Source organism: Rhinopithecus roxellana, chromosome 5, assembly GCF_007565055.1.
Source record: "Rhinopithecus roxellana isolate Shanxi Qingling chromosome 5, ASM756505v1, whole genome shotgun sequence".
Taxonomy (NCBI): domain Eukaryota; kingdom Metazoa; phylum Chordata; class Mammalia; order Primates; family Cercopithecidae; genus Rhinopithecus; species Rhinopithecus roxellana.
In genome coordinates this window covers 134,850,609-134,974,658 of record NC_044553.1, presented here as the reverse complement: position 1 = coordinate 134,974,658, position 124,050 = coordinate 134,850,609, and the positions used below count along the sequence as shown (strand labels likewise).

The window sequence follows — 124,050 nt, the reverse complement described above, 5'->3', positions numbered from 1 at the left end:
TGGGTGGTTCTGGCAGGCACCTGTTCTCATATGTCCACTGGGGCCAAGCCCAGGCTTGGCTGTGAGTGCTCAGGTGCTGTGCGGGGGGCCTCTCAGTGGTGTTGTATTTCCCTCTGAGTCAGGACCCAACCCAAGCCCCTTAATTAGGGGACTGTGAAGAGCCGCCATCATGTTCTTCTCACAAGAGAGCTGTGCTTCAGGTAGGAAGTATTTCAGTGGTGAGTGAAGTTGGTTTTCTTCTGCCCAGCTCTTCTTCCTTTTTTCTTTTTCCCGTGGGAGAGCATCTCAACCTCGGAGCTGAAGATCAAAAGCAAAGCGCAATGAACATATGTCCTATCACTATAGTTTGTTGCAGCCAAAGCATTGTTAAATCCAAACTACGGGGCTGCCTACCTTGAGACCGTTCAACCAGCATTCCCCACACTCGGCCATTCTCACGTGTGTTGGAGTTGAAGTCCAGTTGCAGTTTGGTGTCAGGAGAATCTGGAGGCGCATTTGTTCTTTCTTGATAAGTTTTCAGGACATCAACGGTCAGGTCAGTGACTGGAGGGCTTGAAGATGTGAAAATTCCTTTTTCTTTCCTTTTTTTTTTTTTTTTTTTTGCTACTCAGAATGAGGGATATCTAGAAACTTGTGCAAGGAAAACATGATTAGAACTGTGGATCAAAATAAATATGTATGCCTGAGATGTTACTTATTCCTTCGAGCATTCACGCTGAGAAATACTTATTGAGTCTCTATTATGCACGGGCGCTAAAATAGGCACCACTGTGGGGAAGGGATGCAGACATGATGAAGACAGCACCCTTTTAAGGCATGTGTAATGCATGATAGAAATTGACAAGGCCACACTAGGGTGAGGGTACTAGGCAAATACTTTTGGCAGAGTTCTTGCTCATATAAACAATTTGAGTCACCTTAAGTCAGCATGTCAGCACCATTCTGGTGGCTAATCTCATGTGGTCCTTCTAAAGAAACACCAAACAGGCCGGGGGGATGATCAGTTCCTAGGATGATCAGGTAGACATGAGTCCACCGGTGATCTTCAGGGCATCTGGCTGACCCACACTATTGCAGAGGATAAGGAAGCATTAACTGGGAGAAAGAGGGATCAGAGGGCATGTGTGTCCTGGTCTAGGGCTCTGGGTGCTCTACTTGGAGGGCACCATCTGGTCTTAGGTACTGAAGGGTGAGTGAGAAAAGCTAGAGGTAGGTGCTCCAACTAAGCCACTGGACAGAGGAACCATCAGCCTGCGTCTAACAGCAGCAGGGAAACTGAGAAAGGTCTTTGGGGAAATGTGCTGGGAGTTCAGGGAGGGTGAGGCTTCTTCACACTGGGGAACTTTCTTGGGCTCTGGACAAGTAGAGTCTAGGGAAAAGGCATTTCCAGGAGGTCAGGATGAAGGAAGGCAGCAGATCTCCAGGTAGGAGTGCAGGCTGTGAAGAAGAGTAGCGGAACGGGAGGCCACCAGGGCCAGAGCAGCTTCAGGGAGAGATCCGAATGAAGAGTTTTGAACAGGAGAGTGACATCATCAGAGATTTTCTTTAGAATGGTGGACAGCAATATTCTTTGCATAATAGTTATTTCTGGAAAAAATAAAAATGTTTGAGGACCATAATTTTTAAAAATGTGTACCTTTTAAAAACCTTGAAATGTAATACCTGTAACTTCTTTTTATAACTTACTATTTTTCAAAATTTCTGTGTGATTTTTTTTTTTTCCAAAATTCCTGTTTTATTAAAGAGGTTTCTTTATTTTTTTTTAGATGGTGTCTTGCTCTGTCGCCCAGGTTGGAGTGCAGTGGAGCGATCTCAGCTCACTGCAACCTCCACCCCCTGGTTCAAGTGATTCTCCTGCCTCAGCCTCCCGAGTAGCTGGGACTACAGGCATGAGACACCACATCCAGCTAATTTTGTATTTTTAGTAGAGATGGGAGTTTCACCATGTTGGCCAGGCTGGTCTCAAACTCCTGACCACAAATGATCCACCCACCCCGGCCACCCAAAATGTTGGGATTATAGGCGTGAGCCACTGTGCCGACCAAGGGCATCTTTTTTTTTTTTTTTTTTGAGATGGAGTCGTGCTCTGTCTATTGCCCATGCTGGAGTGCAGTGGCACGATCTCAGCTCACTGCAGCCTCCACCTCCTGGGTTCAAGCAATTCTTCTGCCTCAGCCTCCCAAGTAGCTGGAATTACAGGTGTGCACCACCATGCCTGGCTAATTTTTCATATTTTTAGTAAAGACAGGGTTTCACCATATTAGCCAGGCTGGTCTCAAACTCTTGACCTCAAGTGATCCGCCAGCCTCGATCTTCCAAAGTGCTAGGATTACAGGCGTGAGCCACCATGCCCAGCCACATTAAAAAAAAAAAAATTTTTTTTTTTTGAGACGGACTTTTACTTTGTTGCCCATGCAGGAGTGCAATGGCATCATCTTGGCTCACTGCAACCTCTGCCTCCCGGGTTCAAGCGATTCTCCTGCCTCAGCCTCCTGAGTAGCTGGGATTACAGGCATGTGCCACCATATCCGGCTAATTTTGTATTTTTAGCAGAGTTGGGGTTTCTCCATGTTGGTCAGGCTGGTCTTGAACTCCCGACCTCAAGTGATATGCTCGCCTCAGCCTCCCAAAGTGCTGGGGTTATAGGTGTTAGCCACCATGCCCGGCTCCAGTCACATTTTTAAAATTAATCTTTTTATTTTGAAATAATTTTAGATAACAGAATTACAAATATAACAGAGAGGTCCCATTTATTCTTCACTCAGCTTCACTTTATGTTAACATCTATATAACCATAAAAAAAGATCAAAACTAAGTTAATATCAGTGCAATGCTATTAATTAAACTACAGACTATATTTGTATGTTACTAGTTTTCCCATTAATGTCCTCTTTTGGTGCCAGGATGCCATATTACATTCGTTATTGTGGCTCTGTTGATCTCCTCCAAACTGTGACATTTCCTTAGTCTTTCTTTCGTCTTTCATGACCTTGACACTTTCAAGGAGTACTGGTCAGATATTTAGAATGTCCCCAGTTTTGGTCTGGCTGATGTTTTTGTCATGGTTATTGGGAAGGGTGCCACATAGTTGATGTACCCTTCTTGGTGTGTGTCAGCAGTACATTATGTTAAGATGTATTATATTGATCACTTGGTCAAGGAGGTATCTGCCAGGGTTTTGCTACAGTAAAGTTGCTATTTTTCCTTTTATACAGAATACAGACTTAGATACTTTAAGACTCTGCAAACATCCTCTTTCTGCTCAAATTTTTGCCCACTAATATTAGCATCTATCAATGGATCATGCCTCAACAATTACTATGGTGTTCTCCTGGTGATTTTCTGTATTTGCAATCCTTCTACATTTATCGACTGGAGTTTTTCTATAGGAGTTGCCCCTCTCTACCACTTGTTTATTCAGTTGTTTGTATCTATAGGGACTCAGGTTTATTTTATTCCTTGGGTTACAATACAATACTATCATTTATTTTACTGTTCAATTTCCAACTTTGGCCACTGGGAGTTCATTCAGGTGGGTTCCTGTGCCCTTTTGACATCCATCTCCCCCTTTTTTTGAGCACTTCCTTACTCTCTGGAGTCACAGAAATTACTTTTCTGGGCGAACGCGGTGATGCATGCCTGTAATCCCAGCACTTTGGGAGGCTGAGGCAGGAGGATCACCTGAAGTCAGGAGTTTGAGACCAGCCTGGCCAACATGGTGAAACCCTATCTTAGCTAGGTGTGGTGGCACGTGCCTGTAGTCCCAGCTACTCAGGAGGCTGAGGCACAAGAATCACTTGAACCCGGGAGGCGAAGGTTGCAATGAGCAGAGATCTCTCCACTGCACTCCAGCCTGGGCGAGAGTGAGACTCTGTCTCAAAAAAAAAAAAAAAAAAAAGAAGAAGAAATTATTTTTCCAAGGAGAATTGTATTTGGAAACCTAGATCTGGGAGGTTGTGCACTCATCACTATGTGGGTATCACTACTTCTGGACTTTTTGGTGAACAGAGCTAGGAAATATATGTGTGTGCATGTAAACTAACCCACCCATAACAAACATTTATATTTATTTCCATACCAGTCCATCTATATATGTACACTGAACAAAAGCCATGAGTCTATACTTATGCCTCGATCCCCAGTCCAGCACTACGTGACTCATTCATGCCGTCTCCTTTTTCGTATTTGTCATTTCTTTCTCCTGGCCATAAACCTGGCTCTTGTTTTCTACCATATATCTGCTTATGTGTTCATCTCTAATATATATACATAATTAGTTTCAGAATTGCTAAGCCATAGTCCTAGAAACAAATTTACTAACTAGAGCATGGTGTCTGTTAGTATATAAGGTTGTGGTTGTTTACCCTTATGGTATCCAATCAAAATACATTTTTCCCCAGTTACTTAGGTCAACTCTTTCTTCTCACCCCCTTCAGTGGGTTATTTAATTCACGTATAATACAGTTAGATTCATTTGTCAGAGTCTGCATTTCATGTTTCCTTACACATCCTGGTTGATTTTATTATGGCTGATACATGGCAGAATTCATTCTTTGTGGTGTAGAGTTCTATATGTTTTGACAAATTCATGAAATCATATATCCACCACCACAGTCCCATTCAAAAGAGTTCCATCACCCTCAACAGCCCCTCATGCTGCCTCTTTTACCCCTCGTCCCTCCCTATCTCCTGGCAGCCACTCTTCTCTTTTCTATCCTAATAGTTTTGCCTTTTCTAAGTTACATTAATGAAACCATACAATGTGTCGTTTTTTTTTTTTTTTGAGACGGAGTCTCGCTCTGTCACCCAGGCTGGAGTGCAGTGGCCGGATCTCAGCTCACTGCAAGCTCCGCCTCCCGGGTTCAGCCATTCTCCTGCCTCAGCCTCCGGAGTAGCTGGGACTACAGGCGCCCGCCACCGCGCCCGGCTAATTTTTTGTATTTTTAGTAGAGACAGGGTTTCACCGTGTTAGCCAGGATGGTCTCGATCTCCTGACCTCATGATCCACCCGCCTCGGCCTCCCAAAGTGCTGGGATTACAGGCCTGAGCCACCGCGCCCGGCACAATGTGTCGTTTTTTCAACTAGCTTCTTTCATTTAACAAAATGCATTTAAGAGTCATCCACGTTGCTGAAGAGTTCCTTTTTATGGTAGAGTAATAGTCTGTTACAGAGATGTACCACACTTTGCTTATGCATTCACCTGCTGAAAGACACCTTCTTATTTTCCTCTTCTTTGGTGATTATGAATAAAATGGCTATAAACATTCATGTGCAGGTTTTTGTGTGAACATGAGCTTTTTTCTCTCTTGAGTTCTCCTGCCTCAGTCTCCTGAGTAGCTGGGATTACAGGCGTGTGCCACCACGCCTGGCTAATTTTTGTATTTTTATTAGACACAGGGTTTCACCATTTTGGCCAGGCTGGTCTTGAACCCCTGACCTCAGGTGATCCACCCTCCTCAACCTCCCAAAGTGCTGGGATTACAGGAGTGAACCACCGCGCCCGAATGTGTATGCCCATTTTGAATTCCCACCAAGAATGTATGTACAGTATCAGTTGCTCCACATCCTTGCCAATATTTACCATTTCCAGTTTTTGGTTTTGTTCTTCCATTCTAGTAAGTGTGTAGTGGTATTTCATGGTTGTTTTAATTTGCATTTCCTCAATGATTAATGATGTTGAGCATCCTTTTGTATGCTTATTTGCCATTTATATTTCTCCTTTGTTCAGATCTTTTGCTTATTTAATTTTAATTTTAATTAATTTATTTATTTATTTTGAGATGGAGTTTCGCTCTTGTTGCCCAGGCTGGAGTGCAATGGCATGATCTTGGCTCACCGCAACCTTCACCTTCTGGGTTCAAGTGATTCTCCTGCCTCAGCCTCCCCAGTAGCTGGGATTACAGGCATGTACCACCACGCCTGGCTAATTTTGTATTTTTAGTAGAGATGGGGTTTCTGCATGTTGGTCAGGCTGATCTCGAACTCCCGACCTCAGGTGATCTGCCCGCCTCGGCCTTCTAAAGTCCTGGGATTACTGGCGTGAGCCACTGCGCCCGGCCCTTTTGTTCACTTTAAGTTGGGTTATTTATTTTCTTATGGCTGAGTTTGGCAAATTCTTGATATATTCTGGAAATAAATCTTTTGTCAGAAATGTGATTTGCAAATATTTTCTCTCAGTCTGTGGCTTGTCTTCTCATTCTCTTAACAATGTCTTTCACAGAGTAAAAGTTTTAATTTTAATAAAGCCAAATTTTGTCAAAATTATACAAATAGTTTTTTTTTCTATTATGGATCACATTTTTGGTGTCATATCTAAAAATTATTTGCCTAACCAAGGTCATGCGGATTTTCTCCTGTTTTGTTTTAGAAGTTTTATAGTTTTGGCTTTTGCATTTAGGTTTATGACCCATTTAATTTTTTTTTTTTGCAGTGAAATATGCATGATAAAATTTGTCATTTAACCATGAAATTTAACATTTTAAAGTGTACAATTCAGTGAGATTAAGTATACGTACAATGTTGTGCAACCATCACCACCATCTATTTCCAGAACTTTTCCTGTGACCCATTTTGAGTTAGTTTTTGTATAAGGTGTGAAGTTATAGGTTGAGTTTCATTTGTTTCACATGTGGACGTTCAATTGTTCCATCGCCATTTATTGAAAGACTATTCTTTTGTCATTTAATTGTCTTTTCACCATTGTTGAAAATCAGCTGAATTTGTATCTTTTCGATTTTGTTGTGGGGCTAGTATTTCAGAAACCACATAACCAGCATGTGCTGTACCCTCTGATTAAACTGTTGTGCTTTTGAACTACTGGTTTGTGAGGTAAGCCTTCATGGTACTGAGAGGTGGATCTGAAAGCACTTAGGGGTGGGAGGTGAATTGACTGTACAGTTAATCCAAGGAGCTTGGCTTAGATTTTGAGGACAGTGGGAGTTTGCAGTAAAAGGTTTTAGGCGGCAGTGACCTGATATGATTCACACAGTGAAAGATTGCTCTGGCTGCAGTGTGGAAAATGGATCCAGGCAGAGAAGAATCAACACTAGTCAGGAGTGGCTGGAGGAAGTGGATCCACTGAATAAATACAAAGAAGGCCAAACCAGTTGGATTTGGGAATCAATCAGATATAAAAGAGAAAGAGAAGAAAAAAGCGGGGGCCAGGATAGCTCAGTACATGGTTGTGCCACTCCTAAAGGACAGAACAAAGGAGCTGGGGCAGGAGTCTTTTGGAGGATGGTGGTGATGGGTACAGCTTTGCCTGGGTTGTCTTTGAGTTGCTGCTGGGGTGTCCGTTGGGAGAGGTCCACAGGCAAAAAGATTTATGGGTCTGTGGCCCAGAAAAAGGATAGGTATTTGAAGCCATTGGAGTGGTGAGACTTTCTCAAGAAGGGACGGTGGAGGAAGAGGAGGGAAGAGGCCAAAGGAGAAATCCTAGGAACATCATCAGGAAAAGGATGGTGGTGAGAGGAACAGAAGTGAAGGACACAAGGATAGGACATCCACCAAGACAAGCGAAAAACAAGAATGTCACGGAAACCAAGGGAAGAGAATCTTACAAGAAGGGGGAGGTTATGCAAAATGACAGAATATTCAGTGAATAATAATGCTTAGGGCGTGTTCTTTCTGCAGGACCCTACTATCCTCAACAAGGAAAGCATCAGGAACAGTGAGGAGGGAGTTTTGGTGGCGTGATGGTGGTGGAAGCTATATCATAGTGGAATGAGCATGAATAAGAGTGAGGAATTATAGACAGCAGCTGCAGACAACTCTTGCAAGAAGATTGGCTGTGAGAGGTGGGAACACAGGGGCTAGCTGGAGGGGACCTGGCACTGAAGAAGGGCTTCTTGACAGGAGTGATTTGAGCATGTCTTAAATGTTGATGAGAAGCGGTCAGTGAAGGAAAGGAGAGGGGTAGTAGAAGGAGCGTCATCTCAGAGGAGGCAGGCAGGAGGGGGTCCGGAGCATGGTGGAAGTTCCAACTGCTGTGTTGGGAGAAGAGGAAAAGGTGGTTAGAGATGCTGGTCAATGCATTATTGTAGCAACAGGGATTAGAGAATTTACACTTGGTGGCTCTATTTTTTCTCTAAAGTTGATGGGGAGATAATCTCCTGAGAGCAAGAAGGGAGGCAATAGGGCAGCAAGTTTGAAAAGAATGATCATTGTAAGAATGGGAGAGAAAGCTAATTAAAGAGTATAGAATTGCTGGGGAGGATTGAGAGCAGAAGAGAGGTTGGAGACTAGCACACTAATGGCCTCAATCTATGGAGGTGGTAATTTTATTCATCGGCGCTCAGCAGCCCAGATGTAAGAGCCAAGAAGAAGTAGTTTTACCGACCTACGCAGATATAATCCAAGAACAATGGGCAGGAGAGTTGATGATACTGGGGAGAGTGATTTAAAAGAGGGGTCATGGGAATTCCATGTTGGACAGAGAAAGAAATGATGACTGAGAGAAAGCTTGAGAAGGACAGAATAGAGAAATCAAGGGTTTGATGGAGTTAAAAGAAAAGATGAAGTAGAAGTGGGAGAGGCAGAAAGCCATGAGAAAGCCATACCCTCAGAGTGGGTGTGTGAATTTATGATTTCAGAGGGGAAACAGTGCCCAGTGATGACATATCCAAGGTGCGGCCAGGGAAGGGAGTGTCTGAAGTACATGGAAATGAAGGTCATTGAGGAGATCATGGCAATGAGCTTCCAGGGGTTAGGATGACTCATCCACACTGGTGACAGGAGGACTAGAGGTAGGGAAGAAGACTGTGAGTCCAGGGCTGAAGTTTCAAGGAATCGGGGAGTGGGCAGGAGGTCAAGGAAAGTCAAGGGTGAGGTTGGGGTAAACATTGATGAGTGCCTGATAAATCTCTAATGAACACATGGATGCATGAATCAGTGAATAAGTGAGCAAATGAATCCAGTAATTCAGACTAATCTGGCGTACATTCTGGGAATATCTAGCCATAAATCTTAAGATTCCCAAAGAAAACACTAGGCTCAGAGAAGGCAGATCACTAGGAGTATAGAGGACTCGGGTTATCATAAGAGTTGAAGATGAGCAAATCTTTTCAGCCTATCCTATCTGAGAAGCTGTTTGCGCTCTCTAGACCAGCCCATGTTCAATACCATAGCCATTAGCTCCTTGCAGTATTCAGGACCTGAAATAAGGCTAGTCCAAATTCAGATGTGATGTCCAAGTAAAACACACACTGGATTTTGAAGACTTAGTACAAAAAAAGAACATAAAATATCTCATCTTGAACTATTGATTACAAGTTAAAATACAAAATTTTTGGATCTATGGGGTAAAATAAAATATTATTAAATTAATTTCACTTGTTTTATCAATTGATTTATTTTTACTTTTTATACGAGGCTACTAGAAAATTCTAAATTACATGTGTGGTTCACAATATATTTCTTTTGGGCAGCCCTGTTCCAGGCGTTGGTCAGTAGCCTCTGTGATCCTGAAGAAAGCACTATGCCGCCCCAATATTTGCACATGTTCAATCAATAAGTTAATAAATGTAGCCACTCTGTTGGAATTCCACATATATTTGTTGTCGTAAGTAAAATGTTAGCCCTCAAGGGCTTAAATTTCTTATACACTGGAACTGTCCCTTTAAGAGAGCATCTTAAGTCTCTCAAAGTATTGCAAAACCTCCCACTTGCTCCATTAGATAGGTTCTGCACCCTGGAAACCATGGCGGTGATGGATGCAGGTGCTCACACTTGTCTTCATTGTTAGCACAGTTGGAATGAATTGAGGGAATCGTCTCTCTTCTTGGGATATTTCTGACACAATGAGGCTGGAGACTGTGCACATTATACTTGTAATTTTCCTCTGACTGGGGAAGCCTAAGGCTCCACTCCTTCAGGCCCAATCTCCTTGGAACCTGTAGTTACTGGCTTGCTTAGTAATACTTATTACAGTTGGAAGGGCAGGAACCCTATTTTAGCCTGAAATTGTGGAAGAAGATCCTACGTCAGCAGGGTCCGGAGCTGTTTTTTTTTTTCCCAAATCCAAAAATGTAATAGTAAACATTGAGAGTTTACACTGGGTCAGGCACAGTGAGGAAACTGAGGCCCCAAGAGCTTAGCAACCTGAGAGGTTCCACAGGTAAAAGGTGGCAGAGCTAGGATCTCCACGTAGGTGGTGTTGAGATCCACCACACTAACTCCAAAGTGTGTGATCCTCATATCACCCTACACCTTCCAACACAACTGATTATGGACCAGGAAACAAAAAGAGGGAAGCCTCACTTAATTGGTCTCAGAAAAAGCCTCTGAAAGAACATGGATCAGTTGGGCTGACACATTGTGCCCACACATGTGCATTGAACAGCCCAGTTGAGACTAGATCCTTTAGCAGAAGTTCCCAAACCATGCATTGGAATAAGTGTTTAAGGGCCTCATTCCAGGGCTGCTAAATCAGAACTCTGGGAGTAGGGCCTAGAAATTTGTATTTTGAAAGCATTTTCCCAGTGGAGATAAGGGAACCATTACCCTTGATTAGGATCTGATTTGGAACTTGGACTTCTGGATAACTCATGGTACAAAATGGAAGGAGGGTACAAGGAGGGTTTTATTCAAGCCACATCAAAGGAGGGGGCCTGACCTCAGGAGCGTCCTTTGGTAGATCCACCATTTGTGCACTAATTTCTAAGGAGGTTCCCAACCTTCAGATTGCTGGGGCCTCTGTTTCAGTCTCAAACAAAGGGATGAGTGCTGTTGCCTGAAGGCAGGCAGACATTGCCACCTCTAGAACTAAGGGTAAGTAGTGGGAAGGCCACAATAACTCTCTCCTTCTTCCTCCTTTTAGTCTTTCAGTGTTATGATGTACCCAGCTGGTCCAGGATCTGGTGACTCCCCAGAAGGCTTCCCTGAACAACCAAGTCTCCAGCCACAAATTGGAAATCGCACAACTCAGACACTGGGTACTGAAACTGGGTGTATCATCCAGTCCCTCCTTCAGAGCCTGTTTGGGGCAGAAGACTGGGGGAGGGAGACTGGGGAAGAGAGACTCAAAGAGGTTGCTAGGTGGCACAGAAGTGATGGCAGAACTGGCCTTCATTTAGTGACATATGCTTTGTTCAACCAGTCAACAAAGGCTTATGTGGTGGCTAGTAGTGCTAGCGAATGCAGATTTGGCCACTTGCAAAACCAATGAGCAAGGTCGTGGTATGGTAGAAGGAGACTGACTTTATTACAAACCAAAGCTAGCAGTGGGGAAAAACGATCCAGGCTTTTGCTTTAATGGAACTGCTTCACATTTCCAAGCAAAATGCGAGGCTTTAAGAAGTTTTGGTATGGAGGGTATGCAAGGGGTGAGGCAGTGCAGGTCTTCATGACGAGTTCTGATGACTTGCCTTGAGTTACTGCCCATCTGGTGAACGGGCTGGCATCATCTCGGGCTGGGCTGAGTTGTAAATTAACTGTAGCCTTGAAGCAATCTCCTGGTGGGGGAGATTTCCACAGATGCCTATACTGTTTCAAGATTTAGTCTCTGGAACTTTTAAGCCAACATACAATTAGATATGCTAATAGTGTGTGTGTGGTTGGGGGGATAGGGTGTCGGGGGGTGCCTAGTGGTTAACTGAACAAAAAGAAACAAAGAAATAAAACAATATAACAAGAATATAACCTTCAAGCTGGGTACTTGGTTACAGTAGGTGCTTGGACTGTATTAGAGATACCTCAAGGTAAGCAAACAACCAGCCAGAACTGGTCCCTGGCCTTGTGGAAGTTTCTCTCTTCTCTCTCTCTCTCTCTCTCTCCTCTCTTTGTCCCCTCTCCTTTCTTTCTTGACTCCCTTATCAATGGGACACCCTGTTTTCCTAGATTAGGAAAAAGAAGACCCATTTAGAAAGTGGGGAAGGAGACAAAATATTACTTCCTGAAGCAAGGTAGGACTCAATTTGTGACCTAGAATCTGAGACAGGGAAGTAGAGGCAGGAAAAGGGGGAAAATGGGGAAGAACTCACTTCCTTTCTGGGCTGAGAAGGGCTAGAAGTCAAGGTTAAGTGGAGCCTTAGAGAAAGTCCAGCTCTTCATTTTACAGGTGAGGAAACTGAGGGACGAAGAGGTTATAGTGTGGTCACAAGGTGGACACCTAGTTAGCGGCAGAAGTGGGAATAAACTGTGGCCTTTGAATAACACTATGAGGCCTCCAGTTGGGCACTCAATTTTAATTCGGCACGCTTGGGTGGCAGCCGGGAGCTAGGCGAGGGTAGTTGCCATGGGAACCGGTTCCTCCCACTTCCTGCGTGCGCACCCATAGACCTGCGCTCCCAATAAAGTTGTTGTTGAAGCGCTGCGGCGGGAGCGCCGGCTGCACCACGTGGGCCGGACCGGGCCGGGGGCGGGACCGAGCTGAGGGAGGCCCTGCAGGCAGCAGTGAGGAGTGGAGGCGGGCGCGGGCGGCCGGCCATGATCGCGTCGTGCCTGTGTTACCTGCTGCTGCCGGCCACGCGCCTCTTCCGCGCCCTCTCAGGTACCGGCCAGGCGTACCGACAGACAGGAGCCCGGCCTGGGCCCGCCTCTGCGGGGCTCCGCGGGCGTGGAGCGGCGTGCGGTTGTCCGGGCCTTACGACTACCGTGCTCCAGGCAGTGCCGACGTGTAGGGAGGCGTTCCTGAGCCCTTGTCCCGCGGGCCCCTCCTGACCCCACGAGGACTGGACCCGGCCGACGATCCTCGTGGGCGGCCCCTCCTCCCGCCTGTTGTCAGATGGCTTCCGGCCACGGTTAAGGTGGAGAGGAGCTGTGGACGGGCAGGGCCCTTTCCTGGCCCTGGGGGTGCAGAGAGATTGTGGGGTCGGCCAAGTCAGCACCCCGAGGGGTCGGGAAGGGGTAGCAGCTCGGACCGAGGCGAGTGCCCAAATTCTCGGCGGGCGAGGCGGGTCGGCTCTGGGAGGTTTATGGCCGAAGTACTAGACGCACCGGTCTTCGCCAGGTCAACTTCACACTCACCTTTCACTGCCACCTGGCAGCTCTTGCTCCTATCTCACCGGTGTCTGGTTGAAAAACGGACGCTCAGTCAGAGACACATTTAGATCTCAGCTTTGGAGCATTCCTGCCCCCAGCCCCGGCGGTTTAGAGGGAGATGTGCTGGGGTGGGGGCAATGCCCAGTCGATACCTCAGAGGGGGTGGTTATTTCGTTACTTTTTCATGATTTGTCTGCATTCTCAATTCCTGGGCTTTGAAATTACAGAGGGTTTTATGCGACCAGCAGTTTCTGAGATCCCATGGAACTTGCAGACTTTTTGCCTTTAATTTATGGGACAGGACCAAGAAGTACTTAGGAATGAGGGCTCCAACTGTGTATTCTGTGGTTTTCCTTTGTGGAACTTTACACAATTGATACGCAATGTGTGTGTCATTGATAATATATATTTCATATAGAAATCTTTTAAATTTATTTTTACTGTGTATCTGCCATTAGAATGCAAACTTCAGGAGGGCAGGGCCACGTCCATTTTGTTCGCTGTATCTCTGGTGTTAACACATTGCTCGGTATATATAGTAGGCACTCAATGAATTCAGGAATGTCTTGTGTGTCCATACTTCTGAGGAATGGGAAACTCCACAGAAGTAATTGTTTTCAGAGAACTAAGGATATTCTTTTAACTATGTTGCTGTTACTCCTGGAGCTCTTCTAATGCCCTCTATGGCAGCCTTAGTGATATAGTATACTAGTCCAGAGGTTTCCAGACCAGTAGAGTCCTAGGGATCTCAGAGGAGGGCCCCTCCCCACCTACACATTACAGTAGTCCCACTTATATTTACTTGGCATATTTGGTTTCCAAATAAGATTTTTAAAAAACAGAAGCATTCTGCTGCTGAAAATCCACCACCACCACTGCCAAAAGATATCTGCCAAAATCGAAAGCCTCTAACTTCGGGCATATGAACCAAAGAACCTCTGCCATCTGGTACACGCAGAGGATGTTTCAAGGGGCAGATAATTAGCAAGTTCTTGAGACTAAAGCTCAATGACCCAGTCCATAGGTTTAGAGCAGGGTTTCTCAATCTCAGCACTGTTGATGTTTTGGGCCAGATCATGTGTTGTGGGTCCATCCTGTGAATTGTTGGAAGTTCAGCAGCGTCTCTGTCCTCTAACCACTAGATGCCAGTGGCACTGCTGCAGTTGTGACAACCACGGTGTCTTTGAACATTGCTAAATGTCTTCTGACGGCAAAATCACTGTGGTTAAAAACCATTGTTTAGAAGGACATAAATATACATAGGCTCCAAACAAGATATTTGAACAGTCTTTCAATATTTGAGCCATTTTTAAGTTTTCTTGCCTTAAAAAAAAATTGCCAGTAAAATGAGTCTAGTGATTGAGGGCCAGCATCGTGTACGTCACTTGTCCTGTGCTGTAAATAAATGGCTGGGTGTGTGAGTGTGGGAGTTGTTTGCTCTCACCAAAATACTGTGCTCAGAGTTTTTTAGAGTTTTTCCCACATTCTTTCTTGCCTGTTGGTTGTGATTTGTGGCTGCAGTAGCAAAGAGATGTCAGCTCTCTCTTACTGTCAACTGTTGGCACCTTGTAATTTATAGCCTCTGATGTGTTGTGGAATGGGAAAGTAGATGATGAAGTTTGTGAAGATTTTATTACAATAAGTAGCTTTAAGAAGAGGCTTAAGGGCCTTTGCTGAGATGTAAATTGTATAGATTTTTGAGGCTGTCTACTTTAGGACTTTTTCTTTTGGAATACATTCATAGATCAGGGAATTTATACAACTAGAAAAGCTCTTAGAGATTATCTAGTTCAAACTTCGCTTGTCTCTATTTTTTTAAATTAAATTTTTTTTTCAATTTTTTTTCAATTTTTTTTTTTTTTTTTTGAAATGAGGTCTCACTTTGTCTCCCAGGCTGGAGTGCAGAAGGGCAGTCACAGTTCACTGCAGCCTCGACCTGGGCTCAAGCAGTCCTCTTGTTTCAGCCTCCCAAGTAGCTGGGACCACGGGCATATGCCACCATACTTGGCTAATTTTTAATTTTTTGTAGAGATGAAGTTTCGTTATGTTGCCCAGGCTGGTCTGTAACTCCTGGCCTCAAGCGATCCTGCTGCCTCTGCCTCAGCCTCTGCCTCCCAAAGTGCTGGGAGCCACCACGCCTGGCCTCTTGTTCCCATGTTACAGTCAAGAGTAACTCCATCTGACTAGGGCCATTGTTCAAGGTCAGTTTTATTAATTTTGCTGCTAGATCATAACCCACAGTTCTGATTCACAGTCAAGTGCTGGTTCTAATGTAATGTGGTTCTTAGAACCGAAGAGTTTGTTAATAGTTTTAACTAAGTCATGTAAAAGGAGTGTGGTTATATGTGCCCATCTGTGTTCTAGATTATGTGAGAGGGCTGTTCTTTCATGCACTGAATATTTATCAGATCCCTGTCTTATAAATTAGTCACCACTTGTAAAGAACAGTGCCTGGCACATAGTGAATACTTTGCCCTGATTATGATGATGGTGTTCAGGCATTAAGGTGGGCAGGCTCGGTGATGGTACAGTGATGAGCAAGGTGGATGTGGGTCTTGCTTTTATTGGGCTTATGTTTTAGCTGGGAGAAGAGTGTGGATTGGATGACAGTCTTATAACCTGGTATTTTGGCTTTCCTCCTAGATGCTTTCTTTACATGTCGAAAAAATGTCCTTCTGGCGAAGAGCTCATCCTCCCAGGTAGAAGGCGACTTTGCCATGGCCCCTCGGGGCCCTGAGCAGGAGGAATGTGAGGGCCTGCTGCAGCAGTGGCGAGAAGAAGGGTCGAGCCAGGTACTCTCAACTGCAAGTGAGGGGCCCCTTGTAGATAAAGGACTAGCCCAGAGCAGCCTGGCACTTCTGATGGATAACCCTGGAGAAGAGAATGCTGCTTCAGAGGACAAGTGGTCCAGCAGGCAGCTGAGTGACCTTCGGGCAGCAGAGAACCTGGACGAGCCTTTCCCTGAGATGCTAGGAGAGGAACCACTGCCGGAGGTGGAGGGCCCTATGTGGGCAGCTATCCCCATGCAGACGGACCCCCAGTATGCAGACTGTGCTGTCCTCCCAGTGGGTGCCCTGGCCACAGAGCAGTGGGAAGAGGACCCGGCGGTGTTGGCCTGGAGCATAGCGCCTGAGCCTGTGCCCTGGGAAGAGGCTCCCATCTGGCCTTTTGAGGGCCTGGGGCAGTTGCAGCCTCCCCCAATGGAAATACCGTATCATGGTGAGTCTGACAGCTGACTGAGTGAGCCAAGGGAGCAGGGTGTCTCAGGTGTGGGCAGAGCCATTGCTAAAGAGAAGATTCTATGGTAGGGAGCTTTGCCACTGCATTCTATTTTTCTAAGAATCTTGGCGTGTAAGATCTAGAGGGGCCTTACAGATCATCTCATCCAGCCCCATGGTTTTAAAGGTGAAATAATCACAGTGCAAAGAGGTAGCAGAACATGCCTAAAGTCATAAAGCCAGGTAGGGGAAGAACTGAAAGCATACTCTAGTTCTGATTCTCCACAATATCATTTCTCTGGTGGTAACCCTAGGGCTTTCTGAGGGTAGGGATGGAGAGGTCTCAGGGCCTCTATTCTCTATCTCAGTCACAATCACCTCAGTTTTATTTGTGTTGTATATTCAGAGTCCATTAAAGTTTGAAGAAAGGCATAAATAGATTTGAAATCCACTATGCTGCCACATGCCATAGGGGAGATGGGGACACACTGTGGTTTGTAGTCCCACAGACTCTTCCAGGTTTAGGGATCAGAAAACACCCAGGGCTGCAGTTAACTCTAGAATTGTCTTTAACCTCAGGTGACTGTTAAGCACACTCATCTGAGTGATTCTCCAGATATATATAGATTTATCAAAAATGAGAGACTGTCAGCTTGCATATATGAGCATCTATTAGATGCTAGGTACTGGTGATGTAGTGGTGAGTAGGCCAAGGTCTCTGGTTTTGTGGAGCTAACCATGTCATCTGAAGAATGTTCATAGAGTGCTGCTCAATTCCCCACAGAGAGGGATGGGTGACAGGGCAGATGGTAAAAGGAACTTCAGGGCATAATACTACTGAGTCAGGAGTGGAGATGGTGGTGCCTCTGCATTACTTGTACTTGCCATGGAATGCTTCTCCCAATCCCTTTTCAGAAATTTTGTGGCGAGAATGGGAGGATTTCTCCACGCAGCCAGATGCTCAGGGCCTGAAGGCAGGAGATGGCCCTCAGTTCCAGTTCACTCTGATGTCTTATAACATCCTGGCTCAGGACCTGATGCAGCAGAGCTCAGAGCTCTATCTACATTGCCATCCAGACATCCTCAACTGGAACTATCGCTTCATGAACCTCATGCAGGAATTCCAGCACTGGGACCCCGATGTGAGTGAAAAGGGGAGTTGCCATCTTGCATTGTTGCTGGACCTGGGCTGTTTCCCAGTGCTCTTAGAAGATGAGTTCAGCCCCGTAGTTGTTCAAATGATTGGAGTCCTATCTAGGGCTGGAGTCTGCCTGCCTGGTGTCAGTGAGTTGTTGGCAGATGCTGAGAAGAATCTCCCTAGGTATGCACTTTCCAGCACCTTTATGCAGGAAGGGAGGCTTGAGGGATTCAAGGAGCAGGAAAATCCAGTGCATATGTCTAATCTCTTCAGCATAGGTCTGGGCCTGTTCTTGCTGTTGGTGACTGGGAAGTTTCACTGTGCCCCAGCAGCTTCTTACCTGGCCTCAGGACCTGCTCCTAGAGGGTGAGGGTCACATTCCAGCACTCCGGAGTGACTGGGTTCCTTGTCAATTTCCCAGATCCTGTGTCTCCAGGAAGTCCAGGAAGATCATTACTGGGAGCAACTGGAACCCTCTCTGCGAATGATGGGTAATGCAGCTCCCTGGGATGCTTGCCAGCTTTTCTTTCTACAGCCTTGCCTACTCTCTCCTGAAGACCCCATCCTTCCCTTTTGTCTTGGTAAACCCTCAGTTTCACCTGTGAGCTAGCTCCTTCCATGTGTGCCTGAGAAAGTAGAATTCTGCAGTTTTAAAGGAATTCTGACATACATTGCTATTTGATCCTTGAAGTACCCAGTGTGGTGAGACTGTGTTATTATTCCCATTTCACAGATGAGAAAACTGAAGTTCTGAAAATTCGTGTGACTTCCTCAGAATCACAAAGCTACAAAGCTAGTAGATGTGGAGCTAGGAATCCAGCTTGTCTGACTCTAGATTCTGGGCTCTTTTCTATCATGTTACATTGCTTCATACCCTTCCCTCCTTGCCCATCCAGCCCCTCAGTCACCTAGTTACAGCTGTAAGGGGGAACCTGCTGAACCAAGGAAGTGGCAAAGGCTTCTTATATTGAGTAGCAGGAACAATGCCTCAGGGGCACACACTGGGACTGCTGGTGCTGGTTGGAAGGGATTCAGGCTTTAAGGACTCTGACCCATCTCCTTGGTGGGGTTTTCCTTGCAGGCTTTACCTGTTTCTACAAGAGGAGGACCGGGTGTAAAACCGACGGCTGTGCTGTTTGCTACAAGCCCACCAGATTCCGCCTGCTTTGTGCCAGCCCTGTGGAGTACTTCCGGCCTGGCTTGGAGCTACTTAATCGGGATAATGTGGGCTTAGTGTTGCTACTGCAACCACTTGTCCCAGAAGGCCTGGGGCAAGTCTCGGTGGCCCCGCTGTGTGTGGCAAATACCCATATCCTTTACAACCCACGCCGGGGTGATGTCAAGCTGGCCCAGATGGCCATTCTCCTGGCAGAAGTGGACAAGGTGGCCAGATTGTCAGATGGCAGCCACTGCCCCATCATCTTGTGCGGGGACCTAAATTCTGTCCCTGATTCACCTCTCTACAACTTCATCAGGGATGGAGAGCTCCAGTACCATGGGATGCCAGCCTGGAAGGTGAAATGGGAGAGGCCACAGTGGGGGTGGGAACATGGTCTAGAGAGAGATTCAGCTGTTAGCACCAGTGCTTCTTCTGTGGCAGGGACCTCAGTACAGCTGCTCTGGCCTGTTCCTCCTTTTTCTTGTTATGTTGAATAGCTTGTACCCAAGCCTGGAAGTTAAGAATTCTTGAGTACTTCGGCATGTTGGGATTTTTTTCAGTTTTTATCATTAATATTTTTAATTCACAAGTAGTACGTGAGTATGTACTTGGAGGAACTTAAACATTATACAGTAAGGCACAGGCCTGTTTTATTACCCACATTCCCTTTCTATTCTCTTAGAGTCACATAATGACTGTTCTAAGTTTGGTGGTAGTCTTTTAGCTTGTTTTCTTTGCATTTACAGTGATATCTATGTTCCTATGGTATTGTAATCAGTGTTTACATTTGTTAAGCACTTAACTCTGTGCCATGTGCTATTTTGAGCACTTTATACTCATTAACTCATTAGTTTTCACGATTTCCATCATGGCTTCCATTTTATAAATGAGGAAACTAAAGCCCAGAAAAGTGAAGTAATTTGCCGTAGGTTATGCGGGTAGTTAGTGGTGGAGCCAGGATTTGTAACCAGGTGGTCTGGCTGCAGAGCTCTTAACCCTCAAATACTGTGCTGTGATTACTTATAACAGCCAATATGTAATCTGCCATGTGTGTTTTATAAACATGATACACTGCTATATGTTTCATTTGTAGCTTTTTTCCACTCAGCAATTTGCATATGGATCTCATTCCTTCTAACTGTTGAGTGTTGATGACGACACCTCATAGTTTTATCAGCTTGTGCTGATTTCTTTATGTCACAATCTCCTTGTTCCTCTATTTTGCCCCTGCTGTTTCAATTTATTGACTAACTTTTGGCAAGGCACGATGGTGGAAGGACACAAAATGATTGAATTACTGTTGTGCACGTGGGATTTTATGTAAATGAGGCAGATGTGTGCAGAGAAAGGCATGATCTTGCCCTAAAGGAGCTGTAATCAAGGAGCTCAGGGAACCAGGAAAAGAATTGACCGCCTGCCACATGACAGGCACTGTTAGGCATAGTGAACGAGAGCACTTGCTTTGAAGCCAGACAGTCCTGAATTCAGATCCCTGCTCTGCCACCTTGAGCAAATTACTTAACTTTCTTAAACCCAATTTGCCTCATCCATACAATGGGGGATATAATGGGACCTGCCTCAGAGATGTTTTTTTTGGGTGAATTAAATAAATGCGTGTAAAGTGTTTTCTAGTATCTGGTTCAAAGTCAGTAACTGGTAGTGATATTAAGATTCTTAACTGTACATGGTATTATTATCCCATTTTATTTGTTTATTTATATTTTGAGACAGAGTCTCGCTCTGTTGCCCAAGCTGGAGTGCAATGGCACGATCTTGGCTCACTGCAACCTCCGCCTCCTGGGTTCATGTGATTCTCCTGCCTCAGCCTCCTGAGTAGCTGGGATTACAGGAGTGTGCCATCATGCTCGGCTAATTTTTGTATTTTTAGTAGAGACGGGGTTTTGCCATGTTGGCCAGGCCGGTCTTGAACTCCTGAACTCAGGTGATCCACCTACCTTGGCCTCCCGAAGTGCTGGGATTACAGGAGTGAGCCACTGCGTCTGGCCTATCCTATTTTATAGTAGGAGATGTTGAACCCAAGAGAGTTAACAAACTTGCCCAAAGTCACACAGCTATTAAGTGGCCATTGAATTACAGATCTGTTTTACTTCAGATGACATATTGAAAATTTATGCCCTTATAGGGCAGGGGGATTCTGTCTGTCGCTACTCTATCCCCAGCACCTAGCTAGTGTCTTTTGGCTTTCAAATATTTGTTGTTGTTAAATGGCATAAAGGGACTTGCTACACACGTTGGAGATGTGCAGATGACTGATGTTGCCGAATGTTTCCCCTACTACGTTTTGTCCGTTCCCAGGCTGCTCATTGGCTTTGACCGAGGATGGTGACGTAGATACGGTAAAGTGCTTTGGTGCTTTCCCATTTGGTTTGACCCTGTGGTTTCCCAGTAATAGGTTCAGGATATTAGACCTTGATCCAGAAGATCCAAAGATGAGGATAAACCTTTAACCATTGCAACTTAAAGCCCCTGAGAGTTGATATTCCCTGTGGAGGAGAATTGTATTGATTTTTTGGAGGTAAAATTTGGGGAACCATGTGTTCATACTATTCAATTCCCCTTGATTCAGTCTCTTATCCTCCTCCTGTTTCAGTGGACATTTCAGTGTTGCCAGTGAAAAAGTAATGGTTTTAATTTGGTCCTTATTTTTAACCTGCCCCTGAGACTTACATGCTTGCTTATACCATGTATGTAGTGTGTGATTGTGTGTGTTCGTATTTGTCCACATGTCCCAAAACATGGGCTGTTACTTTCCTTTTTCTATCTTGGTTTCCTTATTCCCACCCTGCTCGTTCCTTGCAGGTATCTGGACAGGAAGACTTCTCTCATCAGCTTTACCAGAGGAAGCTGCAGGCCCCCTTGTGGCCCAGCTCCCTGGGCATCACTGATTGCTGCCAGTATGTCTCCTCCTGTCACCCCAAGAGATCAGGTGAGCACATGTCACATTCTTGGTTGGCTGTGTCTTCATGTCTATTTTGGGAGAAAGCTGGTGTCTCAATGACAAGAAAAAGTGTAATCCCTCATTTCTCTTAGCAGATTCTTCTGTTTTCTCACTGTCCTCCCAATGGCCGTCCAATAAAATCGACAACTTTAAATCACAGCCATTGGAAAATCTCCTTGTCTTCTGAATCCTTCCTCTGTGGATCTATGCTGGAAGTTGCTTGGTACTAAGGAGGTCTCAGCATGTTGCTTCATCTTCTTTCACTATATGGCTTTTCCTGGTTTACAGAGAGACGCAAGTATGGTCGAGACTTCCTGCTACGTTTCCGCTTCTGCGGCATCGCTTGTCAGCGACCAGTAGGATTGGTCCTCATGGAAGGGGTGACAGATACTAAGCCAGGTAATGGAAACGAATCCCAGTTTCTTGGTCTTCTTTCTTCTTTACTCCTGATGTTTGTCAGTTATGTGGTTTCCTGCTCTATTCTAAGTATAATTCTTAGAGATTCGCTTCTGGTAATACGTATACTTAGAAGGAAGCTCAGTTGAGTTCAGTGGCCATTGCATGGATGTGCAGTGTGATAAGAGCACCAGACCAGGAATCAAGACACCTGGGTTCTAACTAGCTTTGAGAGCTTGGGTAAGCCACTTAACCTTTTTAGACTTAAGTTGTTAATGACTAGCATGTGTACAGCATATATAGGGGAGAAGTTATACACGATGGGGCTTTGAAAATCATAAGGTAACAGTGGTTCTGGTTTTAATAAAAGTTGATCCTACTGAGAAATTTCAGATTGAATGTAGCAGCGTATACTTGACATTCTCCCCTTCTTGTCTCTGAAACCACTTCAAAGCAACAAGGAGAATGGAAAAAAGAAATGTAAACTCTATTGTAGGCAAAACTGGGAGATTTGAAGATATCTGACACCAAGAACCACAACACAGAAGGAATGCCTGCAAGGAGCACTGGAGATCATGCAGGGGTGCTAGAGGAAGTATAGAGAGACTTATCTGGGGGATATGTGGATCTCAGAAAGAACTAGCTGAGTACTTTTTCCCATCTGGAGCATAAAACCGAAATCCCTTTTTTTTTTTCCAACAAGAATAGAAAACACAGGTCATGATAGGAGAGTCTCTGGACCAATTTTGATCATATGAGGCAGTGGAAGAGGGACTGATCAAGGATCAAGCCGTATTTCTGTTAAGCAATTTGGTCAAGTGGTAGAGAGGGTAGATAAGATACTTGTAGAGCTGCGTATCTCTTTTGGCTTGGGAGAGAAAGATTAAAAGGATGCCTACATAACCCTGTGTCAAAAAGAAAATTCCTGTTACTTGAAATACCCAGTCCTTCCCTTATATAAACTTTGCACAAATAACTGGTGGAGAAAAACCTCAACTAATTCAAAGCTGGGTTGTCAAAAAGGAGGAGCATGGAATCTGTACTAAAATACTACAAGAAAAAAGGAACAGAAAAACAAAAGGCGGATAAAGAATGTTTAACTTCAAAGATAAAAATAATTGCCATGGACCTTATAGAAATTATGATTACTTTCTCATGAATAAAGAAGTTGTCTTTATTTTTATTTTATTTATTTTATTTTATTTTTTATGATGGAGTCTCACTCTGTCACCAGGCTGGAGTGCAGTGGCACCATCTTGACTCACTGCAACCTCCGCCTCCTGGGTTCAAGTAACTCTCTTGCCGCAGCCTCCTGAGTAGCTGGGATTACAGGTGCACGCCGCCATGCCTGTCTATTTTTTTTTTTGGATTTTAGTAGAGATGGGGGTTTCACCATGTTGCCCAGGCTGGTCTCGAACTCCTGACCTCAGGCAGTCTGCCTGCCTTGACCTCCCAAAGTGCTAGGATTACAGGCGTGAGCCACTGCGCCCGGTCAAGAAATTGTCTTTATGAAAGAAAGAGCACAAAAATAACTGCCTATAAAGTAAGTTCAGGCATGTGGCAAAGCATCAGAAGATGAAATGTAAGCTGCAGAGCTCAGAAAAGAAGTGGAATAAAACATAAAAATATTACAAAAAATAAAGACAAAATTGTATGCAGCACAAGTAGGAATAGATACTGTTGAAAACAAGGTAAGAGACAGGCCTGGAAATCCAAACAAAACAAACAAAAAAAAACCAAATGAGAAGTAAAAGGTTAGAAAGGGTTAGAGAGAAAATGACAGTAATGAAAGATAAAGGAGATTTAACTTATGCATAATTGGAGTTCCCAAAGAAGAAAGCCTATAATATAATAACACAGAAAAAATATTTAAAGATAATTATTCAAGAAAGATTTTCCCAAAGTGAAAAGATGGGAATTTTCAGATTGAGAAGACATGTGTCCCAGTAAAAAATGATAAAGGAGCCAGGCACCCTGGCACACACCTATAATCCCAGCATTTTGGGAGACCAAGACAGAAGGATTGCTTGAACCCGGGAGTTTGAGACCAGCCTGGGCAACAAAGTGAGACACTGTCTCTACAAAAAATCAAAAAATTAGCCAGGCATGGTGATGCGTGCCTGTGGTCCTGGCTACACAGGAGGCTGAGGCAAGAGGATTGCTTGAGCCCAGGAGGTCAAGTCTGCAGTGAGCCATGTCCGTACCACTGCACTCCAGCTTGGGTGACAGTGAGACTAAAGATGTAGGAGAATTAATACTAAGACATTCTAGTGAGGTTCCTGGAAGTCAAAGATGAAAGAGTCTTTTGGGCAGTTAAAAGATTGAGCTACTTTGAAGTCTAGCAGTAATGAGGTTGACCTCAGACCTTTTTTTTTTTTTTTTTTTTGAGACAGAGTCTTGCTTTGTCATCCAGACTGGAGTGCAGTGGTGCTATCTTGCTTGGCTCGCTGCAACCTCCGCCTCCTGGGTTCGAGTAATTCTCCTGCCTCAGCCTCCCCAATAGCTGGGACTCTGGGCATGCGCCACCATGCATGGCTAATTTTTTTGTATTTTTAGTAGAGATGGGGTTTCACCATGTTGGCCAGGCTGGTCTCAAACACCTGACCTCAGGTGATCTGCCCACCTCAGCCTCCCAAAGTGCTAGGATTACAGGTGTGAGCCAGTGCACCCGGAAGACTTCAGACTTCTTAATATTGACATGCAACTCCAGAAGACAGTGGATTAAGGTTTCTAGGAAAGAAGATACAGTTCAAGAATATTATACTCAACTAACAACCTTTCTGCAAGAAACTACTAGAGGAGTAACTGAAGGCAACCAAGCAATGGCTGGGAAAACTATAGTAAAAGGACTGCTGATTAACACGGAATTTATTTTCTTCTTGTAAGAGTTTAATTTGAATTGGCATTTTTCACAGAGCAACAAACATGTCTGTGGCCCAGTTTATTTTTAATTGCAAAGTGAAAGTATTATTACAGCTCTGTCAATAGCAATAGTAATAACAATGATGGCCACCCTGTATTGAGTGAACCAGCAGGTATAGGAACTGGGATAAGTAAATTCTGTGTCAGTCAGGTTCAGGCAGAGGAGCTCAGTGTTTTAGAATTACAAAAACAGTAATAGGATCTCACTTAGATAATTTCATATTAAGAATAGGTTATTTAAATCAGTGATGTACTTGAATGAAACATAAATAGTAACAAAATTAAACCAAGAACCTTTAAAATATATACTGACAATCACTTTGTAGGTAGAAAAGACTCATTCTATAGGGGCAAAATAGCCAGTTCCCCAACGGTGCAAAATAACAGTAGTATTTTGAAAATTGAGATTAGATTTGGGTAAACACACTCATTCTCCACATACTCTGAATGTACCCTTCTGTTTGTTCAATGCTCCTACCCAGGGCTGAACAGGCTTTTGATGAATCTCTTTTAAAGAGTCTAAATCTAATTTTTTTTTTTTTCATGACAGAGTCTCACTGCTTCACCCAGGCTGGAGTGCAGTGGTACAGTCGTGGCTCACTGTGTAGCCTTGATCTCGTAGGCTCGAGTGATCCTCCCACCTCAGCTTTCCCAGTAGCTGGGACTATAGGCACATGATACCATGCCCAGCTAATCTTTGTAATTTTTGTAGACACGGGGTTTCACCATGTTGCCTAGTCTGGTCCCGAACTCTTGAGCTCAAGCCTTCCTCCCGACTCGACCTCTCAAAGTGCTAGGATTATAGGAGTGAGCCACCATGCCCAGCCAACTATCCTTATTTTAAAAAGGTCATGAATGGAGTACAAGGAGATCTTAGTGTGTGAGTTCATTTTTTCTAGAGACTCTGTTTAGATATGCTACCAATATTTCCAGTTCAATACCAGAATCATCCAACCCAACTGTGCATTTCAAAACATGACAACTTAACTGTGACACTAGCTTGAATGGGGAGCCTCTGAGTAGAGAGAAAGATTCAGTGCTAGGTAGTGATGGTTTGATTTTCCCATAAGCTGACATTACATTGTACTGGAGCATTCTGCACCATCAATGTGTATAATAAAATACATTGTGATTTTTACTATTTCCATCTCCCTTTGTTTTTGTTTGTTTGTTTTGGTTTTTTTTTTTTTGAGATGGAGTCTCACTCTGTCACTCAGGTTAGAGTGCCGTGACACAATCGTGGCTCACTGCAACCTTTGCCTCTTGGGTTCAAGCAATTCTCATGCCTCAGCCTCCCAAGTAGCTGGGATATACAGACATGTGACACCACGCCCAGCTGGTTTTTATATTTTTAGTAGAAACAGGGTTTCACCATGTTGGCCAGGCTGGTCTTAAACTCCTGGCCTCAAATGATCCACCCACCTTGGCCTCCCAAAGGGCTGGGATTACAGGTGTGAGCCACCAGGCCCAGCCCCCAACTCCCTTTGTAATGGAATAATTTGTTAAAAGGGTATTTAATTTTTAAGTTCTCCCTCATTGTTAACATTTCTATTATGAATGATTTCTTTTTTTCCAGTATGGTTCTTAAAGATACTGTCTTAGTCCATTTGGGCTGTCGTAACAAGATACCATAAACTGGGTAGCTTTTAAACAATAGAAATTTATTTCTCATGGTTCTAGAGGCCGGGAAGTTGAAGATCAAGGCACTGGCAGAGGCTGGGTACAATGGCTCACACCTGTAATACCAGCACTTTGGGAGGCTGAGATGGAAGGATTACTTGAGGCCAGGAGTTTGAGACCAGTCTGAGCAACATAGCAAGACCCTGTCTCTACAGAAAATTCAAAAAGATGAGTTGGGCATGATGGCATGCAACTGTAGCCTTAGCTACTCAGGAGGCTGAGGTGGGCGGATCACTTGAGCCCAGAAGTTTGAAGTTACAGTAAGCTATGACTGCCCCACTGCACTCCCGCCTCGGCAACAGAGACCCTGTCTTTAAAAAAAAAAGGGGGCACTGGCAAATTTGGTGACTGGTGAGGGCCTGTTTCCTGATTCATGAGCATCATCTTCTCAGTGGTGGAAGAGGAAGAGGAAAGGGGTCTCTTTTGGGCATCTTTTATAAGATCACTAATCCTATCCATGAGGACCCCACACTCATGACCTAATCACCTCCCAAGGTGCCAAGTGCCACCTGCTACTGTCATCACCGTGGGGGTTAGGATTTCAACGTATGAATTTGACACAAACATTTAGACCATAGCAGACATTAAAAGGAATTACTGTGTTTTCTTTCTCATGGGCACTGGCCCATTACACTGAATCTTGGAGCTTTAAGTCTTTTAACAAGTAAGAGCAAACCATGTGCACAATTTAGCACATTACAGAAAAGGCAATTGCTAATGAGTGATTTTTGTAAACTCCTAGTTGACAAACTGACCAGAAGGTCACATAGTCACACAGCAAAGGCTAAGGCTATCTGGTCAGTTTTCTTTTTCTTTTCTTTTCTTTTCTTTTTTGAGACAGAGTCTCACTCTGTTGCCCAGGCTGGAGTGCCCAGAGTCTCACTCTGTTGCTCACTGCAACCTCTGTCTCCTGGGCTCAAGTGATTCTCCTGCCTCAGCCTCCCGAGTAGCTGGGATTGCAGGTGCATGCCACCACGCCCAGCTAACTTTTTGTAGTCTTAATAGAGATAGGGTTTTACCATGTTGGCCAGGCTGGTCTTGAATCCTGGCCTCAAGTGATCCCCCTGCCTCAGCCTCCCAAAGTGCTAGGATTACAGGTGTGAGCCACTGTGTCTGGCCTATCTGGTCAGTTTTCTAAGCAGAAAAGTTAATTTTAGTTTGTTTGTTTTTTAACAAGCCTACAGCTAACATCATAAAAGAGCAGGAAAGTCCTAAATCCAGCTTCTCTACTGGCTGTTGTGTGATACAACTGAGGATCCTCTTCCCAAGTACTTGTAGAGGAACTTGCATGTGTTTGGCTGCTACTATTGCTGAATGGGCCCAGGAAGAGGCTGGAGCTCATGTAGAGGTAGCAGCTCATGTGACCTGGAGCAGAGTAAATGGAAGCCTTGAGTCCTGTATGACTGCCAGAGCAGTGCTGTTTGTTCACAGTGCTGCATGGTAAAAATGGTGTCTAGTGAAATCATGTTTAAGATCCTGCAGGTCACTGTGATTTTGTGTGTGTGTGTGTGTGTGTGGCATATTGTAATGATAAAGGATGTAACTCAAAGATACTAGCGTTAAGAATGTTTGCGCTCCAAATAACATTGCATCAACAATCACAAAGTGAAACCATAGGCTGTAACATGGAGTAATAGACAATAACTAAAGGTAGAAGGCTTTAATTGATCTTTCTGAGTCTGCAGTAGATCAGGTAGATGAAAGATGACTAAGAATATAGAATAACTAAGTAACATGTCAGATGATAAATCTGATTCATATATATCAAACACCGAACATTGACAGCAGAGAGGACATTTTCTTTCTAAGAATTCGTAGGAAATTCTTAGGAATTGATCATGTATTAGATCATAAAGCACATGTAATAAACATGTAATTTAAAATTGAAAAAGAGGCTGGGCACAGTGGCTGACACCTGTAATCCAGAACTTTGGGAGGCTGGCTGAAGCAAGTGATTCTCTTGAGTCCTGGAGTTCGAAATAAGCCTGTGCAATGTGGCAAAACTCTGTCTCTGCAAAAAATAGAAAAATTAGCCAGGCATAGTGGCATGTGCCTATACTCCCAGCCACCCAGAGGCTAAGGTGAAAGGATGGCTTGAGCCTGGAAGGTCAAGGCTGCAGTGAGCCGTGATGATACCCCTGCCTGAGTGACTGAGTGACAGAGCGAGACCCTAGCTCAAAAAAAAAGAAAAAAAGAAAAAGGAAAAAAAAAAACTGTGAACTGGACATTTAAAAAACTTTTTGATCAAAGAGGAAAATTTAAACTGAAATTGCGGAATATCTAGAAAATAACAGTAATGAAAATACCATTATATTTGTTGGATATAGCTAAAATGGTGTTCAGGGAAAAATTCGTAGAATTACATAGAATATTTAGAATCATAGAATGATATTAATAGATATGAAGGGATGAAAGTGAATTAAGGCACCCAGTTCAAGAAATTAGAAAAAAGAAAGAAACTGAAAGCAGAAGGAAAGAAGATTCGAATGGAAATAATTTTAAAAACAGAAAAATGGAAGAACTCATAAACCCTTAAGAGTTGGTTGCTTGGATGAAAAACAGCTGTCAATTAAAAAAGCTCATTAGCTAACCTATGTAAGGGGGAAAAGAGGAGCAGTAACAAGCATCCAGATGCAGAGGAATCAAGACTCACAAGACTTTTTGTTGTTGTTTTTGCTCAAGTAAGTGCAAAAGAAATGGAAAATTTGGATGGCATATAAATGTAATTTACTAAAACTGATTCCCATGGAGATTGTCTAAATAGACTAATGACCATGGGTGAAAAATAATAGGAAAAGTTCTCAGAGATACAGTCCCTCAGAAACACCAGGCTCAGATTGATAGGGAATGTCCTCAAACGTTTCAAAACATATATTTCCATTATTTAAATTGTTACAAAGTGCAGACAGAGAAAGGGGCCAGGTTATTTTTATGAAATAATATTGACACCGACACCTGACAATAAATACGCAGAAAGAGAAAACTACAGACTCTAATGTTCTCCACCTATGAATATTGATGCAAAAAAATTTAAATGGAAGATCAGGAAACAAAATCTAGCAGCACATTGAAAGAGTAATATACCATGACCAGCTGCAGTTTATTAGAAATATAGGGATAGTTCAATATTGAGATATCTATTAATACAATTTTATGTATGTGTGAAATCTAAAATATATGAAACCTATGCCATTCTCTGTATAGATGTTGAAGAGACATCTGTTAACGTTCAACATCTATTCTAGATTCTTTTAAAACGAACCCTCTTAAATTAAGAAAAAAATGGATAATTTCTTACACCATTGAAATATATTTATTTCAACTTCAAACAGCGTCTTGATTAAAGAAAAAAACTCTAATAGCATTCCTGTTAAAGTTAGGAACAAGACAAGGACAAGACTATCATGATTTAACTGTGTTTGGAGATACCAGCCAACAGAATTAGAAGTAGAAAATAGAAATACAGCAAAATAGAAATATAAAAGTGGAAAGGAGGGGGTAAATTATTACTTGCTGATGATATTGTTTTAAAACTGGTAATCGAAGAGAATAAACTAAAACAGCATTAAGCATTGAGATAATTCTGGAAGGTAAGCTGGGTACAAAATTAATGTGCAGAACTTAGTAGTGTTCCTTTATAAAGATACATGTTTATTAAAAGATATAATGAAAAAAATACACTGTGTAAGAACAACAAAAAGAAAAAATATAGAAATCTAACAGGAAGAATATAAGGCATATAAAGGGGAATTTCTTTTTTCTTTCTTTTTTTTTTTGAGATGGAGTCCCGCTCTGTTGCTCACACTGGAGTGCAGTGGCACGATCTCGGCTCACTGCAATCTCTGCCTCCAATGTTCAAGTGATTCTTCTGCCTCAACCTGCGGAGTAGCTGGGGTTACAGGCACCCACTACCACGCCCGGCTAATTTTTTGTATTTTTAGTAGAGACAGGGTTTCACAGTTTTAGCCAGGATGGTCTCAATCTCCTGACCTCGTGATCCGCCTGCCCCAGCCTCCCAAAGTTCTGGGATTACAGGCGTGAGCCACCGCGCCTGGCCTAAGCGGGTATTTCATTTCATCTAAATTATCAGATATATTGGCGTGAAGTTGTTCGTAACATTCCCATATCCTTTTTTTGAACAGCTTTATTGAAATGAAATTCACATGTCATGAAATCCTCCCATTTTAAGTGTGTAATTAATTGGCTTTTAGTATATTCAGGGTTGTGCGACCATCACCGTGATCTAATTTTAGAACATTTTCATCACCCACAAAAGAAACCTTACACCCATGAGTCACTTTCCATTCACTTCTCCCCTTGTCAAAAATCAATTGACCATAGATGTATGTATTTCTGGACTCTCAGTTCTGTTCCCTTCCTGTCTATGTCTGTCCTTATGCCAGAACCACACTGTCTTGGTTACAATAGTTTTGTATATAGTAGTCCACCTTCTCAGTGATTTTGCCTTCCTTGGTTTCAGTTACTCATGGTCAACTGAGGTTCAAAAACATTAAGATACTTTGAGGGAGAGAGAGACCACATTCACATACCTTATTACAATATATTGTTATAATTGTTCTATTTTATTATTAGTTATTGTTAATCTTTTAATGTACATAATTTATAAAGTCAGCTTTATTTTAGGTATGTTTAGGAAAAAACAGTATATTTAGGGTTTGGTACTATCCATTGTTTCAGGCATCTCCTGGGGGTCTGGGTATGTATCCCCCATGGATAAGGTGGATTACTGTACTTTTGAAATAAGGATAAGTAAGTCCTCTGACTTTGTTGTTTTTAAGATGATTTTTGTCTCTTCTGGGTCTCTTGCATTTCCACATGAAATTTAGGATCATCATATCCATTTCTGGAAAAAAAAAAAAAAAAAACCCAAAAAAACCCCCAAAAAACAACCAGTTGGGAGTTTGATAGGCATCTACAAATCTTTCCTTTCCTTTCCTTTTTCTTCCTCCTTTTTCTCCTCCTCTCCCCTTTCCTCCCTCTTCTTCCTTCCCCTCCCCTCTTCCTTCTCCTCCCCTCTCCTCTTTCCTTTTTTTCCCCTCTCCCCCCCTCTCCTCTTTCTTCTCTCCCCTTTCGTTTCTTTCCTTTCTGTGACAGGGACTCTGTTGCCTAGGGAACTATTGCCATTTTAACAATATTGTCTTATGGCCAATGAACATGGGCTGGTTTTCCTTATTTAGATCTTTAATTTCTTTTCAAGTTTTGTAATTTTTAGTGTGCCTACGCTATTTTTATTAAATTTTTCCTAATTTCATTTTTTGATGCTATTGTAGATGGAATTGTTTTCTTTATTTCATATTTGGATTGTTGATTGCTAGTGTATAGAAGTATTTTTGTGTATTGATCTTGTACCTGCAATCTTGCTGAACTCATTTATTAGTTCTAATAGTTTCTTAGTGGATTTCTTAGGATTTTCTCTATATAAGATCATGTCATCTTGCAAATAGAAATAGTATTCCTTCTACTCCAATCTGGATTCCTTTTATTTCTTTTTCTTTCATAAATACTCTGACTAAAACTTTTGGTACAGTGTCAAATAGAACTGGTGAGAACAGACACCCTTTTCTTGTTTCTGATCTTAAGGGTAAAGCTTTCAGTCTTTCACCATTAAGTAGGATATTATCTGTGAGTTTTTCACAGATTCTCTCTATCAGGTTGAGAAAGTTTTCTTCTATTCCTAGTTTTTTGAGTGTTTTTAACTCATGAAAGGGTGTTGGATTTTGTCAAATGTTTTTCCTCTGTTCAGATAATCATGTGGCTTTTTTTTTTTAAACTTAAGTGTTCTATTGTGACATATCACAGTCTATGATTTTCAGATGTTAAACCATGCCGACATTCCTAGGATAAATCTTATTTGGTCATAGTTTATAATCATTTTATATTTTGCTGGATTTGGTTTGCTGATATTTTATTGAGGAATTTTACATCTGTATTCATAAGGGATATTGGTCTATAGTTTTTGTTGTGACATTTTATCTAGTTTTGGTGTCAGAGTAATGCCTCATGAGTTAAGTGTCTCCTCTTTTTTTTGGAAGTGTTTGTGAAGGATTTGTATGAATTCCTCTTGAAATGTGTGCTGGAATTCACCAGTGAAGCCATTGAGCCTGGTGTTTGCTTTGTGGGATGTTTTCAAATTACAGATTCAGTCTCTTTATTTGTTATAGGCGTATTCAGATTTTCTGTTTTCTCTTGAGTGATTTTGCATAGTTTGTGTCTTTCTAGGAATTTTTCAATTTTATGTGAGTTATCCACTTTGTTGGTATCTAGTTATTTATAGCATTCACTTAGAGTTATGTTTGATTTCTAAATGGTTGGTGATGGCCCCTCTTTCATTTCTGATTTTAGTAATTTGAGTATTCTGTTTTCTTGGCCTAGCCAAGGGCTTGTCAGTGTTGTTGCTGATCCTTGCTGTCCTGTTAATGTCAGTAGGGTCTGTACTAATGCCCCTTCTTTCTTTCCTGATACTGGTAATTTGTATCTTCCTTTTTTAACATCCGTGTGTGTGATATGTATGTGTGTGCTTATAGATGTATACATATATGTAATGTGTATGTATAGATACATGTATGCATACATACATAGATACACACAATGGATGGTATGTAATAGAAAGTCTTTGAAGGAGTATAGCAGGAATTTGGTAACATTGGTGGCTTCTGGAGAGGAGAATTGAGTGGCAGAGGAGGGCAAATGAGAGGGAAACTTCACTGATATTTTTTGCTACATTTTGATTTTGTACCATGTGACTATATGACTTATTTTTTTTTAAATCAAATTAAAGAAAAACAAAGGTGAGGAGCCACAGAAGATAATGCTGTGTTAGATGTCCTACATCTGCTTTCTGAGGCTTTTGACTTTGGTTTATAGTCATCTTCTCCTCCTCACTGTTTCTCTTCCCTTTCTCCTCCTGGATCCTTCTGAAGCAGTCCAGTCAAGTATCAGGGGATTTTAGGGTGAAAGGTTCTGACCCTGTTTCACTGTCTGTGGATGAGAAAACCTTTTTCTCTCTGGTCCTCTGCAGAGCGACCTGCAGGTTGGGCTGAGTCTGTCTTTGAGGAAGACACATCGGAGCTTGAGCCTGCCTCCTCCAGGTAACCTTCTCCAGTTCTCTTCTGTTTTCAATCCAGCCCTTGCCTAGGTGTAAGAGAGAGATTCCCACTGGTTGTCCTGAGGCTGACGTGGGGGAGCACTTTTTGATAAGCTCTTTTTCCCCTAATATCTGCTAAGCTTATAGAGAGTTATGTAGGTATGCAGAAGCCAGAGGTGACCCACCCATGTTCCTGCAGGTGAAAAGGCTATGTACTCTTTCCTCAGAGAGTAAAGCCTCACAAAAGAGGCCTGGGCCGCAGACAGGGGTACATTGGGTATACTTTACCAGGTAACAAGCAGATAGTGGGGGATAAGGAGTGTCAGGGAGTTTCAGGACAAATGTGTGTTTCTAGGCTAATTTTAGCTAAGACTGCCAGCCCCTTGTTAGCATGGGAAGGAATTGGCTGAGATTGAGTCAATTGAGATCATCCTTTTAAAAAATCTTCATAAAACCCACAGAAAAAGTGACCTAGGGAAAATTTAGTAATTTTTGTTGACTAATATTTCCCCCTTCATCCCTGTAGGACTGTAGGTACCATCCAGCACTGCCTCCACCTGACCTCAGTATATACCCACTTCCTGCCCCAGCGTGGCCGCCCAGAGGTCACTACAATGCCATTGGGTCTTGGAATGACAGTAGATTACATCTTCTTCTCAGCTGAGTCCTGTGAAAATGGGAACAGAACTGGTAAGCCTGATGGATCCTGGGTTCCTCCACCCCCAGGTCCCTGGGAACAGCTAATGGTAGGTCAGGCATTTGGTAGCATGTCTTGGGCTGGTGGGATTTAACCAGTAAAGGAGCAGATTTCATACCTCCCTTGTGCTGGTCATCCTTATCATTCTCCCCATAGGCCACTTGCCTGCCTTGTCTCTTTTTACTCTTTCAGCATTAAAGAGAGGAGGATAGGACAATCACTCCCAATCCCCATTTTAGAGGTAAAAATAGAGATCTAGGAAGTGGTTGAGTTTGTTTAATGATAGGCACTGAGTGGGGGACTTGGTTAGGTTAGAGACCTTATTTTCTGTCTCCTCTCACCATACCAGTAGGCATAGTATAGCAGTCTCCCAGCCCCATGCCTGTATTGTGTAAAGAATGTTTCTTTTTGGCCAGGCATGTGTATTACTGTTATGGCCAGGCACGTGTATTACCAGTACACCAGTAATCCCAGCACTTTGGGAGGCCAAGGTGGGTGGATCACTTGGGGTTAGGAATGAGACCAGCCTAGCCACATGATGAAACCCTGTCTCTACTAAAAATACAAAAAATTAGCCGGATGTAGTGGTGGTGCCTGTAATCCCAGCTACTTGGGAGGCGAGGCAGGAGAATCGCTTGAAATTGGGAGGCGGAGGTTACAGTCAGCCAAGATTGTGCCACTGCACTCCAGCCTGGGCAACAAGCATAAAACTCCATTTCAAAAAAAAAAAAAAATTAGCCAGGCATGGTGGCAGGTGCCTATAATTCCAGCTACTCAGGAGGTTGAGGCAGGAGAATCACTTGAACACGGGAGATCGTGCCACTGTACTCCAGCCTGGGCGACAGAGCAAGACTCTGTCACCAAAAAAAGAAAAAAAAAAGAATTTTTAAAAAAGTATTTGAATTGATGGCTTATGTTTAAAATTCAGATTTTATGGGCTGGGTGCAGTGGCTCACACTTGTAATCCCAGCACTTTGGGAGGCCGAGGTGGGTGGATCACGAGGTCAGGAGTTCAAGACCAGCCTGGCCAAGATGGTGAAACCCCATCTCTACTAAAAATATAAAAATTAGCTAGGCATGGCGGCAGGCACCTGTAATCCCAGCTACTCAGGAAGCTGAGGCAGGAGAATCGCTTGAACCCGGGGGTCAGAGGTTGCAGTGAGCTGAGATTGCGCCACTGCACTTCAGCCTGGGCAACGGAGTGAGACTCCATCTAAAAAAAAAAATAATAATCAGATTTTATATAGAAAACCTGGATCTCTAGCTTCTCTTGGAAAATCAAAAGATCTTGTAATGGTGGGCTCTCCAGCTTGCCCTAGTCCCCCAGAACTCACCTCTCTATATTCGTTGATGATATTACGGAGTATCTCTGAGAAAATGAGGCCTCCTCAGCCAGATGCTGCAAGAGGAGGTGAGGGGCTGTGGGCAGCCAAGGGGATGCAGCCTGCAGAAGGCGTAGTTCCCAAAGGGCTCTGCCACTGCCTGCCCTTGCAGCGTGGCTGTGGCTGCTTTTACCCATTGGCTTTTGCTTTGTACTCCAGATCACAGGCTGTATCCAGATGGAACTCTCAAGCTCCTGGGTCGTCTCTCCCTTCTCTCTGAAGAGATTCTCTGGGCTGCCAATGGCTTACCCAACCCCTTCTGCTCTTCAGACCACCTCTGCCTGCTAGCCAGCTTCGGGATGGAAGTCACCGCTCCATGACAGGGCTCCCAGGGGAAGAGAGCTTCTCTTTCAGAAGAGCTCACTGGATCAGAGACTGTGGAAAAACCCCACGCTTCTGGAAACTTAGATCCAAGAAACTTACATCCCCTCCCTTCCCCCTCCTTGTTCCCTTTTTCCCATGGTTAGATTTTCTCCAGGCCTGGCCGCGTTCTCTGCCTGTGGTCCTTGCCTCACCCCAACCTCTTCCTAATCCTGTGCCACACATTCAGTGGCCTTGGGAGAGGCAGAAGGGGGGCTCCCCCTTCCTTTCATGTATCCAGAGCTCCCCCTTGATTTTTAATTACCAGGGTTGTGGGAGTTACTGATTTCATTGGTTATTTGCTTTCAGGCTGTTTCTTGGTGTACCTTCTGACCTGACCTTTTCCCTGCCTTCAGGACCTCTGGGCCCAGCCCTCTTGCCAGGCATGCACATGTGAGACATGCATATCATGTATGTGTCCTCTTGGGGTGAGACTGTTCTGCACAGCCATGCCTGCCTCTGACCAGTCCACTTTTCACATTGGGGCTGTAGGCCTAGGGGCAGGTTCAGAGTCTTCCCAAGTACCTGTGTATGACTAGGCAGCAGCAGGGCATGGCCCCATCTCTCCTTTTAGCCTCTGTGTTTCATTAGGCATTCATCCTGCCAACCAGGGCAGGCCCGGCATCTGGGCTCTGGGAACAAATGGGGCCCACATCCTGGAGTGGCAAATTTGGGGGGATGCACTACTTGTCCCAGCGGGCCCTGTGCCTCCAACCCACAGCTCCCTACAGACCTGGTATAATTTCTCAAGGGCCCATCCCTTTCCCCAGGCTTCCCTGAGGGAGGTGGAAGTTTGAACCCTTGTGTGGAGTTCACTGGGCTAGGGTAGTGGTATGAGGTTTAAAACTATTTAAGGATGAGGAGGAGAAAGAGTCTTCAGGAAACTCTTGTTTCACTGGACTCTGCAGTCTGCAGAACTGGGGCAAGGGTAGGAGTTCCAGTAGGGGAAGGAGCAGGTAGACTCTGCAGCTGCCTCAGGTGGGACTCAAGACCTAAACTGATTCTCTTTCCTCTCCACTCCTAAGAAGCAATTTTCTGTTCCTCTCCTCCCACCACTTTTTACTTTCTGCTTCCTCCCGTCTCCCGCTTCCCTTCCATTTCCTTTCTAGAAAACCCTGGTATTCAACTCAGGCCAAACTGCCTCAGCAGAAAGGTGGCCTTGCACAAAACTGGTCCAAGAATTTGAAGTGGCAGTGTTTGCACATTGGCTCTGTCCAGCAAGGCCTCAGCTGCTTGTTGCCTCTGCTTTCCCTCCCCTCACACAGAGGTGCCCTGGCTTATTCAGGGGACTCCTTAGTCCACACTGTGTCACCTGCAGGCCTTAATCTTTCATTGCTGGGGCGTGGCCTTGGGAGATCTTGGGCCAGCCCCTCCATACATCTCCCTAAGTCAGACTGGCTGCTGGCCCTGGTAGATTTGACTTGCTTTTGCCTCACTCGACCTTCAGAGTGGGACTGAAGACAGTGGCCGAGAGACTTGAGTTTGGGACAGTGAGCCAGGGGTTAAGGTTCTTTCCTTTTTTTGAAAGCCAAAGACCCAGTTTGAATTGTGCTGCTGCATTCATGGTTAGAAGCTTTCCATGCCTATGTTCTAGGGAATTTACTTTTCTATATGTGTATATTTTTAAACTTTGTTTCCTGGGTACTGGGCATGTGCCTGTCTGAGCCCCAGGTCTGTCTACACCCCACCATTCCTTCTGTCTGTCCGTCCCCTGGACACTGCCTAAAGGGGTCTCAAGCCAGTGCCCTATGGGTTCCTAGGACTAGGGCCCGTTACTGTTCTCTTCTGCTGGGAAATGCAGCTTTAAAATGGCTAACGAGGGCAGAGGGCAGGTGCTTGATAGTTTTATCTTTTCCTTGCTTTCTTACTTGTTTCTGTTTTGAATATGAAATGGGGTTTTAAATGGTTATTAAACTCTTTTTCCAAATAAAGGTTTACCTTTTTTCCCCCCATTGTTGGTCATTTTATTAGGATCCTGAAGGGATTAGGTCCTTGAGAGAGGGCCTGAAGAATGAGATGGGCAGAGGAAGAGACTGAGGAGCTTTTGATTTTGGGGTGGGGTCTCAAGACATAAATCTAGATTGAGAAATGTGTTGTAAGGTTTCCCTCTATTAGCTGAGGTAGATTCCCACTGCTCTGAGGCCTGGGAGGAACAGGGCCTGAGTGAAGCCTCCTGCCTTGACACTGTTGGGGTATAGCTTTCTTCTGTCCTTGCCAAGTGAGAGAATGACTCTTTGGACTGCTTTTCATTCTTCCTCCATCTGCTCCCCCCATGCCTCCCTCTAGTATCTACTGCGCTTCAGGAGGGTCTGTGCAAAGTGGGATAAGATGTGTGTTTTCCTGGTTAAAGCTATGGCAGCTGCATGAGACATGATGCGGGTGGCACATGCCTCTTGCTGAGCATCTATTTCTGATCTCTTTTGCATTCTGGAGCCAGGGCTGAGCAGTGGGCCATCTGTCGCTGAAAAAATGTCTCTTCCTTCCTAGGCCTAACTCTGCTGGTGCTTTTGTCCTCCAGCCTCCCTATGCAGTAAGACCAGCCAAGCCCACATGTCCACTGGGAGCCCTGAAACCAGGTCTGGTGTTCTGTCTTACCTGAACAGGTTCCCAGAACCCACACCAGGTCTGTGAATCAGTCTCTGAGAATCTGATTGATTTAAAACCACTTGGTTGCTTCCATTGCACTACCTGGGTTGCAATCCACTCACTGATTTAGTAAAAAGAAAATTTAGCAGCCCGGCGCGGTGGCTCATGCCCGTAATCCCAGCACTTTGGGAGGCTGAGGTGGGCAGATCACCTGAGGTCGGGAGTTCCAGACCAGCCTGACCGACATGAAGAAACCCCGTCTCTACTAAAAACACAAAATTAGCCGGGCATGCTGGTGCATGCCTGTAATCCCAGCTACTTGGAAGCTGAGGCAGGAGAATCACTTGAACCTGGGAGGTGGAGGTTGTGGTGAGCCGAGATCGCGCCATTGCACTCCAGCCTGGGCAACAAGAGCGAAACTCCATCTCAAAAAAACAAAGGAAAAAAGAAAACTCAGCTAGGGATTAGGAACATCATTTGTCCTCTTGGCCTGTTCGGTTGGTGACTATAGGTAAGTTACTTAACCGCTCTGTATTTCAGTTCACATTGCTTGGTGAAATAGAAATTAAAGTTAATAATCACTTCTACTTGTGAAGAATTTTCAGATCTGAAATTGCTTTGTTTGGGCTTTGGCAAGAAAAGGGTGCTAAGAATTCCAGAGAATTACTGGTAGGAGTTGGGAGCAGATAGTTACCCCAGCCAGGCTAGACAGTTGGGCCCATTGGCTGGGAAGTATTTGAAAGCCCTAAGCTTTGAGGTATATCCCCAAAAACCCCTTCCTGGCAGGGAGGGTTCCTCCTAGTTGCCTCAGTCAGTTAGCATCTGCACGGCACTTCTGTTAGGTTTACACAGTACTTCCACCTCAGCTAGCAAAGACAGTAGCACTGCGTGGTGGCAGTTTAGATGGTGTTCAGATTCTACCTTTACATCTGAGGAAACAGAAATCCCAGAGATAGAATTTGAGAATCTCCTTTGGTTTATTTCTTACTACCCCAAATTTCTCACAAGCCTTTCCAGGATCAGGCGAGGCAGGTTTTCTTGGAAGGCAGATGCTGGTGGTGGGGGCCTGGGCTTGGGGAGCTCAGAGGCAGCTTTTTACTGGAGACCAAGAAGGGTAATGGCCAGTGAGGAGGCTGCTGCTTTTTTTGTTTTGTTTTGCTCTCCAGTTCCTGCCCTGCTGTAGCTACTAACTAGAGGAATGTTCTGGTGGTTTTGTTTTTCCTTTTTAAAATTGACTTGTGATAGTTGTACATATTCTGGGGCTGCATGTGATATTTTGATATATGCATACAAAGTGTAATGACCAGTCAGGATATTTAAGGACGTTTATCACCTCAAGCATTTATCTTTTCCTTGTGCTGGGAACATTCCAATTCTTCTAGCTATTTTGAAATATACAATAAATTGTTAACTATAGTCTCCCTACTGTACTATCAAATACTAGAACTTAGTCCTTCTCACCATATTTTTGTACCACCCACCTGCTCTTCATTCTCCTCCCCTGCCTTTCCCAGCCTCTGGTAACCCCATTCTGCCCTCTGTTGGAGGGCTGTGTTTTGATTGGCTGCGTAATGCACAGTGTGGCTTCTCTTCTCCCAGAAGTGGGAGGAGCCACCTCTGGGTTCCACCAGGGGGAGCTGCCCTGCAGCCCTGGGCTCCCATTACTCTGGTCCATGGTCCATCCCCTCTCCTCTCTCTCCTGAGCAAATGTGCTAGACAAGACTGTTCCAGGTATGGGCTAGCCAGACAGCGGCATGGTGGCGAGGATGCAGATCTGCTGGAAGCAAGAAAATGTGGACTTCATGGGTTGTGGATGGAACTCTGCACTTTGTTCCATCCCCAGTCAGTTCCTATGACCTTAAGGCCTGAAGTCTCAGCTTGCTGTGGTGAGGACAGCAGAGCCTACACTTAAAATTCTTGGAGGTTTTGTGCTTCCAACAACCAAGTCCTTTCAGGCTCAGGGTTGGAAACAGTTTGTGTATCTGTGTGCACATTGTCATTTGGGCTGGGCTCAGGTGACCCGCCAGCTGACCTGACATGGCCTCTCCTCATCTTCTGCCAGGTCTCAACAGCTGGTCCCCTCACCCCACTGGCAGACACTAAGGGTTACAGGCAGCTTGCTTCTGGGCCATTCTGCTTGGTTCTTGGTATGACCACTTCCTGTCACTACTTCCACGGTAGTGGTCCAAATGCTAGCTCCTGGCAAATGGGGCAGTAGAGCTTCAACCCCTTCATTGTCAGGCCTCTGAGAAGGGCCACCTGAACCCAAAGGTCTAACCCAGTTAGTCATGTGCCTAAATTAGGCAGGTGCATGCTGTGAGCCTGAGGAATGGGACAGCAGGAAATGAGGTAACCCCTTCTACCCCCAAGCAGGTTGGGTTCTGATCCTCCAGGAGTCTGCAATGACATTTCCTTCTGCTTTCTAAGAAAATGGCCAGTGTCCACAAAGAGTCTACCTGACTCATTACGTAGATTCTCACCCCAGCACTTACTTACCCAGCCCCTCGTTTGTATAAGAGCAGGCCAGGGGCCCCACTATGTATGAACCTGTCTTGTTGAAGCCTATGAGGCCCTTTATTTGGTATCATATTAGCTGGACTTAAATATGAAAATTACAGCACTGCCTCTATGAAAGGGTGTGCAATGCAAGGTATTCACAAATTCTCGCTACTTTGAAGTGCTTTTTTGGGTAATGTTTTAGCTGGATTTAAAGGAGCCTGTAACACAACTGCCTGTATTTACTGGTGTACAGTCCCAGATGTCTATGGATTCCAGCAGGTCACCTCTCCTTTTTCTAATACCATGCCTCCTTCTCCCCCTGGTCACGACCACACCACTGAAAATAAGGAGGTCTTGTGGTGTGAAGCTACACTTCTAGCCACGATTTTGTGGGGACTGGCTGGGATGAAAAGTAAGAAATACACTTTCCTCTCTCACAGGTTGGGTTTTACTCTTAAGCTGAATGAAAGGAGAACAGAGACAAGGGCAGGAAGGGTTATGGGTGAAATATGCTGTGAAATCTAAAAGATATTTTCTGTGCGAGTCTGGTTTCCACTGTTAGGGCTTGTCTGAAGGTGTGGGAAGAGGTCCAGAGCTGGAGGGACAACAGAGAGGAAGAACAGGGGTTGGTGGATGGGACCCGTAAGTGTTTTCCACACCATGGGTCTGGATGTCAATAGTGATGAGAAGGTTGCTATGGTTTCCTGAGCTATACTCATTTCCCAGGAGAACACGCCCCATTTCTCCTTTGCTCCTGATGGACTGCTGTGGACTGAGACCAGAAGAGCAGGGTCCCGGAATACATCCTGGGAGCTGACTTGAGCCTCTGGAGGCCAGGCCCACTGTGTGAAGAGAAGGGGAAAGCACTGCTCACAGATCAGGGTTAACAAGGCCTGAGTGGTTTCAGCAGGCTGAGAAGGTCTGGGACCCAGAAGTTTCATCACAACTGCAGGGGCTGGGAGGTTTCCTGTTCCCTGGCTTCAGGCTCACCTCAGGTCAGGCTCTTCCCAGAGCCAGTGGGGCTAATGCCGCTGGGCTGGGGGAGGGCTCGGGCCCCAGCCCCAAAGGAAAGGAGACAAGGCTTACTCGTTGTGGTTTCTGCCCAGCCCACACAGCAGGAGCTGGGGAGATTTTATTCGTTTCAGGGGAAAGTGACAACAGGAATGAGCGAAGTGTGAAAGTGAAAGGAAGGGGCAATACTAAGATGAGAAGGGCCTGAGCAAAGTCTAGTGCAACACTGCAGCCATCCAGAGCTTGAGGGAGGGGAGGTCCATCACCACCAGGCCCTGTGGGCCAAGCACACCCACGTTTCTTCTCTCTTGTCAGATGTGATGAAAAAGGGAAACTTGGGACTCTGGAGCACCAAGATGGAGCCAGACGGTCAATACTGATGGACTTGCAGCTAGCACCATGGCAGCCCTGCCTGGTCTGGGGAAGCTGGCAGGAGGCGATGGTACCTGGGGGGGCAGACTGCCCACCTCCCACTTCTTCAGAGGACTGTTTCCTGCCCTTCACACCATCATCACGTTGGGCCCGGCACTCATGTCCCTGCACTTGGAGTGAGCCCAGGGACACAGGGCAGACAGTGGGCGTGCAGATGCTGCTGCCGCTGAGCCAGAAAACATTTCAGGCAGGAAAAGCAGGTGCACACATTCACACAGGCCTCTGGGCACTCCACCAGCCAGAATGAGACCAACTCCTTGACCTGGGAAGTCAAGTCCCAGCGGGAAGGGCTGGAAATCGCACGTGGTCAACTTCTCAGCTCTCTCTGCTCCCCAAACCCTGGCCCTAGGCTTGCTTTGTCATCACATCCCAAGGCCAGAGGGCTGCTGCTGTCCCCAACTTGGCCCTGCCAGAAGAGGGATAGGGGTGGCTGGCATGATGGGTGAGGGGAGCATGAGAATGTGCGGAGGCCTTGGAGGGAGAGGACTGGCAGTTAACGACAGGAAGGCTCTCTATACCTGGCTCCCCAGTGTTCTGCCCCTGGCACTCAGCACAAGGAGCCAGGCTTTGGGGAGACTTTGCAATCACCGCCCCCAATCCTGGTCCATTTTCCCCAGGTAGCTTTCTTGGAACTCACCTTGACCCCTCCTCAGCCAGCAGCCCCCACCTCCAGGGGCAAAGGAGCTGGAAGGCAGTCCTGAACTGGTGGGAGCTGGGGTCCCATCAGCCAGGCCCCGTCCCTCACAGGAAGTGAGATGAGGTGATACCATGGATGGTGACTAAGGCCCCAAAGTCCCTGCCTCTCTGCCTCCCCAGAAACCTCACAGCCAGGCCAGCCCCCGGAGCAGAGCCTGTGTAAACACGCCCAGGAGGGGAGGAGGGGTTGCTACATATGAGAAACAGTTAAAAATAAATTTAAAAAGCACCACTATGTCCTGTGCTGGTCTCCACAGCCCCAAGTCTCAGCTCAGGAAGGGTGAGTGCTGGGGGATTATCAGCTGGGGCTCGGCTCCCTCCCCTGCAGACAGCAAGCAGGTAAGAGCTTCATTTTGCTGTGTTCTCCATGGAGGGCTCTGGGAAAGGATCCTGCAAGTTGGAACCTCCGAAGACTCCAGAACCAGGAGTGTTCTCATATCTACTCCCCTCAAACCCTGTCATTCCCGGGAAGCTCCCAGAGGTGGCTGAGGCCGCGCCCCTGCTCATTAACGGCAGCATCCAGACTCAGAAAGGACCTAGTTTCAGCCTGGCACCTCCCAAGGTGAGCCATCTCTTCTTAGGCATAGTGGGAACATGGAGACCACACCACCCCCACTCCCTGAAAGCTGGGATGGGATGGTGAGTCAGGGGTCACCATGTGCCTATTATTAGTCTGGCTGAAGTTAGGCACCTCCCAGGGCTCAAGTGACCCCAGGAGGAACTTGGGGAGGCAAGGGACTGACCAGCTAGCCTCCCAGGATGCCTCTGGCCAGGCCATGCTGGATCTGGCTCTGGGTCAAGCGCTGCTGGTTTGAAGAGCTGCCAGCCTGTGGCGCCTTCCCTGACAGGCACTCTCATCAGCAAAGGCATCCCTGGCTCTGCCTTCCCTTCCTCTTTCTTTGCTTCGAAGGCACCATCCATCTCCCTGGCAGGCCGAGAGCTACACCGTCTGTACTCCACACCACCCCTGCTGCTGACCCAGCAACTCCAAAGGGCCTCTAGTTTGTCCTGCTCTGGGAGGGGACTCAGTGGCTTTTCCTTCTCCTCAGCTGCAAGGATCCTCCCCTGGCCCAGCCCAGCTCTGGGGAACAGGACTTTCCTACACCCCACCTCAAAGCATCTTGGTGGACTTCTCCCCAGCACGAGCTCTCTCTACTTCAGGGATTGCAAACTGGCATCCTCTTTTGCCAGTATTGGGTTTTTAAGTTTTTATGGAAGTGATCACCAGCATTTAAAAATTCTATTTCACATAAAAAGTCAGAATTCTGGCCTCTGACAAAGCAGACAATCTGGCAACACGGGGCTGGCACTGTAAGAACAGCTGAGCAGCTGTGGCCCCTTTAACAGGGTGTGCCCTCTTCAGGTAGCCATAGTCCCCACGCAGCCCTGCAGCTCTCCTTCTCACCATTTGCTGGCCCTGTTGTCGTTTGAGTTTACAACCCTAGTTCTGATCTTCCTTATGTAGACCCCCAGCCCTTCTGCAGCCTTACTGGCAGCTGCCCCTAGTGGCCTTACAGCCTCTCAGTAAAACAACAAAACCTTAATGGTCATCTCATCCATTTACCCTTCCATAACCCGAATCATTTCTACCTTTCTACGCCTCCTGACAAACAGCCATCTAGTCTTTGCTGTAGGCAACCCATTACTCCTCAAGCAGCCTGATCCTAAACTCTCCCCCACATCCCTTTCTCACTTGCATCCCCCAGTTCCCAGCTGTCCCTCCTCAGTGGCTGCACTGCACCCTTTCCCTGCACCTCCTTGTTGCTTAAGCCTCCAGAACCTACCCCCGGCTCTGCCAACCTCTCTGCATCCTCTCACTTTCCCACCAGGTATCTCATGCTGACGGGCAGGCTGGGGACAACCCCAGGTGCCTAGGTTCTTCCCTGCCAGGGCCCTGATGCCCTGCCACAAGTGACTGGCCCAGCCATCATTGCAACCCCAAGCCAAGATGGGCTGTTAAAGGATGCAGGGCAGGCCTGGGACACAAGCATCCTAGTCTGGTCTTGATTTCCCCAGCAGGGGCTCCTGGCACTGCCAGGGGAAAGACCCAGGCCCAAGCATCCCACCCCATCAACCCATGCCCAGCCACAGCTCCTGGACTGGTGCCCAGGGTCTGCTCAACTCCCACAGCCATGCTGGCCTCAGTGCCATTCTGGGTCCTTCACCAAGCCCAGACCCTCTGCAGGGAGCCCATGGGCTAGAGCAACAGGCAGAGCTGGGACTGAGCAAGTAGACTCGGTTAGGCCCTGGGAACTTTCTGCTCAGAGGTCCTTCCCTGGGCTCTCCTATCACCCCTCCTCTGCCCACACAGCACTGCCCATGGGGACCTCCAGGGCCTGAAGGCTCTCCTAGGCCATGAGCTCATGCTCTTGGGGCAGATGTGGCCTGTGCCAAGCTCCTGGTTAATGGAACAAACCTTTCTCAGGAGGACTCCTACCCTGTTTCCCTTTCCCTGGGTCAAGATTCTGCCAGGGCAGGCAGAACTGGAGAAACATCTCCATCCCACCTCCACCCCCCACCACGGGCCTGGTAAGGCTGGGAAATTTCCCACTGATAGGATGCACTGAACTCCCAGAGAGAAGCCAGGGGCAGAGGCACCAGCAGAACCAGCAATCTCTCTCACCTGGCTCCATGGCACATGGATCTCCTAAGCACTGGCCTTCCCACTATCAGCAGATCCATTTGGACTATTTTCCCCAAATACCTTAAACTTCAGTTGTAGAGTTAAAAACTCCAAATAAAATACTAACGGCCTCTAGGCCCAAAGTTAGGGGGCTTGGCTCAGTGGGAGCAGGAGCAGCTTGGGGGGCTGAGCTGGAACACGCTCTTGCTGTAGCCTCTTGCCCTGCCTCGTCACCAGCCCTGCCTTCCCCCATGCATGAGGCTGGTTCCAGCAGGTGGATCCTGACCCCTAGGAGTGGGTGGGGCCTGGGGTGCTGGCATCCGCCTCAGACCCGGATCTGGTACCCATTGAGGTCTGGCATGGCTTTGGGCTCTGAAGGCTTCTTGTCACCAGAGGGCCTGCGGGGAGGAAGAGAGCAGAGCAGGAGGAGAGTGAGTGGTCTGTTAGGGAGATGGAGTTGGGGAGCCAGCAGCGGCTGCCTGGTGGCTTCCCAGCCACATTCTCCAAGCAGCCCTCCAACGCACAGCACATGCGTGTGGAAGTGTGTTTTTGGATGCCCTGGCCTGCCTGTGCTGTCTGAATGTGGCCCTGGCTCGCTCTCACAGGCTTGCTCTCTGCTGGAGGCTGGCTAATCTGGCTGCAGTTGGTAGGTAACAGCTTAAAGTACAAATCTCTCTGAGGGGAATCTGTCATCTACAAAAGCCTCTTAGATAAAAGTCACAGATGATGGATATTTTGGTGCCAGAGGTCTGCTTAGTACCCCACCCCTGAATTCATACCAGAGAGGTGACTCCTGAATGACAATTATATTTAAAGCAGGAGTCAGAGTGATGTGTAGGAGCTGAAATCAGAGGAGGAGAGCTGGTATTTCAATGGCTTGTTCTTGCTACCTAGATACAGACAAAAACCAGACTTTTGGGTGGGGGGCAAAGTTATGTTCAAAGCCAGCTAATATTCAGGCCCTCCCCCATGGCATTCCTGGGAGGCTCACTGCCTTGCAGGGCCCCATCCTTTCCACCTTTTCTCTCACATAACCCCTGCTCAGACTAGTGGGCTAGCAGAGTTTGGTTTCTCCGGGGAAGTGGAACTGCCTTGCTGTGGGAAATGTCAATACACAAACCCCTAAACCCACCATCCCAAGTCACCTCCCCTGGGTGGGAGCAAAAAAGAGAGAAGGGTGGGAAAGAGGTACAAAAAAAGAGGGATACACACGATGAGAGGAAAGGAAAAAACCCTCTTTGGACCCACCCAGGCATGATCCTTCTCTCACCGTCTTTCGCTGCGGCTGTTCCTGCGGTGGGGGCTGGACTGGGCCCGCTGCGGAGAAGAAACATCCTTCTTCCGGTCCTTGGTAGGAGAGGGAGGGCCCGTCCCTTTGCCAATCTAGGTGCAGAGGAGGAAGCAACAGCATCACTCCAGGGCTGCCCTGGAGCCCAACCTCCCCTTCCAGGAGCCACAGGTCCCTGGAGGCTGCCTTGGGGAAGGCCCAGGGAACCTCAATCATGGCTCTGCCCTGTCTGGATCTTTCCCAACCTATTTCCCAGGCACTAAAGCTGCCAGGGCAGGAGTTTCTCCATGGGGCTGTCCAATCCCTGTGGGCCCTTGAAGGCAGAGTGGAAGTGGGGGAAGTCACTGAGATATCATAATATTGCAAAAAGTCCCCCAACAAAGGCCAGGTAAACGTGCCAGTTGTGGGAGCAGCCCATGCTGAACTTGGGGCTGAGATCCCACTCACCCCATAAGGGTGATGCTGGTTATTTCCAGCCATTGAGAAGTCAGATTGGTAACTCTAGCTCTGCTTAAGAAAAAAATGATAGCCAGATGTGGTGGCTCACGCCTGTAATCCCAGCACTTTGGGAGGCCAAGACGGGTGGATCATGAGGTCAGGAGATTGAGACCATCCTGGCTAACACGGTGAAACCCCATCTCTACTAAAAATACAAAAATTAGCTGGGCGAGGTGGCAGGTGCCTGTAGTCCCAGCTACATGGGAGGCTGAGGCAGGAGAATGGCGTGAACCCAGGAGGCGGAGCTTGCAGTGAGTGGAGATTGCGCCACTGCGCTCCAGCCTGGGCGACAGAGCGAGACTCCGTACTCAAAAAAAAAAAAAAAAAAAAAGAAAAAAGAAAAAAATGAGAAAAACAAAGGAGTCATCCTTTACATGGCACCATCAGTTTGACTTGAGTTTTCAAAACACAGGAGCGCTGGAGAGGGGCAAGAAACAGAGGAGTGTTTAGCACTGAATAGGCTGGGAATGCATCACAGCTCTAAATACTAGGTAACTATTGGCTCTCACCCTAGATCCAATCTGATGCCTTGAAGACACAATAGCAAACTGAGCAGCAAGAGCCAGGGTGCTGGGGGACCCAGAGCTAGGTGGGGAGCAGCAGCTCTCTAACACAGGGTTGGCTGTAGCCTGCCTCTGCCCTAGGGGAAGGCCCTGTCACCCCAGGAGATCTTGGCCTAGGGCTGGCAATGGCTAGGGCAGCTGTAGCTCTTACAAATCCCTGCCAGGACACCTGCAGGCACCTGCAACACACCTGGCTTCCCCATCAGGAGGCTGAGCTCCAGTCCGTTCTGCCTCTCACTGCCTGTGAGCAAGACTCTGAGCTTCCAACCCTGAAAATGGAGCTACCACCTACCACCCACTGTCAAGAGAAGCAGTGCACTTGGCAGCGCAGAGGTCGGTGGCTGAGGAGGAGGCTCCAGGCTGCCTGGAGGCGCAGTCACAATACAGCAGTGAGTGAGCTATGGGGATACCCAGCAGGGGGCCCTGGCAGCTCCTGGAGAACCGAGGCAGAGGTCAGAATTCTGCCTGCTGAAAGGCTCTAGGGCTCAACAGCTCAGCCCAGCTGTTTTGGGTGCAACAGCCCCCAGCCCACTCCCCATCGCCTCCTGCTCAAGTGTGGATGGGAAGAGGAAGAAGGATCACCGCCCTCATTGTCTTCCACATGGTCTGACTTCCCTTTCTTCTGACCTCCCCCTAGTCCTTTAATGGTTGCTAGGGTTGGGGGGCAGAGTCAGGATGCCTTACAGGAGGAGCGGGGAGGCTGCCCATCACAGCACCCAACCACACCCTCCAGGCAGGCGGTGATTCCCCACCAATGACCTTGACTGCAAAGTCCCCTTCTCCACGTGCCCAACACCTACCACCATCCAAACCCAGCCCACCCACCTCCTCCCTCCGCAGCCGTCCCGGTCTGCCCTCCCCAGGGGACCACCTGAACGATATTGACCACTAAGCAAGGCCCCAGCACCCTAGTCCTCCGAGAAGTTCCCCAGTCCTCTCAATCCTACATCGCCTCTGCTGGGGCAGGGGAGGGGGCGAGGGCGTGGAAGGCGGGCCGACCTTGAGCCGCATGTCGCGGGCGTGGCGCTCCAGCTCCTTGCGGAAGTCATCGCGGCCCAGGCGCTCCACGTCCAGCACCGAGTGCTTCCACTCGATCTGCTCCACGCTGTGCGGGTCGTGCGACACGCTCTGGCCCAGCTTCACCTTCTTGAGCACGTGCCAGCAGCGACCGTAGGCGGCCTCGAAGTCCAGCACGAGCTCGCTGAGCGTGCGGAAGGCGGGCGGCTTGTACATCAGGTCCTCGCGCCGGCTCATGCCCAGCGCGCCGTAGCGGCCCGCGAAGTTCACCCCCAGCACGATGTGGCGGAAGTAGTTCCCTGAGAAGTAGGTCTTGAAGCTGATGGGGAAGCGCTCCAGGGTGGGCATGCTGTTGGTGAGGTAACTGGCCAGTGCCCCGCTAAGGAAAGAGCCGGGAGAAGCACGGGCCAGCACAGCAGGAGGGACTGGGACCGAGAGCCAAGGGGTCCAGGTGCCGCCTGCCTTGGGGTGCAGACACCCGCCCTGCTTATCTCCACACACCTGACGTCTCCTCCTGGTATTCCTGCCATCTAGTATTGAGCCTGGTATCCAGCAGGAGTTCAAAATAAAGGGAACCTCGAATAGGCACCGGACTTCCAGGGATTTGTGGCCACCGCTCTAAAGTCAAGCAGGGCTGGTGCCACACTGCAGGGCTTTTCAGAGCCTGGTGGCCCAAGGTCGGAGGAGAGGCCTTGCCTCTCCTGCCCCACTCCCTCCTCCTCCATCCCCCACCTCCGCACACACACAGGCCGCAGACACGGCCTCTGGGTTTTGTTTCTCCTTCACACATGGATTTCCTCACAGATGCAGGCAGTTCTGTTCAGTCACCTTTCTCTTACCCCCGCCCTGTCCTCTCCCCATATCCACATGCACCCCTGCCTCTGGCCCTTCAAATACAATCACGTGCACTCCCGAGGCCTGGGAGGTGCCTCCAAGCCACCCCCAGCCCACTCCCGCCTCCTACACCTCTGCCCCACCTGCTCACCTCTCCAGTCCTCGGGGCCTCCCACCTGAGTTTCTCTCACCCGCCTTTCCCCTGCCCGCCAAAGCTGGCTCCCCCTCAGGCCTGAAACTGAGCCTGCACCACCCTCCACCTCCTCTTCGGCACTCACCATAACCAGCGTTTACCACTTCTTTTTCCTTACTTATTTTGTCTCCTCCACTAGAGCACGGGGCCCTTGTCTGTCATGTTCTTCAGGGCCCAGCATCAAGCCGGGCACACAACAGTTACTCAATGAAAGTTCTTGAACAAATGGGTAGAAGCAGATGAATGGATAGAAGCATGCAGCAGACACCATGTCCAGCGCTGTGCTGTGTCTCACGGCACCGGCACAGCCCATTGTCCTAACAACTCTACACACTGCCACTATCCCTCTTTGCAGAGGAGGACTCCCAGGCTCAGAGATGTTAAGGAGCTTGCTTGGGGGTCACACGGTGAGTAAGTGGCCCAGCCATGACTGAAGTCCAGGTCAGCCTGACCTCAAAGTCTGTGCTGAGACATTATGCCACCGTCCCTCCAGCGCTACCATCATTCCACCAATGCTTACTGATCCTGACTCCTTGTAAGTGACCAAGGATACAGCGATGAGAAACACACAGCCCTGCCCTGCAGAGGCTCAGAGTGCGGTGAGGACAAGACGTGAGAACCATTGAGTGCGATGTGCCCGAGGGAGCTGTGGGGACACTGAGAAGGAACCCCTCACCCAGATGGGGGCTGTTCCCATTTTCTTCCTGCCCACAAGCCACCAGGTGACCCCTGAAAGGCTTCGAGACCATAGGACCCTGCCTGGAGTGACTTCTGTGTGTGCTCCTGGGGAAGGGGACCAGTCTCTCTCCTATGAGTGTGGGAGCCTCCACTTTGGTGTGTGGCCCCTGAGGAAGAAGTGAATGTGAAGACATGAAGGAGGCACTGGCCGCAGCCTGAAGTTATTGGGTGGGCTCAGGCTCATCCTAGCAAAGAATCCTATAAACAGGGCAAGGCTGTCGGGCTCCTGAAACGGGCCTGCCCTATTAGCAAATGCCTGCCGTCCGGACCTCTGCGGAAAGAGCACCCGCCGCCTCTTTGTGTGAACTTCAGGCAGGCATGTCTGTGTAGGGGGTGGGGATGGACCCCTGGATCACAGTCTTCCCAGGACCTGTCCTCAGAAGGGACTCCTGTTCCATCAGGCTCCCTCCCTCTCACCCACTTGGCTCCCACCTAATCTGTGCTCCTCTGCAGTGCTGAGCCCAGTGGGCTGCCTGCCCCAGGGGTGCAGGCAAAATGTTGAAAAAGCTGGTAAAGAATATGGGCAGGGTGGGAAGAGATGAAACAGAATTGACCTTGAGTTGTTGAAGCTGACTAACAGGCGCACAGGAGTTCATGATGTTCTGTTTCACGTGTATTTATGACATTTTTAATAATAAAATGACTGAGAAGAAAAAGTAGGGCTCAGGCACTGACCAGTTAGGATGGAGAACCAGCCATCAACACTTCCTCCTCTCCCGCTGCTTACTGTGGGGCTGGGGAGGGCAGCCTCTCCTGGTGGCTGGTCTGTCTCCAGGGCTACCCTGGTGACTCAGCTACAGGCCCCACTTCCGCCCTTTGGATTGGAGGCAGGGGTGTGACTGGAAAACCTTGTGGGGTTTTTTAAAAGCAGTTTTGATTTAGTATCTCGTCCAGAAATCAACATGTTCTGGAAATGCCAACATCTGGGCATTCCAACTGGGCCTCCCAGACTATATGGTTCTTGGAAATGGTACAACAGCCTTTGTGAGACACTATGCCCTGATTTGGGGTTCAGAAAACAGGGTCCCTGTGTCCACGTGACTCAAAAAAGAGCTGCCCAGTAAGCCTGGGAAGATAGCAACTGAGAGGTGGGGTACTGGGCCTCCGGGACTCCTCCATTTTGTGGGGGGCTCTTCCACTTTAGGGGGGACTTCTCCATCTTGGGGCCAACCAGATGACTGCATGTGGGAGAGCCCTGGAGCCCATCAACCTCCCCCACCCTCACTTTCGGGGCAGGAAGCTGAGGCCCAGAGAAGCCCTGGACCCCTCCCCTCCAGGCGAGGAAGGATACATTCCCAGGATCACGGCTTCCAGGCATTTGATTGGCAGGGCCTCTTTGGTCATTTCCTTGGCCAGGTCCATCAGCCTGTGGGAAAGGGAGGCAGGGCAGTAAGGACAGTGCCTCCAGCCCCTTCCAGGGGAGTGTGAGAAGGAGGGGACAGGGTGGACTAGAAATGCTAGAAGGACAGAGGCTGCCCCCTAAGCTGCTCTGAGCTCAGGCCCGGCACCTCCCTCCACACTCCCAACAGAAGTCTGGGGCCTGAGGGGGTGGGAAAGAGGCGGCCACTGCTGACAGGAAGGAGGTCCACTCTCCCTCCTCTTCCCTCCTTTCACTTCCACCTCCCACGCCTGGCTCTTGCTCCAAAGAGCTTTGGGGGAGGGCAGCAGAAGTTGGGGGCAGGACCTTGACCGCCACCAGGCTGGGGCCTTCTGGGAGGTAGTGTGGGGAGGAGGGACGTCAGCATCGATCTCCTCCCTTCTGAAGCACAGTGGACCCAACCAGGGCTTCTCCCAAGAGCTTGTTAATTGACTGTAACTGCCTCCCCGCAGCTGCCTGGGCCTGGATGTGGGATCTTAGGCAGATAGTTGCGTGCCGACTTCCGGATCTGCTCCTGAACTTGGAATTCAGGCCATTTTAAGACAGCCTTTCCCTGAGGCCTGGTTCCTCCTTCTGTCCCCAGCCTGGGGATTCAGCCTGGCCACTGGCTTTGCTCGGGAGGGCACCTGGACTCTTCCATGCCAAGTAAGGCTAGAGTGGGCCCCCAGCACACAGCAGCCACTGGCCAACAAGAGCAAAGCTTTGGGGATAGGGAGGGTGGACTCCATTCAGGGCATTGGAGAGGGCATAATTAAGTAATTTTGCTAATAAGCCATTTAAATGCATTTTCACAAAGAAGCAAACACATTATATATGGGGCAAGATGTAAAATTCACATTAAATTTTTTTTTTTTTTTGAGACAGAGTCTTGCCCTGTCACCCAGGCTGGAGTGCAGTGGCATGATCTCGGCTCGTGGCAACCTCTGCCTCTTGGGTTCAAATGATTCTCCTGCCTCAGCCTCCCAAGTAGCTGGGATTACAGGTGCCCGCCACCATGCCCAGCTAATTTTTTTATTTTCAGTAGAGAAGGGGTTTCACCATGTTGGCCAGGCTGGTCTCAAACTCCTGACCTCGTGATCTGCCTGCCTTGGCCTCCCAAAGTGCTGGGATTACAAGTGTGAGCCACTGTGCCTGGCCAATTCACATGAATTTTTAAAGCCCAGGGGTCTTAAGCTTGTGGGCATCTGTGGGCTAAGCCCCTAGACTTAGCTGTGGCATTCACTCTTCACTCTCCTCTGCCCTCGGGGCTTCATGGGCAGAAACTTTCCCGGAGAAGTGAATTCAGGCAGGGGGCTATGCACAGGGTGGCAGGATGGGAAGTGACAGATGCAACATTCTCTCCAGGGAGCTCCCTGTTCTCAGACCCTGGGCCTTCTACTCAATGCCCAAAAAAGAGTCCAGGGAGTAAGGCAAATGGGGTGACCATGCAAGTACCGTGCAATGGGGACCAGCAAGGGGGACCAGCAATGGGGAGAGCAGCAGCTGCAGAACAGAGAAGCGGGAGGGCTCTCTCCTGCAAGGTCCACCTCTCACTAAAAAACAAAAGATCTGAGGCTCCCCTACAGTCCACCTAGGACCACCCTCTCTCCTGGCCAAGGCAGGAGCTGGGGGCGGGCTCTCTCCCACTCTCTAGCTCAGCATGGACCTGGGATTTCCTTTTCATCAAGGCAGCCCTGGCTGTTCATCTCAGCCGAATTTTCCTCTTTATGACATCCTTAAGGCCCCATGGTGGCACCTGCCCCAAAGGCTGGCTTCCTTCCAAAGAGTCCCTGACTGCCCCATAAACTTCCACTCCAAGGCTCACTACAGGGCTTTCAAGAGGCTCCAAGCCAGCCCTGGGGCAGAGGACTGGCCTCCCCACACTTACCCTGTCAGAGGTCTGCTCTTCTTAATTTCAAAGAACTGTGTCCCTGTGTGATTGTACCTGCGGGCATGGGTTAAGGGCTTCCTAGCTTGGCCTGAAGGAGGTTGACCCTCTCTCCCTGCCTATCCCCAAGCTCAAGAGCCAAGTCTCCTGGAGGGGAGATGGGGGCACAGCATGAATGCTTCTCCCCACCTCACGCCCCCTTCACTTTCCCTCTCCCTCACCCTCCTTGGCTTTCTCCCTTGTTCTCCCCTGGCTTCCCTTCTTAGGACAAGAGACATGGAGCAGGCGGCCGGTCCGGTGAGGGCCAGAAAGAGGCTGTGGCTGGGAACGGCTCCCTGCAGCACTTCATCTTCCAACCAGCTGAGAAGCCACAGGAACTGAGAGGAGGCTAGAGGGTAGGGGGTCCAACTCCACCTTTAATTGCTCCTAAGCCAGCCACCTGCCTCACTGGACCAGGTTCCCCACTGGCATAGTGAGGAGCTGGACCTGATTTGCAGTCATTGGCCTGGCTTCCCCCAACTGGCCTGGCTTCCCCCAACCCAGGATCCATGCCTAGCTCTCCCATCTCTGATCTCTGCAGCCAGAAGCCTGGGAGACAGGACCCAGAACACACAGCTCTGGGGCAGGGTACAGGGGCTGGAGGGCCCAGAGCAGGGACACAGGGGAATCTGGACCCAAGGGAGCCCAGCTCTTCCCCTGCTGGCCTCCTGCCAGGGAAGAAAAAGGAGAACCAGGAGAAAATTCTAGGATTCCGAAGTTACCTCCTGGAGCCTAAAATCCTTTTTCTCTGCCATTTTCCTCTTTATTCAACACCAGACTTTCAAAAGCCCCAAGGCAGCTCCCTCTCTCCCTCTCTGCTAGGGCTGGGTGGACAACAGAGCAGGAGATCTATCTAGACTTGGCTACCCCACCAGCAAGTCGCTCAGGACCCATTTCCCTCTCTTTACCCCGTCATATGGCAGAAGCGGGAGGTAAGTGGCAAGAGCGTGCGGAGTGGGCCCTGCACTCATCAGACAAAATTCCTCCGACATCCAGGAGGGACAGAGGCCATGTCCCACAGCAGCAGGGACCACAGAGATGCCATGTGAATGGCAGCCCTGGCATTGTGGAATGAGGTGGCTCTGCTGATACCTCTTCAGCTCTGTCTGGAAATGCCCACCACAACGGCCAGAAGGTGGCCATGACCCTTGACCAGAGAGGATACTGCAGCTCCCTGATGTAGCGCTGCACAGCTTCCAGGCGCTCAGGGACAGGTGTAGACGGCTGGAACGTAGGCACACTCGGTATGGGGATCTGGGGACAAAGAAAGAGCTCCGGTCATAAGAAGAGGCTCGCCCTGGAGCTTCCAGTCCACCAAACCCCCTACGACTGGCCTCAGAGGCACCCCACCCTGGGGAGGCGCAGCTTCCCCTCCCTCCCACTTGAGCTTCCTTTCTTGGCACCCCCTCGTTGGAAGACTCTTGCCAGGGCCCCAGCCCAGCCATTCCTTCCCTCCCGAGACTTAACAGTATTCCTCATTTGGAGCATATGTTGATATTCCAATTTTATGCTTCTTTAATAATTTTAGAAAAACTTAGGTTAATTCACTGACTGTTTTAAATTTTAAATATTCATTAGTTTCAAGACTTAAGAATATAATACTGGGGTTAAGTTCTTTTAGGTTTGAAGTTTGCTCTGGTTCAAGTGCCGGATCAAAGTTGGTGTATCCGGGGTCCCATCCTCTCAGGTGGTGCCCTAGGCTTGGGGAGTGGTCCCAAGGGGGTGAGCATCCTTGGTAAGGGGTATGACCCACCCAGTATTATGGGCATATGTGCCAGGCCTTCCAGAGCACCAACTTGAACCGTCAAGGAGTCAGTCAGCGGTAGCAGGCCAGAAGGACATATTTTGGAACAGGTCTAGATGTAGCTCTGTTGCTGGGGCCTGCACAGGGGGCCTGGGTCCTCCTTCAAGTCTTCCCTTTCCTGCCAGCTCCGCATCTAAGCAGTACAGGTTTCCAGGTACCCAGCCAGTCTTCCTCCCCAGAATGCACTTTCTAGTACCCAGCCCAGAAATGGCGGAGGAGAGAACAGGCAGAGATTCCCAGTGCCTGGGAGCCCGGAGGCTGCTGAGGTAAGGTCAGGAACAGCTGACCCCTAGGCTTCCTTCAGCCTCCAGTCTCCAGAAAAGAGAACATTATGCCAGTGTGGGCCCCTCTCCAGCCAGGGGAGCCTGAATCCGGAGGTTTGGCTACAACAAGTCGGTGAGGCCGAGGAGGCCAAGAGATACATCAGCTAGGGTCCTCTGAGGTTTCAGAACAGACTTCCTTGGGTAGAAGAACCAGACTTCCAAGGACAAGGCCTACCCCTCAGAGCTCCCCCTTGGCCACCAGCACAGTAGCTATAAGGCTTCCCACATAGAGAGGTCCCACCCCCGCCCCCAAGCCTCCACTTGGCCCTCCAAGGCCAGACTGAGCCCCGCCACAAGGGAAGTGGGTAGGGCTGTGTAGGGAGGGAAGGATGAAGCTCTTTTCCTCCTTTCCTTGGGAGGCTCTTGAGTGGTGGAGATGCCAGCCCAGCTTTTTAAATAATGTGACCGCAGGGGCTGGGGCTCTGACAAGGAGGGAAGTGACACTCCAGTTATCACTGCACACTCATGTCTGGGGTGCTGCTGATGGCACAGGCACACGGGACAGTGTCTGACAGACACCTCCGCACTCTAAGGGGTGGAGACGCAGAAGGGAAGGGGCCCTGGTCCAGAGCCACAGTGTCGCCTGCACTTCCTAGCCCTCCCTCCCGTCTGTCTTCTCCTTCCTGTCTGGGCAGTCCCTAGCAACTGCACTGGCTGCCCTGACTCCTGAGCCGCTGACACCTCTGTCTGGAGGGAGCCATTTCCCTTTCACACTGCTCCTCCTCCCCAAATTGGCACCACCACTTACAGTCACCAGCAGGATAAAAGCCCGGGGTGGGGGGCTCCCCCTCTTCCTGTCTGGCCACCCTGTGCCAAATGCGCCCCAGGGCCTGGCCTCCCCACGTCAAGCATATGGGGGTAGGGAGGTGGAAGAGGAATTAGAGGAATTACTTAGCAATTTACTTTAAATAGCATGGCACATCCACCCAGTCACCTGGTCTCTGCAGGCGGCAGCCCCTGCGAGGCAGGGAAGCAGGCAGATCATCCCCGCACACAAGTGAGGATCCAGTGACCTTGAGGAGCTTGGGATAAAGACTGTAATACACCCTCCCACAAGAAGCTGCAAACAGGGAGCTGCAGTCCCAGGACTGGATCATTCACCCAGAGCCAGGCCTGGGCCGGGGCCAGGCAGTACCCACGAGAGCACTGGCACTGGCTGTTCAGACAAAGGACCCAGGAGCTGGCTGCTCTGGGAGAAGGAAAAGTCAAGAAAATACCTGGGGGTTCAGAAGCAGGACCTTAAGGCCACCCTCCCCGAGGCTAGCTCTTTGACTCAAGTCACCCCACTGCAGGCAGCACCGACACCTTATTTTCTGAATGTTCATTACCCACGTGGACTCGTTCACTCAAACACAAATAATAAAGATTCTGTATATGCAAACGATCAGGCCCACTTTAGGACTTGCCCCTCACCCCAACCTCCGAAACAGGAAACAGAAGTCGGGAAATCCTTCCTCACTGTTGAGGGGTGGGGAGGGAACCTACAAGTGGGGCATGGTGGGGGAGTGGTAAAGCCACCAGATCTCCCCAGGGAGCACTCCTTCTCCACAGCCAAGGTCAAAGATTTCCCCGGCCCCAGGAACCCCTACAGTCCTGAGTTCTCCTGAGACATTCCCACTGGAGGGGTCTATTTCAGTCTAGCACAATGAGGCCTAGGGGAGGTGGGGAGAGCTTGCGGCTGGATGTGTGTGCCGAAAAAATGTGGCCTAGAGAGCAACAGGGCTGAGTCTCCAACTAGATCGTCACTGTGGATATTCAGCTCTGCCATTTACAGTCACGACTTTATTTATTTATTATAGATTTTTTGAGACAGAGTCTCGCTCTGTCACCCAGGCTAGAGCACAGTGGCGTGACCTTGGCTCACTGCAACCTTCATCTCCCAGGTTCAAGTGATTCTCCTGCCTCAGCCTCCCGAGTAGCTGGGATCACAGGCATGCGTGACCACACTCAGCTAATTTTTGTATTTTTAGTAGAGACGGGGTTTCATCATGTTGGCCAGACTGGTCTCAAACTCCTGACCTCAAGTGATCTGCCCGCCTCAGCCTCCCAAAGTGCTGGGATGACAGGCGTGAGCCACCGCGCCTGGCCCAGTCGTGACTTTAGTGCCTCAGGCACTTCATTTATAAAGCGGGCACTAACACAGAATCAGCCTTACAGTGCGAATGAGATGCTGCAGGTCGAGGTCTTAGAGCAGGGTTTGGCACATAGCACAGACTTAATTCCTGTTCACTGTCATCATTATCAGTGTGTCCCGAAGATATCAGTCCGCCCATGCTGATCACGGCAGTTTCCCTTTTAGAGGAGATGTCCAGGCTGGGTGTAGTAGCTCATGCCTGTCATCCCAGCACTTTGGGAGGCTGAGGCAGCAGGATCACTTGAGCCTAGGAGTTTGAGACCAGTCTGGGCAATATAGCGAGACCCCACCTCAACAAAAAAATTAAAAAATTAGCCAGGCATGGTAGGGCACACCTGTAGCCCCAGCTACTCTGGAGGCTGAGGCGGGACTATCACTTGAGCTCAGAAGGTAGAGGCTTCTGTAAACCATGACTGTGCCACTGCATTCCATCCTGGTGACCAAGCAAGACCCTGTCTCATAAATAAATAAAAGGAAAGCGCTCTGGAGTCATCATAAGTGACTAGAGGAGATGTCCAAATTCCCATTCTGCAGGAAAAGACCTTCAGCAGCTGGGTCTGGGGTCAGTGGTCACTAAGCTTTTAAAGGTGGTGGAAGCCTGAAACCTCAAGGAGAGACTCTTATCAAGGAGCCTAAGCTGTTGCTGGATGTGGGATCTTTCTAGAAATTGTTGCCCTATAACATACTGGCATCATCCCTGTAATTACAGGCTGCTTCTCCAACGCGCTAGTGGGGTGTTGATGAACACTCACTCGTTGCTCCATTACTGGGTATCTATTAGAGGCACCTAATGAAGCATCACATGCTTTGCATCGTGAATTCCTCTAACATCCTCTTGATGGGCAGTGCTATTAGCTCCATTTCACAGCTGAGGAAACTGAGGCACAAGAACGTTGCCTGTCTCCCTCACATAAACAGTTATGGGAGATCAAGGATTTGAACAAGGTGGCTTTGACTCCAGAGTGCTCTCCTTTTATGACACCACCCTGCAGGGGTCCCAGACTCAACCACGTGCAGGGGCCAGGCAGGTAACATACACAGGGCAGGCGGGCCTGGTAGGTGAGTGGTGGAGATGGTGGCAAGATGGGGGAGTAGGACCCACTCCCCAGCGCCAGCTGACAGCTGCTTCGTGGGACTGCAGATTCCCATGTGTTCCCAAGTCATCTTATTTTCTGAAAAGATGCCAAAAATCTGGATCTTTATGTGAGAAATCTCCCAATTTTAAATTTTGGCTCAAGTGGCCTTTTAAAGCATTGTACAGTCCCAACAAAACATTTCTTGAGCCCCAAACTGTGTGGCCGCTCTAGGGAATGCCCCTGTGCCAGCTCCAGTGGCATGGCCCCTAGGGATGGTAAGGATGGGGTCAGCTCACCCTGCCACTGGCACCCAGGCGCCCAACCCATGCTGCTTCTCTCCAAGGCCTGCTGGACTCCACTGCACTCTCAGACTCTAAGGGCACCTTTCTTTTTTTTTTTTTTTTGAGACGGAGTCTCGATTGGTCGCCCAGGCTGGAGTGCAGTGGTGCGATCTCAGCTCACTACAAGCTCTGCCTCCCGGGTTCACGCCATTCTCCTGCCTCAGCCTCCCGTGTAGCTAGGACTACAGGCGCCCAACACCGCGCCCAGCTAATTTTTTGAAGTTTTTTAGTAGAGATAGGGTTTCACCATGTTAGCCAGGATGGTCTTGATCTCCCGACCTTGTGATCCGCCCGCCTTGGCCTCCCAAAGTGCTGAGATTACAGGCGTGAGCCACCGCGCCCGGCCTCTAAGGGCACCTTTCTACTCGGCCCAGGTAGAGGAGGGACCTCATGCAGACTCATGCGGTTTATCTGAGATCTGTGGTTTGAAGAGGGGGAAATTCAATTTTTTCCAAACCTCTCACAAAATTCCTTCCACCCTAGGGGTGGAAGTCTAGGGGTCCGTCACAACACAGCCCCCACCCTTAGACTTCCTTCATCCGTGTCCTTCCTGTATATGAGGACTGAAGATGACAAGATGACATTACAAACCAGTTACTAGTGAGCTCACTGAACTTTTTTTAGTTCCCAGGAGTGGTGACAGTTCTGCAGGGAACTATTCACACTCTTTTACGGCATGATTCAGATATAAGCCATCTGGAGAGCTGCCCAACGTTTTCAGGTAGGAGCAGGGTGTGACTCTGGCCTCATCGGGACAACCGATCTGAGCAAAACCTAGTCTTCCCACTTGATAAAGGACATGAGTAAAGGTGATGGACATCTGGCTGGGCGTGGTGACTCACGCCTGTAATCTCGAGCGTGGTGGCTCACGCCTGTAATCCCAGCACTTTGGGAGGCTGAGGTGGGTGGATCACCTGAGATCAGGAGTTTGAGACCAGCCCGGCCAACATGGTGAAACCCCGTTTCTACCAAAAATACAAAAATTAGCCGGGCATGGTGGCGGGTGCCTGTAATCCCAGCTACTTAGGAGGCTGAGGCAGGAGAATCGCTTGAACCCGGCAGGTGGAGTTGAGGTTGCAGTGAGCAAGATCGTGCCACTGCACTCCAGCCTGGTGGAGAGAGTGAGACTCCGCCTCAAAAAAAAAAAAAGGTAATGGATATCCAATAACCAGGTAATGGTTTGGGGCTTTACAGTCTGTCAAATACTTTAACACACAGTCTCTCATTTCATCTTCCCCACAATCAATCTCATTTTATTGATAAGAAAATTGCATCTCAATTAGGTGAAAGGCGCCATATAGATAAGCAGGTGGCCCCTATCAATGTCAGTATCCTTTGATGCAATACTTTCACTTTCAGAATCTTTCCCAAGGAAATAATCAGAAATGAACCCCCAAAATTATATTTTAGAATGTTCACCACAGTATTCATTTTAGGAATAAAACTGGAAAAAACATCCAACTATAGGGGATTAGCTAAATAAATGGTAAGTCAGTGCAGAGCGCATTTATGTGGCCATTCCAAATCAATCTACATTTTGTTTCCCCTGGAAACATTAGGCAGTATTTTAACCTTCAACCTTTGATTCTCTTTTTCTCAGAAGACACTTTCTGATGACTGTACCGATAACTTGGTAAAAACAAAACGGGCCACTTGTCCTCATGTCTAATTCATACTAACTTCCATTCTTCCTAGCTCTCTTCCTTCCGACCTGGGAAGGCAGGGCTAAGCACTGGGCTCTGAACTCAGTCCAAAGGGCTCTTTTTTTTTTTGAGATTTCAGGCCTCTGCATTTGGCAAAGTGCCTCCTAGTCTTGATCATGTTTTTTTTTTCTTTTCTTTTTTTTTTTAAATATCAGGCATGTATTTCCATACAGCAGCGTACAGCACAGAAACTCTCAAATACCCTTTCATTCAGCAAACACACACACAAGTGCCTGTTCTGTGCCAGGCACACAGGAGGCCTTGGGAAGACAAAGATGAATGAGATACAGCCTCTGCTTTCATTGGTGACACAACTGAAGGATAGCTGTCATGGAGGAGGAGTTACAGCCAACACAGAAAAATTATTTCATTGTATGCTTCTCTATAAGACCTCTTCTAATGTCCTTGAATCCAGTGTCCAACAGAGAAGAGGACCTGAACACTTCCCTCCACCACCACCCCCCTTCTCCTGAAGACCTGAAGTTGAATCTCAGTTCTGCCACTTACTGGCTGTGGGGCCTTGGGTTCCTACTTGAGTTTTCAGCTTTCTCATCTGTAAAATGGAAACCCAAATTGCACTTAACGTCACAAGGCTGTTGGGAGAACTCAGTGACATAATGCACAAAAATATTTTCTCAACATATGAAGCCCTGCATCTCCTTAGTCATTCATTACATTTGTCTGCTCATAGTTCTTTAGCTTGGCAAGTGTCATCAAGCAAATGAGACGTCAAGCCATCCTAGTGTGTTTGTTAGTTCTATCTGCTGCTGTCCCCTCCTGTAAAACGTAGGGCATTTTAAAAGACAGCAGAGAGGACCTCCTGGAGACAGGTATGTGAACCTCCCTCCTATAACGGCAGTGAGAGAAAGTTCTCCGAGACAGGTATGATTTCTCTGCATTTTAAATATCTTACTGAGCCAGTGGTCCCCTGCCCCGTGGGAGAAGAGTGTGGCTTTACTCTTAGCCCCAAGGTCACTAAAACCCTAGATTGTGCTATCACCCCCGACCCCCAAGCCTCACCTTGGGCAGGTCTGTGGCCCCACGGATCCGTTGCGCCACCTTCTCTCCATCGGGGTGGATCTTGGCCACGTGTTTCCACATCCTTTCCCAGGTGGCCTCATCCACAGGTAGCCCACCCCGGTTGACAAAGAAGGGGACCCCTCCGTCTCGCAGGTCCTCTTCCCCTTCCTCTTCTGGCTCCTCATCTCTCTGGGCTGAGGCTCCTTCGCTGGTCTCCAAACGCCTGACCCCAGAGGGGGCGGTGGTCACAGCGGATGTTGGAGTGGCACCACTGCTGCCACCCCCAACCACCTTCTTCCCCCCTGGCATCCCTAAATCCTCGAGGGGGTGGTGGAGGCGGGAAAACAGGTGGCTCACAAGAGGCCTCCCACACACCAGCTGCCGAGATAACACATGGCCAGAGTGCAAGGCGCCTTTAAGAAATCAGGGCGTGGCTCCTGTACAATAAACTACTACTTGATAAAAAAAATCAGTGCAATACGGTGAAGTGGGGTCCGAGGGGGTGGGTTGTCTGGGGTCAGCCTTGGAGGCCTTGTTCTGTTTGCAAAATGGGACAAAGAGAACACACCCCACCTTGGCAGCCGTCACAAAGCACCCCCATCTAACTGCGAGAACAATGACGGGCAGCAGTGAGGGCTGGCAGAGCGGAGAAAAGTCGAAGGGAAACTGAGGCCAGACAGCTCGGACCAGCGGCTGCAGAAAGGCCAGAGTCAAGGCACCGGTGCCCACTGGGCGCCCTGGGTCTCAGTTTCGGAGGGAACAAAACCCCCTACACAACTCTCGCACGCTCACATCTGCGCGCGCCCCAGGAGAGACCGAGGCGACTCCCGGCCGCGCGAGCTCCGAACCAGGACCCCCGGGCGGGAGAGCAGCGCTGGGGGACGATTTCTCCGACGCGACGAGACAAGTCCGGGAGCCAAGACTTGCAGCTGGCGGGGCGCGGGGAGGGGGCGCGCGCCGACGCGCACATTCCACGCCCGCGGCCAACTCCCCTTACAAAGTGGGCTTTGTCTGGGCCCCCTGTCCCCGCGTCCCCAGAAACAGCGGCGGAGTGCCCAGAAAGGGAGCGGGCGCGGCGGGGAGGCGAAGGCTGAGAGCGCCGAGGCCCAGCGGGTCCCCAGCCGGCCGCGTCTCAGCGGGAGGACCGCGAGCACCTGGCGCCGCGCTGCACCAGCCGAGCCATCGCAGGGCACGGGGCCCGCGGCTCAGCGGGACCAGCTCGGGCGGCTCGCAGGGGCCAGGCTGAGGTCACCGAGCGGCGGGCTCCGGCCGCGGGGTCGCTGCCTGGCACTGGCTGCAGCATGGGCGGTGGCGCGGCCGGGGCGGGCGGAGGATGCTCCGTGGCTGTTCGCTTGGGCTGCCGCTGCCCTGGCTGAGGGTGGAGGAAGGACCGCGGGGCGGGGACAGCAAGCCCGGAGGCTCACGCAGCCTCGGCCGGCGGATGTAGCTGGAGGCGAGTGACGAAGCCGCGCCAGCGGGCGGTGCGCCGGTACCTGGGGAGCAGTCCGCCAACGCGGAGCCCACCAGCAGATCGCGGCTCGGCGAAGCTGGGGCCGCCGCTGCTGCAGCCCCGCCGCCCCTGGGCCCTGCTGCCGCCGACCGCGTCCCCTACCCGCCAGCCGCCCACCCGGCTCGACTCCGGCCCGCGCCGCGCATGCGCTCCGTCCCCCCCTTAAAGGGCCAGCGCCTTCGCGCCCCGTCCTCCGCCCCCCGCAGCGGTCCCTTTGGCCCAAGTTGGCCCAAGTTACCCCAAGGACGCCGGTGGGCATTCGCTCCCTCCTCACCCAGCTGTCAGGGCACCGCGAAGCCGGTGCGAAGCTGCGGAGGAAATTTTCAACGTGCCAAACGGAGCGCAAATCCATGGAGATTCCTAGTGCAGAAGGAATTCCTGCGGTGGGGCATTTCTTGAAAAGGATTCCTCGCAGGGGCCCTCAGCGGGTAGGACCGAGAGCACTGGCCTGGAAGAGTGGGATTCTAGACCAGATTCAGTGCCTGTGTTGCTTTGGGACGTTCAGCAGTTCCCTTTCCTCTGTAGGCCTCAGTTTCCCCATATCTCAGCCGAGGTGGTCACAGTGAGTGAGTGCAGAGTCCCTCCCAGCGCGCACAGTTCTTACAGGAGTACATCTAGGGATTGAGACAGGAGGGTCACTACCTCTAGAAACGAAAAGGATGAAAGTCACCCTGTTTTATCCGATTGCCTGCACTGGTGGGAATGGGGTGCGCAGAGTTCGCCCCTAGACCGTCTGCCTAGACCGGGCTTTGGACACTCCAGACCCCGCGGACCAGGGTGGGACTGCGACGTGGGCGTGGGAGGCAATGCTTGGGGAGGGTCGGCTGGCCTAGAGGAAGGTGAAAGTACAACCGGCTGTGGTGCGTGGCCCCTGAGCATTGGACACTGAACGTACCCTCGGCCTCCGTCATGCCATAGAGTTGTAAACCGTGGGAAAGGCACTATCTCTAGGCTAAGCCAAGAACTTTAGGAAAAGACAGCCGAGTGTGTGCTTTAAGACGCTCTCCCTCTCCCCAACCTGTAGTTAGCGTGAATCACAGTCTTGTAGGGAGAATGCAGATTCCTTGGCCTTAGCGGGCAGATTCAGATTCCTTAGTTGTGGAGTCATTGCATTTCTTGACAAGCTGAGGTTACTACACAAGGGCTGGGTTAAAGGCCTTAGAGAGTCCCCAGGGCCTCAGTGGTTTCACATCTGTTCCCTAAAGCTGTCCCTGGTCTCTGAACTTTCTGGGTACCTCCTGTGCTCCTGTAGCAACCTCTTACTACCTCCAGGGTCAGAAACCAAGGGTTATCAGTGATGGGAAGGATCACAAGACTCCAAGAAAGTTAATTCAGCCTGGATCTTCTTAAACTCACTGAAGCAACAAGACTCCAAGCATAGAAAAGTCACTAGGGATCAACAACTGTCACCCTGTATTGTATAAACCAAGTCTCAGAGGGTAATTTCCCAAAACTCACACAGCTAGTAAGTGGCAGAGCTAGAATGTGAACAGAAGTCTTACTTCTTCAGACACTTGTTTTTCACTGTATACATTGCTTCTTGTGTTAGCCAAGTGGTGCTGGTTTTAAAATTGGCTTGCATGCTCTTGACCATTCTTTTCAAAAGATGATATCTAATTCCTTTCCTCCTGAATGTGGAATGTACCTGGTGACTGGTTTCTAATGAATAGAATGTAATGGAAGTGAAGCCGTATGACTCTTAAGACTATGTCATAAAAAGGAGACAGCTTCTTCTTGGTTTCTCAGAAGAAACCAGCGAGCATGTTTTGAAGAAGCCCAAGCCACATGGTGAGGCCACATGAGTGTGTTCTGGCTGACAACTGCTGCTGGGCTCTCAACCAACAGCCAGAGCCAATCACCAGATCGTGGTGAACTGAGACTTCAGATCTTTTCAGTCCTCAGCCTTTGAGTCTTAGAGTTTAGGTCCCAGACATGGAGCAGAGAACAACCAGCCCTGCTGTGCCCTGTCTGACTTTATCTCCCACAGAAATTGAGAAAGGATAAGTGACTATTCTTGTTTTAAGCTGCTAAGTTTTGGACTAACTTGTTACGCAGCATTAGATAATACCATGTGTTTTCTGAAATGACAAATACAATAGATGTAGGGTATTCATTCAAAGAGTGAGTATTCATAGAACATCTTCTATGTGTTTGGCTCTGTACTGTGCACTGGAGAAGCAGTGGTGAATAAGAGGGACATGGCCTTTGCCCTAGTTGGACTTATGGTCTACTAGTGGAGGAGATAGTTAAGCATGATTTCCATAAGGTGCTCTGCCAGAGGGTTATTCAGGAAGCTGTGGGAGTGCATACCCAGAGAAACTTCTCAGTCAGGTAGGGAACTGGGAAAAGAATAAATGAGTTGTGTACAAGGTCAGCATGGACTAGGCTAGAGAATTTTCTGGCATGTGTGCATAGAAGTGGAAGAGGATATGTGTCAGGCAAGGGGGCTTGCAAATAGATTAGAAAATGGTGAAACTGGAAAGAGATGTGTATAACCCAGTCTTATCTAAGCCAAAAACCCAGAGAGAACAAGTGACTTACCTGGTGCGGCACAGCTTGTGAACTGGTCTCAGATCCTGGGTCCTTCATCAAACACTCCCATGACTCCCCACATCTATGCCTTGGGAACAATTCCTCCAGCAGATAGTTGGGTAACTCTTTATTTGGCTCAAAGCTTTCATGACCATTATTTGTTTTTCTTTTCTTTCTTTCTTTCTTTTTTTTTTTTCTTGAGATAGAGTCTCGCCCTGTCACCCAGACTGGAGTGCAGTGACTCGATCTCTGCTCACTGCAGCCTCTGCCTCCCAGGTTCAAGTGATTCTCTGCCTCAGTCTCCTGAGTAGCTGGGATTACAGGTGCCCACCACCATGCCTGTCTAATTTTTGTATTTTTAGTAGAGATGGGGTTTCACCATGTTGGCCAGGCTGGTCTCCAACTCCTCACCTCAAGTGATCCACCTGCCTCGGCCTCCCAAATTGCTGGGATTACAGGCGTGAGCCACCACGCCCGGCCCTCATGACAATTATTCCTTTTGCTGTCTCCACAAAAACCGTGGAAGAGTTAGGATGAGTATGATTTCCATTTTAAAGACAAAGATAGGATGCATAAGAGAAGCTAGGCAAATTACATACCTAGTACAGGAGCAGGCACATTCGAGCTGCTGGGTACAATCCACTTTGATGATGACAAGGAGGATGATAATGATGCCTAACTCACATCATGTATCACTTTTGTTATCGTCACACTCTGGACTAATGGTCTGCAAACGAATGCATGTTGTCTTAGCGCATCAACACTCGTATTAATCTGCTCTGACTCATTTTCTATTCTTGTGACACAGAAGCTAGAGTGAAATTTCCATAGAGAAGAGTCTGTTGACTTAGCTTGGATCCTTGGCCTACTCCTTGGCTAGAGGAGGATGGGGCAATTTCATTAGTCAAGACTACAGGTGGTTGGGGGAGAAGGACTGCCCTAAGGGTAAATGGGGTGCTGTTAGTAAAAAAGGGGCATGGAGGCACACAGGTATAGATGTGTTTATAAAAGGTAGATGTTCTGCACTGTTCAGTATGGTAGCCAGAAATCATGTGTGTCTATTTAAATTCGAATTTAATTAACATTAAATAGAATTAAAAGTTCAGTTCCTCCAATCACACTAGCCATATTTCAAGTACTCAGTAGCCATTATGGCTCGTGGATACTGTAATGAATAGTACAGATTATAGAACATGTCCATCATTGCAGAAATTTCTTTTTTTTAATTTTTTTGAGACGGAGGCTCACCCTGTTGCTTAGGCTGCAGTGCAGTGGTATGATCTCGGCTCATTGCAACCCCTGCCGCTTGGATTCAAACGATTCTCCTGCCTCAGCCTCCCCAGTAGCTGGGATTACAGGTGCTTGCCACTGCGCCCAGCTAATTTTTTTATAGTTTTTAGTACAGACAAAATTTTACCATATTGGCCAGGCTGGTCTTGAACTCCTGACCCTGTGATTCACCCACCTCGGCCTCCCAAAGTGCTGGGATTACAGGCGTGAGCCACCGTGCCTGGCCCATTGCAGAAATTTCTATTGGACAGTTCTGCTCTGTGATTGTTTCTTGGGATTAAACTCTTTTTCTTTTCTTCTTTTACCTCATAAATTATGAACATGAAAACAGCAAAAAGGTGAGTCAGAATCTTCATTCATTTACTCAATAAACATATACTGTCTACTCTGAATCATACATGGTTGCAGGCACCAGGGATACCTGAGGGAGGGATCTGGGAGCACTTCTGGTCCAGTGGAGTGTACATTAGGATCACCCCAGAAGCTCTTAAAATTCTTGATACTCAGTCTGCACCCTGCAGAAATCCTGATGAAACTGGTTTGGAGTCGGGCTTGGTACCCATCATTTAGAAAAGCTCTCCAGGTAATGCGAATGGTAGCTAGGCTTGGAACCACTGAAATCTAGTCTGGCCAGTGAAACGATTTGCTTCAGGTCACCTGAAACCCTGAATCTGCATGGGTCTGACTTCCGCTGTGGGGTTCGCATGACAAAATCAGAGAGTTCTTTATGGACTTGGCATCTGTCTGAATTGACTGTTAAATTCTTAGAGAACAAATCTGTTTTTCCCTAATCCAAACAGAATCCAATTCACTGCAAATACCGTGCCAAAAGGACCTCTGGCTTGGGATTCATTTTAAATCACTTCTTTCTCAAACTGTCCATTTTGTTTCTGGAACTAAATTATTCAGCCAGGTGAGTGAAAGTCTATAAAAATAGCTACTCTTCACTAAGCACCTAGTGTAGGTCAGGTGCTTTACCTGCAGAGTTTCATTTAATCCCCAGGTCAATCTTACAGAGTAGGTATTGCTGACATCAGTTTACAAGCGGGCAAACTGAGATTCAAAGCCATTAAGGATTGTAATTTGTTCAAGGTGGCACAGCTGAGATTATAACTTAAGAGTTCTTGTTCTTTCCCCTACACCACTCTGCAACTACTCCACAGCTGAGAGCGTGGGGCAGCTCGCAGATGGCAGCATTCTGCTCTGGCTTCACATAGGAAAGAAAGCTTTGTGCTCATGAAGCTCCAGAGATGCTCCGGACAATTGTTACCTGAGCTTAGTGACAGTACCAGGGGCCTGGAGGAAAGGGGGATTTGGGGATAAGACAGATGAGCAGATTTGGAGTTGAGTTCTTTTAGTTGATGGTTATGCCTGGATTCCTTTTACTGAGGGATTTGGAAGAAGCAGCTAAGAACAATGTGGCGCCTGAAGCAGTTAGCTCTAAGACACCTAGCAATGATGATGCATGCTTGATATAAGCATTATCTATTCTTGGCCTGGATTCCTGTGGGCTGGCAGAGTGTCTGTGTTGCCATGTATCTTTGCAATCTGATCCCTGCCTGATACTTCCTGGGCAGCCTGGCCTGGCCTCCAGGGGCTCGGAAGGGCCAGGACTCATTGTGTCCATGCCAAAGAACTCTGACAGAGAGATCTCACCCCTGCCATTCTCTGGGGGCTACCTTATACAGTAGTAGGAGATCCAGGCCTTGACAAGCAGCAAGGGCTGATCTTAGAATGGATCAGGGCTTGTCTGCGTCGCATTCAGCAGGTCCATGTGGGAGCAAAGCCACGACTGGTGGTAGAAAGAGTGCAGAGTAGCACAGCTCGAAAGACCCTTCAAGATTTTCTTGTCTCTCATTTCACAGATAAAATACTGAGGCTCAAAGAAGTGACAGGATTTAGGATTACACAGCCAGCTGGTGGTGGGATTACAAACTTGAACTCAGGGCTGTCCTCAGTCCTGACCCAGTCTGCCTTCCCTGATGTGTCCACTAGCAGGGAAGAAGATGGTAGTAGGTGAGCCCCTGAAAGCACTGCAGTGGCAAAAGGGAGAAAGAAGATCTTTCCACATTAAGGGAGAGAGAAGGTCTTCCCACGTTTGTTTCAGGGTGTGGCCAAGCTGTGTGTGTCAGTGGGTGGTTGTGGACGGGGTGTGCATTTAGAAAAGTTCTTCAATCTGAAGGACTGGGTGATGGCCACTCTCTTTTCCAGGCAAAGCACACTCATCCAGACTTGTATCCCTCCCATTGTTAGAAAATATGGTGTTTCCCCCAGCGTTTTTCTCCATGCACTGCAGCAGGCGTTTGGAGAGTGGGGGAGCAATCGGTGATTGAGTCAGTCAGCTGGGAAAGGCCAGGTGGTGATAGTCGTTCTCAAACTGTGGTCAAGGTTCTGGGTGTCCCCAAAAGAATCAAAGTCTGATCTCAGCCTCCCTGTTCAATGGACAGGACCCAGGCTTGGAGACAGGGAGAAACAGAGGGAGTTCTGAGATGCAGGTGCATCCTGAAGACTAGATCAAAACCATTTACAAGATGGAAGTCTATAGGTCCATGAGGTGGGCTGGGTTTATTTCTCGAGGCTTGGTTCTCAGGTGAGACTTCACTATAATGCGACAACAGTTTCTGAGTGCCTATACTATATGCATGGTGTAGCCTAAGTTGCTGCGGGAGATGCAGACATGTAAGACATTGCTATGGCCACCTGAGGTTGTGTCGAAGATGACACATCCCAATAACTTTTTGAACCCTTACCGTGTGCCAGGGTCTCTACATATAGTATTTTATGTAATCCTTACCATAATCCTGCAAATGGGGATTCTATTTTCCATTTTGTAGATGAGGAAATGGCCTGAGAGAAGCTAAACCACTGTTCCTCTGTCGTGGCCAGTGAGTGGCTGAGCACGTTCAGAAGCTGTGTCCCTTCTGTGGTACCAGGGGGCCACCAGCTAACCACAAGACCTGGCAGACTCAGGCCACGGCTCCAACCCAGGCTTCAGCAAGGTGTTTGAGGAGCACGGAGTGAGTGATTTGTTCTAATCTAGGCAACTGTGTTTGGCTTTAAGCACTGTTGATATTTAAAGCTGCACGCTTCTTTGCTGTGGGGCCTGTCCCATGCACTATAGGATGGCTAGTGGCATCCAGGCCCTGTGCCCACTAGATGCCAGTGGCAATCTTTCCCATTGTGACACTCACTCCCAGTTGGGAACCACTGGTTTTAGGTAAGAAAGGGTCTTCAACCTAGGCTTATAAAGATTTCGTAAACAAGGATTTTGGCAAACAAAAAAGGGAAGAAAACACTCATTTGTCTAGTGTTTTTCCATTTGACAAAGTGTGTCCACTTAGATTTTCCAATTTGGTTTTCCCATTTGTCCTGTGGTTGAGTGCATCAACTTACAAAGCAAATTACAGCTACATACGGTTGCCAGTGGGCTGCAATGCAGGCTGAGGGCTTCTCATCCATTGCAAGTTTCCTCAGTACCCAGCTTCTTTGTGGCCTTTGTGTTCAGCTTGTGTTTAATGCCTATTTTCTGTCCTTCATCTACTCTCCTTCCAGGGTGCTTTTTAGGGTATCTATTTTATCATCAACAGCTACCACCAACTATAGACACTCACTTGGGGGTTGACTCTGTGTTAAGGGCTTTGCATAGCACCCCTAGAGGAAGGTGTCCTTGTCATCCCTATTCTGGAGGAAATGAAGGTTAGGAGAGGGAAGAAACGTGCTCAATTCACAACCCTGCTAAGTGGGGGAGGAAGCAGGACTTGAACCCAAACCTTGCTGAGCCTCCTGTCTTCACCACTGTGCTCTGCTACCTCCCAAGAATGCCCTTTCCCCATGGTGCTGCCCACGGGGCTCTATGTACCCCTGTGATATGCTCCCAGGAGGACACAGGCAGCAGGCGGCTCCAGCTGGCTTGGTGGGGGTGGGGTGAAGGGGGACAAGAGTGCCCTTCCTACCCATCAGTTGTGCTGGGAAAGGGAAGGCAGTGTTTCTGGTGGATCCTCTCCCCGTTGAGATTATCCAGCCTGCTTGGCATTCAGCAATCAGGGAAGGCTTCCCATGAACAGGGCAGAGCGCCCAGCCAGACTGCAAGACAAATGGGTGGCATATGTGCTCCAGCCCAGTGCACAATGAGCTTGTGATTCTGCATCTGCCAGCAGTGAAATAACGCTCTATTACTGCAGGAGGAGAGAAGAAACGTAACATCTGAGGCTGGGTCCTGAGATTGTTTTTACCTCTGTCCTCATCCCTTCTCTCTGGGGTTATGGCCAGATGCTCCCTGCTTTGGGAACATTAGTTATGAAGCTTGTGGGCGGTTTAGCTCCACAGGGTCAGACCTGCAGGTGCAAACAGGCCCTAAGTGAACCCCCTGAAGGAAACCTTGACAATCCTGTTTTATCCAGCTCACAGAACACTCTTGCTCACTCCCTTACTACTGTGGGGAAAGACAGGGAACAAGTGATGGGACCAGTGAGATAGTCCCTGGAGATGAGAGAGAAGAGTGGCCTGTGAATATCCATCACAGGCAGGCTGGATTAGGGACAACAAAGATGGTCAGGTTCCAGGTTTTCTTGAGTCGGGACTAAAGTAGCATCTTGTTAGTGTTTATGGGTTGGATAAAGCAGGGCTTCTCAAACCTGAGTGTGCCTCAGAAGAACCTGGGGGGCTCCTTACAGCACAGATGGCTGGGCCCTGCCCCAAGAGTTTCCTACTCAGCAGATTTGAGCGAGGTCTGATAACTTGCATTTCTTTTTCTTTTCTGTTACTTTTTCTTTTTTTTTTTTGAGACAGAGTCTCGCGCTTGTCACCCAGGCTGGAATACAGTGGCACCATCTCAGCTCACTGCAGCCTCCGACTCCCAGATTCAAGCCATTCTCCTGCCTCAGCCTCCTGGGTGGCTGGGATTACAGGCACACGCCACAACACCCAGCTGATTTTTGTATTTTTAGTAGAGATGGGGTTTTACCATGTTGGTCAGGCTGGTCTCGAACTCCTGACCTCGTTATTCGCCCGCCTCGGCCTCCCAAAGTGCTGGGATTACAGGCATGAGCCACTGTGCCCGACCGAGAACTTGCATTTCAAACAAGCTCCCGGGTGATGCTGCAGCCTGTCTGGGACTTTGCTCTGAGAATCGCTATGTTAAAGTATAATTTTCAAAGAAGTAAAATTATGGCTGTCATACAAATATAAAACGAACTCGTGTTGAAGATTTTATTTATTTAACTCCTTAATTAATGAGGGAGCCAGAAAATGGTTAAATCCAGTTAAGAGTAAATTTAGGCCGGGTGCTGTGGCTCACGCCTGTAATCCCAGCACTTTGGGAGGCTGAGGTGGGTGGATCATGAGGTCAGGAGATCGAGACCATCCTGGCTAACACAGTGAAACCCCATCTCTACTAAAAATACAAAAGATCAGCCGGGCATGATGGCGGTCGCCTGTAGTCCCAACTACTTGGGAGGCTGAGGCAGGAGAATGGCGTGAACCCAGGAGGTGGAGCTTGCAATGAGCCGAGAGTGCGCCACTGCACTCCAGCCTGGGCAACAGAGCGAGACTCCGTCTCAAAAAAAAAAAAAAAAAAAAAAAGAGTAAATTTAAAGAGATGTATATGACCAGTAATGCTGAATTTGCCAATGGACAAAAAACTGGTTCATATACTATAAATTGAAGTGGGGTTATCTTTTCTAAAACTCCATGTATCTCTACTAGACAAAATTCATTTGTGTATCTATGGATAAGAATAATTTAGGTCAGGAGATCGAGATCATCCTGGCTAACACGGTGAAACCCCGTCTCTACTAAAAAATACAAAAAACTAGCCGGGCGAGGTGGCGGGCGCCTGTAGTCCCAGCTACTCGGGAGGCTGAGGCAGGAGAATGGCGTAAGCCCGGGAGGCGGAGCTTGCAGTGAGCTGAGATCCGGGCCACTGCACTCCAGCCTGGGCGACAGAGCGAGACTCCGTCTCAAAAAAAAAAAAAAAAAAAAAGAATAATTTGTATTATTGTCAGTTTTTCTATAACTAAACTTCTGTCTTTATAGGGTTATAAAATAGCCTAGTCAATAGAAAGACAACCATAAATGTCGATCCTTATGGAGTCAGATCATCCTTGGAGAACTGCTAAATCATTTGGAGGACTTGGATTGCTGGTTCCTACCCCCAGGGTTATTGCTACATGGATGAAGAAGAGATCGAAGAAACTTAATGGAATGATGTGGGGGTGAATAACAGCAAAATCTTTCTCCTTTTTGTGTTCTGTACGTCATCTTAATGTCCTGAGGACTTCATTCTTGGCCATTTTCTTCTTCAGATTGGTGGAAAGAGGAAGGAAATGAGAACCCGGTGGTGTCTGGGACAGGCAGGGCTTGGCAGGTAGAGGAGGGTGAAAGCGAGGCTGGGCTCAGACAGGGGGTGTGAGTCACCATTCAAACTCAGAGGCAGCTGAAAGTGAGAGCGTCCCATTGCCAGCAACCATTCCCGGGAAGAAGCCAGGTCTCGCCTTTGTCTGTTCTGCAGTTGGGGATTCCTGTGGAGACAGGAGGGAGGCAGAGAACCTCAGTAGGGTCTTAGCCCACATGAGGGCTGGTCAAGGGGTGGGAGAATTTTCAGTGGCAGTTTCTGGCCGGGCGCAGTGGCTCACGCTTGTAATCCCAGCACTTTGAGAGGCTGAGGCAGGCAGATCACCTGAGGTCAGGAGTTTGAGACCAGCCTGGCCAACATGGTGAAACCCCGTCTCCTACTAAAAATACAAAAGTTAGCCAGGTATGGTGGCGCATGCTTGTAATCCCAGCTACTTGGGAGGCTGAGGCAGGAGAATCACTTGAACCTGGGTGGTGGATGTTGCAGTGAGCCAAGATGGCGCCATTGCACTCCAGCCTGGGTGACAAGAGCAAAACTCTATCTCAAAACAAAAACAAAAACAGAAGTTCATAGATTGAATAAGTCTTTGTATCAAGTCTATGGGTTTTGACTGAATCATGTGGTTTTTGACATTTTTTTTTTTCCGTGAGGCCATCTAGTGGCTGTTGGGTAAAAGTCAGACGGAGATTTTTCTTTTCTTTTTTTTTCTTTTTTTTTTTTTTTGAGATGGAGTCTCGCTTTGTTGCCCAGGCTGGAGTGCAGTGATGTGATCTTGGCTTACTGCAGCCTCTAGATGCCCCGCAAGAGTGTGTAGACTGCTGCAGGCCTGAGGACTGGCTTGCCCATCACAGCCACTGCCAAGACCAGCACAGACTGCTTAGAGGCCAGAGGTTTGTCATGTCAGTGCTACGCCATCATCCACATCATGCCCAGTGACCAGATAAAAGGACCCACTGTCTCACCTGGCCCACCGCTGCTGCTACTGGCATCTGAGCAAATCACCTGGAGGCCCAAGAATTGGCCTACCTGGATCCATTTACAGCAGTGGCAGCATACGCCTAAGGATAGGCATGTGTGGCCCACCATTGCTACCACTGGGGCCCAAGGAGAGGCCCATCTGGGGACTCCATTTCCAGCAAACTTCACCATAGCCTCCACTAACAACTGAACCATAAGTGACTGAGGAAATCATAGACACCACTGATGCTGTTAATAGCCAAAAGAAAAATAAATCATGGAGAATATACTACTGCATGTATCCAGAATCAAAGCCAAAATGTCCTACCCAAGGAACACATCTTCAGGAAAAAGACCTTCCCTACAAAAACAAATTCAAAAAATTTGAAAAAGTGATTGTTACACCAGATGTGCAGATATCAACTTAAGGACCTGAACTACATTAAAAAAGTAAGGAAATATGACACCTTTAAAGGAATACAATAGTTCTCCAGTAACAAATTCCAATCAAAAAGAAATTTATGAAATCCTAGGCCAGGGGCCATGGCTCATGCCTAAGATGCTAGCACTTTGGGAGGTTGAGGTGGGCAGATTGCTTGAGCTCAAGAGTTCGAGACTAGCCTGGGCAACATGGTGAAGCCTTGTCTCTACAAAAAAATTAGCAGAGTGTAGTGGTGCACACCTGTGGTCCCAGTTACTTGAAAGGCTGAGACAGGAGTATTGCTGGAGCCTGGGAGGCAGAGGTTTCTGTTAGCCAAGATCATGCCACTGCACTTCAGCCTGGGTAATAGAGCAAGACTCTGTCTCAAAGAAGAAAAAAAAATAAATTTATGAAATTCTGGGAAAAGAATTCAAACTAATGATATTAAAGAAGCTGAGTGAAATAAAAGATAATTCTGAAAAGCATTCAAAGAAATCAGAAAACCAATTCAGGATATGAATGAGAAATTTTCCAAAGAGACCCCAAAAAAAGAGCCAAACAGAAATTCTGGAACTAAAGAATTCATTAAATAAAATACAAAATACATTAGAAACCTTCAACAATCCATTAGCTTAAGCAGAAGAAAGAATTTCAGAACCTGAAGATAGGTCTTTTGTAATAAGCCAGACAAAAATTAAAAAAAAAAAATAAAAAAGAATGAACAAAGCATGCATGACATATGGGACACCATAAAGTGATCAAATATTTAAATTTTCAGTGTCCCAGAAGGTAAAGAGTAAATGAAAGGGATAGAAAACCTATTTAACAAAACAATACCTGAAAACTTCTCAAGTATAGCAAGATATTTAGATATCCAGATACAGGAAACTCAGACATCCCCAAAGAGATAAAATGCAACAAGTTCTTCTCTGTGGCACATTACAATCAACCTGTCAGAACTCAAAGACAAGGAGAGAGTTCTAAAACCAGCAAGAGGAAAGCTTTCTAGACACTTATAAGAGAAACCTCATCAGACTAACAACAGATTTCTTAGAAGAAACCTGATAGGCCAAGAGAGAATAGGATAATACATCAAAAGTTCATAAAAGAAAAAAAAATTTGAATGAATGATACTATACCCAGCAAAGTTATCCTTCATGAACCAAGGATAAATAAAGTATTTCCCAAACAAGCAAAATCTGAGGGAATTAATCATCACTAGACTGACCCTACAAGAAATGAAATGCTTGAGGGAGTCCTACACCTGGAAGTGAAATGATAGGTATCATCATGATTAATATGCATGAAAGTATGAAACCTACTGGTAGAGCAAGCATACCAATGAAGGAGAAAAATGACTAAAATATTACTACTACAGAAAACTACTGAACCACAATAATAAACGAGAGGGAAAAAAAGGCACAAAGGATATACAACACTACCAGAAATCAATTAATAAGTGACAAGGGCTGGGTATGGTGGCTCATACCTGTAATCCCAGCACTTTGAAAGGGTGAGGCAGGTGGATCATGAGGTCAGGAGTTCATGACCAGCCTGACCAATGTGATGAAACCCTGTCTCTACTAAAAATACAAAAATTAGCCAGATGTGGTGGGTAGCATGTGTCTGTAGTCCCAGCTACTTGGGAGGCTGAGGCAGGAGATTCGCTTGAATCCAGGAGGCAGTGGTTGCAGTAAGCCAGGATGGTACCACTGTACTCCAGCCTGGGCGACAGAGCGAGACTCTGTCTCAAAAAAAAAAAGAAAAATTAAAAAAAAAAAAAAGTGACAAGAATGAGCCCTCACATATCAAGAATAATCTTGAAAGTAAATGGATCAAACTTTCTACTTAAAAGATATAAACTGGCCAAATGGATAAAAAACGTGACCCAACTATATGCTGCTTACAAGAAACACATCTCACCTGTAAATACACATATAGATTGAAAGTAAAGGAATGGAGAAAAATATAAAAAACAGTAAAAAGAGACAAGACCATTGTAGGATGATAAAGGTATCAATTCAGCAGGAGGTTATAACAATTCTTAAAATATATGCACCCAACACTGGAGCACCCAGATATATAAAGCAAATATTTAAAAATCTAAAAGGAGTGATAGACTCTACTTCAATGATAGTTGGAGACTTCAATACCTCAGTCTCAGCATTAGATGGATCATTTAGGACAGAAAATTAACAAATATATTGTTGAATTTTAATTGCACTTTAGACCAAATAAGCCTAACTGACACAGAACGTTTCATCCAACAACTATAGAATACATTCTTCTCATCAGCATATGGAACATTCTCTAGGATGGACATATGTTAGAACAGAAAACAAGTCTCAACAAATTTTTAGAAATCAAAGTTATACAAAGTATCTTCTCAGACCACAGTGGAATACAACCACAAATCAATAACAAGAGGAACTTTGGAAACTGTACAAACACATGGAAATTAAACAACATGCTCTTGAGTGGCCACTGAGTCAAGGAAGAAATTAAGGAGGAAATTTTTTTAAATCTTGAAACAAATGAAAATAAAAACATAACACACAAAAACCTATGAAATATAGTAAAAGCAGGCAAAGAGGGAAGTTTGTAGCAATAAATGGCTAAATCAAAAAAGTAGAGAGATTGAAAATTAACAATGTAATAATGCACCTCAAATAACTAGAATATCAAGAACAATACAAACCCCAAATTAGTATAAGAATATAAATAATGAATATCAGAACAGAAATAGAGACCAAAAAGCAATACAAAAATCAATGAAATGAAATTTAGTTTTCAAAAGGACAGACAAAATTGATAAAGTGCTAGCTAGGCTAACCAAGAAAAGAAGGGAGAAGGCCCAAATAAACAAAGTCAGAAATGAACAAGGAAACGTTACAACTGATACAACAAGGACACAAAAACTTATCAGAGGCTATAATGAACAACTGTAAACTAAAAACTGAAAAACCTAGAGGAAATGGATAAATTCCTATATACATACAACATACTAAGATTGAATAAGGAAGATACAGAAAACCTGAACAGACCAATAATGAGTAATGAGATTGAATCAGTAATAAAAATCTCCTATCCAGAACTGGATGGCTTCACTGTCAAATTCCACCAAACTTTCAAAGAACTAAGAGTAACTAAAAATTGAAGAAGAGGGGATTCTCCTTAACTTATTCTGTGAGGCCAGCGTTAACCTAATACCAATACCAGATAAAGACACAACAAAAAAAGAAATCTATAGGCTGATGTTCCTAATGAATGTAGATGTAAAAATACTCAACAAAATACCAGCAAATCGAATCTAACACCATATCAAAAAGATAATACACTATGACCAAATGGGATTTATCCTAAGGATGCAAGGATGGTTCAACATACCCAAATGAATAAACATGATACATCATATCAACAAAATGAAGGACAAAACCATATAAGCATCTCAGTAGATGCAGAAAAAGCATTTGATAAAATTCTTTATGATAAAAACTCTAAACAAATTAGGCATAGAAGAAACATACCTCAATGTAATAAAGGCCATATATGACAAACCCATAGCTAACATCATACTGAATCTAGAAAAGCTGAAAGCCTTTCCTCTAAGAACTGTAATAAGACAAGGATGCCCATTTTTACCACTCTTATTCAACATAGTACTGGAAGTCCTAGTCAGATCAATCAAGCAAGAGAAAGAAATAAAAGTTTCCAAATTGGAAAATAGGAAGTCAAATTGTCCCTCCTTGCAGATATAATCTTATTCTAGAAAAACCTAAAGACTCCACTAAAAAACTCTTAGAGCTGATAAATTCAGTAAAGTCACAAGATGCAATATTGACATAAAAAATCAGTAGCATTTTTATATACCGATAATGAACCAGCTGAGAAAGAAACCAAGAAGGAAATACCATTTATAATGGCTACAAAAAAGTAAAATACCTAGGAATAAATTTAACCAAGGCAGGGAAGGACCTCTCTAAGAAAAACCATAAAACATTGATGAAAGAAATTGATGCGGACATAAGGAAATGGAAAGACATCCCATGCTGATGGATCAGAAGAACAAATATTATTGAAATGATCATACTGCCCAAAGCAATCTACAGATTCAAAGCAATCTCTGTCAAAATACCAATGCTATTGTTCACAGAAATAGAAAAAGCAACTAAAATTTGTATGGAACCAAAAGAGAGCTAAAATAGCCAAAGTGATTCTGAGCAAAAAGTACAAAGCTGGAGGTATTACATTATCTGACCTCAAAATATATTACAAGTCTGTAGTAACCAAAACAGCATGGTACTGGTATACAAACAGACACATAGACTGAAGGAACAGAATAGAGAACCCAGAAATAAATTTACATATTTATAGCCAACTGATTTTCAGCAAAAGTGCCAAGAATATACATTGGGTAAAGGACACCCTTTTCAATAAATGGTCCTGGGAAAATTGGATATTCATATGCAAAAAAATAAAACTTGATCCCTAACTATTACCATATACAAGAACTAACTCAAGATAAGTAAAGATTTAAATTGTAGACCCAAAACTCTAAAACCACTAAAAGAAAATACAGGGGAAACATTTCAGGACATTGGTCTAGGCAAAGATTTTATGGCTAAGGCCTCAAAAGCACAGACAACAAATCAAAAAACAGACAAATGGGACTGTTTTAAACTAAAAATCTTCTGCACAGCAAAGGAAATAAAACTGAGTGAAGAGACAACCTGCTGAATGGGAGAAAATATTTGGAAACTATTCATTTAACAAGGAAATAATATCCAGAATATACAAGGAATTAAAAAAACTCAACAGTAAAAATCAAAATATCACTGCTAAAAAAGGTGGGCAAAGGGCATAAATAGACATTTTTTAAAAGAAAACACACAAATGGCCAACAAGTATAAGAAAAAATGCTCAACATCACCAACCATCAGAGAAATGCACATCAATGAGATGTGCACACAATGAGATATGATTTTACCCCAGTTAGAATGGCTTAAGTTATAATACAGACAAAAAATGACATGCTGATGAGAATGCAGAGAAAAGGGAACTGTCATACACTGTTGGTGGGAATGTAAATTAGTATAGCCACTTTGGAAAAGAGTATGGACATGACTCAAAAAACTAAAAATAGAACTACCACACAATCCAGCAATCTCACTACTGGGTATCTATCCAAAGGAAAAGAAATCAGCATATCAGAGGGATAGCCATATTCCCATGTTTATTTCAGCACTGTTCACAATAGCAAAGATATGGAATCAACCTGTGTCTATCACTGGACAAATGGATAAAGAAAATGGAATACTATTTAGCCATAAGAAGAATGAAATCATGTCATTGCAGCAACATGGATGGAGCTGGAGATCATAATATTAAGTGAAATAAGCCAGGCACAGAAAGACAAATATTGCATGTTGTCACTCACATGTGGGACTAAAAAAAATGTTAATTTTATAGAGGTAGAGAGAAAAGTGATAGATCCCAGAGTCTAGGAGGGGTGTATGTGGTGGAAGGTGGTACAGGGAGATAAACAGAAGTTGGTTAATGGGTACAAACACATAGTTAAGTAGAAGAAATAAGTTCTAATATTCAATAGCAGAATAGGGTGGCTGTAGTCAACAACACTGTAAAGTGTATTTCAAAATAGCTGGAAGAGAAGACTTGAAATGTTTCCAACACATAGAAATGATAAATACTTGAGGTGATGGACACCTCAGATACTCTAACTTGATCATTACACAGTCTATGCATGTAACTAAATATCACATGTACCCCATAAATATGTATAAAAATTATGTATCAATAAAACATTTTTTAAAAAGAGTGTATAGATTTCCAGAATGATGTGTTTAGTGCAGGTAGTGAGAAAGAATACCTCAAATTTGTAAAAAGTTTTGCATTTTGCAAAGTATTTTATATTTTCCTTAGACATTATGTCATTCAATTAATATATTTAATGTTTGCTAATTACAAGAGCCTAAAAACCCCATATATCTAGGAATAAATCTAATAAAACATGTACAAGTCCTCTTTATTGAAAATGGTATATAATTATTGAAATAAATTAAAATCTAAATAAATTGAGGGCTAGATCACGTTCATGGACTGGAAGACTTAAGACTGCAAAGAAGTCCGGGCGCGGTGGCTCACACCTGTAAACCCAGCACTTTGGGAGACTGAGGTGGGCGGATCACCTGAGGTCAGGAGTTCAAGATCAGCCTGGCCAACATGGCGAAACCCTGTCTCTACTAAAAATACAAAAATTAGCCAAGTGTGGTGGCAAATGCCTGTAATCCCAGCTACTCAGGAAGCTGAGGTGAGAGAATTGCTCGAACCTGGAAGGTGGAGGTCACAGTGAGCCAAGATCACACCACTGCACTCCAGCCTGGGCAACAGAGCAAGGCTTCATCTCAAAAAAAAAAAAAAAAAAGGTTACAAAGATGGCAGTTCTCTCTAAATGAATCTTTGGATTCGATACAATCTTTTTCTAAGTACTAGCAGATTTTACTAAAATCTTTGAAATTGACAACCTAATTTCTGAAACTCATATAGAAATACAAAGAGCCGAGAAGAGTAAAGACAACCTTGAAGAAGAAAAAGAAAGTTGGAAAGTGTATACCAGAAGAATAGACTTATTATAAATCTATATAGTACTAGGACAGTGTGGAATTCTTTTACGTTTTACTCATTTGTGCGGCTCTGAAGACTGAGCCCTACTGGGCAGAGAGAGTGGAAAGCATTTGAGGTTCCATCCACCAGTGGGGGTTGGTGATGTCATTTTTGTGTGTAAAGGACAAGGTATGGACCCGTTCTTTCTAGTAAAGCCAGAGAGCTACTTTGTTCTGTAAACCAGGAGTTTTGTCTTGTTGGTTGGTTACAGCAAGAAGTCATCTGATAGTCTAGTCAGCAGTGCCATGGATGTCACACTGTGTCCAATGGGATGTTTAAAGTCGCCAGAGGCCATTGACCCTAGACATTGCATTTGCTTTCAATTTTGTGTGTTGGCGTTTGCATAAAATGGAGCATTTATTTATGCTTACAAATTTATTTGTTCAAATAGCTTTTCATTTGTAGCAAAAGAATAAATCTTAGGTATTGAAAATTTAGAAAATGCAGATAGGCAAATAGAAGAACATAAAAAGCAGGCAATCTTAGCACTCAGAAATCAGGACTGACCTACCCAATAGGCACAGGAAGCACCCAGGGCCCACAGATGTTTTAATGTTAATTTCTCTTGAGAAGAAAAAAGTACATGTAATAATAATGAATATATAACAGTAAACCTAGCCTGCGCTATGTTCATCTTTATACCAATGCAGTCATCAAATATAATTTTCTACATTTTTTTATGGAGGAAGGGACTCAGAAAGGCAAAAGTGGTTAAGGCCCACAGATGTAACCCTGGCAGAAATCACCATTTTGTTTTCTTTTTTGCATATTATGCTAATCCCCCAGCATCTCATGTATACACCTATGTACACATATACTTATCTATATCATTTTTATAAAAATGTGATATTTGCTCAGAATTTTATGATTTTAAAAACTTAATGGTATACTGTTCATGCCTTTCTGTGTTATCAAATGTTCTTCTAAAGTATTTTTCTTGAATGTTTTATTTTTAACTGTAAAAGTAACATATACAATTTTTTTTTTTTGAGATGGAGTCTCGCTCTTGTCACCCAGGCTGGAGTGCAATGGTGCAATCTCGGCTCACTGCAACTTCTAGCCTCCCAGGTTAAGTGATTCTCCAGCCTCAGCCTTCTGAGTAGCTGGGATTATAGGTGCCTCCTGGCTAATTTGTGTGTGTGTGTGTGTGTGTGTGTGTGTGTGTGTTTATTAGAGATGGGGTTTCACCATGTTGGCCAGGCTAGTCTAGAACTCCTGACCTCAAATGATCCATCCACCTCGGCCTCCCAAAGTGCTGGGATTACAGGCGTGAGCCACCACACCGGGACATACTTACTTTTTTAAAAGAGATAGAATCTTGCTATGTCACTCTGGATGGAGTGCACTGATATGATCACAGCTCAACTGTAACCTGTAACTCCTGGTCTCAAGTGATCCTCTTGCCTCAGCCTCTCAAGTAGCTGGGACTACAGGGATGCACCACCTTGCCTGGGTAATTTATTTTGTTTTAGTTTTTGTAGAGATAGGATCAATCTTTATTGCCCAGGCTGGTCTTGAACTCCTGGCCTCAAGTGATCTTCCTGCCTTAGCCTCCCAAAGCGCTGGGATTACAGGCATGAGCCACTGTGCCCATCTGTACAATATCATTCTTGATGCCTGCATAGTGCTCCAGTGAATAGATATACTGTAAGATATTTAACCTATTTGGGGTGTTTCCAGGATTTTGCTAAGATGAATAACACCAAGATGAATATTCTTCCAGCAAAATCATTGCATCCATGATTATTTCCTTGGAATAAATTTCTAGATGTACAATTTTGAAATTTGACACTAAAGGAGTACAAACATGCCACCCCCAAAATATACTGTCCTGGCATATTGACTATTTTGAGTTAAAGGCTCTTAAAAAACAGGTGGTACTAGAAGATCCCTCTGACCTTCCTTCTGTTTCTTAAAAGCAGGAGATGAAATTGTCATGTGAAAGATATCTTCCTCATACCAGAAAGAAAGAATCATTCTTGTCATCAAGAATAGGAAGTCGAGGCAGGGGAAATCTGTACTTGTTAGACTAATTCTTATCTTCCTAGTCACTCCTCAACCCAATTAACTACCCTAGCCCAAGCCCCTTTGTCTTGTTACATTTTACTACCGTCTGCTCAATTCAGTATATAAGTGTTCAACTCTGTGTCTTTGAGTCTTCATTTCTTTATGAGTGCACCTGGGCAATGTAAACTTGTATTGAATGAAGTTGTATGCTTTGTTCCTGTTGATTTTCTCTTATTATGTCATTTAATTCTCAAGCTCAGCTGATAAACCCTAAGGAAGGTGGAGGTAAAATTTTCCCCCGCTACATCACATTACACTGCACTTAATTTAACAGTGTAAGAGCATCAGTACAACATGGGTCATTTGTAATGCTACCCGTAAGATGTCCTGGGGCCTTCTCCTATATCAGCAGTACTGCAGTGGCCTCTCCTTGGTTTAGGAAGGACTCCTTCCAGTGTGATCACTGGAAGCCTGGGGGACCACTGTGTACAACACATAGTGGAAGCTCAGTAATTATTTGCCAAATGAACAAGTAAACGAATAGTAGACTCAGTATGACTATTGGTCCACAAATGCAAATATTCAAGAATATAACATTTCTTTGTACTCCTCAAGTCAACGTGGATTAATCCCACCTATGAAATTGGTGGGAAGTTAAATTTCAGTAATTACTGAGTCTCTCTGACAGTGCTCCACCTGCCCCAGGTCATACAAGGTTCTTAAAGCCTTTAGCACTAAAGACTTATCTGGGATTTGCTGCCAGTCCCCTGCCCCACTGGTCACTCTGAGACCTCTGTGTCTCCGCTTGCACAGTCCCTTTCAGCTCCTGCCTCGGCTGCATCTTTGCCACATTTGGGGCAAGGGACTCTTGGGAAAACCTGAGACCCTTAGTGTCTGGAGTTCAGCACCCTTAGGTGTGTCAACAGCCATCCCTCTCTTTAGATCTTTCCAGAAAGAGATGCATGGCTCCCCATTGCAGGCTGGGGGATTCTCTCTTTGAAACCAGACCAATTGTTCCACGGAACTGATGTTTATGGTTTCTTTGGAATAAACATAGAAATGGACCCTCCCAGTCTTAAAACATGAGGAATTTACATTTGTCTTATTCAAGTTCCTTTCTCAGGAAACCAACCATCAAGCCTCCCAGACAGTATCAAAGAACTGAAACTTACCAGATCACCACATCTGGACAGTAATATCCCTCACTAGCCATGATTGCCTCACAGACCACCTGCTGTCTGTTGACCAACTCTTTTTTACTCTCCCTAATTCCTGTTTTCCCACACATGGTTACATTCCTTCCTTGCTCTATAAACTCCTAATTTTAGTTGATTGAAGAGACAAATTTGAGACTGACCTCCCATTCTCCTTGGCCACAGCACCCAAATCAAGCATTCTCCTCTGGTAATACTCGTCTCAGTGATTGGCTTTCTGTGCAGCAAGCAATGGGACACCTGGCACTCTGTGCAGTAAGCAGTGGATGCCTGGCATTTCAGTAACATCTTCTGCCCCTGGAGCTGTGCCCCACAGAGTTAAGGAAATTGGTCACTGGCTGAGCATGGTGGTAATCCCAACACTTGGGGAGACCGAGGCGGGTGGATCACTTGAGGTCAGGAGTTCGAGACCAGCCTAGCCAATGTGGTAAACCCTGTCTCTACTAAAAATACAAAAATTAGGCGGGTGTGGTGGTGCATCCTGTAATCCCAGCTACTCAGGAGGCTGAGGCAGGAGAATTGCTAGAACCCAGGAGGCAGAGGTTGCAGTGAGCCAAGATCATGCCACTGCACTCCAGTCTGGGTGACAGAACAAGACTCCATCTCAAAAAAAAAAAAAAAAAAAAAAAAAAAAAAAAAAAACTGAAAGAAAAGAAAAGAAATTGGTCACTGAGCAGAAACCTTGAGCTTGACTTACAAGATGGCACATAAGGAAACAGCTTGATTCCAGTTGCAACAATAACTGGCTCACTGGCTGAAACTGGAACCGATATGGCTGACTAAAGTCTTCCCAGAATAGACTTACTTGCCCAATGGGTGACTTTTGACATCACAGCCAAAATTTCCACTGCATATTTCATACCAACTCACCCTGAATTTGCATGTGTGACTCATGAAGAAGCTTGAAGACACAACTATACATGTTCAAGGGCCTTTCCAAAATCCCTCTCCTTTGCTGCCAATCACTAACCAACCCCAAAGCTCCTTCTCAGAATCTTTCCCTTAAATATACTGCTTCAAGGCTGGTCTTGCAATATACCTTTCTCTACAGAAATCTCTGCAAAAGTGCTCCAGTGTGTGGCTTTCCATTGTGCGTGAGCAAATAGACTCAGTTTGGTTCAGCAACACCCCTTGTTACTCTTGTTCCCCTCTTCACGTAGGACACATCTCTTTATTACATTTGTCCCATTCCCCTTACCCTACTGCCACCAGCAATGAAGGAGACATGGACTTGAAGCTCTTTAGCTTTCTGTACTGCAAAATCTCAAAGGCAAGCAGTTCCAAAGGGCCTGGCTACCCACTTAAAATCAGAGCAGGGATCAATCTATGGGAGAGCAAGGCCAAATTATAATCTCAAATGATTGTGCCACAAATGGATTCATAAAATGTTAAAGAGAGCGGTAATGCCGTAGAAAAGAGAATCCTCATTGTGGTGATTGAGCTGGCTTTAGGATGCACATGGTAGTGATACATCTCAGCCATGCAGAAGTGGGGCTTTTTGGTCATTTAGGTCACTGCAGCACTTTGGTAACATGTATACATGCCACAAATGCATGGTTAGGCAAAAAGGTGTTTTTCCTTGTTTGATTTTTCTTTTCTATTTCTCTCTCCTCTGGGATTGGTATTTTCCAGCATTAAGCAGATTAATGTGCATGTGTTGCAGATTTCATGTGGCTTAGAGTTGTGTGGTGCAGGGGAGGCAGAATTTTACCCCTACCCTCTTAAGGTTTTTCAGCTGGGCCTGAGAATTAAAGCGACATAAGACAGATCCACAGGATAAAAGAATACAAGTATATTTAGTACAAGTTTTCCATGGCATGGGAGCCTTCATAAAGAATTGAAGACCCAAAGACACAGCTAGAGTTGAACACTTACATACTGAATTAGAGTAGTAGAGTTGTGAAAAAGTAACTAAATTCAGTGGGGAGGCTAAAAAAGATAAGTTATTTTAACAAAGTCTGTACAGAATTCTCTCCTCTAAAGCTTCCATTCTTGAGAATAAGACTGTTACTTTCTTTTAGTATAGGGAAGGCATCTTTCACATGGGAATTTCATCTCCTGCTTTTAAGAAACAGAAGGAATGTCAGAATGATCTTCTTGCACCTGCTGTTTTTCAAATGCCTTTCACTCAAAATAGTCAATATGCCAGGGCAGCATATTTTGGGGATGGCATGTTCTTATCTCCTTCAGTGGGGATGAGACAGTTGGAAACACTGTACGATTTGGAGAGGAAGCCCTGCATTTTCAGAGGCCTTTGTTTTGGGTGTGCCTTAACTGCGCACCTGCATTTCTTGCTGTTTCTTACAAAGAAACTTCCTTTTGAGAGTCAAAATATTTCAACTGCAGTTATTTTCAACCAGAGGGAAATGTTTGAAATGTCAGCCTTTGTTAGCCCAAAGAATATTGTTTCATGAACATGATTGAAATAGTCATTTCCTTTGGGAAGCCTCTGCCATTGAAACAAACTTTGATTTTGGAAGCAAAAGTTTTGGCTTTAAAGATGTCAGCCAAGTGTTACAACTTTTTCTAACAGCTCCCTGGCCATTTATTATAGCGTTATGGTAGTTCGTTTGGGTTTGAAGAAGAAAACACGTTCTGGCTAGGTTGGGCAGCGTTAAGAGGCGGGATAGTACAGCGGTGGGGAGCAAATCCCGTACAGTCGGGCTGCCTGGATTTGCAATCCTCATCATGCCACTGCAAGCTGACTCTTTGGCAAGTTATATAACTGTTCTGGTCTCAGTTCCTGCATCTATAAAATGGGGGTGATGGTAGGATTTACTGCCTATGATTGCTATAATTATTAATTAGTGAATTAAAAAGCACTTAGAAGCTAGCACAGAGGCTAGGCATGGTGGCTCATGCCTGTAATCCCAAAACTTTGGGAGGTGAAGGCAGGAGGATTGCTTGAGGTCAGCAGTTTGAGACCAGCCTGGGCAACATGTAGAGACCGTCTGTACAAAAAAATACAAAAATTAGCCAGTCATGGTGCTGCACACTTGTAATCCCAGCTACTCAGAAGGCTGACGTGGGAGGATCGTTTGAACCCAGGAGGATAAGGCTGCAGGAAAAAAAAAAGCACTTAGAGATGGCTAAATGTTAATCCAATAAGGGCAGTAGTTTAGTTAATAGTATTGCATCCATGTACACTTCCTGGTTAGATACAGGAGTGCTGGAAAGGGAAGGGTGTGGTCCCTTTAAATGATAGGCAAGGGAGAAGGGAAGTGCTGGGTAGAGGTGGGCGTGGTCCCTGGCTAGGGCTCCATCCCCACGGACCTAGGTGAGGACAGGTATTTCCTGCCCAAATGTTACATTTTCCAAGACAACGCTGGCCTGCCATGGCCCTATCCTGTGCCTATAAAAACCCAAGACCCTAGCAAGGCAGAGACAGAAGCAGCTGGAAGTCAGGAGGAGTGCGTTGGTGGCGGAAGACACCCATAGGCACCAGCATGCCGGCAGGCCACTGACTGGCAGAACAACGCAGTGTTTCGCTGGGGCAGTGGGAGGAGCGCTCCGGCAGCCAAGCAGCCCGACTCCAGCGGAATACCATCTCCTTTCTGGCTCCCCCATCTGCTAAGAGCTACTTCCACTCAGTAGAACCTTCCTCTCATTCTCCAAGCCCACATGTGATCCGATTCTTTGGCGTACCAAGGCAAGAACCTGGTGATACAGAAAGCCTTCTGTCCTTGCAGTAAGGCAGGGGTCTAATTGAGCTGACGAACACAAGCCGCCTATGGACGGCTAAGCTAAAAGCAAAACTAAAAGAGCACACTGGGCCGGACGCGGTGGCTCACGCCTATAATCTTAGCACTTTGGGAGGCCGAGGCGGGCGGATCACGAGGTCAGGAGATCGAGACCATCCTGGCTAACAAGGTGAACCCCGTCTCTACTAAAAATACATAAAAATTAGCCGGGCGCGGTGGCGGGCGCCTGTAGTGCCAGCTACTCGGGAGGCTGAGGCAGGAGAATGGCGTGAACCCGGGAGGCGGAGCTTGCAGTGAGCTGAGATCGCGCCACTGCACTCCAGCCTGGGAGACAGAGAGAGGCTCCGTCTGAAAAAAAAAAAAAAAAAAAAAAAAAAAAAAAAAATTAGCCGGGCGTGGTGGCACGTGCCTGTAATCCCATCTACTCGGGAGGTTGAGGCAGAGAATTGCTTAAACCTGGGAGGCGGAGGTTGCAGTGAGTCAAGATCGCGCCACTGCATTCCAGCCTGGGTGACAGAGCGAGACTCCGTCTCAAACAAACAAAACACACACACACACACACACACTAACACACCCACTGGGGCTTCAGCTGTAAACATTCACCCCTAGACACTGCCATGGGGTCGGAGGCCCTTAGCGTGCCCATCTGTATGCTCCCCTAGAGGTTTGAGCAGCCCGGTACTGAAGAAGCGAGCCACATCCCCATTGCACGCCCTGCAAAGGGGACAAGGGAACTTTTCCCATTTCAGGTGTGATATTATGCAGGATGTTATCACTGGAGGAAGGTGGATTAAGGGTACATGGGAACTGTATAGTATACCTATGTGCACTTCTACATGAGTCTAAAATTATTTTAAAAAATACTACGTTAAAAAGCACTTAGAGAAACTGTATTTGGTAGTATGATTCTTTGAATAAAGGTTGTCTTGGACAGGAGACTGTGGACTGTAAGCTCTCTGAAGTTAAGGACTATTACTGTTTTCCCCCAGCCCCTAGTACACTGCATGGCACATAGTTGTCTTCAATAACTATTTGCCGACTGAAAATGAATAAAGAAATTAAGATACTGAGGGTACTGGCCAGCAGAATTTTAAGCAACAAAAGAGAGACAAACCATCCTGCATTAAGGTGGGAGGAAAGAGGTGAGAGGGCCATGCACCAAAATATGGTAAGACCTTCAAAACACACACACATGCATGCCCACACACACGTACACACACACGTGCACCTGCCCCTGTGCAAATTAGGGAGTGGTTTGAGTTCCATGCATGGGTCAGTGGTATGTGTGGCAACAGCAACAACAGCATGATGGCAAGGTGATTCCTAAAGCGATGTGATTCTGCAGATGCAGCTCAGAGCCAGTGTTGAGCACAAAAATTTGGGATGAATCCATGTTATCTGGATTTTGGGTAGCTTGGTGAACCCAGCTGACAGTTTTAGTAAATAAACCTAGACCATCTTTTTCTGTACTCAAATGTTAAATGTAAAGACAATTGTTTAAACGTCGTTCTAGCTAGAATGCTACCTAGTTTGCTAGAATATACCCAGAAACAGGGGAAGAGGGTTGATATGGTTTGGCTGTGTCCCCACCCAAATCTCATCTTACATCGTAGTTCCCATAATCCCCACATGTCATGGGAGGGACTTGGTGGGAGATAATTGAATCATGGGGGAGAGTTACCCTCATGCTGTTCTCGTGATAGTGAGTTCTTACAAGAGCTGATTTAGAAGGGGCTTTCCCTCCTTTTGCTTGGCACTTCTTCCTGCCACCATGTGAAGAAGGATGTGTTTGCTTCCCCTTCCACTGTCATTGTAAGTTTCCTGAGGCCTCCCAAGCCATCTGAACTGTGAGTAAATTAAACCTCTTTCCTATATAAATTACCCAATCTTGGGTATGTCTTTATTAGCAGCGAGAGAACAAACACAGGGTCAAATTCAAGAATTAAGCTATGCTGCTGGTAATATCAGGGTCACACCACATAAGTGATAAGCCTATCAAAACATCACAGGGTTTAAACTGATACTACTATTTATGATTTGGAAAGGTTCTAGAAATTAAGAGATGCTTTACTGCATTTGTAACTCTAAGAAATACAAAAGGTTTGGGTGTGAATTAGGTTTCTCTATTATATACAGAGTGTTAAATCAGACTTTGCAAACAATCCTAGGCAAGGTCTGAAAGCATTTCCCAGAAGCTATTCACAATGCCTGACTTAAATACTCTGTATACAAAATTATAATGTAAAACTGTTGTTTCAATTTTTTTTCATAAAAGCCAAATACTTAAAACTCAATGTTTTGTTTCAATATTTATCGTATCATTGGGGAGGTTAGGATATGTAACAAATATTCTAAGCTCCTAAGAATGGATAGAACTATGTCACCTGTCTATGTCTGCCCAGGTAGACAGTTGGTTCTTTAAAGCTGTAGGGGAAGAAAAACTTTACCTCAACCATCTTAGGGTTACTGGTTGGGACTGATAATTAAGATGACATAGGCAGATGAACAGGAGAAAAGCACACAGATTTTGACAGGTACTTGGGAGCCCCCAAAGGAAAATGAAGATCTAAAGAACTGGCAAAACCTAAGTGCTTATATACTAGGTTGAACAAAGGGAGGCAATTGTGGAAGAGTAACTAAAATATTTATGTGAGGACTAAAAGAATGTAAGAATTATTTTAACAAGATCTGTATGTACAGATTTCTTTTGGCCTCAACTTCTCATCTCCGATGATAAGAATGTTTCTTTCCTCCTGGTATAGGGAGGTGACCTTTCACATGGGAGATTTATATCCTGTTTTTAGGAAGAAAAGGGGAGGTCAGAGCACCCCTTTTGCAAGTGCCTTTAGTTCAAAATAATCATGGTAAGAGGCATATTTTGGGGATGGCATATTCTGCCACCCTTCAAAGCCATGGACTGTGTACGATTGTGGATCTATTTTTCGTGTTCTCCATCCCCTTCCTATATACCGTGTTGTTTTGCAAATAGTTGATGCACAGTGAATTTTGGTAGATTTTTAAAAGCTCTTCACTGTACTCTATTAGCACAGATAGTCTTACTATTCAGTTGCATTTCTAAACGCTATTAGTGCAACTATTACAAACACAATATGTGTTCGTTGCAATGAGTGCAAAAAGTACAGAAAAGTGTAAGGAAAATAAAAATCCATCATGATTCCACTGTATAGTAATAATCACTGCTGACAGTTTCACATATACCAGACTCAGAGATGTTTTTGTACATGAGTGGATTTATATAGTACACAGTTGATAGCCTGTTTTTTTTTTTTTTTCTGAGTAATGTCTATAGAATTCCCATCATGAAGTATATGTCAACATCACCATGTTTACTGACTTCATAGTATTCCATTTATGTATGGTCTGTAATTTCAATCCCTATTGCTAAATATTTAGGGTGTGTCCACATTTTCTCTACTATGGGCTGCAATTCAACAATTATCTCTGAACATACATTCTTGGGAGAAGTTCTCAAGAGTGAAATTGCTGTTAAGTTTAAAATTTGATTATACTCCAAGTTGTTTGATTTTTTTTTAAGGATGTTGAACACCTGTACATATGTCTAGTTTCCCTACTTTGAATGTAAGCTTCTAGAATAGAAGGAAGAAACCAAATCTTGGCAGTCTCTGTATCCTCTACGAGTCCTAGCACAGCCCTGGGTGTTGGAAATGCTTTTGACTGCAAATCATAGAACACCTGTGTAAGAGTAGCTTAAATTGAAAAGCCACTTAATCATCTCCCATAATGAAGAAGCCTGGGTGTAGACAGTTCAGGGTTGGTGCAACAGCTCGGTGAAGCCCTTCTACCCTTTTGGCTTTAGCATACTTCCTGCCTCACCTGAGCACCGGCACATTGTCTTCACCTGGAGCCCCCAACCCAATCTAGAAATCTAGAAACAAGGAGGTGGGCAAAGGAGCTCTCCTCTTGCCCGTCTTTTTTTTTTTTTTTTTTTGAGGTAGAGTCTTGCTCTGTTGCCCAGGTTGAAGAGCAGTGGTGTGATCTTGGCTCACTGCAATCTCCGCCTCCTGGATTCAAGCGATTCTCCTGCATCAGCCTCCTGAGTAGCTGGGATTACAGGCACACACCACCACCCCTGGCTAATTTTTTGTATTTTTAGTAGAGATGGGATTTTGCCATGTTGCCCAGGCTGGTCTTGAACTCCTGAGCTCAGGCAATCCGCCCACCTTGGCCTCCCAAAGTACTAGGATTACAGGCATGAGCCAGTGTACCCGGACTTGCCCCTCCTATTTTTATCAGAGAGGAAAAGATTTTCTAAAAACAACCCAGGAGAATGTTTTTGTACCTTAGTGACTAGGCTACTTCTAGCTGCAGAAGAGGCTGGGAAGGTACCTTTGGGCTTTCATCCCCTGTGATGAAAGGCAAGCTCGTGGGAAGAAGTCAGGGAAAGGCTGTTGCGTTGGCCACCAACAGAAGTGGTGCCCAGTGATAGGACTGAACATATTCTCAGAGTTGGCATGTAGATTATCTCCTTCCCCCACTCCTCTTCATCTCTCAGGGAAGAAACCGAGTTTTTGTGGTGTCACCAGCCATGGGATCTCTGGGGACCCAGTGTCACCAATTCTGCCTCCCTCCTTAGTGTTTTGGTGGGGCTTTCCTGTTCTTGTGGGTGTCCTCCAGGGGAGACTGGTCCTACAGGGGGCCCAGGGCTGTGGGAGGTGCCGTCAGGGCCTCTTAGCAACTGAGAGAGACTTGGGCCACACCTGTTTTTCAAGCTCCCTATAAATTAAAAATACCAGAGAAGAATCCTGACAGCACTATAAAGTTTGTAATTTGGCCCGGTATGGTGCCTCATACTTGTAATTCAGCACTTTGGGAGGCTGAGGCGGGTTGATTACCTGAGGTCAAGAGTTTGAGACTAGCCTGGCCAACATGGTGAGACCTCGTCTCTACTAGAAATACAAAAACTAGCTGGGTGTGGTGGCAGGCACCTGTAATCCCAGCTACTCGGGAGGCTGAGGTGGGAAAATCGCTTGAACCCTGGAGTCAGAGGTTGCAGTGAGCCGAGATCTTGCCACTGCACTCCAGCCTGGGCAACACAGCAAAAACTCCATCTCAAAAATAGATAAATAAAATAAAATAAAGTTTGCAATATATTTTAAATGTTTGCCTCTAACAGATTCATTCCTTAATACAAAGAAAACACTGCAATAAAATTGGGCACCATGGCCATTAAATTTATGAAAAATACTGACTCAGTGTAGTGTAGCTGATGTGACCCAGGATGGGGACAAGTTCAAAGTTGAAGGTTGAGCAATCTTTTTTTTTTTTTTTTTTTTTGCAACGGAGTCTCTATTGCTCAGGCTGGAGTGCAGTGGTGTGATCTCCAGTCACTGCAGCCTCTGCCTCTTGGGTTCAAGTGATTCACCTGCCTCAGCCTCCCGAGTAGCTAGGACTACAGGCGCTCGCCACCCTGCCCGGCTAATTTTTGTATTTTTAGTAGAGACAAGGTTTCACCATGTTGGCCAGGTGGGTCTCGAACTCCTGACCTCAAATGATCCACCCACCTCGACCTCCCAAAGTGCTGGGATTACAGGCGTGAGCCACTGTGTCTTGCGAGCAGTCTTCTTAAAATGCATGGTATTTTGTTTGGAGGTCTTTGCAAATCTAAATTTGAGGTGCTTCGTTTATGTGAATACATTTTGTATTTTTAGTAGAGACGGGGTTTTGCCATATTGCCCAGGCTGGTCACAGCAAACAACCCTCCTGGGTCTCCTGTGATAGGCCCCAGGGCAAGAGTTAAGGCCCAAAAGGGCCAAGGCCTCAGGTGCCACAATTTCATAATTAGTTAACTCATTTCCTTCCTCTCCTCCGGTCTGATTTTCCCTTCCCCACCAGCCTCATGTGCTCCTCGCACTTCCCTTTCTCCCCTCCTGAATTCTCCATCCTCTTTTCTGACCTCTTCCTGCCCTCGCCTTCCTCCCTTCCTTCCCTCCTTTGAAAGTCTGGTCCTCTAGGGCTGTGGAAAAGACTGGAATCTGAGACCTGGCCTGCAGCCAGCAGGGAGCCAGGAGGAGCAGCTGCAAGGTCAGACCAGGGTCACATCAGCTGCTGAGGGAGAGAGGAAGTGAGGCTGTCTGGGCTACCTGGCCCTCAGGGGCAAGCTCACTCCACATGGCCCCTTTCTGCACCCCTGTTCCTGCTGAAATGTGCCAGGATATGCCACCCCAAAACATACCACTTTGGCATAAGGATTATTTTGAGCTAAAGGCACTTGAAAAACAGCAGATGCAAGAAGGGCATTCTAATCTAGTTTCTTCCTGAAAGCAGGAGATAGGGACTTTCATTTGAAAGATGCCCTCCCTGTACCAGGAGAAAAGAAACATTCTTTGAGTTACTCAGAAAACACTCTTTGTTTGCTGGGAAGATTGTGGCTTATTTTAAAAGCAAAAGCAGCATCCCTTACCCAGCATTACTTTGCTCAGGGCTGCTTTTTGTTAAGGAGCTCCTTAAAACCAAACTCAGGAGGTATTTTCTTCTTTCTCTTATGACCAGAGTGTGCTAGCGAGCAGGCTGCCCCAGGCCTAGCGTGGCCACTCCCAGCGCACTGGTCGGGAGTGGGAGGGAGGAGACTCTGTCCCCTTGACCTGGTTTTGGGGCGAAATCCCGGAGCCTCCCTGGCTGTGTGCGTCTGCCTCTTTGAGTGTCTGCAGCACCAGCTCTCCACTGGTTGTTTTAGAGCTTCAGGGTCTTAATGATGTCGAGAGTGTAATGGTGCCAGGGCATTTGGTGCTGGTTATTGGTCCTACAGGTCACTCCATCTCTTGTCCACATGGCCCTGGGGAGATATGAGGGTCACTCACGCTGCTTCATGTCGCAGAGCCCTCCACGCCCTGTGGAGTCCTGTCCACGCAGGCCTTCTCTCTTCAGTTGCTCCTCCTGAGACCCATCGCTCCTCTGTTCTCATCCTCTCCCCTCCAACACCAGCCCAGGCAAAACCTTTCCTACATTTGGGTCTTTACCTGTAATCTGCTCTGTTCTTCCCAAATGTTTAGACTTCAGGGATTGGAAGCTGGGAGTTCTTAGACTGTTATTAACTTTCTTTCCTTTCACCACTTTCTTCAGTAAAGGAGCCCAGAGCCCAGAATCTGCTTTAAAGGGGTGGAAGGCAAAAAGGGGGCAAGAATCTCGAAAATGTGACCCCACTTCTGAGCGCTTGTCACCTGGCACAATACCTGGCACACAGCAAACCATTGTTCAAAAAAAAAAAAGCTGGGCAAGGTGGCTCATGCCTGTAATCCCAGCACTTTGGGAGGCTGAGGCGAATGGATCACCTGAGGTCAGGAGTTCGAGACCAGCCTGACCAAAATGGAGAAACCCCATCTCTACTAAAAATACAAAATTAGCCAGGCATGGTGGCGCATACCTGTAATCCCAGCTACTCGGGAGGCTGAGGCAGGAGAGTCACTTGAACCCGGGAGGTGGAGGTTGCAGTGAGCAGAGATCATGCCATTGCATTCCAGCCTGGGCAACAAGAGCAAAACTTCGTCTCAAAAAAAAAAAAAGGAAAAGAAAAGAAACATGGTAGCAAGAGAATGAATAAATGCAGGCCACCAGGCTCAGAGCCATAGGACTTGAATTCAGATCCCAGCCCCTTGGCTGACCTCCCTGTGTAAGTTCCACTGACCTAATCCATAAAGGAGGGGAGGGATGAGTTCATCACCTGGATTCCTTCCAGACCCCAAACTCAAGATTTTGTATCCATATAGGAAAAAGAAAGAATATTTTTTGCTGTTGTTGCACTGAACTGGAGCAGGGAAGAAACCTGCCTTGATGATTCAGGCTCACATACACAGTCATCTCCAAATATGCTTCCCTTCTGTCAAATGCCAACTTCTAAATATCACCAGAGCAACCTGTGGAGCAGGCAAGGCTGAGCTGATTGTTCACTGTGGTAAGGGAGAGTACTCCCTCCACAAAACCTCGGTAGCTTCTCAAAGCGGGAGGGCAAAGTAATTTTTATTGAGACTTTGAGGCCTGGTTTAAGGTGGCTCTTTCAGTGCAGAGGTGACATGCTTGATTGGGGTTGGTAAGATCATGATTGGTAGACAGAGCAAAGTGAGGATTTCCAGCTGAGACGTTCAAAGAATCTTGGGGTATAAACTGTCTTTTGATGCTTCCTATTGAAGACATGGTATGTCCTTCAGGAAGTTCCTGGGATGAACAGTAGGGTTATCTGCAACTTTTATCTTCCTGGGCAAGCATTTTCTGGAATAATAGTGAAGTTACTTTGATGAGGACAGTGGAATAGTAAAGTCATGTTAATATAGACAGTGAGCTATCGGTAGTTTGATTCTCATCGCAGGCTATCTTGGTTGGCTGTCTGAATTACTGTGATTACCCTCCACCAAGAAGGCTGATGCCTATGAACGTGTGTACTCCCTTCCCCTCTTGGTCCAGCTGGATTTGGCCCATGAGGGCAGGGAGCAGAGTGAGGCTGGAATATTCATTTCTGTTCTCTTTCTGCTGGTGTTACCCAGCAAGCAATGAGCTTACTGCCTGATGCACACACAAGTGGAATACCATGACACCAAAAACCTTTACTGGGAATTGACTGGCAAGACAGGAGGCAAGGCTCAAATCTATGTCCCCTAGCTGGTGGGCTGGGGCAGGTTTTATAGGCGAAGGATAATGAGCCATGATCTGATTGGACTTTGCAATGAGGTGATGCTGGGGAGGCATGATCTGACTGGATCCTGCCACAGGGTGACACCAGAGCTCAATCTGATTGGATCCTGGATCCTGCCATGCGCAGTCCACCTCTTAAAGCAGTCCCTGCTCCTGGCTTCCAGCACTTAGGTTCCGCTTGTGGTTGCACACTTGGTTCATCTGGGCATGCTCAGGTTACTTGACCTTCAACTTGGGGATCCATGGCAACTGAAAAACAACTCACAACTTTGTTACATAAAGGTTGAACCAGGGCTGAGCCCGGTGGCTCACGCCTGTAATCCCAGCACTTTGGAAGGCCGAGGCGGACAGATCATGAGGTCAGGAGATCGAGACCATCCTGGCTAACACGGTGAAACCCCGTCTCTACTAAAAGTACAAAAAATTAGCCAGGCGTGGTGGCGGGCGCCTGTAGTCCCAGGTAGTCAGGAGGCTGAAGCAGGAGAACAGTGTGAACTTGGGAGGCGGTGTTTGCAGTAAGCTGAGATCGCGCCACCGCACTCCAGCTTGGGCGACAGAGCGAGACTCTGTCTCAAAAAAAAAAAAAAGAAAAGAAAAGTTGAACCCGATTGATCTGGTGATTACACTGGATTGCCCTGGGTTGGTTGCTTCCCCCGTTTCAGCCCTCAGCTCCTGCCACCAGCCTTCTCAATACCTTCTCTCTTGAGTTGGGGTAGCTGCTCCCCGACTTGCCCTTTTATGCCTAAGGGAGCCCATGTGGCTCTTTGTCTCATTTCTTATTCCCAATGAGCATGTGTTGCTTTCCTAAAGGCATTTCCATAACATTATACTGCTAAAGTCAACTGTGTGTGAGTATAAATGCTATTGGAGATCAGGGGAGAACTTGGAAAAAAAACAAACCAGATGTTCATTTTTATTAATAAACTTTTTAACTAAGGTAATTTTCAAAGAAAGCTAAAATCATGACACTCCTACAAACATAAAATGGACATGTTAAAATTGTATTTAGTGCGTCATTAATGAAGGCTGGTAAGATGTGACAACCAGTTCAAATGAGAAGTCAAAAGAGGCACAAATTTATATGGAGAAAAGCAATGTTGAAATATATTTACGAATAGAAGGAAATATATTTACGAATAGAAGGAAGCATATTTCAAATAGAAGGAAACTGACTTTCCTTTGGAAAATAGGAAGTTAATTGAACCACCTCAGGACAGAATGTATTTGCATGCCTGCAAACAGGAATTATTTACATTGCTATCAGTTATCTACACTTTACAGAAAATAGCTCAAAGGCAATGAATGACCCAGAGCCCCTAAAGCATCACACTCGGATAACCTGGAAGGGTATGCTCTAAAGGATACACAGTTTTCCAATGAAGCACACATTTTTTCCTACATGACATTTATTAAGCAGTTAATACCTGCAGGCAGTGATCCAATCCATGGGAACTGATGGTCTGCTTAAGACACAAAAGAGCTGAGCCATCTCCCTCTAGCAGTCTGATTAGTGGAGTGTTTATTATACTTCCTCCCAGTGACATAAAGATACTCCACATTGAGTTCCATCCTCAAGCTTTCCTCTTGAGAAAAAAATTTCCACTGCTTTCAAAAGTTTGAAAGCCACCAACCCATGTCCAACAGGTTCATTTTATAGAAGAGAAAATGAAGGCTCAGAGAGGAAACGTGGTCTGCCTTGGGGCACACAGCTTGTTAACTCATGTCTGGTCGGAAGATGAGCTTTCAGGGCCGAGAAGGTGCTCCTTTTTGGCATTATTAGGTGACAGAAAGAGCTCCTGGAAGGGAGGACTTAGGAAGCAGGCTGTGACAGAAGGTTTTCATCTCTTGTGCTCTGGGAAATCGCTACCACCCTCTAATTGGATGTTGGGAGCTTCAAGCAAACTGGCAATCTACATTATATCATTGTTCAGTATCCCTAATTATACCTTGGGATTTGGCTTAAGTGCAGCTTAGAGGATGTTCATTAATAGTGTCGACAGGGACACTCAGCATTTGTAAAATTCTTTACAGTAATTGAAGACCCAGCATTGTTCTGGTATGGTAAGGAAGCATGTGCGCTCCCAGCTGAAAGATGACTTAAGCTAAGAGGATGGAGACTGGCTGACTCAGAGTTGTTTTTTCTAACGTCCAGGTCTGAATTCAGAGTTCTACAATCCTTGTTTTCACCGGCTCAAGGAAGCTCCTTGATGAATTACACGAGTTCAGCTTACTAATGGGCTTAGTTCACCAGAGTCAGAGTGATCTGTCGTTGGCATTTCATAACCCACTTCAGTTTCCTATCTCTTGGCCACTGTGTTGTCAAAAACCTCATATTCTTGTGGCCATGCCCAGTTCCAAAAGAAGCTTTGTCTCCACAGACAGATCGTGGTTCCATCTGGGCCTACCACCAAGAGCCTTGTGATTCCAGATGGAAAAATCCCCACCCCCTCCCCCTGTTTCCAAAGCATCCCCCACCCCGATTGTTTTATCTACAGCCAGCAGCATGAATTCTCCACAAACAGAATCTCTCCGGGGGTGGAAAGAGTGGCTAATGGGGGAAATAGCTCATCTTCAAACCCTGTGCCATGTGAATGGAAAAAAAATGCACACATCTGGCTGGATTGGATAAAGAGGAGAGCTGGGGCAAAGAAGCCGGGGTGGTGGTGGGGGCTTGCCTCTATCAAAGAAAACATTAAGAAAAAGACTGTTCTTATGGCAGAGGAAAATTAAAACTTTACATTGTGACTGGAGCTATTCAACCATCTACATCTGGTTGGGCACGATGGCTCACCTCTGTAATCCTAGCACTTTGGGAGGCCGATGTGGGCGGATCACCTGAGGTCGGGAGTTTGAGACCAGCCTGGTCAACATGGGGAAACCGTGTCTCTACTAAAAGCCCAAAAATTAGCCGATCATGGTGGCAGGTACCTGTAATCCGAGCTCCGGAGGCTGAGGCAGGAGAATCGCTTGGACCTGGGAGGCGGAGGTTGCAGTGAACCAAGATCGCGCCATTGCACTCCAGCCTGGGCGACGAGAGCAAGACTCTGTATCCAAAAAAAAAAAAAAAATCTAAATTTTTGTTGTTGTTTTCGAAAGACATCCTTGAGGAACCCCAGGTATTTGGCTGGAATCCTCTGGTGACAGCCAGTTTCCTTCCAGGAGGTTGGAACAGAGCTGCAAGTGTATGTATGTGTTTGGGGGGGATACAAAGAATTGAACTGGTTTTCTTTCAGCCATAGCCTCACTCTCCTGCCATTTGAGGAAGACAGGGGGAGAAGGATAGGATGGGAGAAGGAGATAATTTCTGAATTTTTTTTTTTTTTTTTTTTTGAGTTTCACTCTTGTCACCCAGGCTGGAGTGCAATGGCGCGATCTTGGCTCACTGCAACCTCTGCCTCCCAGGTTCAAGTGATTCTCCTGCCTCAGCCTCCCAAGTAGCTGGAATTACAGGTGTGCACCACCACACCTGGCTAATTTTTGTATTATTAGTAGAGATGGAGTTTTACCATGATGGCCAGGCTGGTCTTGAACATCTGACCTCAGGTGATCTGCCCACCTCAGCCTCCCAAAGTGCTGGGATTACAGGTGTGAGCCACCGCGCCTGGCCAGATGATTTCTGAATTTGAGGAGTGAAATTTCAGCTGCCAAAGAGCACCTGAAGATGTGTTTCCTCCTCCCACACCCTCCTTCTCTCCTAACAGCCCCTACTTACCCCAGTCCCCAGAACCCCATGCCCTGGAGGCATCTGGGACCTTGTTCTCACTACTCATTTCCTCCTTCCTCAGCTACAAGGGAGGCCAGCTTTCTGGTCATCTGTTGCCCATTTGAACTTTACTTGGTGCTCCAAAGGGACGTAGAAATTGCAAAGGACCCCCTGCCCTTTCATATTCTGCAGATTCCCATCGCATGCTTCAAATAAGCCGTGAACATTCTTCCCCTAGAGTCTTGCCACTATACCACCCCAGCTCCCCGACACTTCCTTTTGGCTGAGAACTTTCTCTGTATTCGTGAAAGTTCTCCCTAATAGCCTGAATAAAATCATCTCCTTAATTATCTGGGGCATTTCTTTCACCCTGTGCTGCCCACCCCAGGAGTCTGAAATAGAACCGTAAGTACCTTCAGTGTTAAGACAGGGAATTACCTTAAGTGGTTTCAGGAAAGATGTGAGCAGGAGCTACTTAATGGGGTGAAGGTGAGGCTGCCTTGAAGATGAACCCTCCTTTTGGGCAATGTGTTTCACTTCAAAACCTCAGAAGCGGTGAGCCTAAGGGGATTTTTATTAACACACCTACGGAGCAAACATAAACCCTCCTGTGTGTGCATGCGTGCATGGATGTGTGCTGGGGGGCAGTGCAGGAGAGGAGGGGGGTGCTGGAGAATCTCCAGGTGAAGCGGGGATGCAGTTTTGTTCCCATCACAAAGACCTCTTGTCAGCCCGCCGGCCAGGCTGAAAGCGCCGGGCACTTCCCATTCAACGCCAGCTCTCCTAAGTGGGCCGAGTGGCTGTGACCTCGGTTAGGGCGGCTGTGTATTTGCACAGATCTGCCATTTGTCATGTTCCCAGAAGCCTTCAGGACAATGACTTTTGTGGGGGTATGCTGGAGGAAGATAGCTGTTCAAAATTGGGGAACTTTTTGGCTTGCTAAACGGAAAAGGACAATGGCCTCTCTGTCCCTAGTGTAAGAGAGCTGGGGGGAGCCCTAGGAACCCACCAATGGTAACTTTAAAATGCTGCCTTAAAGATATTTAACAAGTCTGGGTGTGATGGCTCATGCCTGTATTCCCAGCACTTTGGGAGCCCGAGGCGGGAGGATCACTTGAGCCCAGGAGTTCAAGATCAGCCTAGGCAACATGGTGAGACCCCATCTCTACAAAAATATAAAAAGTAGCCGAGTGTGGTGGTGCACACCTGTAATCCCAGCTACTCGGGAGGCTGAGGTGGGAGGATTGCTTGAACCAGGGAGGTTGAAGCTGCAGTGAGCTGGTGGTTGCACCACTGTACTCCAGCCTGGGTGACAGAGAGAGACCCTGTCTCAAAAAAAAAAAAAAAAAAAAAAAAAAAACCTAAATAAAAAGAAAAATAAAAATTAAAGAGAAAAGAAAAGAAAAAACAAGATAATAAAATAATAACAGTGGCTAGTTTAAAGAAAAACACTACTCATAATTGTAATATCCAAATACAACATAATAACTGATTAATGTTTTCATTTTTATACATTACGTTTCAATCTCACATTTTACAATCGGGGTAGTGCCAATTTATGTCTTTTCACTTAACATTATGCCACACAATCACTTTCTTTTCTTTTTTTCTTTCTTTCTTTTTCTTTTTTTTTTTTTTTGAGACAGAGTTTTGCTTTTGTTGCTGAGGCTGGAGTACAATGGCTCGATCTCGGCTGACTGCAACCTCCACCTCCTGGGTTCAAGTGATTCTTCTGCCTCAGCCTCTTGAGTAGCTGGGATTACAAGCATGGGCCACCATGCCAGGCTAATTTTTTTGTATTTTTAATAGAGACGGGGTTTCTTCATGTTGGTCAGGCTGGTCTTGAACTCCCTATCTCAGGTGATCCACCCGCCTAGGCCTCCCGAAGTGCTGGGATTACAAGCGTTAGCCACCGTGCCCGGCCCTTAATCATTTTCTTATAATAGTATAATATCTAATTCTGTTGGATTAATGGAACATATTTATTATGGTTGAACCTTTCCTCTGGTATTAGACATTCTCTTTTAGTCTCTTTTTTCTTTGCTATTGTAGATCATGTTGAAATTAACATCTTTGGATATACAATTGTCTGTTTCTGAAGAATGAAAGGTAAATAACAGAGCTAAGAAAGGGACTGATGAAACTTACAACAGCAGGTCTCAAATTTTTGGTCTCAGGACCCCTTTATGCTCTTAAAATGATTGACAGTCTCCAAGGGCTTTTGTTCATGTGAGACGTTTTTATATTTGCCTTGCTATATTAGAAATTATAACTGAGAAAATTCAAATATTGATTAATACATCTAACATTAACTGTAAAAACCCATTACATGTTAACATAAATTACACACTTTTACCAACAATAGCTATATTTCCTAAAACAAAGACATTTACAGAGTGGTATTGTTTTATATTTTTGCAAATCTTTTGAATGTTTGGTCTACAGATTCTCGTATTTCCTTCTTTCCATCTCTTGTGATTTTTTTTTTTTTTTTTTTTTGAGACAGAGTCTTGCTCTTGTCGCTCAGGCTGGAGTGTGATGGTGCGATCTCGGCTCACTGCAACCTCTGCCTCCTGGGTTCAAGCGATTCTTCTGCCTCAGCCTCCTGAGTAGCTGGGATTACAGGCGCCTACCACCACGTCCAGCTACTTTTTGTATTTTTAGTAGAGACAAGGGTTCACTATGTTGGCCAGGCTAGTCTCGAACTCCTGATCTCAGGTGATCCTCCCACTTTAGCCTCCCAAAGTGCTGGGATTACAGGCGTGAGCCACCACGCCTCGCTGACATGTTGTTTTAACTGATGTCTATGAAGAAAACCTGTCCTTGCATAGATACATAATTGGAGAAGGGAGAGGGTACGCTCAGGGGTCCGACCACACTTTGAGAACCTATGTCCTGCAACATTCCTCGTGCTCTACATGACACTTCTCTTGTATTACATTTTGCACTTACAGATTTAGATGATAGAGTGAATCCAATGTCCCCTTTTTTTGAAATCAAGGTCCCAAGAAGCAAGTCCCTTAGCTAAAGTCACCCAGCTGGTTGTAGGGACTCCACTTTAATTTACTTCCTTACAACCAACTCAGATGCCTCATTTGTCCTTTTGCCAGGCTTTGACAAGGCTGTGAGAGCACAGAGCTGAATGAGGGATTTTGGATTTCAAGTTACCCACTAGCCCCAGGACTTGCCAACTCATGAATAAGACAGAAACGAGGTAAACATCCCACCATATTTATGGAAGAGTTCATCTCTCTCTGTCAGCATTACGTACATGCAGAAAGGTGTAAAAAATCGTAACAGCGCTGTTTGCATTTTTCAGAAACAAACACACCTGTATTACATCTCTTTTTAAGGAAGTTTTTGGGTGACTTTTGTTTAGAGGCAGAGTGGAATAATAGAAAAACAATCTGGGGTTTACTTTTAGGAGTCTCTCTCTCTTCTGTAAATGTAAGGTTTGGCAAAAAAAAAAAAAAAAATCACTAAATTTTTTCCACCTTTAACATTATATGAGTTTTAATGTGTTTGGATGCTTTGGAAGATTGGATTGCTAGAGTGCTGGTTAGGATCATTTCTGGATTTAATAAAATTGGGAGAGCTAGCGAATAAAGCAGGAAGCCTCCCATCTAGTGGCAAATGTGTATATTGCTCTTTTGCTCAGCCTCTTGGGCTGAGTTTTCAGAACCAGAGTCCTTTTCTTCTGGCCCCCACATTCCTTAATTACAGGGGTTTAATTGCGCCACAGTTAGACAATACTTAATTGTCTTAGCTACATTATAATGAGTGAAGGGAATACACTTGTGATTTGGCTGAATGCAAGAGAGGGGAGGCCCCTTGCATTCATAGTTAATTGCTCCAAAACTCTGCCTGCGGCTTTGCCATGCCCTCATTCACACTTTGGGCTAAAATTATAAGGATCCACTAGATACTGTCTCTGCCTCCAGACTTCAGGCTGCAGGGAGGGGGACACCAGCTGGAGATTGTTTCCGACAGCTTATTTTATTTATTTATTTATATTTGAGACGGAGTCTCCCTCTGTCACCCAGGCTGGAGTGCAGTGGCATGATCTCAGCTCACTGCAACCTCTACCTCCTGGGTTCAAGCGATTCTCCCTGCCTCAGTCTCCCAAGTAGCTGGGACTACAGGCATGCGCCACCACGCCCAGCTAATTTTTGTATTTTTAGTACAGATGGGGTTTCGCGATGTTGGCCAGGCTGGTCTTGAGCTCTTGACCTTGTGATCCGCCCACCTCGGTCTCCCAAAATGCTGGGATTACAGGCATGAGCGACCACGCCAAGGGGGATTGGTGGAGCTCTCCCTGCAACCCACTGATTCTTGGGTGTTTACTGGTGAGATGGGAGGTAATAAATTATAGAACCCTGGGCAGAGGCTCTGGACATGGAGTGGGGCAGGAAGGGGAAGCGGCATTGTGGGCTGGGCTTCGATGGCAGAAATGTCAGGGTGGCTGGGCGCAGTGGCTCACACCTGTAATCCCAGCACTTTGGGAGGCCAAGGCGGGCAGATCACCTGAGGTCAGGAGTTCGAGACCAGCCTGACCAACATGGTGAAACCTTGTCTTTACTAAAAACCTTGTCTTTCCTGGCTACTTGGGAGGCTGTGGCAGGAGAATCACTTGAACCCGGGAGATGGAGGTTGCAGTGAGCTGAGATCGTGCCACTATACTCCAGCCTGGGCAACAGAGCAAGGCTCCATCTCAAAAAAAAAAGAAAAGAAAAAAAAAAAAAAGAAATGGCAGGGTGGTCTTGAGGCACCGCTGGAAGCGAGTGTGTGTGGTGACAGGGGAACCAATGTGGCATTCTGAGGGCTCTTCAAAGTGGCATCGCTTTCATGGTTCCCCACCCAGAGCCTTGTGGTGGTGAATCAGGGAGAGAGAAAAATGTCAATAGACAGTCCAGTCTTGGCTGGCAAAGCATACAGGAAGCTGCATAACATGACAGAGGCTTTGGCAGGGGACGCATATGAGTGGTAGCACCCAGTCTTGAGCTGAATGGTAGCACCCAGCCTTGAGCCCAGGAACAAGTGCACAATGCTATGTGCTCAGCCAAAACTCTTTCTTGAAAAATAAGAATAAAAGGCACACACCTCTTAGGGGAATAAAATAGAAATTGGTGAGTTATGAAATATAAAAGGCTGATAATTACTGGTCTGTTAACTAATTATTAATTTAAAATAATTGGCTGGGCGTGGTGGTTCATGCCTGTCATCCCAGCACTTTGGGAGGCCAAGGTGGATGGATCACCTGTAACCAGGAGTTCAAGACCAGCTTGGCCAACTTGGCAAAACACCATCTCTATTAAAAATACAAAAAAAGTAGTCAGGCGTGGTGGCACGTGCCTGTAATCCCAACTACTCAGGAGGCTAAGGCAGAAGAATCACTTGAACCCAGGAGGCAGAGATCTTGTGAGCCAAGATGACGTCACTGCACTCTAGCCTGGGCAACAGAGCGAGACTTAGTCTCAAAATAAAATAAAATAAAATAAAATAAAAAAATAATTATCGAACATTTCCCAGAGGTCAGGCCCTGTGCTGGATGCTGGGGCTAAAGGTGGAAGGAACACAGTCCCTATCCTGGTGGAATTTACAGTCTAGAGATGAAGACATTGAACAAATAATTATACAGCCCTGCACTGCATAGCAATGTTTTGGTTAACCACAGCCTGCAGATACGACAGTGGTCTCATAAGACTGTAATGGAGCTGAATTACATAGCCTAGTGAGGTCATAGCTGTGGTAATGTCATAGCTCAATGCATTACTCGCAGGTTTATGGTGATGCTGATGTAAACTAACCTACTGCGCTGCCAGGCTTGTAAATGTCTAGCACATACAATTACTATACAGTACATAATACTTAATAATAACAAATGACTATATAACTCCTTTATGTATTTACTATACTATACTTTTCGTTGTCATTTTAGAGTGTATTTCTTCTACTTACAAAATAAAAAAGTTAACTATAAAACAGCCTCAGGCAGGTCCTTCAGGAGGTATTCCAGAAGTCACCGTTATCATAGGAGATGACAGCTCCATGCGTGTTATTGCCCCTGAAGACCTTCCAGCGCGATAAGATATGGAGGTAGAAGACGGTGATACTGGTGATCCTGACCCTAACGTGTGTAATGTGTGTGTTCGTGTCTTCGTTCTAAGAAAATGTTTTGTACAGATGTACAATGTGTTTGGGTTTTAAGCTAAGTGTTATTTCAAGAGTCAAAAAGTGAAAAAAATAAATAAAAACTTTATATGGTAAAAAAAATTACAGTAAGCTGGGTTTAATTTATTGTTATTACTATTTTGATGCAGAGTTTTGCTCTTTTGCCCAGGCTGGAGTGAAGTGGCGTGATTTCAGCTCACTGCAACCTCCGCCCCCTGCGTTCAAGCAATTCTCCTGCCTCAGCCTCCCAAGTAGCTGCGATTATAGGCACCTGCCACCACGCCTGGCTAGTTTTTGTATTTTTAGTAGAGATGGGGTTTCACCATGTTGGCCAGGCTGGTCTCGAACTCCTGACCTCAGGTGATCCACCCACCTCAGCCTCCCAAAGTGCTGGGATTACGGGCATGAGCCACCACGCCCGGCTGAGGTTAATTTATTATTGAAGAAAGAAAAATGTTTCTAAAAACAGATTTAGTGTAGCCTAAGTATACGGTGCTTATAAAGTCTTCAGGAGTGCACAGTCATGTCTTAGGCCTTCGCATTCACCCGCAGACTCACCCAGAGCAACTTCCAGGCCTGCAAGCTCCCTTCATAGTAAGTGCCCTATACAGATGAACCATTTTTTCTCTTTTATACTGTGTTTTTATTGTACCTTTCCTATATGTAGATATGTTTAGATACACAAATGCCTACAGTATTCAGTACAGTAACATGCTGTACAGGTTTGCAGCCTATGAGCAATAGGACCATATAGCCGAGGTGTGTAGTAGGCTATAGGTTTGTGTAAGGGCACTCTATGATGCTCACATGATGACAAAATTGCCTAACAACGTAGTTCTCAGAACATTATCAAGTGATGCGTGACTATGTTATATATACCTAGGGAGTCAATGACATTGGTGATCCGTATGAGTTAGCAGGGAAGGTGTGTGTGTGTGTACCCATCCACATATGGTTGGGTGTTCCAGGCAGAAATAAAAAAAGCAGGTGCTTAAATGCTGAGACAGCAGGAGCAGTGTGTATCCAGGAAACACAAGAAGACCAGTTAGTTCTTCCTGAGAGGGAGGGAGAGTGGACGAGATGAAGCTGGAGGGTCAGGAAGGGGCCAGTTCACAACCTTGTATAACCTACATCCTAGAAGCGTGGGAAGCAAGAAGAGGCACACGATCAGATTTGCATTTTGAGGCCAGAGGCAGTGATTCACACCTGTAATCCCAGCACTTTGGGAGGCTGAGCCGGGCAGATCATGTGAGGTGAGGTCAGGAGTTCGAGACCAGCCTGGCCAACATGGCGAAACCCCATCTCTACTAAAAATATAAAAATTAGCTGGGTATGGTGGCGAGCGCCTGTAGTCCCAGCTACTCGGGAGGCTGAGGCAGGAGAATTGCTTGAACCCGGGAGACGGAGGTTGCAGCGAGCTGAGATCTCACTGCTTCTTTCCAGCCTGGGCAACAGAGCGAGACTCTGTCTCAAAAAAAAAAAAAAAAAAAGGCTTGCATTTTGAAATCTCACCCTGGTGGCAGCAGTGCCGGACAGACTGCACAAGGGACAAGGAGGGGCCAGAGGAGACAAGGGGCAGCCAGTTAGGGAAGTGCTGACATAACTCCAGGGCAAGGCGGTGGCAGCCAGAGCTAGGGAGAGAGAGAAGTGATAAGGAGTGGAGAGGCTGAGCATGGTGGCTCCCGCCTGTAATCCCAGCACTTTGGGAGGCTCAGATGGGAGGATCTCTTGATACCAGGAGACTGGTCTAGGCAACATAGAGATCTCTATCTCTACAAAAAGTAAATAAACAAAAAATTAGCTGGGCATGGTGGTGCCTGTAGTCCCAGCTACTTGTTTTTTGTTTGTCTGTTTTCCTGAGACAGAGTCTCGCTTTGTCGCCCCAGGCTGGAGGGTAGAGGTGTAATCTCAGCTCAATGCAACCTCTGCCTCTCAAGCTCAAGCAAGTCTCGTGCCTCAGCCTCCCGAGTAGCTGAGATTACAGGCCTGTGCCACCACGCCCGGCTATTTTTTTGTATTTTTAGTAGAGACAGGGTTTCACCATGTTGGTCAGGCTGGTCTGAATTCCTGACCTTAAGTGATCTGCCCTCCTTGGCCTCCCGAGTGCTGGGATTACAGGCACGAGCCATGGTGCCCGGCCAGTCCTAGCTACCTGGGAGGCTGAGGCAGGAGGATTACTTGAGCCCGGGAGATGTTCAAAGCTGCAGTGAGCTGTGATGGTGCCTCTGCACTGCAGCCTGGGTGACAGAGCAAGACCTTGTCTCTTAAAAAAAAAAAGAAAGAAAAAGAAAGAAAGAAGAAAGAAAGAAAGAAAGAAAGGAAGGAAGGAAAGAAGGAAGGAAGGAAGAAGGGAGGGAGGGAGGGAGAAGAAAAGAAAAGAAAGGAAAAGAAAAAGAGAAAGAAAAGAAAAGGGAAGACAAGAAAAGGAAAGAAAAGAAAAGAAGAGAAAAAAGAGCGGAGAGAGCCTGGGGTTTTCAAGCCTGCCTAGTGACCCCAGCTCCAGGATGTCTGCAAGGCTCCTGGAATGAAGGGCTGTCAGGACCTTGGTAACTGCCTGTGCATGGTGGCTAAGGGAGACAGGCTCCTTTGGTTCTGAGCAGTGCCTGAGAAAATCATTCTTTTAATATCAAGAATAAGACAAGTTTGCCTGTTATCACTGCTAATATTGAACGTTTCTTGGAAGTTCTTATGAATGAAGTAAGAAAAGAAATGAAATAATCTGTATGAATATTACCAAAGAAGGAAAAATCATATTTTCTTTTTCTGGTCTGGTAGAATTGAAAACCCAGTCTAATAGCAAATTAGTAGAATTAATAACGATTAAAATTAATAATAGAATTTTTAAAGTGGCTATATATAAGATAAATGTACAAAAATCAATAGCTTTTTTTCTATACTAACAAATGGAAAGACATTCCATACTCATGGGTGAAATGACTTATTACAAAAATATAAACCCTTCTAAAGTTAATATATAAATGTAATACCCTTCCAGTCAGAATCCCAGTGTGTAGTATGTGTTTTTGTGTGCCTAAATCAAGATGAAATGATTTTAATTTGGGAGGCTGAGGTGGGCAGATCACTTGAGGTCAGGAGTTCGAGGTCAGCCTGACCAACATGGTGAAACCCTGTCTCTACTAAAAATACAAAAATTAGCCAGGTGTGGTGGTGGGTCCCTGTAACCCCAGCTACTCAGGAGGCTGAGGCAGGAGAATCGCTTGAACCCGGGAGGTGGAGGTTGCAGTGAGCCAAGATCGTGCCACTGCACTCCAGCCTGGGTGACAGAGCGAGACTCTGTCTCAAAAAATAAATTAAAAAAAGGGGCCGGGCGCGGTGGCTCAAGCCTGTAATCCCAGCACTTTGGGAGGCTGAGATGGGCGGATCACGAGGTCAGGAGATCGAGACCATCCTGGCTAACACGGTGAAACCCCGTCTCTACTAAAAATACAAAAACTAGCCGGGCGAGGTGGCGGGCGCCTGTAATCCCAGCTACTAGGGAGGCTGAGGTAGGAGAATGGCATAAACCCAGGAGGCGGAGCTTGCAGTGAGCTGAGATCTGGCCACTGCACTCCAGCCTGGGCGACAGAGGGAGACTCCGCCTCAAAAAAAAATAATAATAATAATAAATAAATAAATAAATAAAGACTTTAAGCACTCATCTTGTTGATTAGGTTGTTTATATTTTGACATATATGCTTAATTTTTGTCCATTTGACCTGTCTCCTACTGAGAATGGTGTGTTTAATCCTCCCTATAGGTATTTTTCTCTATTTTTCTTTGCTTTCCCTCAAGCATCTGCTTTATATAAGTGTAATGTGTACTATCTCCACCGAAGGATAACCACTATCTTGACTTCTCATCTTGCAGATTAATAATTTGGGTATTTTGTCTTTAAATAAATGGAATCACATAGCATGTGTGCTTTTTGGTTCTGACTTATTTTATTCAGCGTAATTTTTGTAAGATTCATCCATATTGTTGCATATAGTTGTAGATTGTTCATTCTCAGTGCTGTATTGAATCCCATTGTGTTTATATACTATAATTTATTTATCCTGTCTACTGTTGATGGACTTGTGGGTAGTTTCAAGTTGTGGGCTATTACAGAGCTGCTACAGGAATTCTTGTGTGTATGCGTTGGTGCATATTTGTATGCATGTCTCCTGGGCATTAACCTAGGAGCGGAGTTGCTGGGTTGCAGGTGGCAATCAACTTTTGATGTCTCACTCTTAAATATGAACAGGCAGCCAAGGTCACCCAGCATCTGAGGAATGCCCTCTGCATAAAATAAAGACACAAGCAAACACACATTCAGCAAACAAACCAATGAATGTGAGTGTGCTTAGTCCCAGGAAGCCTCACCCTCTCCCTCACCTGATACTCCTGTTATTTTCCTCACATGTCGCTATAAGAATAAACATTGTAGTGGCTCCAGTCGCCATAGCTGGACTCATAGATTGGATGTACAGTTGGATCATCGGACAGGTTTGTCTCATTTCTGCACTTCTTTTGAACCAGATGCTGGCCTACTTTTCCTTTTTGGCCTTGGTGTCATACATGGAGACTATTTCCTCAGCTTTGGTACACACTGTCCTGATTACATCCGTTACACCACATGCCACGAAGGCAGTGCTGGCTGCAGAGCCAAACAGGCTGGTTTCCCAGAGGAGGGACAACTGGGAGGTGGACTTGTTGGTTTTGGCCAAGATGATGTTACTTCTGGCTTCTCCAGTTGGATGTATGACCTGGAGGCCTGATTCATCAACAGAGAAGTCCAAATCTTGGTAGGAGGAAGAAGTATAGGGAAAATCATGGTTATAAGCTGCATTTGGCCATAGGCTAGTTTGGACCTTGTTGGAGGTGATATTTACCCAGCACATGTTGTTGGAATTGATGCAGTTATAATAAAGCTGGTTCTTGTTCTTGACCATTAATTCCAGAGCCGTGTAGTGAATTAACAGACCCGTAGAGATTGTGCCACGGAACTGTTTTAATCTGGTGTAGTCTTTGTAAAAAGAATATTTAAGGACTATAGGGGAAGAATCGATGCTTTTTCAATACAGAAACTTTGGTCTGGTTCCAGGGAGGGGTCCTTCCCTCAACCTCCAACTTTGAAGGGATGGTCTAGAGAACAAAAGCCTGGCTGAGGCTGGTGATTCCTTCATTGGCACAGGACCCAGAGGGCTAGGAAAGGAATGGATTAGGAGTCATAGACACAGTGACCAGCTGGGGACATAGAGCTGGCCCGTGGTGAGTTCTAAAGGTTTAAGGAGGGAATGAGGGAAGGAAGGAAGCCAACCAGTGACCACTCTATCTGGGGTGGAGAAAACTTTGAAAGGAAACTCTAAAACTTTACTTCTGGGGTGCGTATTCCCTGAAGTCCCCTCACCTTGGGTTCTTGTTGGGTTCTTGTATTAATCTGGCAGGGCTGCTGTAACACGATACCACAGACTGGATGACTTAAACAACAGAAATGTATTTACTCACAGTTCTGGAGGCTAGAAGTCCAAGATGGAGGTGTCAGCAGGTTTGGTTTCTTCCAAGGCCTCTTGACTTGTAGATGGCCTTTCCTCTGTGTGTGAACATCCCTGGTGGCTCTTCCTTTCTTATGAGGACACCAGTCATACTGGAGTAGGGCCCACCATATGATCTCATTTAATCTTCATCACCTGTTTAAAGGCCCTACTTCCAAATTCAGTCACATTCTAAGGTACTGGGGATTAGGACTTTAGCGTATAAATGCGAGGGTGACACAATTCAGGCCATAACAGTCATCGGATGAGGAGATGATCTGACTAGGTGATCTGGCACATCCCAGAGGCCAGGATTCCTAGGTTGCTCAGGTTAAGGTGTTCATGACCTTGAGTCATGGTCCTGGGGTTCAGGAACAAATCCACCGATAATGTGTGTTGTGCAGGATCTAAGGTTGGGGGAATGGAGGAAATAACCCACCAAGGAGGTTTTCTGCCCCACCCAAGTCAGATCTTGCCATGTGTTCTTCAGAATTGGACTTGGACTTATTGGAGGCCCAGATTCTATCACTGCCAGGTGAATGATAAACACGAGGATGAAATGGCATCTAGCTACCTTGCGTCACAGATTTCTCTGAACTGTGGGATGTTACCTTTTAGAAGTTTAATCTTGGCTTACCTCAATCCAAGTACATTCTCTCTCTTCTTTTTTTAAAGACAGTTAGGTTTAACACAAAAGCAAATGTGGTTGTCTCAAAGACTAGAACCCAAACTTTGCTTTCATTTTAAAGATAAAACCTGAGTCTTCAAAAGAACAAAATTTGGTCAAAATCTCTAGAAACTCTGGGGATATGCTATTTTTCTCTTCTGTCAGAGGGAGTGCCTCTGTTTGAGACACACTGAGCTCGTCCCTGCAGCAGGTTTTTGCCCCAGCTGTGCCCCTTGCCCACCTGCTCTTCCTCCAGGTCTTCACAAGGTGAGTCCTTATCACTCCATCTCCGTTAAAATGTCCCTTCTTTCCTGACCACCCAGCAGTGTGGCTCCCCAGGTGTGGTCTTCCTCTTACTTCCTCAGTGGCATTTATCAGTGTCTGATATTTTCATGTGTATTCTTGATTGATTTGTCTTCTGTCACCCTCTACCAGAAAGCAGGTTCCACCAGAGCAGCCAACCATCTCCCTCTTTCACTGCGGTATTTCAGCACCTAGAACAGGACGCAGAGTCAGGCACCCAACAGGCATTTTCCAACGCTTTGTTGAGTGGATAAGTGAGCAAGTCATCCTGAGTAATCTGGGCCACTCCATTCATAAAGGTCTTCAATTTGCCAGGACATTGCATTCCCCAAGCATTCTGAAATGTTAGCAGCTGCTTGTGTTGGCCTTGTGGGCTGGGATATAGTTACCTCTGTTAACTTTAAGAAGAAATCCACACATAGTATCTATAAATGTGGAAAGGAGAGAAGAGTGTATTTCTTATAAAGGGATACAGCAGGCTGGGAAGGGTGCCTCTGGACAAGATCAGAGACAGGCACTTCGAAGGAGGAAGAGTTGGAGTAGGAGTTTTATGCTGAACAAGTTGGCTAAACATACATATTCAACAGGTTACAGGAGGAGCTGTGAATATTCATGAGGTGTTTCTGACGCATGTGCATTGAACAAACACGCACGTAACATATGACCCACTTTGGGGTGGAGAATTAATATTTAAATGTATTACGATTAGGCCCTATACATCAAAAGGTCTTTTCAGGATCCAGAAACATGCAAGTGTGCAGTCTCTGTAAACTGGCCAGAACCAGTCCATGGTTGGTGGTCTTATCTGGAGAAAATTACTGAAATCAATCTCTTGTCCAGTCAAAGCTGTAGTTACGGCTGGTGGAACAAGGGTCAGGTAGTCAGCCTCTGTGAGCTGGATGAACTGTAGTTGTTTTAATATTGCTTATCTCAAGGCCAGCACTCTAGTTTAGCTGCTAGAGAAAAAGAAAAACCTTGCGGCAGTTGGGACATAGTTTATTCTTGAAGTGTAGGAGTGGGTGACTTAACCCTTGCCTGGCATGGCCTTAGGTTCTGTTTATAATTTGATATATTATTGCCACAAAGAATCTGTTCTGTCAGTTTTAGAATCTCTATTTTAACATTAAGACTTGTCAGTTATTGTGTCTGAACCCCAAGAGGGAAGGGTTTATAACAAGGTGTGTCTGACCTTCTGTCCCGTCATGGCCAGGAAGTCAGTTTTAAGGTTTTAATGGGGTCCCCTTGGCCACAAGGGGATCCTTTCAGTCAGTGGGGTGCTTAGGATTTCAAATTTACACCCCAAAGGACAAGGCAGATTCCAGTTTCTAAAGACTCATAAAATGGAAAGAGCCCTGTCCTTATTCAGATCTACTGCTGTGTTAGTCCGTTCTCACACTGCTGTCAAGAACTACCTGTGACTGGGTAATGTATAAAGAGAATAGGTTTAATTGACTCACAATTCCACAGGCCATAAAGGAAGCATGGCTGGGGAGGCTTTAGGAAACTTACAATCATGGTGGAAGGTAATGGGGAAGCAGACATGGCCTTCATATGGCTGGCAGGAGAGAGAGAAGGAAGGGGGAAGTGCTACACACTTTTATACAACCAGATCTTGTGAGAACTCACTCTCTATCATGAGAACAGCAAGGGAGAAATTCACTCCCATGATCCAATCACCTCCCACCAGGTCCATTCCCCAAGTTTGGGGATTACAATTTGACATGGGATTTGGGTGGGGACACAGAGCCAAACCATATTAATTGCTTTTCTTCAGTTTCTGCCATTCTGGTCCTTGTGGTCCAAGAAATACACCCGAGAGGTGGGCTAATGGGAGAAGGCCCAAGATCAGGCACAGGGGCTGAATTTCCCTTCCTGTCTACTCCCTTCTCTATGTTCCTCCACAGATCATACCCCATATCCTGTGAACCCAGCAGCTGCTTTATACCGCCTGGTGTGAGAAGGGACGGGAACACCGAGGGCACACTTGAGTGGGTTCCCCAGTCCCTGCCATGACATGGGATCTTAGGGAGCAGAGGGGCCTGCACTTAGCCCACCAAATCCCTTGCCTCTGCATTTAGGAAATCCAAGGGCCTTCACACTGCCAGCTGGGGGCATACATCTCAGTCTAATTCCCGAATATGAATGATATACAGAGCACTGCGCAGGGTATTGTGGGTAGGTGGGAGCCTCAAAGATGAACAGTCTCAGAGTAAGTATGAGGAAAGCCCCACGTATGAGTGACTGTAACTCAAGAAAGGATACATGAAAGCAAGTTGTGAAAACAGTTATTCTTTTAAGGCCTTCTGAAGAGACTGGTTAAAGAAGAGATCTTTATGCAGACTTAGGATAGTGACAGAGAGGTGATCTATGGATGGGGCACCCTCATCCTAGCGGACACCAGATCCACTCTGACTTTGGAAAGTCATCTCTCCTATCTTGGCCTAATTGGGGGGAAAGAAATACTAGATCCCTAACCTACCTTTTGTACCCCCAAAATGTGTGAAAGTTCTAGAAGAAATCAAGAAGTGGGGGAAGCTTTCTCAGCAGGGCATAAACCCCAAATAAAGGAGATTGATAGTATATGACTCATAAAAAATTTTAAACATCACTGTTGGAAAAAGATACCATACATAGTCCAAAGACCAAGGACTGCCTGGGAAAAATACATCTGCAGCATATTCACTGGGCAAAGATGTCCTTTCCTTCTGTTACAAACAACATATACACATCATCTTCGATGGGACTCATTTCCCCATCTGTATGAACATCTTGGTGAATGCTTGGTGACCAGCGTTCACCAAGAGACCGGCCTTCATGGACGTTGCCCACTCTTTGAGGCTCCTTGGGTGTGCATATGGCTTAGGCATGGCTGGGAAGAGCAGAGAGCTCTTACATGTCTCTGGGGAGCAGCACCCTGCCTGGCTGCCTGCCAGCTGACCCCAGCCACTGGGTTGTACCTAATCCAGACTGGTTTCTGAGGATAAGGGGTGTGGGGTAGTGCGGAGCAAGATCAGGGCTGTGCCTGCTGACTCTCTGACCTGCACCCCATGTTCAAGCCCCCTGAAGACCATTTTCCAGTTGAGCCTAAAGCTGAAGAAAATTGAGTTTGTTGAGCTCCAGGCACAAGGCACGGTTCTCTCCACTTACTGAGCACCTCGTGTGCGTCAGACACTGTGTTGGGTGCTGAAAGTTTTCCAGCTGCAGGGAGCTGAACAACCTGACAGGAGATGGACGCTCGAGTCACGCCTGAACTTCCTACCTGGGTGACCAGCTCGTTCGTTTCCCCAGGGCTTTGCTACCTTCCAGGAAACCCCGCAGTCCCAGACAAACCAGGATAATCGGTCACCCTAAGCCTGACTGAGCCTCTGTCTCACCTGAACAGCTTTGAAAAGTGACAGACTCTGGGCCTTACCCCAAGAGTTTCTGGCTCCCTACATCTGAGCAGGCCCCACAGGTCACCCTGAGGCTAAAAGGGTTTGGGAGCTACTGATGTGGACACATTTAAGACACACATGGGAAGTACTTCGAGGCACATAATGGGATGGTTTTGTGATGGAATACAGGTCTGCTTGCAAAGCCCAATAACAAGGGTGAGGAAAGAAAGTGACTTTATTTATCAAAACTAGCAAAGGGGAAATGATCAGATTCATATCCAAAGTAACCACTTTGAATTTCTGGGGAGAAGGCAAGAGCTTAAAAAGGGAAACTTGATCTGGGAGGCAGGCAGGACGGGTGTTGACTACAAGCTCTGTGTGTCTTGTCTCGGTGGCTGTCTTGGGTCTTGGTCCACCTGGAACGTGGGCTGGCATCATCTCAACAATGGCTGGGTTGTTGAGTAGCTGCCTGGAGGTAATTGCTGGAATGTTGCAGCTGTGTCCCCAGGCTTGGTCTGTCTGTCTCAAGATTAACCCCTGGAACTTCTAAGTAAGCAAGTAATTAGATACTAGCATACAGTTAGATAAATGTGAAGAGTATATGGTGGGAAAGGGAGAGGCATGGAGTCTAATTCAAGGTTAAGGGAAAATGCTTCTACCATTTGCTTCAAGGTTACATCTCGAGACTAGGGAAGAAAGAAGAAAGACAAATGGGGAAAAAGGTTTTAAAATGCATTTTGAAGTGAAGCTGCCCAGTTACAATATGAGAAGCCTTAAATCCCAGGTCGGCTGCTCTAGCTGTGAGCCCTTGGGCCAGGCGCGTAACTTCTCTGGGCCTCAATCTCCTCATTCATAAATGGATTAACAGTGGGACTGATCTCTTAGGGCTGTGGATTCAATGAGCTAATATATGAAAGGGCTTAGCCGAGCTCCTGGTGTGTGGGAAGTACTCAGAGACTTCACTTGTTCCCTTTACAAGAATCCATGTAGGTTTGATGTGCTTTGGGAGCCCAGAGAAGGCAGTGCATAAACTTGCCAGGGAGATCCAGGCATTAAGGCATTTCAGATGGGACATGAATAAGAGTTCCTGAGGCAGCCAAAGGGTAAGGGTGTGTATAAGGGTATGAAGATCGTCCAGGGCTGACCCTGTGTCGCTGAGCAGAGGTGAGCAGGGAAGAAACCCTGAGGAAGGGAACTGGGACGGGGCCTTGTCTCTGGGCCTTGAATGCTAAGGAAAGGCTGGCACGTGGGGAGACATCAAAGGTTATCGTCAAGGAGAAATGGGATCAGATTTGTGATTCAGACAGATCATGTTGGTGTGTGGGGGAGGACAAGTGAAGGGCTGCTGGAATGTTCCAGGTGAGATAAAATGAGGGTGTGAGCTCACTCTGGGCAGTGTGGCTGAAAGAGGGGTGAAGGTGTCATCTCGCCATCCAGCCCAGCACAGGCAGGTGACCCAGAGCACTGCCTCCCCAGCCTGGTCACACAGAGTGGCTGTCTCGCTGCCACCTGTGCCCCATGGCTCTGCAGCCTGGGCTTGGCTGGCCTTCCACCCCCTCCCTTGGTGCTCACCCTGCACCCACTGCGAGGCTGTTCTCACCTCTTCATCTGATCTGATGGCCCAGCTCTAAGCGCACCTGTGGGGAATGGGGACTTCCCTGGTTTTCATCCAGAGATGAGGGAGAAGGTCTGCGTTGCATGCCTCATGGTAAAATTCCTAGAATCCCCTTCAAACCTCGTCATTCCTTCGTCAGTTTCTCTTCAGGTGCCAGGTACCCATTTCCTCTATTTCCCTCTTTCTGCCTTTGTGGCTTTAAAAATCTTTCTTCATGCCCTGAGCGATTAAACTCTGGCTCTCAGCTTTGGGATTCAACTTGTTAGATCAAAAGCCCAATTATTCGTCGGCTCCATCACTTTAGAATGCAGGTTAGGGACTATCTTTGTACACTCAGACACATATATAGGACACAATTTACCAAAGCACCAAAAGGCAAATGAACAGCATTAGTGACAGCAAAACCCCACAGGCTCTCCCAGGGCAGGGCTGCGCAGTAGGGCCCGACTGTGGTACCTCAGTGTATGCTCCCAGTGGGGTTCCGCACGCCGACGTGCAGGGCCTTCCTTCTCACATGGGATGGCTTTTCCAGAAATGCATCAATTTAAAGGGAAGGGGAAACTTGTGTGTGTTTCTGGGAATTGGTTTTTATTTTATTTTTAAAAATAGAAACAGGGTCTCCCTGTGTTGCCCAGGCTGGTCTTGAGCTCCTGGGGTCAAGGGATCCTCCTACCTCAGCTTCCCAACGTGCTAGGATTACAAGGATTACAAGCATGAGCCACCGTGCCTGGCCAGAACTGATTTTTGTTTTGTTTTGTTTTATATGGAGTCTCGTTCTGTCGCCCAGGCTGGAGTGTAGTGGTGCAATCTCAGCTCACTACAACCTCTGCCTCCAGAGTAGCTGGGACTACAGGCACGTGCCACCACGCCTGGCTCATTTTTGTATTTTACTAGAGATGGGGTTTCACCATGTTGGTCAGGCTTGTTTCAAACTCCTGACCTCAAATGATCCACCTGCCTCAGCCTCCCAGAGTGCTAGGATTACAAACATGAGCCACCGCGCCTGACTGGAGCTGGTTTTTAAAAACTGATTTTTAGACCTTGTAAATCCTGGGAATGAACCACATTCACAGCCCCCACAAGAAAGAAGGAAAGAAAGAGAGAGAGAGATCATAAAATGGAGGCAGTGGCCAGTCTAAAGAACCATTTGCAGTTCTTTTGTTTCAGGTTTGTGAGGCTGAATTGGGATCCCAGGAGTATGCACCTGCCCCTGCACCAGGAGTGCTGAGCCCCCACCCTGCCCCTCCAACCCCTGCAAGGCCCCTGCCTCAGTCACAGAAGCAATTCCTGGAAGCAAAGCAGAAACTCATCCAGGTAAAAAAAATAACATTTGGGACTCATCAGTTTGCAGGGATATTTTCCTTTTGAAAAACTCTAAATCCTCATAAACAGAATTAAAACACAAACTGGCAAACAAGAAAAAGCTGTCTACACAAATATGACAAAATGGTTATCAATCCATGAGGGCAACACTAAAATTGAACGGGGCAAAACAGCAGCAGACTATAATTTATAGAAGAAATATAATTTATAGAAAAATGCCATTCAGCCACACAAAAGATTCACCCTCTCTAGTAATCAGAGAAATACATCTTAAAATACGACATGTTTTTTATCAATCAAATTGACAAATGTTTATAAATAAAACGTAGTATGTACAGTGACAAAAGTACTCGGACAATTTTGTCAGAATGTGAACGGCTATTATCTTTCTGGAAAGACACTTGTCAATATTTATCTATCTAGAGCTTTTAATTTTATTTATTTATTTTAGAGACAGGGTCTCCGTCACTCAAGCTGGAGTGCAGTGGTGCAATCATGTAAACTGAAACACCTGAGCTCAAGAGAGCCTCTTGCCCCAGCCTCCCAGGTAGCCAGGACCACAGGTAGGTACCACCATGCCTGGCTAATTTTTGTATGGACAAGGTCTTGCTATGTTGCCCAGGCTGATCTCAAACTCCTGGCCTCAAGTGCTCCTTTCGGTCTGGGCCTCCTGAGTAGGTGGGATTACAGGATTTTGCCACCACAGCCAGCCTTATCTAGAGCTTTTTAAAGGGTCCCCACATCAGCCTAATAACGCCATGTCTCAGAATCTTTCCTAAGGAAGCAATTAGCCACTCAAGTGAGGTTGCTCATCGTGGGATTGTCTATGACAGCAAAAAATCAAAAGCAGGGCCCGGTGTGGTGGCTCACGCCTGTAATCCTGGCACTTGGGAGGCTGAGGCAGGTGGATCACCTGAGGCCAGGAGTTCGAGACCAGCCTGGCCAACATGGTAAAACCCCGTCTCTACTAAAAATACAAAAATCAGTCGGGCGTGGTAGTGGGTGCCTGTAATTCCAGCTATTTAGGAGGCTGAGGCAGGAGAATCGCTTAAACCTGGGAGGCAGAGGTTGCAGTGAGCCAAGATGGCGTCACCAGCTGGGCAACAAGAACGAACTCTATCACACACACACAAAAAGAAACAGGGTCTTACCGATGTGATTAAATTAAGATTCTTGTGATGGGAAGATTATCCTAGATTATTTGGGTGGGCCCTAAATGCCATCAAAGTGTTCTTCAAAGAGGGAGGCAGAGGGAGATTTGACACAGACAGAGGAGGAGGCGGCAATGTGAGCACAGAGGAAGAGATTGGAGCGATGTGGCCAGAAGCCAAGGATGCAGCCACCCCCAGAAGCTAGAAGAGGCACTGGACAGATTCTCCCCTCCAGCCTCTGGAGAATGCTCCGCCCTGCTCACACCTTGAATTTGGCCCAGTGATAGGTATTTCAGACTCAAGGCCTCCAGGACTGTGAGAGAAGAGATGACTTGTTTTTTGTTTGTTTTGTTTTGTTTTTTTAGACGAAGTCTTGGTCTTGTCCCCCAGGCTGGAGTGCAATGGCGCGATCTCGGCTCACTGCAACCTCCACCTCCCGGATTGAAGCGATTCTGCTTCGGCTCCCCGAGTAGCTGGGATTACAGGCATGCACCACCACGCCCAGCTAGTTTTTATATTTTTAGTAGAGACGGGGTTTCACCATGTTGCCCAGGCTGGTCTAGAATTCCTGACCTCAGGTGATCCACCCGCCTCGGCCTCCCGAAGTGCTGGGATTACAGGCGTGAGCCACCGCGCCTGGCCGGATGACTGCTGTTTTAAGTCACCTAGCTGTGGTAATTTGTGAAGACAGACACAGGAAATAAACACCCCCTCCAAATACGGTGAATTTGGAGGAGCACGTGCTAAGAATCCCTGAAGGGAGCTGACATCTGACATGCTCCCGTAGTAAGGCCAGTGTCCGACCTCCCTCCTTTCTGCCGGCTCCTGCCTTCGCTTCTCTCTTCTGCCCTCCATGAGCCTCCACGATGAGGTGTAAAGATGAAGACGTGTCTACACCGGGAAGAAGGGGATGGTAGGGAGGAGGGTAGGGAGCACACATCTCCAGGTTTGTATCATTTCTGCAACCGAGAAGTGAGTTCTCTTTTTTCCCTTGTATCCACACATACACATTCAGGGAAAGATTGTGATTGGTCTTCTTGGGTCTGGTGCACAACTCTTAGGCCAATCAGTTTAGGCCAGGGCTAGGGCCCAGCACTGTGATTGGCAGCCCCAACAGAATCCCATGGACTCTGAGAAGGACAGCGCCACCAAAAGAGCAGAAGAAAGGGATGTTGGGCAAAGCAGCTGAAATAGCGAAAATCTGTATTTGATCTACAAACAGAACACTGGGCTGGGTGCGGTGGCTCACACCTGTAATCCCAGCACTTTGGGAGGCTGAGGCAGGTGGATCACCTGAGGTCAGGAGTTCAAGACCAGCCTGGCCAACATGACGTCTCTACTAAAAATACAAAAATTAGCCGGGTGTGATGTGCGCCTGTAATCCCAGCTACTCGGGAGGCTTAGGCAAGAAGATCGCTTGAACCTGGGAGGCAAAGGTTGCAGTGAGCCAAGATCACTGCCACTGCACTCCAGCCTGAGTGACAGAGCAAGATTCCATCTCAAAAAAATAAAATAAAAATAAAATAAAATAAAGAGAAAAGAACACTGCAGTCTTTCATAAGCTTTCCCAGAATCCCTCTCTGAGTTTTCAAATCATAGCCAGGATCGTAGATTGTTAGAATGTGAAGTAATAGAAAAGGTCATCTGGTTCAATCTCCTCATTTTCCTAGGAAACTGAGGCCCAAGGCAGGAGAGTAACTTTCCCCAAGGTCACACAGCTAGTAAAGCTATAGAGCTGGGACAGTATCTAGTTCCAATTCATGGCCAAGTGCTCTTTCAGCTTCTCTGTCCCTGCCAGCAGTTAGCACGCTACCTACCCTCCAGCACCTACTACCTTGAATAGGGCCCAGGGTCTGGACTGGGGAGGATGGCTGGCTTCTGTATTCCCAGAACAGGCTAAGCCTCCTCCTCTTCTGACCTCCTTTACTCCAGCCCAGCAGGCTGGGACACAGATACTCTGGAAGGGCTGGAAGGACTGGTTCTCCTGGGGACATCCTCCACTTCGAGTACCTGCTGAAGCAGGCCCTGGCCACCAGCATGCAGCTCAGCCTCCTCGCCAGGCCCCTCAACTCCAAGGCTGGAGGGCTACTGGCAGCTTCAAATTAGTTCCTAAGCACAAGATGAAAATCCAGTCTAGGAAGATGCCCCCCGCCCCTGGACAGCCCCCAGGAGAGCTAATGAGGCCAGGGGAAACCGCCCCAAGAAACCAGGTGAGGCAAAGAAAGACCCTCCCAACTTGAGCA

General features: G+C 46.4%; 2 protein-coding genes and 2 pseudogenes across 5 annotated transcripts; 3 read left to right on the top strand and 1 right to left on the bottom strand.

The window, feature by feature from the left end:
- The first annotated feature begins 12,292 nt into the window (after nt 1–12,292).
- On the top strand, nt 12,293–37,947 carry ANGEL1 (angel homolog 1). Its single transcript, XM_010382696.2, has 10 exons — nt 12,293–12,488; nt 15,623–16,198; nt 17,113–17,339; nt 17,757–17,826; nt 18,417–18,850; nt 21,315–21,441; nt 21,742–21,852; nt 33,491–33,560; nt 34,083–34,246; nt 35,795–37,947. Exons 1-10 carry the CDS (start codon nt 12,425–12,427, stop codon nt 35,953–35,955), a joined length of 2,004 nt encoding a protein of 667 aa, XP_010380998.2. The 5' UTR covers nt 12,293–12,424; the 3' UTR covers nt 35,956–37,947.
- On the top strand, nt 36,822–38,459 carry LOC115897475 (annotated as a pseudogene). Its single transcript, XR_004057253.1, has one exon. The product of XR_004057253.1 is annotated as an uncharacterized LOC115897475 (transcript).
- A 3,709-nt stretch (nt 38,460–42,168) lies between these two features.
- On the bottom strand, nt 42,169–64,413 carry VASH1 (vasohibin 1). Of its 3 annotated transcripts, XM_030930229.1 has the most exons (8): nt 62,659–64,413; nt 55,423–55,511; nt 54,219–54,275; nt 52,265–52,339; nt 50,789–50,881; nt 49,191–49,572; nt 47,113–47,225; nt 42,169–46,240 (listed from the first exon to the last, which is right to left on the bottom strand). In XM_030930229.1, the coding sequence occupies exons 1-8, from the start codon at nt 62,965–62,967 to the stop codon at nt 46,168–46,170; spliced, it is 1,191 nt and encodes a 396-aa protein (XP_030786089.1). In that variant the 5' UTR covers nt 62,968–64,413; the 3' UTR covers nt 42,169–46,167. The 3 variants fall into 3 exon arrangements, with proteins under 3 accessions (XP_030786089.1, XP_010381001.1, XP_010381002.1); XM_010382699.2 differs by lacking the exon at nt 50,789–50,881; XM_010382700.2 differs by lacking the exons at nt 42,169–46,240; nt 50,789–50,881; nt 54,219–54,275 and having other exon boundaries at nt 55,350–55,511.
- A 58,273-nt stretch (nt 64,414–122,686) lies between these two features.
- LOC104677633 overlaps nt 122,687–124,050 on the top strand; it is a 1,922-nt pseudogene continuing 558 nt past the window's right edge.

Bases quoted from the DNA above. Each gene is read 5' to 3' on its own strand.
- ANGEL1 (XM_010382696.2), top strand. From the start codon at position 12,425: ATGATCGCGTCGTGCCTGTGTTACCTGCTGCTGCCGGCCACGCGCCTC. The intron at 16,199-17,112 runs GTGAGTCTGACA...ATCCCTTTTCAG, and splicing joins AATGGAAATACCGTATCATG to AAATTTTGTGGCGAGAATGG. The intron at 21,442-21,741 runs GTGAGCACATGT...CCTGGTTTACAG, and splicing joins CTGTCACCCCAAGAGATCAG to AGAGACGCAAGTATGGTCGA.
- VASH1 (XM_030930229.1), bottom strand. From the start codon at position 62,967: ATGCCAGGGGGGAAGAAGGTGGTTGGGGGTGGCAGCAGTGGTGCCACT. The intron at 50,882-52,264 runs GTATCCTTCCTC...GTGTCCCCACAG, and splicing joins GAAGCCGTGATCCTGGGAAT to CTCCCTCGGGCACATCGCAC. The intron at 49,573-50,788 runs GTATCCTTGGTC...GGCACTGGCCAG, and splicing joins GCTGTGTGTTTCTCATCGCT to TTACCTCACCAACAGCATGC.